At 41.3% G+C, this 121,233-nt stretch overlaps 3 protein-coding genes across 5 annotated transcripts; 1 reads left to right on the top strand and 2 right to left on the bottom strand.

Annotated features, from left to right (window-relative positions):
- The first annotated feature begins 22,584 nt into the window (after positions 1-22,584).
- On the top strand, positions 22,585-26,893 carry klf4 (Kruppel like factor 4). The gene is made up of 5 exons (XM_020081804.2): positions 22,585-22,899; positions 23,019-23,130; positions 23,712-24,612; positions 25,188-25,358; positions 25,770-26,893. The coding sequence occupies exons 1-5, from the start codon at positions 22,895-22,897 to the stop codon at positions 25,943-25,945; spliced, it is 1,365 nt and encodes a 454-aa protein (XP_019937363.1). The 5' UTR covers positions 22,585-22,894; the 3' UTR covers positions 25,946-26,893.
- Positions 26,894-28,574: 1,681 nt separating this feature from the next.
- On the bottom strand, positions 28,575-35,859 carry rad23b (RAD23 homolog B, nucleotide excision repair protein). The gene is made up of 10 exons (XM_020082613.2): positions 35,653-35,859; positions 34,791-34,872; positions 33,405-33,484; positions 32,549-32,736; positions 32,385-32,440; positions 30,976-31,103; positions 30,718-30,850; positions 30,463-30,590; positions 29,462-29,653; positions 28,575-29,280 (listed from the first exon to the last, which is right to left on the bottom strand). Exons 1-10 carry the CDS (start codon positions 35,716-35,718, stop codon positions 29,170-29,172), a joined length of 1,164 nt encoding a protein of 387 aa, XP_019938172.2. The 5' UTR covers positions 35,719-35,859; the 3' UTR covers positions 28,575-29,169.
- Positions 35,860-38,640: 2,781 nt separating this feature from the next.
- znf462 (zinc finger protein 462) lies at positions 38,641-83,236 on the bottom strand. 3 transcript variants are annotated; one of them, XM_069513227.1, is made up of 13 exons: positions 82,695-83,236; positions 63,425-63,675; positions 57,974-63,219; positions 57,250-57,384; positions 54,127-54,509; positions 52,801-52,919; positions 51,183-51,380; positions 48,358-48,613; positions 48,078-48,217; positions 47,477-47,700; positions 44,007-44,319; positions 43,431-43,572; positions 38,641-42,828 (listed from the first exon to the last, which is right to left on the bottom strand). In XM_069513227.1, the coding sequence occupies exons 2-13, from the start codon at positions 63,633-63,635 to the stop codon at positions 42,612-42,614; spliced, it is 7,584 nt and encodes a 2,527-aa protein (XP_069369328.1). In that variant the 5' UTR covers positions 63,636-63,675; positions 82,695-83,236; the 3' UTR covers positions 38,641-42,611. The 3 variants fall into 3 exon arrangements, with proteins under 3 accessions (XP_069369328.1, XP_019937597.2, XP_069369327.1); XM_020082038.2 differs by having other exon boundaries at positions 54,127-54,512; XM_069513226.1 differs by lacking the exon at positions 82,695-83,236 and adding an exon at positions 78,599-78,736 and having other exon boundaries at positions 54,127-54,512.
- Positions 83,237-121,233: the final 37,997 nt, after the last annotated feature.

Consider the following 121,233-nt stretch of genomic DNA (forward strand, 5'->3'; position numbering starts at 1 on the left):
CTTCCTTCAACTTGGTCCTAAAGTCCAAACTAACTATCCACTGTTAACAAACCAAACCATAGTTCAGTATGACCCAGATTGTGACCACCTCTTGTCGTTGGACTTCATTTTGGTCCCTTCCTCCTTTTTTTCTGAACAAACCGAGTCAGAATGGATAAAACAAAGTAAGTGTGAAAGTCTTTTTGTATGGCCACCCTGTTTTTGAAATTCTAATAAAGCGCTGTTCTTGATTGTGAAAATCATCCCAGATAATCTGAGGTGAAGATCCCCAAACCTCTTTTCTATTTGCTCTTCTATTCACAAATCACATTTTATTTTTCATCGAACCAAAAGTCCGAACCCTTTTTTGCACCTGTCACCATATTTTTCCTTCTTACCTCGCCCTTACTGTACCATTCCTTTTCCTGTCCCATCCAACCCAGTCACGCCTCGCCTTTCCCTGTCATCACACCCCATCCTGTTCACTCCCATCCATGCCATCATATTCCTTTCCTAATGTCTGGAGTTCTCCCTCCACTCTGCCCCCTGATCCCTGTCTCTCCCCTCCCTCACATTCCTCTCTCCACTTCCTCTTTAATAAGCAAAGTCACTGTAATATTTACCTTGCAGTTGAAATATTGACAAACACAATGTGAAACTGCCCAGAGAGGACTTTATAAACAGCACTGAGTGGCCAAAGAAAGCCCAGCTCCGTCTGGCTCAGATTGTTTGAATTAGAGCAATTACATCTTTGACTCTCCCCTCTGTACAAACACACACACACCACCCACACACACAAAACCTTGTACACCTATTATGAACTCCTTAGAATCTCATTGTAACCTGTTGGACGCCACAAGTGTGGTGAGCTCCTACATTTCAGACCCCATGAATATAATACAACAAGGCCGTATAAACACACACACACACACACACACACACATATCGCTAGCTACAATCCAGCTGCCTCCCCTCCCTGGCCCGTCCACCACTGCCAAAAGAATGATGATGCTGATGATGAAGTTGCACTGGACATCGTGCCAGCATTGGTCCCATGATGACATCACAGGCTGATGTCATGCAGACGGGTGTGGTGATTGGACAGGCAGCTGAGAAGGGTTACGTGTATCTGTACGCGTGTGTGTGCGTACGTACACGTGTGTCAGGGCAGGGTGAAAGTATGCAGTGTCCTCTGGGGTTTTCTGCAGTCATTCAGAGTTTTGGACGGACACTGACCATTACGTTTGCACTGGAGGAGGAAAAGATTGAGGAAGAGATGTAGGAGAAGGTGGGGGGGAAGACAAGAGGAAAGAAAAAATCTGTGATGTAGATGTAGAAATTGAAGAAAAGAAAAAGAAATAAGATGTTAGCAGCCGTGTGAAGCTGCACAGTGTTGAAAAAAGGTAAAAGAAATAAAAGAACAAAAAGAGCAATCAGGGAGGTTGAGCGTAACTATACTTTAAGTCAAACGTGTTCATGCTGTTGTGTGTTCTGCAGGTAACTTGAAACCTTTGAACAGGCTGCAGTCAGTGATTAAACTGAGAGGGAATCCAGGGCACCACATAAAGTGCCTGTGATAGCATGTTTCATCTAATCTCCTGTTGTGTCTCCTCATGAACACCAGAGGAATGGTTTTCTCTTGAAGCTTGTCCCCCCACCTCTCGTCCTATCACTGAGGTAAACCCTGTGTCATTCCTTGGACTTTGCACGGTTTCCTTTGTGGCACCTCAAACCTCCCACACAGTCCACGAGCGATAAGAGTGTATCAGCAGCTCATAATTTCATGTTGTCACAACAGTGGAAGAGAAACACAAACGCAGTCATACGTTGCTGACAGCATTCAAAGATATTATTATAGGAGTGGGTCGGACGTTTGGAATATAGAAACAGTAGACTAACTCGTTTCCTCAAAATCGGAAGACAATGAGTCTTTATCGGATTACAGGTCGTCGATGAGTCATGTGTGGGTGAAAGTAGGCCAGTCAAAGAATGAAACACGCCGGTGTTCAGCGGTGGGGACGTAACTCCAGTTATTTGTAGTTTGCAGAATACATTTGAATACCTGTGTTCATTGGATCAGATTTGATGCATGTGGTCGCTTCTAACTGATTTCCAGAATAAGCACAAATCAGATCTCAAAGCAGAAAATGTGAGATAAGAGCAGGCTTCTTTTCTGAAAGCTGATTATTTATCTGTGGACTACTGGATGCCTGATGTACAGATAACACCAGATTGTGGCAGTTTCCACTGGCAAATAGTACAGACATAAATAGAGGAAAACTGTGTTCACTCATTGACCTTTATTATAGATCATATGCCATTTAGCTCTGCCATCATGGAAATGACCCTTAAAGATTGGAAATCTATGTTAAAGTATCAGTTTAGTATGGAGGGGTTTGATAAAAATAAAATAAATTAAATAATCACAAACCAGTGAGTGAGGTTTCTTGAACGGCATAAATATATGTTATACCTACAGCTGCTGTGCTGAGAGCACCGTGTGTTACATAATGTAGGGTTTGTTTTCGCTGCTATGACGCAACTTCAAATATGGCCCCACAATCCCAGTAGGTTGCTTTATAGACATGTAATTTACTTTTATAAGCCCAGCTTTAGTCGTTTCAGAGTTAAAGATGAAGAAAAGAGAAAAAAACTCTGCCAATGTTTTGCATGGTCAAGTGGAGCAACCTTCCACAGCATAAGCCCGACACAGCTCCTCACTGTGTGTCTCTTTTCAGTTCCTAATTAGATGCAGAGTCGTGCCTGAAGCTGAAACTGACATGAAGACAGATATTGATACAAAGTATTTGGACAGTAATATGACTTTCGTTGTTTTGGATCCACTTCATCCACTTACATCGGAAATGAGATAACGGCTGTGAGGTTAAAGTGCTGACTGTCGGTGTTTTGGACGTTCCCTCATGTTTGCACTCTAAACATGTAGCTACTAGCTAGCTTAGCACGATGACCAAAGAGGTAACAACATTCAGCTGCCAGCAAAACTAACTCATGTTAATAATCTTTTCAATTAATTGAACAATATATATGTATAAAGAATATATAATGATATTATAAACTTCAAGTAAGTTTAATTTGTAAAGATGGCCTCAATATACAACTTAAAGTGGCAAAACACAAAACTTTAAGCTTGGGCCAGAGTGCACACCAGTTAATGTCAGGCTGAGTTTAACACAGGGTTAAACAGCTTGAAATTTGGCGCCCCGAAGGTGAGAGTTTCAGTTTGTAATTAGGTATGGTAATAATTGTATGTGGCGATTCAGTCCAACAAATGTAATAAATCATTTTCTAATCAATTCTTTCATACACAAACATGGTGGGACGACTGTGGCTCAGGAGGTAGAACGGGTCGTTGTTGGGACAATCCCTGAGTGTGAATGATGGCTGATTGAAAAGGCCCTGTATGAATGTGTTTGGGTGAAAGTGTGATTAAACAAACAAGTAATAATGTGCAGTTTTCTCCTGTTTCCTGTCTCCCTGCTGCTGAGGCTCACATATTTAATGTACGGACATAAAAGGGGAATTAATCTTCTCATCGAACCCTTGGGAAGAAATGAGCCTATTCCCTAAAATGTCAAACTTTCCCTACAACATGCCTTCCAGACACATGCTGCACGGCAGGAGGAGAACTGTTCAACTGTTACACTGACAGGTAGTGAGGTCTGCAGTGGTTGATCCACAGCCAGGAGGGTGTGGGTTCACTTCCTCTGCTATAGCGCCCTGTCAAACTTTGGTGCATGCCTCTGCGTCCTCCTTTGGGTGGAGAGGTTCAGTGTCATCGGTTGATGAAGTGTCCCATCATGGCAGAAGAATTAAGGAGGGCAGGGAAAAGAAAGGGATCCAGCGTGTATGACGGCACTTGTGGCTGCGTTTGTGTGAGCAAGCTGGCAACATGGGCATGTGTGCATTCCTGGATCATGGCTGTGAGTATAGTAGTAATAGCAGTAATTGTATTTTTATAAAAAAAAATACAATACAATTACCTCTTCAAAATCACCTTGTCAGTAATGGCTGCTCAGTAGATGGCAGTTATGAAAAGTGAAAGAGAAGTGCCTGAAGGTGAATTTAGGAATGTTAAAATGCCTGGAGGCCAGACAGTAAAACACTCTGATCTGCCTCGGACGGACGTAGTCGCTTAACGTGTTGCATAGCTTTTACTTAATTTGTTTCCATGAACTACACGTATTTGAATTGAGGACCCAGTAAAATGAGCCTGTATTGTTAATGAACAGAATGGTAACAAGATTAGACCTGGCTGGGCTTTGTGTGCGTAACAACTCCACCTCTGTGGCATTCATAACACACAGGCCTGGGTCACAGTTTAGAGGGGAGAGAGGACAAAATAAAGCAAAGGCAGCACTCTTATCCGACTCTCCCCTCCCTTCTCCTTTCCTTCCTCTGAAATCAGATCTGAGCTCTTGGCCTGTCTCTCCACCCGGCCCCCAGAGAGCTGAGAAGGGGGAGATCTGTCTGTTCTCAGCGCTTCCTCCCCGGCCTTGCCAGCACGGGTGGCGCTGGGGCTGTTACGTAAATACAGGTTGAAGGCACGATGATGAGGTCATCGTTCTGCTCTGACCGACATTACGCCTGCCTGCCTGCCTGCCTGCCTGCCCCTCTCCAGCCGGGCTCCAGCTCCAGCCTGTTCCTCCCTTCCTGAGTGCATCCTGTGATGTAGTGAAAGTCGGTCTGTGTCTGAGGTTCAGTCATGCTACAGTAGAGGCACATACAAAGGAGTGGGAAAAAAATTAAGACTGTTATTATGTCATAAAAATATCATATCATAATGGATATCATAAAATTGATTTAACACCACAAACCTTATTAACAAGGATGAAACATTTTAGGTGTCACATAGTTGGAATTTAAGGGAGAGCTGTTGTATTGGGTTGCACCGTAGATCCCATGACATGTAAATAAAGTAACCTGTAATTCAAGGCATTTGCGGTGTTGCAGATATATCATCTTCTCGTTTGATGACTTTGTTAGCTTAACTACCAAACAATTCAAATAAAGCATCTGTTGGATAATCTAATGGTGTTCGAAATTCCTTCCCTCACAACTTGGCAGCTTCAGTCGATCTATTTTTGTGTCTGGCTGAAACTGAACCAACAACCTCGTAAACACGACCTCTTCACGCACCAACTGTCTAAATGACTGAAGGTAAGAAAGATGGCAGGAATTTAACAGTTCACTCTTTCACTCTTTCATACCCTTTTGACCATTGTAGTGGCTATGAATAGCAGTGTCAGTCAGCCTCTTTACTATATTTACATTTTTGGGTATTTTTGCATGAAATGTGACGAGAGAACAGGAACACATGCAAGAGGACTCAAGCCTCCACTTGTTGTGTGCTCAGACAACCTTCTGGCTATTGCAGGAGGACTCAAACCGGGCACCCATTGCTGTGATATATTGTGCAGGGAGTTATGTTCCCCAGAGGAGGAATAATAATGACTTATGATCCTTTGATTCTATTAGGCCGTTTTTTTCCCCTTTACTCTTTAAGTGAAATATATCTCATTGTGGAATGGATTGTCCTGAAATTTGGTAAAGATCAGGGTTCGACATACTGAGGGCAGCTGTAAAAATGTTTCACTTTTGTGTCACATATCATATTTTATTTTACATACATTAATGTTTCTGAAATAAATAAACAAATCATAGTAAATGTGTCAATGTTTTGAGTTAGTTCACTCATTAGGTGAAACCTCAACCTCACTAGGTTTACGTAGTCACCTGAACCTTATGATTTGGATTTACTAGCATACAAAGACGAAAACGAGTGACTGCTGCGAAGAGAGATGCTTTGGCGGGCCCAGACACCACCGCCTCCACCTGCAGCAGCAAACCTGGGTCTGACCCTGGGGACCCGATGGATTTGTTCTTTACTTTGGCTTATGACTAAATACCTCCAAAACGTATGACATGCTCATCTGCCTAAGCTGTTCTTCATGTTTACTGCTAATTGGAAAATGTTCGTACGTGGGTATTAACACGTTTGACTTTACACCTGGTCGGACGACACGTTGCTTGACCTAGTTAAGCACACTCAGCCCAACTGTCTCTCATAGAAAGCTTGTGCTATTTTAAACTGGTCTGACTTGCTTACGGCAACCATAACATTATAACACAAGTCACCTTTTATCATAAGATTTCTTGCTTTCGAATCGACGCCTGCAATCTGTGACGATAGCTCATAAAACTATGTCTTTGCACTTATCTATTGAAAGCATCAGTGAACTCAAACAGGAAATGTTGTGTTAATGACTGCACTGGCCTTGTACCATGACGCTGTGCTTGCTAATTAGCTGCCAATAATTACAAGCCTGTGTGTGTTTTAGAAATGAACCTAAGCTCAGAGCACAGTTATTAGTTTTGCTTAGACACTGAGGAGGAGAAAGTCACAAAACGTCTCTTTGAGAATGTCCTCAGGTGCATTTTGTCACTGCGGTTTTATCTGATTGCACTGTGAGATGAAGCTAGTGTTCTGGGGTCCACTTTACATTTCCCACAAAGAAACCTGCAACATTTTGTGCCAAGGTTGGTCATGACATACAGCAGAGACCCAGTGGCACACAGAAATACTGATAAACATCAAATTGCCATCATCAGCAACAAAAAGTGTCTCTGTATCTTAAATCTTGCGGCTCAGGCCGTGGCCCTAAAAATAGGGCACCTTTTGACGTGGAGCTGAATAAGACACATTATGGAGCAGACAGCAGAGAAAGAGCTATCACAGCATGTACCAACAACCAGTGGCCAAACCATTTAATCTTAATGTCTTTAATGCGCAAGTGGAGGGGTTCAGCTTTTGCTTGGCTCCTTTCCTCAAGCCATATTTTCAGACTCATTAAAAAGACCAAAAGAGAGTTTTTGCAAGGATCCTAAAAATGAACAACCTCAGAAAATGAGTTTAGTAATTGAAGAAAACAACGGAAATCTTTTCGACACCTCAACTGAAAAGAGAGGATAGAAACAAAACAGGGTTTTCAATATGGTTGGTTAACGTGGGACCTGAGTCTGAGCTCAAATGTATGCTCTAACATAAGCAAAATAAGTCATTTATTGTATCTTCTATTAGCTTTAATACCTATTATATATTTTCCATGCTCACTGCAGATGCTCGATCAGCATTTTCCCATTGCTCTGTTCTGCTATTTTCCTGTCCTGTCACCATTCCTGAGCTTCTGTGTGTGTGTGTGTGTGTCTGTGTCTGTGTGTGTGTGTGTGTGTGTGTGTGTGTGTGTGTGTGTGTGTGTGTGTGTGTGTGTGTGTGTGTGTGTGTGTGTGTGTGTGATAAAAGGCTGCTCCTATCTGTGGGCAGAGGGTGTGTACACCAGATCAGCACGCACATTATCGTCGAGTGAATATTTACCCTCTGGCCTAGTGCCCTAGCTTCTATCTCACCGTGGCATCTGGACGTGGTCTGTGTGCCTCCATGTTAACTGGGCCTGTTCTGCCTTTTCTGACGCTGCCGGAGATCATGCCTGGAGTCACATTTTCACATTCCTGCTTTTTCCTCAATTTCAGATCAGAACCAAAGCAACAATGTACTGTATATATTCATATAGACAAGCTGATGCATTGACAACTTTAATACTTTATAATGCCAAGTGTTATAGTTCTGCTGGCAATGTCCACTGTGACATTATAATTTAGGCAACACCCTTATTATGGCTTAATGGGGCTGTAAGAGTGACATAATACTACAGAGACCCTCGACTCTAATGGAAAACCCCCTAGACAATGATCTGCCTTTGACCCAGAGTTGCGCTACTACGTTCTCAACACCTGCTTATTGCCATTCTGGCGCTTTTTTCTCACTCGTCCTTTCCCTTTTTTCCTCCCCCCTCTTTCCTCTCTTTTCTTCCAGTCCTTGTTCTTTTCAGCTGCCCGTTCAACTCTATATTAGTTTGTTTTACCCTCCAGGCTCTTCACTCCATTCTTATGATAAAAAAAAATGCTGCACTCTAAGAATGAGGAAGAAACGACACAGCTGAAAATTTCCACAGAGATGCATATCTACATTATGATCTAAGCCTGTCTGCTACAGCGAGTTGTTCTCTGTTTTTCACAACAGACATCGTGTTCACCAGCCTGCCAGCCTACAGGACAACAGCGATGATGTAGGTGATGATGATGATGAAGAAGACAATAATAGTGGTAAGAGCAATGGAATACTACCCTTAGTTCTGGAGCAGCTGCTTACGCACGTATCAGAGTGAGTCACAGGGAGGGGAGGGTCCTCCCTCCCTCTGCAACTCTGTGGTGAAGTATTAAAATAGTGAGGAGAAAAAAAACTGGTTTGACAGACAGTTACACAATCTGGATTCTTTGTCATGGTACGCAGTGAATATAGTGATGGAAGTGTGGATGAAGGGATTGCGTGCATGTTACTGTACTGTTCACATGAGGAACATTTTTAAAAGACAAGATTAAGAGAGAGGGGGGAAGAGGGAAACATGAAAGTTATATGGTATTTGGAAGTATTGATATTTTCATTTGATCAAACCTGCATAAAATCTGCTTTCTACATTCCTTACATTAAATATAATCACAACCTGGGTCTTATTTTCAAATAGTTTTGAACATCATTTATGTCAGTTATATCATAAGTCATATCAAAAGTGTGACATTGCTGCAGTGGCTTCAGAGACAGTTGGTGATCAGGCAGGTTAACAGTCCAACAAGATTATCCAGTTTTAATTTTTCCATTCACCTTTATTTTCTCTTCCAAAAGAGCTTAATTAAGTTGGGCAATGGTAGCAACCATAATGCAAAACCACTGTGTTGCCATCTCAACAACTACAGGCACATCTACCCGCTAAACATATTGGGCAGTTAGCATCCTGATCTTATATCAAAATATGTTAGGTCCTATTAGATCGCAGCAAATGATGACAAATTAAATCTTGGTATTACTTTTAAGACTTAACTTGGCAAGACACATGCGGAAGTATGTTTCAATAAGCTGTGGTTTCCCTTTAATTCTTTGAATAACCAAAACATTTTGAAATACATCTTACTACTGTAATTGTGATTGATTCTTTTGTATCATGCATATTTAAAATCCTCTGGGATGGCCTTGAAGGCAGGAAACTGAGGTGGGTTGATCCAGAAATAGTTTTATCTCCTCCCTATGGTGGTTCACAGATCTGTGACAGAAGGCTGAAACTGACACAGTAAACTAGTTTTCTAATATACACAATTCACTGCCTGCCTATTTACATGTCTTTTCCAGACACTAACATACATGCATGTGTAGGATAAGATAATGAAGCTCCTCTGTAGCTCCTGGTTATGTGTCGGCACACAAACTGTCCCAACAACACCTCAGCCTCAACAGGTACGCACACTGTTGATTGTTCTTCCCTTCACGTCATCCCGCAAACTGCAAAGCCAGCTCATGCTCTTGTTTGCTCTATGTGCAGGAAGGAACCCCTGACTTATTTGACAAGAATATACAAACACAAGAGCAGCTGAATGGGCCCTTTATTGTTAGCATGGGTAGTGCTTTAAATAGCAAAATGACTTTTTCTTGCTCTGTGCGAATGTGGGGACACTGGCTGCTGAAGCCACCAAGACAAACAAAAGGTTGTGTTTTTTCCTCAGTGAGCAGACTGGAGTTGAGTATGAGCATGCACGTGCATATGTTTAGATGGTGTTTGCATGCCCATGTCTTACTGGCTTTTTGTGTAATTCCATAATATGTCGACATTTCGCCATGGCACAGTATCCTGCATCACATTTTCCCTGTTACAGATGCAGCTAGCTCACGTCTGCCATGTATGTGAGCAGGCATACATACTGTAGCTTGGCATTGTGTGGTAATGGAATAAAATCCACACACACTCTCTTACATGGTCAACGAGCTGGACAGGATCCACTTTTTCTGTAAAGTCTATAAACCAACACAGGGCAACAAGGTCACGTAGTTAGAAACACAACCGCTGAGTGAGTCACACAGTTAACTGTGTTCTCTTAAAACATCTGGTGGCTTGAGGTATTGTTGGAAAAGCCCACAAGATATTAATATTATAATGAAGTCAGGAAATTTTATGTATACTTCAAGATAATTATCCAAATTATTTTAATCTTTAGCTCATGAAAGCTTTCATGAAAAAACGACTGTAGAAACAGAGGAGCTATGCAACAAAACTGGCCTGAAGTTTCAATTTGATGTGTTCACACAGGCAGAAGGAGCACATGGCAGACAAATCTAATCTACACTCAACAGCTTGTGGAGGCTACATTTTACATACCATCTCATTTACCATCTCACTGTGCACCCAAACAGGAATATGCCATTAACACCTGATAAACCATCGTTTCTTTGGGTACAAATGTCAGATTGAGTTTTTTTTTCTTTTTCGGGGATTGGGATTTTCTAATCTTCTACTCTATTCTACCTCGCCAAAGTAAGTAATGGTGATATAATGGCTACAGCTCACAAAAAGTACAATGGCACTTAGAGAGCATACCTCAGTCAAGGCCCAATAGTCCTCTTAAGTTTAATCAAGCCAATTTTACATCCAGATCCATGAAGTGTCCCTGGGAAATATGGGAAAACATAAATAAATGCAATGTAAAAAAAAATTCAAAAAAAATCCTGGATGTGCCTCCTTCCACCAAACAGGCAAACTCAGATGAAAACCTGTCCTCCTCGGTGGAGTTAATAAATGAATAGACCCAAAGAATGAATATTGTCTCCTGTGTGCAAATTCAGAAGCAGGCAGTGAGATAAAACTTAATTCACAGCAAATACAAAAGTGGTGAACTTGATAGGTGTTGATGCAATTAAATATTGTTGTTCTGCTGCTGTGAACTATTACTGTTGGCCAAAGCTCTATGGTCTCTATGGGCATCATGTACATATAAGTGTTCCCGTGCCAGTAGCTACAAAAAACTGATTTAACAGGGATCAAGTGTTAATGATATAAAATCAGCTCCAGTGGACTGATTTATGCTTTTTTACAATTTGTAATGATAAAATAAATTTGACTCAGTTTCTCTTCTTTACAAATACTTATGACACTTTCCCACCAAAATCAATGAAATCTGTGGGCAACAAACACCATTCAGAGAGCAACAACAGACGTGCATGTTTTTCCACTGATGACCAAACTTTAATGATTACCATGCTTTTGTAATGTTTATGGGCATTTATGTATTAAGTTCTGCCAAGGAAATCCTTATTTAATTCAAAAGAACAGTTCAGTGTTTTTTATCTTTTTTTTTCTATAAACCTGTTTGATACAGTACCATTGCTTACAAGTTGCATCATGAACGTCATTAACTGTTGTTTAAAACTGCTTTAATGCCAAGCACAGCATTGCAAAAGTGCAGTTGGTATGAAATCAGACAGTCTCTGATGTCTTTTCAAAAATGTCTGCAAATGAGGGGTGTTTTGCTGATGTGGCAAATTTCCCGTTTTGGTTCTAAAGAAGAAAAAAAAAAAAAAAGAAGTCCATGTGAACCTACTAATTTAGTTCCCTTCTAACAGCCAGCTTTCTTTTTTCAGACTCATTATATCCATGTGTCTAATGAACAGCCTGTGTAGATCTCCCTCTCTTTCTCTGCATGAGTGCGTGCACATGTGTGTGTCATGTTAAAGTGCAGCACTGGGACTTTGTTTGACATTGTGGGAGCTGCGCTTATTTGCTATCTTGGTGAGAAGATTGATACCGTTCTTATATCTGCACAATATCTCAGCAGCTGGAGTCAGCTTAGCATGGCGGAGCATAGCATAAAGGACAAGACAGTATCTAACCCATACACTGTAGATAAAGATAGACAATGTGTCTCCACTTACTTCCACTATCCAGAAATGAAACCAAAACATCTCGGACACAGAAACTGCCATCTTGCACCGATGATGTCCTTTGGAGCCAGCGTGCAGTCATGATCAGAGCCGTGGTATTGATGTCCTGCTGGTCTACACACTCGCTAGTCTCAGATGTCAATCACAATGTTTCAACCTGTATTTGTAACATCAAATAACTCATTAAACTTACAGGAAAATGATCACTTGAACAAACATAAGTGTGATTAGAAGTACCTAAAATGACAGAAACTATTTTTGAGAAAAATACATATAATGTGTACTATGACTTATTAGTTGGTTCCACGTCCCATCCACTAACACGGAGGAGGCGGGATCTATAGACATATGCATATTTCATTTTTTCTCTCATTGAATGTTCCTGGCCATGAAAAGCCAAGCTAGCGCATAAACCCACTGTAAGAAAGGTAAATATAATTGTTTTCGTGTTTTTTTGTGGATTACACCAAAACAGAAATAATGTGCTAAGTGGAGGTGCTGCAGGTGTGTTTTGTACCAAAGTCATGATAGCTTTTTCCAGTCTTAGCTTAACTTAGCTAATAGCTGCTGGCTCCAGCTACATCCTATGGCCTACTCTACATGCAAACATGCATATTTAATAAGCATATTTCTGTCAAAATTCTCCATCAAGCGTCTATCTCAGCTGTCCCCGAATGAGCATTTATAGATACAACCCATCCAGTTGGTAAGATAATACTGTTACCACTTGTGTTCCCATGTGAGCTTTAAGTGTCTATGATAAATGGCATGGCATCAAATTCATACAATAAATATAAATTTGATGAAAAAAAGGGCCCATTTTATTTCATAGTTAAGTATTTCATTGAGCCAAAACAGCAGAGTGTAAGAGAAAGTGAGACAGCGTGGGGAGAGCAGGAGTTTTGGTTCATGAGCCGGTGGCCCATCTGGTTCGAGTTACTGAAACCCCCTCCTCAATTAGACCCAGCATGATGTCAATAAAACGTCAGACTGGAGAAGCTATCACTTAGCTAAATTGGGCCTGTCAAGTATTGTTCTTTCCTCAGCATTCCAGTGGGGAGAATCAGTCTGAAATGATTTGTAGTTTGATTAAGGTTACCACAATGTGCCATTTCTGATTTGATTTGGGCACTTGCCTTAGAAACTTTGCTGTAAAACTATATATATATATATATATATATATATAGTTATTTATAGGTATAGATATACCTATCAAGTAAACAGTTTGGGTATAAAAGAAGAAAAGAAAAGGTGGAAAAGAAAACTAATATTTTGGAAAACAGGCCAGGGATTACAAAATGACAGTTAATTTACAGCTCTCCTGCAGTAGTGGAAGTAAATGAAGATTTGAAGGTTAATTCTCACAGGTGTCCCAATGATGGTCTGTACAAAGAGAATTAAACAAACAATGTTACACCCTATGATGCATTTAAAGGGCAAAACTGTACTGCAGGAAGTAGTACTGTATGTTACTATCTGAATGCTGAGGGGAAAAGGGCAGCATGGCAGTGGTTAGCACTGTCCCCTCACAGCAAGAAGGTTCTTATTGGGTCAAATCCCAGTTAAGCCAAAAGACTTTGCATGTTCTCTCCATGTCTATGTGGGTTTTCGCCGGGTACTCTGGCTTCCTTCCACAATCCAGAGACATGCAGATTGGAGTTAGGATGGTTGGAGTCCATACTTTGACTATATGTGTGAATGTGATTAGTTGTTTGTCTCTGTATGTCTGCTTTGAGACATGCTTTGATCTGATAATCTCCTGACATTCTCCATTCTCCTGTATGTGAGAACACAAATGTCAGAGTGAGAGGCTTTGGGCCCTCTCCAGAGTTTCTCTGGCCCGCCCATCAGTAAAACCTCTGGATAATTTCCAAATGAGCCGATGTGAGAACATACCAGGAGATCCTCCGGAGGATTAACTGTGAGTGAGTTGGGGTGTTGATGACAGTTCTAACACGCGACAGACACAAAAAACTAAAAAAAAAAAGAAAAAGAAAAGAACAAGAATGTGGCTTTGAATGACTAGCACAGTCTCCAGACTAGACCTCTTGAAACTGGTCTGAGATAAACTGGACAGAAGCTGAAACTAGAAAACCTGTAACACTTGTAGGAACTTGCAACAATTGTTGGGATGAACTTTCTGATTTTCATTTTATAGAAAAAACAGCACTAGTAAATGAATCAATCCTGGTCAAAAGAAGTTTCAACTTAAATTCTAGCTATTTTTCTTTCTCTAACAACATCCCTTTTATATTCAACACTTTTACCATCTAACTGAGATATATGCTTGAATGTTAAACTTCATAGCAAAGGGAGGCTGATATTTATGTTTCTCCTCTCTTACTGCACAGCCAATTTATTAGGATTTCCTTGATTTTAGTGACGGGAGTTTCCCAGTAAGACTATCTCCTCTCTGCTACAAGCCATGGATCGTGCAGGACCTACGCGCTGGTATTCAGGATTATTATTGTAATTTTACTTCCCTGAATAGTTTTTGCACCAATTGCAGGCATGTTTTTAAAGTCAGTCCAGGGCCTGAAAAACGGTGATCCGTGGAAAAGGTGACACACATTCCCAACCGCTCCCACGGGGAAAACAGGAGAGTCCACACCTTCTCAGGAACGCAGAGGCCTATACTACCCTGAAATCTGACATCAATTACCAGATGAATTTCAGCGTATTATAATGCCAAACACCTTATCTGCAGACCTGCACTCGTTGGTGTTGAGCCAGTTTGGAGATCATCAGCGGAGAATGTGTCAATAGATTTAACTGTATCCATTTAAAGGCTTTGTTTAAATCGGTTGGAGGGCTCGAAATTCAGGTTACAGATGCTTAAAATTCAGAGGGCAACCGTACAAGGCTCAAAGCCCTGTAAATCACCAACTCTTAGGCTATACACGTGTATGTCGCTGAACCACTGAGCCCTGATCGCATCGCATCTCGAATTCCAATGTGCCTCGTGAACATAAAGATTTAATCAAGTGTTTGTGAAAATCTGACAGCCATGGTTTAACAGCAGTGGATAGACAACTCTGAATTCATGCCAGAGCACTCTTAGGTTTAAGAACGCTGGTGATTGCTGTAATTGCTGTGCAGCAGGGGTCTGTTTCAGACTCAAACGCAGAAATAAAAAAGTTTAATACTTGTATGTTTCTATAGGAACCTCTCTAACACTTTAAAGATGTGGTCTTGGTTTCAGTGACAGCCTGTGCACTTAGCTTTTATGGCACAAATGTGACTGAAGGGCTTCGTTTTAAATTAGATTGTTCTATATAGCTCGTGTTCATCTGGAAAATGCTTTATGAGCCGCAGATACAGGGGTGGGCAAAATAAAATGGAAACAATTTAAGAAAGATAACTACTTCTTCATGGCAAAAGCTGTGGGTCATATCAAGTTGCTGATTAGCAGAACTATATGGAAAAATGTACTGTAAATGTCCAATATGCTAAATCCTCATAAGTCAGCCCCTGCTTGAATGGGATTCTTGTTTTTCACTCACCACATGTTATCATGATTTTTGAGATTATTACCTCCACCAAAGAGATTGTGTTTTCATCTGCCTTTGTTTGTAAAGTAACAGGATTACACAATAATGACTGGATGGAGTTCCATGAAATTTGGTGGGAATGGTGTGGTATACGTCAGGGAGGAAACTATTCAATTTTGGTGTGGATCCAAAAAGGAGTATTTAACTTTCTTCAACATTATGATTAGGCATTTTATATTTACATTTTCTTTGATTTCCATTCCATCCAGTTCAGCAACAGATGACTCAGCCTCTTTAAAGTTGAGTTAACTGTCTCCTATTGACAACTCTTATCAAAGCGCTGATTGCCAGATGCATATTCTAATGGTACTCAACTTTAGATGACCCATTTTTGAAGCAGCATAATTTATGTGTTTGCATTATGTCGACATCCTTCAGATAAATATTATGTGCAGCATCTACACACTTCCATGTTCGTGCAGATGGCTTGGTTTGGACAGTGAGGCACACTTAAACAAACAATAAGTATACAGCATTAAAAATCCGGCTGAGGGGTCCAGTAATGCTCAGCTCATACACTATGACAGGATTTTGGATTATTGTCCATGCTTTAACCTTTACACAAAACAAAGGTTGGCCTGATTTCAAGATAATTCAATTGTTTGCAAGAGTATTGCACTTTGTTTTACAATACAGCTAAAACATTCCATATCATCCCAGAATGTGAATCCCTCATTTTCAGAATAATGCAGCACAATGAGCGCTTAAATCCCCACATTAAAAATCATCTAGTCAGAATTGGGTAACAGCACTGGGTTACTTTGACCAGTCACCTTGGATAGAAAGCCATTGGGTCACCAAGGAACCCAAGACAATAGGTGCATATGACACACAAAACTGAAAAAGAGCCATTGTTGGCAAAAAGGGCAAATGTAAATTTATGCCAAGATAAAATTTGTTTGCTATCATACCACATTTAACCACCAGTGTTTTTCTGTTAACCAAACTAAATTAACTAGAATGACACATGAGCAAAAACATCCGCCAAGGCCCAACAGTCCCCTTAAATTCAGTAAAGCTGCACCAAATAACACACACTGTTCAGTCCCCTAAATATGTCTGATCCAGAAAGATGAATTATTCCCTGGGAGTGAGTGAAAATGTCAAAAATACAACTTATCACAAAGTGATATAGTGATAAAAAATTTCTGGATCTGCCTCCTGACCCATTTATCCTTTCACCAAGTTTCAAGCTAATCCGTCTGATAGTTTTTGCTTAACTAACTAACAAACAAGTGGACAAGAGTGAAAACTCCTTGGCGGAGGCAATTACAGCTGAAATATTCTGCATACTGATCCATTTAACTGACCTGTCCACTGTGGATGTGAAACAACATAAACCAGTCACACATTACAGTTTATGACGTGAGACTGGTACTCATTTTGCTGGTGTCGTGAGGTTAGTGTAGACTGAGACATAAACCAGTCCAAGTTCTCTGTATGTCAACAAGTTGAGCTCATGGGAAGTCCCTGATTCTCCCGTGTCAGACAGACAGAGAAACACATTCTCTCCAGCTCTGGCGAACCAGTCCCAGGCTTTTTCTTTTTAGAGGCTTCTAATCCTGGCGGGTCCCGGGCCTGACGTCACAGGGCACCTCCCCCCACCCCTCCAGTCTGCTGATGTGCCGCGCACACTCTCATTTCCTCCGCAGCTCACGAACACCAACCTCTGCTCAGGTCCCGACTCAGGTCCGAGTATCAGATTGAAGCATACTGCCTCATCTGAGGCCTCATGTGTTTGAGAGGGTTAAACTTTGGAGGAGGGAGGTGCTGAGTGAATATGTGGGCCGGTGTGGGCACCCTCTCCTCCCTGCATTTTCTCTTCCCCACTTCCCCTCCTGTACATCTCTAAATCGTCTGCCTCACTTGCATCATGTGACCAGGAAGTGTGGCTCCCATCCATTTCCCCTCCTGACAGAAAGGAAATATTGTAACAGAGGGGGCCGGCGCTGGGCTCTGTTACGTCGCTGGTTAAAAATAACTGGCATATTTAAGGCTGCTGAGGAATCCCAGGGCAGGCAAAGGCTGGACAGCCTGCCGCCCGGCAGGAGCTCGCTCTCTCTCCTCTCGGTCTCTTTCTCACCGACTTCTCCTTCTCTCCGCTTTCACCTCTAAATCCCTTTCGCTTAACACAAGAACCGTAACATGACCACGACCACCACCCTGCCCCTCAATCACATTTTCCTACATCAGTGGAAACCCACCACCACATTATATGACGCGGTTAGAGCCCCGTATTGGTTGGTTGGTTTCATCCCAGCCTGGCCTGTCCAGCGATAAAGGCTTGGCTGGCATTGTCCAAACAAACTGCACTGACTCAGACCTCATCCATATGCATAACATCACACAGCTGTCCCTGTCATGCAGCCCTATGGAAAACAATACACAATAATTTTGAACATAAAACAACCAATTTCTATCACTGCGCAACCATGTTTACCTACAACTGAACTGCAACAGCAAATTTGTTTTGTAGGAAATGTGACCACCATCTGGATGATGTTCAGAGGCAATGTGTTTTTGAATAAATTAAGCAATATAATTATTAACGGCAGTGAATTCGCAAGTAGGGTGGTGTTTAAATCAACACAACACCAGACCATGAGGTTCGCATGCAAGTGTCCTGTCTGTGGTTTGGTTAAGGCAACAAAGGCACTTTGGTTAAAGTAAGGGAGAAGTTGTGGTTTTGGTAAAATGTACATAAACATGCTCACTGTATTAAACCAGGGCACAATCATTCCTTAAAACGCACAGCACTAAAGCTTTAATACAGTAAAAGTACTACATGTAATTTCTAGAACTGTGTGGAGGAGTTCAGGTTAAGCACTGAACAGTACATTAAGTATTAGTTAGACAGGTTAAATTGTGTTAAAGGTGTTACTGTAATGGTGAATGGAGCTTACTAGGCTCCACTTGCTCCTGAATGTCTGGACCCCTGTAACCGGTGTGGTGAACTGTGTGTTGAGATGAACATCAGTATAAGATCCATCAGATGGTTGAATATCACATTGCTTATTAGATTATTATTAACTAATAGGTTGAGTGAGTTTAGTGGATCATTCCAGAGCAAGACACCTGATCTGAGGTTTTGTTTTTACCCTATATCTGTTTTTCACTGAACCGATTTCCACAAAACCCATCATTTACATTTTGGTGTAAATCTAGGATTTTCATTTTATCTGTCTGTCAGTCTGTGGCTTGTTTCTCTTGAGAACTCATCTCATCAGCTGCACACTTAGCATGTATATTATTTAGAGCCCAAAATGCAGTGTTGAATTTTGTGCAATTTGGTCACGCCATTCGTTCAGTATCAATAAACTTTGAATAAACAGGTGACCACGCTCTTCTGGGACTCTTCATTGGAAGTGATGCTGTCGGTCACAACAACAGCCATGTTCACAACAACTGACTCTCCAGTTCAGTGTTCTGTGTAGTGAGTCGAGCTTCGATGAACTTTGACAGGTGAACAGCTCTTTGTGCAGCAGCGGTGGCTTTCCTGTGGACTCAGTACCGCAGCTGATCTTTACTTGACGTAATTCAATTACTGCAGGTCACTTTTGCAGTTTCAGAAAGAGAACTACAAACAGCATCACCACAGGCCAAACAAACAGCCCATTCCAAACAGACATGTTTAGAACAGGCCCTGGACTCGTTTTTTTCTAATCCCTGATCAATAGTATGGCATTCATCATTGTTTTTGATGAATCCGTCATGCCTGAATGGTAGCTTATGAGTTAAGTCATGCACATCATCATCATGCAATGACACAATGAAACATGATGTGCTCTTTTTGTTCAGTACCAGTGAAGTCTTCTAATTCAATTTGAGACAGGGAATGACAAAAAACATTGAAGTCTTAGAACGTGCGGTGCCACAGGGACTGGTCATGACTTTCAGGCCCTGTAGTTGGCGCTGTGCTGCCTGAGCTGCTCAAAGGATCTTAGGCTTTGCAAAAACTGATGTAAAGTTCCTATGTATACAATCTAATTGTATTAGAGCTAATGTGAAGTGGAGGAAAGAGAAGTGCAGCGCTGGGAAAAAAAAAAAAACATGACTCCGCTTTCGAGAATTAAGGAAAGAATGAAAGCTATTTTTTAATTACTGAACAGCATCTGGAAGAGAGCACTGAAAACCTCAATATCTGGAGTTATGATTTGCTGGTGCTCATATTCACTTGGGTGCGTTCCAGGGGGGGGGGGGGGGGGGGGGGGGGGGGGGGGGGGACTTGACTTGAGGCACACCGGTGGAAACCATGTCAGTCACATGCCTCACCGAGGGTGGGAATCCAAAACACTCAGGAGTTGTGCAGCCGAGTTATTGGGCAATTCACACTCTATTTACATAATATCAATGTTCACGACTATGTGACTCGATTATCAAAGTGTTTGATGTTGATTTGAATATGAGCAAAACCACAGATTATATCAGCTGTTGCCGTGGCTGTTTGGAAAACACTGAAGGTCTGATCAGTCGAAACTTGCGGCGTAGCCAAGAACAACACCTGAGGTCATTTTTTAAAACAGTAATTGTTTTTGAAGGCGCTTCTTCAAGTTGGTGTCGTGACTTCCACACTTGATCTGCACTCATGAGAGCCCGGAGAAACAACAGCGGGACACTTGTTGACATTAATGAGAGGAAAGTATGACACTTCTGAAGTGTCACGTTAGCACTCAGCAGTTATCGTTAATACAACAACATTACCTCAGTCTCTCCACATCCGGTTCTCGGTGATACGTCGCCAATGCCTTTAATGTAATTACGATATCTGGAATTGCATTACAGATTAAATGATTCATTGTGAGCGGGGTACCGCAGCTTGCTCGTTCATAATCCAGGTCCTGCGTTCAGGTAAACGCTGCATTAACATATCCCGCACATTAACATATGTGTGGTGTGACTTACTAAATCACCATGACTTAATTGTGTCAGGAAAAGCTCACGGTGGTGTCATGTTCTCTTCCTTTATCTCTTCCCTCTATCTCTGCTTGCTCTGTCATTATTGTCATGCAGAGCACCTCAGCTGTCAGAGTCAAACCTTTTGTTTATCGGATCATTTTCAAAACCATTGTCTTCCACCATAAAGAATATGGCTATAATGACAGAGTTCCCATTGTGTTCATACCTGCTGTAGGAAGCAGGTCTGCCAGAGCAAGACATGTAGCGCAAACACTGCAGGTTTCAGGCCATCACTCCACACCATACAATAGCAGAGCTGAGTTGAAGACATCTCACATAGAACTGTTTGGATACAGAGCCCTATATCTCACTGTTAACAACAAATCATGGGTTGCCTAACAGGATGCGATTTCTATTTGCAAAGTTCCCATGCCACTGAGGCCTATATTCTCCCACCAGGTATTGTTTGATCAACCAAAAGCAACATGCATCCATTCAACTTCCACCTGTGAATGAAGATACAAGCAGACACCGCCACTCGATATGTCCTGTTGGAGTGACGGTGTGTTTGTTGACTTGCCTAACGGACAAGATCCTGATGCAGCAGGATCAGCAGCAAGAGCTTTGTTTGCTCTTGCACTGAACTCTTGAGTCAATGTGTCTAATTATCTTGGATAGAGAGGTTTGTGTTAGCTCGCTACCTCTGAGCAAACACTGCCTGAACCCAACTCAAACTCAAGGGCGAGCAGTTCTCAGAAAGGTACTGTTCCCAGGTAAGTTATTTGCCATACAGTATTTTCATGGCTGCATGTGGTGTGTTGTTTTTTTTGGTATGTGTTGGACTTGTTTGGCAGCAGCCAAGATTTGCATGAAAAGCCAATAAATATTGTTTGACAAAGAAAGACTTAATTGCAGCTGCTTGCAAAAGAAATGTGTCATCTTAAACAGCTATTTTAAAGAAACTCTTAAACTTAGACACACAAGCTCAGAGTATGAACATTTCCTCTGGGATTTCCTATAAATCCCATTAGTCTGACATTTCTCTCAAGAATTTCAATTGTTCAAGCCTATAATCATCTTTGAGAATTTGCAAGTTTAAATTATATTTGTAAGGACAGTACATACAGTGTTATACAGTATATCAGGCTACTTGTGTTACACTCACCATCACTAGATGTAAAAGTAAAATAAAAAACAAAGAAAGGAAAACTAGAGCGAAATGAAACATTGCCTTGCAGGTGCATGCATGTGTTGAGGGTTGGCCGCTCTTATTGCAATACAGAGATGTAATTTTAAACCTGACATGGGAGTGCCCATAATGCTTTGCATAATTAGGCATACACAACTTATGTGGTAAAAAAAATCTTGCATTTCATCTACATTTGACACTAAATCCACTTAGAGTATGTATTGTAAAACAGGTTGAGCAATAAAAAGTGTTGTTATTCCATAAATAATTAATCACCCACTCTGTGTAGCATTTCAGCGATAGCGAATCTATGCCTGAAAGCTATGAAGCACATTTCCTCAGGTTCTGTACATAAGTACAAATTTGAGTTGAATATTTCTGATTAATATAACTTTAATCATCTAATGCAGCAAATTTATATGCAGGGAAATAATAAATGTGTTACTCTACTACATTTATTTGACATTTAGAGTTACCACTTATTTTTTAGATTAAATGTTGTACAAAAATATGTTATAGTAAATTGATGAATTGCCTATTGGGTTGACAAACTGATTATATCTGTTTCTGATAACTGGTTGCTCTGGGGAGTGTCTGGGGGGAAAAGCAAAACTGCCATGTTGAGCAGGGGGCATATAGGTGCCCAACGACAAACGACTGGTCCTGGGCCCCTTAAAAGGGTTCATCCGGCCATGCTTTTACTCTTGTAGACACTTGTACTGAAGTATTTTATGCTGTTTGCTTCTTCCACTGCTGCAGCTAACACATGGACTAATGAAGGATTTTTATTCCCACCCAGGTGAAGTGTCTGCCTGCAGGTGACCCCTCCAGACATAATGAAATAAAAGTCAAGAGCTATTCCCAGGTCAGGCCCTGAGAAGAGATGCGCTCCTTCACCCACATTTTCTCAGGAATAACAGTGAGGAAAGGTGCCGTTGCTATGAATACAAACAAACCTCTCTCTCTCACACACTCTCCCTCTCTTTTTTCTCTCCCTCTTTTTTCTCTCGCTCTCTCCCTCCACAGCCTCTCCCCCCCACGTGATGTTTTTTCTCGCTGGTTGCCGGGGCGACGTGGGCGTGTCCAGTGCGCAGACTGGTCTAGTTCCAGTGATTTAAGGATACCTCTCTCACGCGGTTGTCTCAGTTCAGGCTGCCGGTTCCCTGCATGGCAACAGGCGCGAGGGATTCCCCCTCTCCCGGTCCGTCGCCTCTCTGTCTTCCCATTTACATATTATAATTAAAGAGAAATTCTCTAGTGTTAAAAAGTCCGTGTGTCTGGCGGCGGCTGCCCGACGCGCCCATCAGCTGCAACATGTCCTGGATCCTGGTTTGAGACGCGGAGACGCACTGAGCAGAAACTTTTACGCCCGGGGGATATTTACCCACGCAGCCCGCACGGTGACACCGAGGACGGGACTCCACATCCAGATTCTCACTGATGAGGTGTGGGGACCTGGAGAAACTTTTATCCGCACAACATTTTTCACTCACGGACCGCGCGCACTGCTGCGCCAGGATCGCTCCACTCCACGAGGATTTACCATATTTTCTCTCGATTTCAGGCAACCTCCCAATGACGTCGAGATGGCTTTAGGTGGAACCCTTCTTCCCTCCATATCCACGTTTGCCAGCGGCCCCACCGTCAAGAGCAAATCCATAGGAAGTGCCAATTTAGTGAGTATAGCCCCTTATTTTCGTGCGTAAAAGCCGTGGCACATCATCTTCATCAGCCGGTGTGTGTAGCCTGTAGTGGAGATGTTTTCCTGTGTTATGTGCACGATCAGGGCTTGACACATGCACGCTCTGCTGGGGCGTGCACCGGTTTACACAACCTACTCCTTTAGGGTTAACATCTGCAGAGAAGACATCCTGATGCACAGGCACAATAAGTGGTTGACTGTTTCTATATGGTTCACCTTAAGGAAAAGTGTTATTTACCTGGTAGTTTGCCCTGCTATTGCTTTACAATGCAGGTTTGTTTTGATTACACAAATCTGTATTCTAAGGAGTGCCAAAGACACCTACCTCTGTAGCTGAGCTGTCATAATAATGCCCCTATAGACTACAGATCCAGTGTCCTTCCCCCTTGAGACAGTAATCTCTTCTTTTTCTATCTGATATCTTTAACTATTAAGAGCAAACAGTATTTTGTAAGTAGGCAGGGCAAACTCAAATGTGATTTCCTTGACTACTGTCTGTGGTTAATAAACAATAACTGTACTCTAGTCATTAACGCCTCTGTAACTTTCCTCTAGAGATGGAAGGAGGAGTTGTCCCATCTTAAGAGACCCAGCGTGCCAACCGGAAGCAACTGCACCGACCCAGACCATCCCACTGCCACCAGCACAACAAGACCCAGCATGTCCAAGAAAGACATAGAGCTAGACCTCGACTTGGACTATGATTTTATTCTGTCCAACTCAATTCTTCAGCAGCAGCAGCAGCAGCAGCTACAGCAGCAACAACAGCAGCAGCAGCAACAGCAGCAGGAGGAGACTATGGCATGCACCTCTGGCCAGGCCTCCTCTCCCTCCCCAGGCTCCTTCTCCTCTTCTTACCCTCTCCCCTCCCCTCAGGGCACTGCCAGTGAGCTGCTCTACACCATCCCAGACATAAGTGACGTTTCACCCTCTGGGGGCTTCGTGGCGGAGCTGATGAGGCCGGAGTTGGACCCGGCTTACCTGCACCCCACTAGCCTCCATGGCAAGTTCGTGGTCAAGACAACATTAGACATGGGAGAATACAGCCAGGGCCTGACTGTGAGCAAGGCCTGTGTCAGCGCCGTGTCAGACCCAACTCCTTCTCGTGCCTCACCATCATTTATATGCCACAGGATAAAGCAGGAAAACCCTGGCAACTGCACCATCTCACAGCCAATTGACCTCCACCTGGCTGGGGTAAACTCTCATGGCAGAGGGGGCCAGCAGCAGCGCCCCAGCCACTTGGACCTACATGGGTTCCCCGGCGGAGGGCGGCCCATGACGGGCGGTAGGTTATCCTCATCCTCATCCCTCTCCCCAGACCATCCTCTGAGCCGGGAGCACCAGGTGTTGGGGCATCCTCACTCTCAGATCCCTCTACCTCCCCAGGGATACCACCATAACTCCCCACAGGGCTACACCTCGTACCCTCAGTCATCCTCCATGCAGTTCCAAGGTGAGAGCACGTTTCCTTTTTGACTCTAGACTTTCATTTAATGTAATGTGGCTACAGAAATCAGTCATTTAAATGTGAAATGTCTGTTAGAAGATAAGTGAAAGAAAATGAATAGATACATATAAAGCAGAGTAACAGGGACCATATTAGAAAACAGTCCATAAAGTCTATTTAAATACATGTTTAATTAAACCCAATACAACAAGAGCATAACATGTTAAAAAACCTGCATTCAATGGCGTTGGACAAATAATCCCCTTGTCACCATAAAGACAAGGCCACATAAAAATAATTTGTATTTCATTTTCATTAGATTAGTGTTGCCTTCATTGCTTAAAGACAAAAAAACGTCACTTATGTGTTGCTCTTCCTGGTTATGCCACTTTTATGCCTTTTCACACAATAGTGTTATGAAGTTACAAGCTAATTAGGTTGTTTAAGAAGAAAGCTGCTGTTTTCTAAAGAATCTGAATCCGTGACCTTATTCCACCATGTTATAACTGATATTATTTGTCTGTATGATGAGGTAGAATATTGACCTTGTTCGTGATCTTCTGACCCCCCCCCCCCCACAGAGCCCCTCATGATCTCCAGTGGGGACTGTTTGCCGGAGGAACCAAAGCCTAAACGCGGCAGGCGCTCCTGGCCCAGGAAGAGAGTCGCCACGCACACGTGTGACTACGTTGGCTGTGGGAAAACATATACCAAGAGCTCCCACCTCAAAGCACATCACCGCACACACACAGGTATGTAACTGCATGTTCACATTCTATCATCTATTCTTTTTAAATTGTCACATGAAGATAGCTTATATTCTCACGGCTGATATGGTTTTAATGTAGTAGAGCTTTAGCACAGCTTTAATTCATTTGTGCTGTTTTAATTTTTCAGAGCTAAATAGTTAAACCACATCTGTCGCACAGGGGTTTAGATGGGTGTGGGATGAGTGAGGGGGGAGTTGTTGAGCAGGTGGAGTAAAACAGGTTGATACTGATCCCTGCTTGAATGCAAACCCCGGGCCGAGTGGTTTGAACTTTATACACGAGCTGCAGGACAGGATGGGCCTCTTTTTCCTCCTGGAGGTGGGGAGGGTTGGGCCAGTTTAACCTCAGGGCCAGTGGTAACCACGCCATGTGTGTATTGTGTTTCCATTAAAGGGGAGAAGCCTTACCATTGCGACTGGGAGGGCTGCGGCTGGAAGTTTGCACGGTCGGACGAGCTCACGCGCCATTACAGGAAGCACACGGGCCACCGGCCGTTTCAGTGTCAGAAGTGCGACCGGGCCTTCTCGAGGTCAGACCACCTGGCTCTGCATATGAAGAGACACTTATGAGACCAGGTTGGCGGACCAGGCCGGATGGCGATGGTTGAAGGCTCCTGAAAAACAAAAACAAAACATTGGCACAACACTCAACAGACATGTGACCTACTCATTTTTAAAACCTTAGATTTCCCCCAAGCTATTGTCAAGCAACAAGACAAGCTGTGGTGTTCACGGCAAAGAGCATTACTCCTCTAAGAGCCTAGAATTTCTCTCAAGACTGACCCCGTCTTCTCACGTTGTGCCGGTGACTCAACGAGACCTCTCAGCCAGGGTTGTTAACGTCTACAAAAGGGACCAAACTGGAATTCTTCATATTTAACTGACAAAACTTGGATGGACCAGGTGCCAACAACTTTTAACTGGAAATGTATTCTTTAGTCAGGGAAGCCAGAAGCAGCTGACACACATCTTCAGAGGCCTTCTACCAGCAACATGCCATTTATAGGATCAGCTACACACTGTTCAAAATACTGTATTAATAAATACATCTATATTTATATACACATTTCACCTGCGATGCCATTAATTTCAGGTACAATGTTAATTTATACAGAATGGTGCTCAGTGACTCTGGAGAAGGTTTTCTTTAAAGAAAAAAAGGTACCAAAGATAAAAGGAAAAAAATACAAATAGGTGAAAACTATGAAAAAGTGCCATATTGTTGTTTGTGCGTTTCTCGGAAACCTCTTCCACAATCTGACGTAAATCAGGTGAACACTTCACTTTTGAAACGGTGATGGCAATCTTCAATGCACTGCAATTGCAAAGTGCAATAATTTATATGAGACATTCATATTTTTGTATGGAATGAGTAACTCTGAACAAAGATTTTTTTGTTTATAGCCTAAATATGTAATATAATCTTGAATTTTGTACATTTGTAAATAAAATTGCTTTGTTATTGTTTTGTATTTTACAGTATAATAAAATAAAATGTATTTGAAATAAGAAAACAAAGCCTTTATACCCTTTTATGAGTCTACGCTATTATTATTCACTTCGTTGCAAGGAAAGCAAAGAAACAAACATGTCAACGCCATGAAATAATCAACATTAGCTGCATAACAATGACATGCATGGTAAGAGAATTGCCCTTGAACATCAGTCTTAGTAATCATATATTTCCCTGCTTGTGTAATGAAGAATCAAGTTTAAATGGCACCAAAAGCTCACAACCAGCTCACACAGAATATCCCCCTGATAATCACGAGATTGCCGCGGGCAAACTAACACAATGTTGCCGTTAAAAAAAGATTTTCAGAAAATACACTCCTTCAATGTCCTGTTTCCATGGGTTTCTCTTTCCACCTGTCACTGGGAAGAATGGGGAGGACAACTGAGTTCCCTGCTGACATTCAACGGTGACACCAGATCTGACTCGGACTAAGCTCAGGGAGCACAATATGAATGAAACCTGTGAAGATGCTGCAGTGAGATAGTGGCTTGATATGTTTCTGCTGAATGATTATTGTCATAATGCATCATTCTTTGCAGGGTATGTGCGTACTGTATTTATCTACATGTATCTAGTTACAGCAAAGTTGTGTGGTTATATTATAATATAGAAATTACGTAAATGAAGTCCTGCTGTATGTTTATCATGCACTTAACAACTGAAAGATCAACTTGTAACCAAGAGAAAGTCAAAGTAATATTATAGTTATATTCTTATAATATTAAACATTTGCTTCTCTTTAAAAGTTATATATACTGCAAATATCATAAAGTTGTACTAAAATGTTGAATACATTTTTTTTTTTAAGTTACCATCCTTCTTGCATTTACCTTATACTCTTCCAATTTAATTGTAAAAAATGTGAGTGTATGAGGATAAGATAAAGGACAAGTTCTGAATTAATTTATATATATTTCCACTATAAAGTGTGGTAACATCTATTACTTTAATTTAATCTATTCAAATTAAAGGAGTTGCATGTTTTGCGAGGTGATAAACCTTGAAAAACAAGCAACTAAATTAATCAAGAATAAAAACCATCAGAAATAGAATAATTTACATCCTATTTATAGTACAAGGGTCAAATGACACAAGTGTTTGCGGTGATATTGTGTATCCATTTAAGTCCCAAGAAATAAACTGTAACAATTCAGTTTTCTTTAGAGGTTAAACTCTTTCACCAAGGTTCATATGTTGTTAAAGTTTGAGAACTTGACCCAGTTTGTGTTATTCAAGTAAACACATCTTCAGGATGGCAAAATGAGCTGAGTATTATTGACTTAAGGAAAATACCATGGTCTATGTTGCCCCCTATAGGTCAAATCAGTTTTAAACACACTTTGTCGTTTACTAAAAACTATGGTGAAAGAACACCAAAATATTAGCTGTGGGTTGAATGACACCAAATAAATTTCCTAAATGCACTTTTTGTAAGAAAACAAAAACAGATTGGCTGACCAAAATTTGTTTTTCACTGCTACAGACTTGGTTCATTAAATATGGAGCATGGTGGACCGAGCTACATCCGAGTTTTTAAAGTTTATTATCTGAAATTACTAGAATGGGACCAGGAAGTGATTGTAAAAGCCATTTACCAACACTAAAAGATGTTTAGAGTAAAGTTTCCTTTTAAGACAGTCAGCTTTCTGCAGTCTGACTCAAACACAGCAAAACAGGCACAGCTTTCATTTATCTTGAAAACTTTATTTTTTTTTTTTCTGTAAAAATGACAGTCGCTGCAACTCAACCCATTCACATGTATATAAACTATAGACATGTTTAAATGCCTTCATATATGTGCTGCAGTTCAGAGTTCAAGACACAGCTCCTGTTGATTTACATGCAGATTCAGGATGCTGAACAGAAAAAAAGAACCAGTGCCGTAAATGTTGGATATCCACAGCTTTAATTTTTGTATATCTTCATTACTCCTCAATTAAAAAAACAAAAACAAGAACAATAGTGCATGGATACCTTTCAGATCTACCCTGACCCCACCCCACTTATGAAACATACTGCCAGTGGAAACCATATTGACTTCACTAGTGTTAAAAAAAAATTGCATGCATGTGATTTGATGCACCCTAACTGTTCCTTCATCGTTTGTCCACTTCAAACTGATCACAAACAACAGCCCGTCAATGTGATAATCATCCAGTGTTATTAATAGAAAGTATGGAAGTGGTGAATAAACTGTTTTTGGAAATGTAAAAGGCTTTGTTGTACACAAAAAGTAGAGGAAGAAATAAGGAAAATCAATCAAAAATAAGGATGGCGCTCAATCATCAAAGGTCTGTTGTAAAAGGAAGTTGGCGGCCAAGTCCTCGTTCTTCTCACAAGCAAAGTACGCTTGTATAACAAGTCCTTCTGGAAATCCTAAGGCTTTTAGCTGGAAGTAAAGAGAAAAATTGCAAATTAGGCCAAAAATACTTTGATAAGCAAATAACAGTTCTTACTAAGTGGCAATAGAGCTAAAAAAAAAAAGTGATGGCAACAGCATCACTTTTGTATCTATTTCCAGCACTTCTTGGACATATGGAGGTCAACGACAGTGTTATGTTCCTCCTCACCCTCTCGATGGCCTCCTTCTCCTGCGGAGTGACCTGAATGTAGCTCGTGTGACTTCCGCCAGGTGCATCCACCCCCAATCTTCCGGCTCCCCCGGATCCACCTCCCGATCCACCTTCGCCACTGACTGGCACAGCCTCTGGATTGGGCTCATTCAGCATCTGGATGAATTGCTCTTGGTGGCTGCTGATCTCCTACAGCGCAAATGAGCAGTTTAATCATGACTGGAGGCATGGAAACTATTTACTGTTGCTTGGATCTTATAAGGTGGCAGTTGTTTCCTTGTTGGTCATGTTTCCGCAAATAAAGTCACAATTTCCTCTTCTGTCCATGAGTTATGACACTGAATAACGGCAAGAAGTGTTTTCACAAATATACTTGTTTTAAGTTTGTTATAATCAGGGTACAGGAGCCTGACGGGTAATATTTGAATAGAATTTGAAGGAATTCACATAAAGCATTCTTGATATTTGCATTCACAAGAAGAAGACACAAGGAAGGTCACAGGGACTTTTGACCTTTGAAATCAGACATAAAATCAATTCATCTTTGAGTCAAAGTGAAAGTTTCCATCTTTGGTGTTGCTGTTGATATGTTTCAGAAGAACATGAGGTCACCATGAAAAAAATGATATTGATGAAATTCCCTCAAGACATTCTGGATATATAACGTTCACAAGAATAAGACAGACAGAAATCCCAAAAATCAAAATGCCTTCGGCCACAGTTGTCGCTAGTGTGGAGGCATGATATACATGTATTTGGTTGGGACAGCTGGGACACAAAATGCTGACTTTTAATCTCTAGCAAGGTTCAAGGTCCCAAAACCCTGGACTCTATGCAGACTGTGCAGATTTCCTTGTGAGGAGTAAACTAAACATCGTGTGTACATTAAGTGGAGTGTCTCATGAAATCAGGACTGTGTCAAACACTTTCCACAACAATCTCTGATTAATGATCTAATAATAATTTAAAAAGAAATGAGTCATCTATCAGGACTTCACCTGCAACAGCTCGGGGTTTTCTCTGCCGATCTCCTGCAGCAGAGCCGGGAGCAGGGCAGCGTTCTGTTGGATCAGCTGTCGCATCACATGAAACTGGGGCTGATTTCTCAGGAAACTCAGGGGATTGACTGAGAAGATAAAGTATGAGTCAGGACACATAAGCAGCAAGATGCAAGAAGACAGACAGAAAAGTTATAACAGAACCCAAGCACTTGCTCACTGAAGCTGATGTGGGGAACAGTTTGGGTCATTTACCTCCAGCACCTGGTGAAGAGCCAGTGTTGGCTGGGACGATAATACCACCTGTCGATGCAGCTGTAACTCCGCTCACTGGAGACACCGCTGCATCAGGGCCGGTCACATTGCCCTGATCTCTGCCTGGGATACCCTGTCAGAGAACCATTTAAAAATGTCACATACACTGAAGAGGGTAGGATCACACAATTCAGATCTGCATGTAGTCCATTGCTGGGTTGGTGCAGAGACACATTTGTTATAGGCACAGGCTCTAACCGTAAGCAGGTACTCCACAGCTCTGTCTGGGTTGTTGAAGCTCGCTCTCAAAGCTGCCACCACCTGCTCCCTCTCGTAGCCCATGAGCATCATCTCGTTCACCATGGCATCATATGACGGGCCTGTCACTAAAGCAACACACACACCAACACAGCAAACGCATGTCAGTAGTGGCACCAGAGAGCTACCACAATTTGTGTTTGCTCAGGTTTTTTTTTTTTTTTTGTAACTTAAGTGCAGTCCCTTCCTTATTATTGACAAACTTTTGGAAAATAATATTAACTTCGGTCTCAGTACAGGCCATAAAATGTGGATTCATAATTTACTTTAAAACACAAGAAAGTGTCATACCACAAAAAAGAAAGTTGAATTTGAAAAATATAAATACTCTTCAAACAAAAATGCCAGTAGGGACTGAACAAAATGTAAAATATCAACAAACATTTTTTAAGGTAACAGAACTCAAATAACACGACTAACATTTGATCCTATGACAGAATATTAGACATTAACTGTCCATAAACAAAATGAAACTGAAAATCTTTAGGACCTTTTCAAAAAACCACTTCAAATGAAAGTTAAAACCAAACTTGTGATAGAAAATACACCAAAAGTAAATATACGAGCATTAATGTCTGTTATATCCCACGACATTGATCCATACAATCCCAAGTTTAAAAAGACACAGTGCGGTTTGCTTCATAAGCTCTTCCAGAAACTGGCTTTAACCACCACGAGTACTCGGCATTCTCAAGCCACTTATTGTTAAACTTGCATTTCCCCGTGCTCAAAAACTAGTTAGCAGGCTTGTTAGAAAGGCATTAGCTTTCATGAAAGGCCTGAACTTAACCAGAATAATGCAATTTTCGTGGTATCCTGAGGCGGTGATGTGCCTCAAAAAATGTAAACCCATCCAGTCTGTATTTGAGACAATTAGTACTTAGGCCTATTATTTGTAAAATTGAATTTAAGAGATTTTAAGATTTCTTAAGAATGTGCGGCCACCCTGGTTGAGCACAAATATAATACATAACATTGGAAGATAATTACAGGAGTAAACATAAAGATTTATGCCTCTTCTGTGTCCCACAAAAATAAACAACCCACATCAAACACTGAATATTCACATGAACCATAATAATGAACATCTAGAGGATTTGCTCAGAGCAAAACAATATTTGCAAAGTTCAGAGCATGTGATCATAAGAGTTGTAGGATTACGTTTGGCTGAGCAGCAGTATCAGACCTTTTATTGATTAAGACACGTCAATATCAGTGTGCTATGGGTATCAACAAGGAATAATTTGAGGCAACAAAATATAAGACTCATAATTACATATCTGTCAGAGCGCGCACCGATCTAAAGCCTTGTGATGACACACAACTAAGGTTTACAAAAGCAGCCTTACCTAGATTTGAAACTGCCTCATCAAGTAGGTTTGTGTTTGTTGATGCCTCAGAGCTTCTGCAGGAGAAAAAAAGACCTTAATTGAAGCCTGTTAAGTTTTTTTGCATCTTCTTGACACACTAAAAACAGCTGTTTGGTTTCCGACACACATCTACCGATCTTTACCCGACTGGGGAGGAAGCTGGTTCAGCAGCGGAGGACTGTCTCTCCTCCGGTTTGTCGTCTGTAGAGGGGCGCGCGATTGTGTTTTCCGAGACAGACGAAGAAGCGGGAGGCGCCGCGGGAGTTGTGCTGCTGGGAGCTGAAGTAGAAGGCGAGGGTGAAGGCTGTGGAGTGGCCGAGGCTGTTTTAGGCTGTAAGACAACATTTTAAATATGAAAACATGTAATCATTGGGTTACGGGTCATTTAAATGTTGATTTTGCGTTTGCCACTTGTGTATTTCGAAACACTGACTTATATTTTCTTATCTAGAATGGCCGTGCATCGTAATTCCAGCAGAGTTCTGGAGAACTTTAAGCCATCTATCATACATAAGTATTATACACAGAATGAAGATTTGGACAAGAAAGTTTTTCTTTACCTTCAGAAATTAGAAAATACACAAAACAGTCAAGCTAAAATACAGACATGCATGTCATTTACAGGAGAAAGGATTGTTCCTTCCTTCTGAGTGCAGCTAGAAACAAGACAATGTCTCAAAGATGTTCAGATTTTTGTGGAGATATCTACAGTGTGATACAAAGGAGAAAACCAGAGCAAGGCATGAGTGCACTCTGACACACTCAATGTCAGAGCTTTTTGAGTCTTTTTGTTCATGTGCCCAAAAAAAGCTTGTTCAACAGACAAACTTCTGATCGTGAGAAGGTTACAACCCCTATTTATAGTTCTATAGTAGCCCTAACCTTTACATTCAAGGACAATATGTTCTACAAAAAATATATAAATAAATACATAGATGTTAACACCCCCTACAATAAAACGATCTGCCATTTAGGAAAGCGTATTTTAAATTTCTGAACCTTTGTCACCATGATGACCACAAAGTTCTTCTCATCGATTTTATACTCCTTGAGGGCCGTGTCATCGTTGAGGATTTTACCTGCGAAGAGACAGAAAAGAGTCACAACTCTGTGGTGTTGACCCGCCATGAACTCTGGAACAACACGTGGGGACATAACAAAAGACGGTATCATATTGTATCATTGAATAGACGATTTCTGAGCAGATAAAATCTTGCTTTTGTCACCACGTATGATTCTTTTTGTTCTATTGCAGGTGCGGGGAACATTTGGCCCCTGTGTCGTTTATATGCAGCTCGCAAGACAGTTTGATCTGTCCTGCACTGCAATTCAGAAATACAAAGGAAACAACTCAAATACAAAAAACTATTCCCATGACAGAAATCTATTTTTTTGTGATAAAACATAAAAAGGTAGATTAGAACCCTTCCGGGCGGTTCCCTCTGACTGTATGCCTCTCAGGTCACAGTCAGGGTGATACAACACGCATGTAACAGTTGTGCATTATCAACATCAAAATATTGGCCATTGCACCAAGATGCTAATTTGTCAACAGGCGATAGCTGATGAGCTCCCTGATTCAGAAGCTGAAAACTCTTCCAGGAGGAGTATTTGTGAGGGATCCATGTTGCCACTTTGAGCACCAGACCAAGTGTAAGTGTCAAAAAAACAAAAAAACAACATGTCACCCTGTCTCAAAGAATTAACGCAGAGTGGATATCTGATATTGACTGAAATCACTGCTTTGCTAATGATGGGTTTCGGTAGTATCCATTTTGTTAGTGTTAAACATGTTGGATTCAAGCCAGGGGATTTATTGTGTCAGGACCCTATTTCAGTGCATCCTGGAATATTGTCATGTTGGAATATTCCACTACTGCAAAGCATCTTAAACGTGCAGTCATCTTTTTAATCAATATTTGGTTACGCATACTTGCATTCATGGTTTTATCTACAAATGTCTGCTCCCCTACAGCTCTTGCACTCGCATCAGCGCACTCCCGCCTCCAGCTTTCACGGTCAGCACCAGGCAGTCACTCATGGCTGATCCAAACAAATTTATCTTCATGTGACCAAAGAATGTGCTGCCAATATTTATCAGACTTCTTTGGCAAACTTTCATTCAGCATTTTTGTGAAAATGTTTTTCTTCTTGGAGGCCATCCATAGCTGCCGACTTTGTGCAATCTCCTTTACGCTGTCTGATCAGTCATCGAAACACAAGATAATCCCAGAAGCAGTTTCCTGACTGTTTCTCAAGGGCAGATTTTTGAAAATAGTAAATTGTGCATGGCATCGTTTCCCTAGAATAATAATCAGAATAATTAATAATGAATATAACCACTGGTTGCAACCGTAATTAAAACAACAGACAGCAGTAACATACCGGCATAGATCAGCTTCTGTCCAGCAACGGAAAAAATTTCCTTTCCCTTCTCCTGTTCGATCCTCTCTTTTAAAGTCTTCACCTGTGAGAAAATAAAATATGTCAGGACATTTGTGCAGCACTGGTTAAATGACTTTATGACCAGTAAAAAAATAAAATAGTACAAAGTGTGCAGAGGGTTAACTTCAGGCAGCACCATAAAGCTGCAGTTACGCAGACATGACACTGAAAACAGATTGAAGCTTTACACCTGATCCAAGTGGATAATATGCATTTGTTCATGTTTCATGTAGATATGAAGGCTCAATGAAAATGAACAAAAAGCTGCTTTTCAAAAGACAAACTTGAAAATGAGAAGTTTTATTAAAAACTGCAGCGATCATCAGACTTCAGTCATTACACGTCTGATCTGATTTCAACATGAAGTTAAGTGATGGTTCACGCTTGGTCAAAAGATAATACCTGACTAATTGCAGTAAATGATGTTAATCAAATGCTGCTAACTCGCTAATTTTAACGTTTTTGACAGAAAATGATCGGGAAGGCTACAGCTAATGCTAACTTAACCTGTCATCATTTTTAACCTCATATGGACCCTGAAGTGGGCTACGGCTAAATGCTGACGATACAAACTACTTTCCTGCTCGAGACAGGCTAAATAACGCGGTTCTCTCTCAGGCTCCGCGTCAAACAGCGGCCACGTGAACTCGAACTGTTGGAAAATCAAACAGATTATTTTTTTTACGCAGACTTGTCTGTGGGTCGATGAATGGTCATAAACCTGAGAGACTCGCTTCCAGGACATACCCCGCTCCCACTCTACCCCCTTCCCCACAGGCAGATGCATGGTTTCAACTCTTACCGTCTCCTCCTCGTCGATGTCGATTTTAAACGTCAGCTGCTGAAGGGTTTTCAAAGTTATCAACATCTTGACCACCGATGTTTTATCCCCGCGCCTGGTTTCAACGTTGTGGGTCCAACTTGCAGGAGTCTTGAGTGTTTTTGTTGGCTCATTACAAACTGTCAGCCGCCATGACTTCACGTTTCTCTTCTTCTGCGTGTAGGCCGCTCAGGCTACAGCGCCCTCGCCGGTCCACTTCAGCATCGCATCACATGCCACACAGGAGAGGAGAGTTTATTTATTCAGTTTTTATAAATTCAATCACTGTTGCGTTAACATTGTGAATACTTTTTCAGTGTGCTTTGCATACGGTTGACTGTTTATTATTCTTTAGCAATGCGTCATATTTCATGTGCTGATCCTATATTTTGTGCTCATCTGCAAATTAAATACCAGATTTTAGAGGATGCAAGAAGTAGCAGATACGAAAAAACCCAAATAATGTGTAGTGCAGTATTTGTGTAAATAATAAGAATAAGAGCCATAAGAATAGTATAATTTCTAAATCCACATTACATAAATCAAATGCTTTACAATGGCAGCAAAATAAAATTACCAATTTACTTTCCACCATTGTTTTGATTTCACAGTGATTAATAAAATGTACTTTTAATGTAAGATTTACTCATTTTAATGTGATTTTAATGTGTAACTTATATATATGAATTATTGGCTTTTATCAGCTCTTTCAGTTTTTTTAAACTGTGTATCTCTTTCTATAGCATTGTTAAAATTGCTATGAAAATCAAATGCATAATAATAATAAGTATATATAATAATATTATTATTGATAATAATAATCACTGTAACCAACCGACTCAGGAACACACTCTGCCCTGAAGCAGACTCCAATTCAGCTGAAGACATCACAGAGCAACAACCATGCAAGTCAGTGCACTGCGGTACCTTCAGTGTGGGTGTTAGGAATTATTTGACAAATCTGACATCTGGATGCTGCTGAGACTGTTACAGTTTATGAGTCTATTCATCTTTTTCTCCCTTTGCCTTACCCTGTCCTTCCGCCTGTGTGTGTGTGTGTGTGTGTGTCATCCAGTTATTACGTTGTGAGCAGTGCCCTTGCCTGCCTCAGCCTGAGCACACACTCACCAGGCGTTCCTTATGTGGCTTCACTGAGCAGCAGTAGCAGCAGCAGTGTCCTTCTTTCCCCTTTCCCCACCGGTGGCTGTGCCTCTTGCTCCCGTCTCCAGGGGTCGTCAGTCTGCCATCGGCCCCCACTGAAGTGGTGAGCCACAGAGATTATAGTCTGCTCTCAGGTGACCTGGAGATATTTTTAAGTGATGATGTTATGTAAAATAAAGACTTAGACCCTTCTAAAATAGGCTGGAGGAAGAGGATAAGAAGAAGTGCAGAGAACGTGTGTATGAGACGTTCAACAGGAAGACACCAGAGAGAGAGACCACCCCAAGGGCTGCTTTTATCTTTTTTTAGTGATGCAGTTAGCAAAACAAAGGAGCAGTGACACATGGAAGCATAGCTGACCTAAATGACTTGTGGTATGTAGGGTACAAGAACCTCAGCACTTCATGCATGTACACAAAACACACACTCACCACTGCCATTTGCAGGCTTTGTGGTTTTGGTCAGCAGAACTCTTGCAGGGTGTGTAGTGGAGTAGAGAGAAATACATAAGGGTGTAACAGAGTGAAGGCCACTGAGATGCCTTCTCAGCCCCGGAGCTATTTCCTGTGGATGAGCTGCCGGCGCTATTATTGGTTGCTTCAAGGTCTCTGTGGAAATGTTGCAAAGAAAATCGTTTATGTCACAGGGAATTGGAAACATGTTGCACGAAAGCTAGAATGGATAACCATGCATGATTAAACCAGTCACTCAATATCACCAGCACATATCACAAAGAACGGTTTCTATGTAGCAAGATTCTAGAGCCATACATGGTTATACTGTTCTGTTCTGGTGAGGCCTTCAGCTGAATACTAACATGTGAATACTGCAGATAAAATACTTCATTGATCTGAACTACTCATACTTGTGATCATTTATGACAGAAGCTATGAAGGTTGAACAATAAGTGTAGTTGCATTTTCCTCAATAGTTCATTTGGTATCACTTAACCCTGAAAACATATATATGACTTATTTTCATTTTACTATTCAGAAAGCTTGATTATCAGGGATTTTTATAATTCACAGATTTCAAGGGTAGTTTATTGGGAAGTGACATGAGTCATAAAGGATACCAACTCTGTAAAATCTATGTACATTTACGTATGTAGTTCCAGTTCCCTGCCCTTTTCAGTAGCCAACTTCTCATTTGGTTGCCCTGGTTCCCCAACAACAGATGCAGACATGGTTGACCTGGGCGACGTCAGACAGGAGGACTCTCCTATTTGCTGTTACACTCAAAGTTTAAGGGCCTTGCAATGCAGGAATCTAATTCCGGCCTCATGCACCTCATGCACCAGAGAATGTAATGATATCCCAACCCAGTCTCATCTCAAAACGTGTTGTAGCTACATTGGTACACTAGACAAATATTGTAATCTCCCAATCTGGCCTCTCGTTGGGTTGGTTATCCACTGAGAAAACTTTATGGCTAACCAGTGGTGGTCAACATGGCAGAAGAGGTCAGTGGTGTTGAGATGTAGCGATCCCAAGCAACAGCACATCAAGCAACATAAGAAGCTTGAAAGATACCTCGGGCCTAAAGAGGGGCTAGATGTGCCAAGTGAAGGCAATAGTGGTGCGTTTGGTAATGGGAGCACTCGAGCTCGAACCCCCGAACTGGGAGAGAGGCTCCAGCAGACTCCAGGAACAAGAGCTGAGATCTGTGTTCAGAAGAACAATGATACTGAGCAGAACCCTCAGGCTCCCAAGCTTCTGGTAGAAGAAACACAAGACCGGCCACATGGGAAGAGTGGAGGATTGAATATTTAAATTGTGACATAAAGTAGCACACAATCACAATCCAATCAACCATTATCTGATAACTTTATTATCAAGTTAAAAAAAGACAATGAATTACAATATTTACAGAATATCCAGAGATAAATGGAATAAAATTGTAAACAATCATTCTAGGCAACATCACAACCCACCATCAGGTAATCAGATTTATATGGGAAGAAAGGCAAGAAGGAGAGATTCTAGTGTCAAACTATGGAGACAACAGTCTGAAAAGAGAAATGCATCAGAAAGAAACTAAACATATATACAAGTATCCAGTGTGTTGTCAGCAGGGGTTTAACTTAAACTGGGGGGTATTACAGTCTATGGACTGCACACAGTGAGGGATTCATAGCCATGTTCTATTAAAATGATCACAGAACGACAAATAATTTTGGGATGACAGCTTCATTACCCAGATTGCACCAGTTTATCGTCTGGATAACGCCGGGTTTTCAAGCTGCCGTACAAAGCTTATTACTACCACAACAGTTTCAAACAGTTTTACTTTCAAAGAGCTACAAGCTGGTCCTGTAAAGAAAGGGTCTTTGAGATTCAGCACCAACTGAACTGGTTTTCAGGTAACAAACAGGACTGAGGAGCAGAATGTGGCGGCTACACTCCCTCTTTTTGTTGACTGGGTAGACTTAAGGGTAGGCCTCCTTTGAACGAGCTGATGCCCTCACAGGCCGCGGATAAAAGAGACTGGAGTGCAAGATTTGAGATTAGACATGAGTACTCTAGATTTCAGAGGGATCTATAGGTCCGCTGTCGACTCAGATGTTGGCCGAGCACAGAAAAAGTCCAAGCAGTTGAAGAAAATGCTCCCAGAGGAACTCATTTTTTCCTTGTCTCTTACATCGCCATGCATTTCTTTTTCAAAATAAAAGCCCTGGCCATTAATCTTCAGAGAACTGCATCATTTTCCTTCATGTGTTTAAATATCGTACAACCACACTGCTCTTCCCATCTACTCATTCCCATTACAGTACAAAAAAGGAGATATTTTTCATTGTAACCAGACATTGTACAACAGTGTAATAATGTTGGATTGGGGACTCAAAAAGCCCCGGAGGGTTATCTATCATCTTTAAGATTTCTTTTTTTTTCTCTTTTTTAAAAGCAAGAACACCTAAAGGAAAAAAGGGTTTAAGTATCCTTTCTGAAACACCACAGTTCAAACACTTAACGAGTAGTTTTTGTTTTTCTATACATGGCTGCAAACATGTAGTTTACCTGGGTTCCAAGCATAGAACTCTAATTCTAAAACTCTATGGCCCAAACCCAGATTTCCCATTTCCATCTAATGCTCAGGAAAGACAATCACAGCAGCAAACACAGCAGGCTTGGAAAATATTTTGGTAACAAGAACACGACTAGATCAACCGTGTTCCTCTACAAATTTTAGGCTACCTGTCATTTAAACGTTGCTTATTGGTCATATTGGAATTGGGTATGAATTTGACTTAATTGCTCTTCACTTCTTATAAGGCTTATGGGCGTTCAAGCAGCAAATTCCAGCAAATACAATCTCTGCCTTTTGACAATATTCACACTAACATGATGACTTTTGTCTAAAAAGAAGCGCACAAGAACGCAGGCTGTGACACTTGTGTCAATACAGGGTGAGAATCTAAAAGGGGCTTACGTTTGGGAGATTTGACACCTTTAGAAAAGTCAATCTTCAACAGAGTGTCCAAGTGGCATATAAACTGAATATATATGGAAACAAATGGTTTTATTGGCCTTTTGACAGGGTCAGACTTGTCTTTTCAGTGTAACCTCTCACTCATGAATGAAAAACGCGACCATGTCTGCAGCGTCAGCCATTACTTTGTGGAGGGCTGACTGTGGAAGCAAACATGGCTATAAACATCAACTCATTGTAACATGGATTTTCATTTGTGGTGCTTGCATCATCAAACAAACAAGCATACAAAGACACTTTAAAAAGTGCACCTTTCCTTAATTCATCAGGACCTAATTTGATCAAAGAGAGTTCCAATAAAAGCCAATACATTTTAAAATTATTTGAGTATAACAAATTAAATTCTTTTCACTTCCACTGGCATTTAATTTTCCACCATCTGTTATCTTCGCTATTTATTCTTTTGAGGGCGGAGGGGAACTCGAGCCAATCTCAGCTGACATTGGGTGAGAGGTGGGGTTCACCCTGGACAGGTCACCAGCTAGTACAGGGTCAATGTACAGAGACAAATAACCGTTCACACCCACAGTCAATTTAAAGTCTCCAATTCACTTAAGCTGCATGTTTTTGGAAAGTGGGAGAAAGCAGGTGTACCTGGGCAAAATCTTGACACAGAGAGGCTACAGCCAGGCTGGGATTCAAAACCTCCATGTTGTGAGGTGCCAGTGCAAACCACAGTACCACCATGCTGGTTATTTACCACTAGATGTACATAGATTATAAAATATGTTTCTGCTCTGATTTGAGTAAATTTAACACCACATTTTGTTGATACAATTAAGTCTGAGCTAATTGATCTGAAGTGATCTTTATTTAATAATTACTCCACATAGGTTGAGTGAAACCAGCTGTTGAGGCCATAAATTCTTGTTGGTATAAATCTTGAAATATAAGTTGGGTATTTTCCTAATTACCTGACAACAGTCAGTTTTTTTTAAAGGTTCAGTGTGTAATATTTAGGAGAAAGGGATCTATTGGCACAAATTGAATATAAATCCTCATGATGTTTTCACTAGTGTGTTTCATCTAAATTGTATAAATTGTTGTTTTTTTTACCCTGGAAGGGCCCTTTATATTTAAATACTTTATATTTACATCGAGGGGGTCATCTCTATGGAGGCCGCCATGTTTTTAACAGTAGTCCAGACAGGACAAACTAAACACCTTTTGAGTTTTTACGAAAACTGACACAGGTTCTCTTTCATGTTTAGAAGTGGAGGGTGAGGTGAGGGGCATTCAGCTGCAACATGCAAATTCACAACTAGATGTCACTAAATTCTACACACTGAACCTTTAAAAGTGTGCGGATAAACTGGATGAACCAGATTCTGGCACATCCCATCACATCCAGCAATTTGCACTGAAAAGACAAGGCTAATCTCTGTCTCTTGGTCAAGATGCCACTACTGTTAAAACCTGTGTTTATGTTCCAGGATACCTCATAACAGATAGCTCATATGGTTGCAGTCATGAGACAAGATCTGCAAATTGTCATATCTGGTAACCTGGAACACAAACAACATGGTATTGAACAAGGAAAATTAAATTTTTAAGTATTACCAGTATTTCCAAGATTTCTTTTTAAGTGAAATTACTAGACAAAAAAATAGGTGCCACAGGCTGAAGGCTTATACGCAGTATAATATTAAGGGACCTAAAATATAGCAATTTGCTACAAACATCAGGGGAAAGTGTCGGTATTTTTACGAATGAATAAAGCATTTTGCTAAAATAGATAAGGTGCGACTCTTCCTCAAGGAATACTTCTAAACATTTAACACAAGGCTAAGATGAAAAGTTTAAAATTTTCAACCACAAACAAAGACAGTGGGGCCACGGCTGTAAATGCTTTCATTGTCTTGTTTGCTTCTAGGTTAATTTACAGTAACCCTGTTTTGGATGGGCAGGGGGAGTGTAAAAGGTGCGTTCAATAATAAAATGCTTAAATTTAGTTCAATCATTTTTGACAAAGTTATTTATAAATAGCTTGATTTTTATCTAGGTGGGATCGTTCACTGTAGATTTGACCAGAATGTCAGCAATAAAGAGTTCTGTTCACTATTGGTTACCAATATATTAAGATCTGTCCTAGGGGACCGCTCATTTAAAGAGCTCAGTCATTTTAATGCAGCACAACCTAATACTTATATATGTAACGTCTAAAATCTAATAATGTTCCAACTCATAAGAAGTCACTTTTTTTGCATTTCAATCTTTTTTTGTTTCCTCAGTGTTGATCCTACCCAACGTTATCATTTTCTAGAACAATATCCCAAGAGGCCAAAGTCTGTTCAAGCAAACTGCTGATCCTTTTTGGTGTCAAGCATTTCATTGTCCTCCATAAACAGGCTTTGACTTCTCAGTGATAGATCACCAGGGTTTCCTTCCTCTGTTCTGTTGTCGGAAAGGTCCAGTCCTGTGTCCATTAGGACAGAGGAGCCAGTGGAAGATGAAGCGGAGGCCTCTATTGCTGAGGTGGCGCTGGTGTCCATCTGACTGTTAACCGTCCTAAAAATACATGGAGCAAAAATAAGTTTGTTTAGCTCACTTAAACATCAATGAAAGAGGAAGGAGGACATTAGTGCTGCCAAAAGTGAAGCCAAATCATCTGGATCGCCCCCTAATGGCTAGCTGCAATAAATATAGATATATACAGGCAGTACGAATTTGCCTACTTCATGTTAGCAGATGGAACATGGACAAAACTAAAAAGATACATGCCAAAAAAAGTTTGGAGCAGATGGTTTCTATTGCGCAGACTTCATATGATGTCACCAGTGCAAGATGGCAGCACCCACATCCAAGGATTTTGCACAGTGGGAGGCAGTAGACATGATCAGCAGCTATGATCGTGACTAGTACCAAGCTCGAGACACAGTGGTGCTTTAAACTAAATGTTAAAGCGACCATGCCAACATAGTCACAATGTATAGCACTAAAAACAAAGCACAGCTTAAAACTGATAGAAAGAGGCTGGTTTAGCAGATATTTGGACAAATTAAAAACTTGACCCAAAGTTATCAAATTTCAAACACCTGTTCAATCCAACACACAGCTCTCACCCAACAGAGTAGAGAGAAAGAGAAAAAGAAAAGAGGAAAAATACTAACATGCCATGTCGAAGGACGTGTCGTTCCCACTCGAGGCTGTTGGTGAAGCAGCGGCCACAGAACTCGCAGGGAAGACGCTTCTCTACACCGCTCGGCCCACTGCTGCTGGTGCTGCAGCTGCTGGAGGGAGATGCAAGGACCTCTGGGAAACAGAATTCGAATGATTGGTTAGTCTCATGTTTATTTCCTATCTGTACAGTACGAGATGAGAATAATTTACTTTAATCTAGCGTGAAAACAGGCCAGAGCAATGAAATAAAAAAAGGAAACTATGAGAGGATGGAGGAAGCATGGCATATGACCTATACTGTAGCCAGCCACCAGGGTGTCGTCTAGACGCTTTGGGTTCACTCTTGGTGAGCCATCATGTCGTCCATCTTTCATCAGTGACGTTGGTCCACGTTTTACTTTGTTGTTTCAGATTCTTTTTTCTCAAATAAAATATTATCACTGTGTTTACAGAAGTTTCCTGGAAATGATCCGAGTGAATGAGTGAATAATAAGTGAAATAATATCTATAGAAGATTTGTGTTCAGCCAACACAACAGTACTTCATTGATTGTCTCATGTATTTACCTTGTAGGCCAGTCCTTTCTTCCTCCACCCCCTTAATGTCCTCTTCTTCTTCCTCCTCCTCCTCTTCCTCTTTGATGTTGTCCTCCATCTCGTCATCATCCATCACTCTCTGCTCAGCCATTAAGTTTTCCATGATTTCCAATCTTTCGTCATCGTCCAGCTCGTCCTCCTCCTCCTCTGCAGCTAAGTCTCCGTCCATGACCATCTGCATCATATCTCTCTCCTCTTCCTCCTCCGCGCTGCTCCCTTGTTCCTTTATCATCTCCAGCTGGTCCAGGTTGACGCGGCCCATCAGCTCGAAGTTGCGGATAACCTGGTCAGAAACAGGAAGTCATTTATCAGTTTGGTGCAGTGTGATTTGAGCCACGTTCGTCTTTGAGAACTCGCGTTCAATTATTTTGGCAAATTTTTCTTTTCTAATGAAGCTTGTTGAAGAATTTAAAATAATTAAAATTTAAATGGTCTGTATTTATACAGTGCTTTTCCGGTCTTGTCGATAACAAATCGCTTCACAGAACAAGTCAGATTAACCCATTCACTCACACACATTCATAGAGTGCTTCTATAAGCAGGAATTCTTCTATCATATACAGTACCATTCTAACACTGTCAACACACCCTAGGGCTCAGAAGACTCTGGGATCAATCCACCGACCCTCCATGTGACCCTGTGTAACAATTACCAGAGAAACTGAAAAATCATATCCTGATTTGTTTAAAACTATGATAAATGCATAAACTAATTTATGCAGATTTTTTAAAACTGGGTAGAGACACTTTTGTTTGTTTCTCTCTGGTTGTCTGGTTCTTTATACATGAACTGTGTTTCTCCAATCAGCTTTATACCTTATTTAAATTAGATTTAATGTTAAAGCCATAGTAAATAATAAGTGAATGTTTTGGTTAGAAGCAGATTTTTCAACAGTAACTTTATATTCTGAGGCAAAGAAATGGCATTAAAAGTTTTTGGATTCTTATTTTCGTCCAAACTACCAAAAGAACCAAGTCAGCAGTCTGTTGGATGAGAGGGTCAGTCTCTTGTCACCAGTCAAAACTTTCCCGGTGAAAAAAAGTTTTGGCTTTTTGCCTTCAATAAAATATATTTTGTACCTAATTTGCAAGAATTTAAAAAGTTAAAGTCTCTCAAACAAGATGTGTAATCGTATATTTAGGTGATGAACTGAAATTATTAACACCAACATGGATGGATGTTTAAATACATATCTTGTCAATAAATCACAACAACTCTCCCCCCATGAATAATCTCTTTCTCTCTGTCTCCATCAGTTCTTTTTAAAAGCATATACTCAGACTCCCAGGGTCCACATCAGCCATTTAAGTGTCCACGATGAAACCATACATTCATCATTTTCCAATGGCAAGAAAATAAAAGGATTTTACAGCTTGGTATGCAATTCAAACTTAAAATTTGCTGAATGGCTGTAGAAGTTGTTAAATGATTGCTGTGTGTATGGATGATGAATGATTCAAGGCTTATAAATTATGGCCTGGCTACTTGAAGTTAACGGTCATGCTCAAGGCCGCTTAGAAATATCTACGGGCTGCTGCTGTTTGACCTTCATCTACCAAACATCTTTACAAAATGATGATATCAATGAGGACGGTGCTGAAAACCATATTTGAAAGTGTCAAGCTAAATATAATAAGAAGGATTTCGGGAATGCATTAGTACAAGATCCTTTTTTCCCCTTTGTCCGTCCCTTCTCCTCTTTTTATTACAATCTCTATCTATTTTGCAAAGCTCTCGCCCTCTGAAGTCTTTTCTCTCCTGGATGGGATGAGGATATACTGATGCTTGAACAATCTGATATGTATCCACCCACTCATCTTATTCTGTTGTATCACTTTACTGATATTTTGTTATCTCTCGAGGTGCAGCACAGAGGTCAATTTTGGACTTATTGGTTTGTGTGTCTTGAAGATGGACAGAAGTTTAATGTAAAAGTAAGATGGGGGAAGAGCAGAGGTGTTATGTGGGTCAAATTAAATATGGTGTAAAGTTTATATCCTTTCATTCTTGTGACTGACTTTATGGTCCATTGTAATTGGATACTTCTAATGATTTCCCTTCTAATAAAGTTTTATGACACATGCTAAAAAAACAAATACCACACACACACACACAAAATGTTAGCAGCAATAAAACCATTAACAGTGTTTTCTCTGATTAAATTGAAAGCTCTCTGATTAGGATGTTAATGTGGAGGTGGTGTTACTGGGTGTATCTTATTTACATTTCACTGATATCAAACTACTTCAAAGAAAATGATATAATGGAGGATGAGGTTTCATTTTTTTAAAGTGATCAGTTCCACACATGATTAGACAAAGACTGTTTTCAGACATGAACTCCGGTAAATTGACAATACCGTTTCTGGAGTTTCACTTATGAAGAACTCAGCAGGAGACTGTTTGGGTCTGACACGCTCACAACAACAGGAAGTAGTTATGCAAATAAACCCTACAAACATATTATATAATATATAACACGTATTTGTCTGCATTCTATGGCATCAGCTCAAAAAGTGATTATAAACACTTTTGGATCTTCTATCCATGTAGGTTTGTTGGCCACAGACGAAACTCTTTTGACTCACCTGACTATATTATTAAATGATGTCTGCGTCTTTGATTCAAGCAAAGGCTGTATATGAAGATGGACGACATGACAAAGTGTCTTGATCGCCACCTGGTGGCTGGCTGCAGTATAGATCATAAACTTCACCTCCACCATGTAAGTGGGTGGGACATTGACCACAGTAAAAAGTCAAAGTGCATGTCAAACAAATGATAGTGTTTGGTTTTAATTACTTATTTAAAACACCATGATTGGCAGCTGAGACTTCTGACTCCTGATCGGTCGAGCGCCTGCATCAACGGGACCTCGTTATAGTGACTCCACCCCCATTCCTGCACGGACATTGGCTCAAAATGTACAAGATGACGGCGTTCGTATCCAGGATATTTTGGCTTCGACATGTCGTCCATCTGTATTTACAGTCTATGTACTTAAAGTACATCTTTAAATCTACAGTTCAGCAGCTGATTACTGAGGATTTGTTTGATTTAGGGGTTTCACGTTGGATTAGCTGTATTATGTGATCGTCAACACAGGGGAAATACGGACAGATGACTGGTGCAGGCTTCATTATTACCTCACATTAAAAAAGCAAAGGTCATATAGGATTAATTGAACAGTTTGAAGCTACAGAGTGCATAAGCTGTAAACAACTGGTGTTACAGCCATTAAACACACTGATGATTAAAACCCATTCTTATCAGTAAACCGCTGACTCTGACAGTGATAAGCCCCAAAGTCTTTCATCTGTAAAATGAGGACACCGTTCGTAATGGCCACATTCCTCCTACTTCCTACTTTTACATTGGGTATAGGAATTCAAACTTAGTTCCAGAAAACTTCATGTGCATCATATCGGACTCCAGCTGACCTTATGTTCGAGGCGGAGATGCTCCTCTAGCTGACTCCGTCGACTGCTGTCATAGTAGCAGAGCTGGCACTGGTAAGGCTTGATCTCAGCGTGCTTCTGTAGGTGCAGCTGCAAGGCCTGGTCACTGGAGCATGTGAAGGTGCATTTGTGGCAGCGGAACACAAGGCCCTGGAGATGGCGCGACAGCTTGGAGCGGCTGACCTCCAGTGGAGCCACGCGCTCCTCTGGTGGAGGAAGAGGAGAAGATGCGTTGTGGATTATTAGTTCAGAGGAAATGGAAAGAGGGGAATAATGGCGGAGCGAAGAACAGTAATGACATAATAGAAAAAAAGAGATGTTGGGACACAGGAGAGAAGTCAAATATCATTTGTCACATACGCAGAAAAAGTGATCCCAGTGGCTGTGGCTTTTGTCATTTTATCAATTTCAACCGCAAAACTTCTAAGGTAAGAAGACAGTGTCACAAAAAACGACCCAAGCTAACAATAATGTTTTCTTCAACTTATCAGAGCTCAGTTTCTGAGAATCGTCTCATCTGACTCCTTTAATAGAAATTCTAAAATGTCCAACCATTTCCTTCATTGATACGTGTGACTCGTACCTCTGTGCAGGACGATGTGGTCGATCATATTGCTCGTGTGTTTGGTGTGGTAGAGGCAGAGAGGGCAGCGCAGGTCTTTGGGGATGTCTTCAGGTGCGTTGTTGTTGTGTCCAGCCTCTACGTGCATGGTGAAGTTATTCCTGAGATAGAAAGACGGAGGGGTCTGGTGTTTTGACATGTGCGAATATTCTTGGAAAAGATTGTGCATAGTTTGTAAGCTTTATTTATCAGCGTCTGTATTTTCATAAATACTGTTTTCCTTGTTTCCCTCCTTCCTTACTTGTTGCAGGTGAAGAACGAACAGTCTTTGCACTTGAAGAGCTTCTTGCCGCCGTGACGGTCCCTGTAGTGCCGGCGAAGGCTCTGCATGTATCCGGAGCTGAACTCGCAGAACTCACAAGTGAGGATGCCGTCTGGTCGATTGTCTGCCACTGTTGATCCACCAGGTGTTGAGCCAGAGGACATGTGACTGCGGGAGGCCAGCTGGTAATGACTCAGCTGCTGACGAACATCAGCCGGCTCCAGGTAGGATGGATCTGAGAGAGGGACGGAGAGATAAAGTGTTGTTTATTATACTGTAACATACATGTGGACTCTGTTGTGACCTAAAAAGAGGCCTGAGGTATGCGGCATTCTCATTTTATGTATCGATTCAGTTTATGAGAGATTATTTCCTGAAAAAATAAAATGCACATTCTTAATACTTAAAATATATATAAATAAAACGCTATCAGCAGACAGCAGCGGATCTTTTTATTTCCAGAGGAGACTTGATTTTCCAGACGAGTTGCATTCACACCCAGTGTCTCCTCCCCACCTCCCAGACACTGAAGTGTAAATGTGACTGTCATCATTCGCCCCCACCTTTTCCCTTCTCCTCCTCCTCCTCCTCCTCTCATGTGTCTATAATATCAGCGCACCAGCTCATCTTCTCGTCCTACTTTGAGCCTCCAACACATCAATAAATAAAGCACAGTGACACTAATAGAAGTGTGTCATGTGAAAAATGCCTCATTCAGCACTCACAGGATGAGGAAACATTGAGGGGGGAAAAATATATTTTTTAACTTTTACTTGCTTGAGATTTTAATTTGTCACTTTTGCAGTGGAAGCAGAGGAAGTCATAGGAATCCAACAATGGAACAGTTGACTCATGGTTTTAATATCCCCTTCATTGAGGAACTGAAATGGCAGCCAGAAAGCAAATTTTGTAGTTTTATAATGATGTGTCTGCTTGAATTAAGTAATGTTTATTTTCCAAATTTCATGAGGAATTGAAGACAGAGGAGGAGGAGAATCAAATCGAAGCAGTATTAAAATTAGGAAGTGATTTTAAAGAACTAGGGGTTGTCATCTGTCATCTGTCAGTGGCCAGACGCAATATATTTTCTGTTTGTCCCCTAATCAGTGTCCTTCTTGTAAACACAAAATCGCAAGAACTCCTTTGAGGGAATTTCTTCAAATTTGGTATAAACATTCAGTCGAACTAAAGGATGAATTGATTAAAACATCAAGGGCAATGTGTTCCTCACAAAACACATTTCTTTGCCTTGTGAACACAATATCTCTCGAACACCACCAGGGATTCCTTTCTAATTTGGTAGCTGGACTCAAAGATGAACGGTTAGAATTTAGTGGTCGAAGGTCAAGGTCACGGTGACCTCACATAAACCTTTATTGCCTCGTGGTCATGTTATTTCAAGAATGCTTTGAAAAATCTTTCTTAATTTGGCATCAACAGTTACTTAGACTCACGGAGTCGTCAAAGGTGTAAGGAGAAGAGGCCAAACATGTTTTTGGCCTCTTGAAAAATGAAATCTCAAGTCTACCTTGAGAAAATGTCTTCAAACTTTGTCCACTTGTCACTTTGACTCAAAGATTAAGTGATTACATTTCAGAGGCCAAAGGTCAACGGTCACATTGGCCTCATATAAGACTGGAAAACTTTGGTTGGTACAGGCTAACAACCACGTGGCGGTAATTCTAGTTATTATTTTAATAGTTTGGGGGAGAATCGGTAAATGATAAAACCAACTGCAGTGACTATATTCAAACCAGCTTCAAGAAGTTAAAGTTAAATCCCTAGTGATGAGAAGCAATTTAAATGCTAATCCTCACTAAACACATTCCACTGCAAACATCTGAATTTCAGACATTCAACTGAAGGTAGCGACTGTGGCGTGGTGGAGAGACATTCACTATGTCAGCTCTGCTCTCTCTCAATGCTTCATTTGTCTTTGGTGAGGCACAGCTGACAGTGGTGGTTGGTGCATTGAGGAATGTTGCCCTGCTCCAGCTCCAGGGAAGATTCCACAGCTCCAGCAGCAAGGTAACAGCTGCTGCCAAGAACAGTCTGGGAGCTAAAGCAGCGGCTGCACACACACTGAAACATGGCATCACATCACATCGCTGTAGCTGCTACACCAACCTACAGTGAAGCTGCCTCCTTAACTCAACATAGTCTGTGAAGAAACACCTCATAATCAACATTAAAGGCTTAGGCAGCAGAATCTGAGACTGCTAAATTCTCACACTCAGTAATTTATTCAATCTGTGAACTGTCTTTCAGAGGCTGTGAATAAGACATTATAATATAACTATATGTGTGTTATATTAATAGCATAAAATGTGTATATATATGTATATAAAATATATATATATATATATGTGCACAAATGCACAACTTTCATTATTTGCTGGGGTTCCACATTCTGATATTTATCTGAAATGACAAAAATCATAGAAAAGTAAATATTGGTGGATGCTGTTGCTCCCATTTTATCTTTCTCGTTGTCTTACTTTGATTTGGGGGAGAGTCATGCCCTGCTACTGCGGTTTCCATAAATGTAAACTAATTTATGGATTTAATTTGTGATGGACCTCAGATCATTGCACTGAATCGCAGACTGTGTGCATCATGTCTGTGTGATGTGGCTTTGAGAACAAGTAGGTCAAGTAGGTTTTAAAGTAACTTCATTTCACCTCACAGTTTACTTTTCCTACACTGGATTCTGCTGCAATACTCGAATTAGATTTCAAAGAATTTGGCCTGATGAGTCTATCATATGACATTACATCTAAAATATATTACACATGATCTCATACCATCTGAGGCCAGTGGAGTCTGCTCTGTGGAACTGGCCAGCCGGGAGGCCCTCAGGGTGGGATGAGCAGCCTGGGTAGCAGCCCTCAGTTTGGGGAGGGTCAGGGCCTCGCCGTGGTCTGTCAGAGAGTGCTCCTTCAGATGACTGATGGTCATGGAGGAGAAGGGGCACGACAGGCATTTGTATGTGTGCTGCTCGCCTGGAAGATCAACAAGAGTCGCAAGTCAACGAAAAGATTAAAGGATTAAAGAAATCTATAAAGCGTTGATACTGAGGACTATACATGATAATAATAAACACAAAAGTTTCCTGTCATTTTAGCTGAGGACCGAGTTCACATAAAGTCTGAATGTGTGTGATTTTAAATATTTTCTGAGTGATTCCTATGTTTTCTTTATGAAAACCGTACAACAAAGAAATGTAATTGAAGCTTGACATTTTGCAGTTTAACCATAAACTTCATGATAAATAATTATAAATAATATCTGCAAATATAAACACTAATGTTTGTGAAAGGCTCATATCAGATAATATTATCAGCCAACCTATATTAGTTGATTTTGTATTTTCCAACAAAACTCAACAGCACAGAATGTTTTTTTTAGTTTAAGTTTGTAAGGCTCTGAATCTAGGTTGCTGTTGTTGAGAGATCTGACACAAAGACTTAAATTAAGTTTCGTGCAGGTTGGTGAGGACACAGGACATTATCATTATTATTATTATTATGCTGCTTCACTGTATGACTGTGCTCCAACTGTTTTGCCTCATATGTTTGTGTATGTCTTTGCTAGACATTTGAATTTTACAGCATCCTGCCTGATGTTTCTGCGGAATGTTCGCTCACCACATCTGATTGTAACATGTTATTGTCCAGAAGTGGTTTTAATAAGCTTCTCATTTGTTGTCTAGTGAAAACAAACTGTTTGGCAGCTGCTGGACGTGGACAATTCTGAGGAAAATTGTTCTTTAGTTTAGCTGGAACTACGAGCAACTCCAATTTTCCAATGTTATTGCAGCTAAAAATTGGTATGTGTCAATTTTCCATAGCAGCTGTAAAACTCTACCGCTGCTTCTTGTTCTTTCACGTGCAGACAGTTGAGAGCACTCAAACGGCGATAGAAATTGGTCTTTCTAGTTTGCCTTGTTCCTTTTGCTTGTGTATTGATCACTCAGGTGCAGCTTTATCTTTTTTGCATTTCTTGAATGTCTTTGGATCAATGTTGCCGTCTGGCTTGCTCTAAAAGAAGAACCACCTGTGACTGAAGACACCTGCATGGCGCATGCTGACGTTTTCTCCTCATATTCCCAGACAAACAACATTAGCAATAGACTCATCTGTGGCCTGTTTGTGCAAAATGTTTTGAATCTGAATTTGATTCCTTTGGGTGCACTTAATTAGGTGTCTAATGTACTCAGTGAATGCAGTGAAGCTGCTCCTCAAGCTAATCCACTGGTTGTATTGTGCTGGAGAAGCTAAATCAAGCACAGCGTTGTTATGTGGAAGTTGATGAACTGGAGGCTGCTATTCTTGCCCTGGAATACTTTGTTAGTCGTGGACACAGCTGTAAGGTGTGATTTAACATATGTATATGTGTGTGTGTGTGTGTGTGTGTGTTTACCTGTGTGTGTCTTATGCAGGTGGCTTTTCAATCGACTCACGTAGGCAGATTTAAAGGGGCAGAGTTTGCACTTGAAGGGCTTGTGGTGCCCGTGGTGAGACTGCACATGTCTGTCCAGACTGAAAAAAGAGGAGGATACGAGATAAGAGGATGAAACCAAAAGAAAATAAATGAAATGAGGACAAAGGGATAACAGACAGAGACAAAGTGATAAGAATAGGGTACAGGAGGGAAGGAGGGAGCTCTACTCCACAGCATCCACTTTGATGATTTTCAACAGCATTTGTTTTCTACAGATACTGAAGCTCTTCATTCTGTTTGGCTCACAAACAACAGCTGCACATTTCCAATGACGACTGAACAAGGGAGCCATGGGGTGAACTCATCTACCCAGCAATCCCCTGGTGGGAATGAGTGTGCAAGTGCCTGTGGGGACGGTGGCTGTGTTTTTTTAATGCTGGGCCTCCTAGGTGGCATGGGAATGCAGCTCCTTTCTGGGTCAGGGCAGTACAGTACAGAGGGATTACACCTGGGAGCGCAAAGGTGATGAGGACTCTTCTTTTTTATTGCTCTGAGTCTGTGAGATGGATAAAACAAATCATGCTTCCAAAATGTCTTCTAATGTTTGTCTTGCTCTCCTCGGAGGCAGGAAATCTTCAAGGAGATTAGAGAAGCGAATGCAACGGGGTAAACAGAACAAGGTGTAAAACTGCAGAATGATTCCAACATCCAGTCGAGCTGAAGAAAAGATTGCATAAGGTACACAATGGTATTAGTATATAGTACTTATACCTATGCACATATTGTAAGAGCGTTGGTATATAGATCCATCACTATAGAAAAATGTAGTTTATGTATGGCTTTGTGGTACCAATACATTACATTAGAAATCTGGATATAAATCAGACACATCATCAGCTTCAAATGTACAATAATAAAAGAGTTTGTTTACACTGTTACGCAGCGTGGGATCATGGGAGTTGTTGTTTTTTACCACCATTGCTTCGGTGCAAATCATGTTCAGGGATGAGGTGATTCCAACACTGTTTGTTAAATGATTTTCATCAGTGGGTCATTTTTAATTATCTGAGGGAGCAGCCACAGTCCGCTGAGCAGCAGCAGCAGCAGCGGAGAGCTTCTTGTCCAATGAGCAAAAATAATTTTTTTGTAAAAGCAAGAAAAAAGTGTTTGGTTGTCACCAAATCAACCAGGAAAAGAAATCAGAAAGTCAGAACAGATGAATATTCAGTAGAGCATCAAACATATTATTGTGAAATTATTTACTAAATTATAAACAATGGAGATTTACTACTCCTCTCTACTTACTTGTGCCTGAAGGGGGAGACGAACTGGCAGTACTGGCAGCTGTATTTGTCCTCTCTGCTGAACAGTGCCATGGCTGAGTGGCTCCTCTCATGGGACCTCAGTCCCTGCATGGACATGAAGACTCGGTCGCACTGAGCACACGGGTGACCCCCCGCTGTCAACCGCTGTTTCAGTTGGTCCTCAGTCACCACGGCAGCGAGGGCCGCAGCGCTTCCTTCAACAGCATCTGTTTCCGGATCAACTGTCTCCGTGGAAATCAAAGGTGGGCTCATCGTTGCAGCCTCGGGTCTCTCGAGGTCATCGGCTTCAGCTGCTTCATCTGCCTCCAGGTCTCCGTTAGTTAGGCTCTCTGTGGGCAGGGTCAGAGGGACCTCAGCGACCTCCTGCTGCAAAACAAAAAGCACAAGTCTCAGTAAGTTTTTCTTTTTCCACAATAACACAAAGAGAAAGATTGTAAGGAGTAAATATGTTATCTGGATAGTAGTACAAAGATGACAAAAATTTCTGTACACTTAATATTACTTTAAGTCTGACACTTTTCATTAGCTCATATGCATCATATTAACAGTGCACAAGCAACATTTAACCTGCAGTATGGTTTTATCTGTACTGTATTGGAAAAGTACTTTTGAGTTAAATATTAGTTAAGCCTCTCTTTTAACAGGACCATTAAATGAAAGACATTTGTCTGAGATACTTGGATGAAGTGTTTCTCGTCCATGAGCAAATAATGAGCGATTCCAGTCCAGAATAGATTAAATAATATAGTTAGCCAACATGACAGTAATTGGCCAGTATTTGCAGATGCACCTCACTTTGATGATAATGATTTGATTGTATTATACAAATGGATGTGGACGAGAAGATTGAAGCTCAACTCTGAATCTGACCAGGAACATTGTACATTATATCTAAATCTACTCTCAGTCACCCAGGTCACGGTATCGAAAAGCCTATTAAAAACAGTCGGTCAGGTTTACCTTCGTTTACCCATGTATATCCGCATATTTTGGTGTGAAAGAGGAATTAACTGAAAGGTGGGTTTATGACTTAAAGGTTTCACACCATGGCTCACCAAAATGACCTGCATGCTTAACATAGCTGTCAAAATAGGGAAGGTCCCACAGAGGTTAAATACCTGAAACCAGTCAGTTGGAACTGAAGAAGCCTCTTGGATGAGAAGTGAAACACAAGCAGAAGCAAAAACTATTCTAGTTGCCCACACATAAATCCCTCAAGCCATCTAACTCTTAATAATATTAATAATAATAATACACCTGTATACCGAACCACAAGCATTTATTCTGAGTGACTAATACAAATTATTTAGCTGCTACACAACAAAAAAAGCTACAGAGCAGAACACAATACCTTAATATCTTAAGATTTGCCAACAGCGAGACAAGCCGACTGCTAAACAAAACTCCACCATCACTTCCTGTGTCCATCATGTGCTGGAGTTCAGAGGAGCTCCTGCAGTCGTCCCGAGCAGACAGACGGATCACCCGTGACTTTTTTATTGCCCCGAGGAAGATCATTCTTTCTGCAGAGGGACCTGACCCTGCACTTTGCGTAAGCCATAAATAAGATGTGGCATCCACAGACCAAACCTTGCCATCCAGTCTGCCCTGCACCGTGAGCCTGTTCTTTAAAGAGCTCCATCAGAAGGCTTTGCAGAATTCAAACTGTGCTTGTGACGCTATAAAAAGCAACGTTTATTTTAATTCCTCAAATGTGTAGAACATATGATATATATTTATCTGGTGGACATGTTGTATGTGGTCATTATGTCATAAGCCATAACTGCTCACAGGTAACACACACCCTCACAGGGTTACCACCTTTAGCTGCACACCGTAACATTTTATTCAGAAAACCTTAAGTTGACTTTTATTGGCAGATCTCAGTTGCCACAATGAGTTAAGTAAGTCTTCACTCTCAGGGGCCCCAAACATCTCATCTTAAATACATAAAAAAACAGAGTGTCTGACGGAAGGAGCAGGCCTCCTCTGGGGTGAGGCGTTGGATCCTTTGGCTTGTTCCCCTCACTGGCAGCCTCAGCGGAATACTAATGTTCGAATGGTTACCCGCCGCTGCCCTAAAAGTTATGGCTCACCACCCCCTCTGATACTCCGCTGCAATGGGACAGCGTTGCTTGTTTTCTCTGGGGGGAAGCTGACAGACTGTCTACCCAGAAGCCTCTGTCAGTAATAAACAAAATGGGAAACAGAGCCCGAGCTCAGTAAAACACGTCGCTGCAAAGTCTTTCAGAGTGTAAGTGTTAAAACAGGAGTGAATAATAGATACTACACATTTGTTTGATCCTCAAAGAAGCTGCTACATGATTAGGAAAATAATTGCTTCTACATTTTTAGGAAACATGCTTGTTTGCTTTGTTTGTCTGTACGCTAAATGCAGAGGCGCATCTAGGATTTCTCTAAATAAGGGGCCAATCATATGTCCGACATCCGTGCACACTTCTTGATGCAGTAGGTTGCACATTGAGTCATTCCTTGTTTATTGTTTACTGAGTTTTTTTACATGCTGTCTCTGACCGCCTCGTATCTTTCTTATCTATGCACCTTGTGATTAGCTTGAAATACATTCTCAGGGAGACATGGCAACCTTCAATGGGGTAGCCCCCAACATCTAGAACTCCCCCTCAGCAGATATATGTAATGCCCTCATTTCTGGACACTTGACCACTTGTTTCTTTATCCTCAACTAGTATTTCCGTTTTTATTTTCAATCCTGGTTATTATTATTGTTCGGGTTATTTTAATATTATTTTTACTTCTATCCTTGTTTCCTAACCCTGTGAAGCGGTCTTGGGTCCCATGAAAGGTGCGACTTAAATGAAAGTCGTTATTATTATTAACTCTTACATGCAAGTATACATACTTTTATTCATTAAAAATCTTACACATTAAAAATATTTTTAAAAATTGTCTTTAATGGTCCATGAATAAAGAATGTTAAGTTGTATCTATTTTAATAGCTGTTTCCATTAATTCATTTAGTTTAGTTTTATATAAATGACAATTTAACAGTTTTCACAATCACATGAGGCTACTTTACAGTCACAACTTACAAAATGCTAAGACTACATCCAACTCCATTTACCTTGACATGTCCTTCTTTGACCTCTCCATACTGGACGTGCTTCCTAAGGTGGTTGCAGATGGCTCGGAGGGTGGAGTGCACTTCAACGCAGAAGTTACACCTGAATCCTACGGGGGCTTTATTTACTGGAATCTCCTGTTCAAAAAAATACAAAACATAATCAGTTAAAATCACAGATACTATTTTATTTTTGTTTGACATCTTTTTAAATTGTATTCAAAGGTGATTTGTGTTTAACCTTTTAATGAAACTGTGAGACAACACGACTATCTCTCCTTGACTCCATGATATTATAAACTTCCACTATTCCAAAATATTAAATATCTTCAATAGCATTTTTAATAAACTAATTATGAAAGTAATTATCACACCTCATTATTATGCACTTTTACAAACTCCTTGACTGAAGAGGCAAATTAATGATTTTTCACTTTGGTAGAAGTGAAACGTTTTAGGTACGCATGCAATTATGTGTGTTTACAATTTCAAGTTGAGATAATTCAACACCATTCTATAAGAGATGTATTATATCTCTATGAGCTGATTCAGATTTTTAAACATGGGCATGATTGACTTCAAGGGGAAAAGGAACACATGCAATATAACAGATTTTAGGAGTTTGTGACAACTTCATCAGATAATACAGTATGCTTTCAGATACATTCATATTTTGTAAGATTTTTGAGATTTACTAGATTTCAGAAAGAGTTGTATCTTCACTCACCTTCTCAGGTTTGGTGTCAGGTAGATCTGTGCCCTTCTGTTTGCAGAGAAGCTGCTTCCTCCTCTCCATCCTCATGGCCCTCTTATGAAACTCGTCATTGTGATTCAGCAGATGTCTGGCCAGAGCCGGGAGAGCCAGGAACTTCAGCTCGCAGTGAGAACACTGGTACAACTCAGAGTCCTCGTCCCCAGGGCCCGGTGACATCATAAAGTCCCTCTTCAGGTCAGTGCTGTGGTGGTCGTTGTAGTGCATAGAGAGCAGCTGGCCCGTGCTGAAGGACAACCGGAAACATTTGAGACACTTGAATGGTAGCCATTCAGCATCTTCGTCTTGCTCAGGCTCCAGCGGAACTTCCAGCAGCTCCTTGTAGTCCTCATCTGCTGCACTGTCAGGAATCTTCTCAGGTTCTTTGGCATAGATAACGGTGAAGTAGCGACCGAGCTTGCTAGCATGCTGCTTCTTGGGGAAGACACCTGGATGGCGCTTAATGTAATGTGAGACAATGCTCTTCCTGCTGAAGGCCTGGAAGGAACAAAGAGAACACCTCCGTCTCTCCACAGCCAAACGCAGGTCTTCACTCATTTCTGAATTCTTTGGCTCTGATACTGGGGGTGCGATCACTTTGCTAGGCTTTTCACTTAAGGTCTTGGACGCAGCCAGACAATGGGTGTAATAAGCATCAATGTCATGGCGCTTCTGATAGTGTGCTGCCAGGCCTTTGCGTATAGGATTTGTGTATGAACACAGAGCACATTTAAAGACATTGTTTTTACCCTCAGGCTGAGCACGGACGTTGTTGTGTTTGATGCGGTAGTGTCGAGCAATGCCTTTCCTGGTGGAGCAGAAGTATTTACAGAGCTGACACTTGAATATAGCATGTTTTTCTGTTTTATTGATGGGTAACTGAGAGAGGGCAAGGTCCAATTCTCCGACCTCCTGGACTTTTGCAGAACTTGATATATTACTAGCGCTGCATTCCGCTACTGGCTCTGAGTCCTTTCCGGAAGAGAAATGTGTAAGTGAGGGAGTGAACATATTAGAGGCCGACTGATTGTGATACTTCTCGTAATGAATTTTGAGTTTCTCCAGCGTACCGTGCGTGTACGGACACATTTTGCATCTGTATGCACCATAGCCCTGCCTTTGGGTTTTGCACTTGTCCTCTCCTTCATTTGTGTCAGTTATTTGCTCTATATCATCTGCAAAATCTTCTGCAGTGACTTTCACTAAAGGGTGTCTTTTCTGATAGTGAGTTAGGACACCATGGATGCGAGAGTTCACATATGGACAGTGGCGACATTTATACACAGAACTCGGGTTGATGTCAGCCTCCTGTGCAAAATCTGCAGCTTTTACTTTCATGCCTGGGTGTTTCTTTCCATAGTGAGTGAGGAGGCCATGTAGACTGTTGTACTCTGACAGACAGACAGTGCACTGATAAGTATTGTTAGAGATGGAAAGACGCGGATGGGGAGGATGGGGATTGCTCTCTTGATGTTGTGTGGCAATGGCCAGTGCTCCATCATCCTCTACAGACTGACAATTGAAAGATGCGTGTTCTTTGGCAACCTGCTGGTGGATCTTTTCAGCTGAGCCATCCCCTTTGATGATATCCAAGAGCACAGATTCATCCTCTTTGATGGCCCAGGGGTGGACCGCCTGGTAGTGACTGGTGATGTCCCATATTGTACAGGCCTCAAAGGCACAGTCTCTGCATTTGTAATGTTTAGTTTCCATATTGCCCCCTTGTTGCTGGGAGGTTTCTGGCCCGGCCCATAGCTTGCTGGCCATGTACGTGTAATCAACATTGTGCTCGGGATGACGTCTTTGGTAATGGAGCAGCAGGCCCTGGGGTTCAGCATGTGAGTAAATGCACCATTCACAGTGATAGCCAGCCTCCAGAATGCCATCTTGGTAAGCCCAGTGTAAAATTGTCATGGCCGTGGCTTTCACAGTGGGGTGCTCTTTCTTCAGATGCTTCTTCAGGGCATATACGTAGGGGGATGTGTAGGTACAGTGTCTGCACTTAAGGGATCGCAGGGGCGTAGTATTTTCAGGGTCAGGAGGTGCTGGGATGGCAGCAGAAGAGACACTACCTGACTGAACCATCTGTGCGCGCTCACGCTGACTCCGGACAACCGCAGTGTGGCGACGTACAAGGTCAGCATTGGCCTTGGTTTCTCTGTGCTTCTTCTGGTAATGAATAAGTACTCCTTTTACAGTGCGGTTGCCATAATCACAGTGCTGACAAAAGAACAGCTCATCCTCACCTTTGTCACCACCTCCTGGTTTAGGGCTTGAATTGTTGGATCCATCGTGACCGTTATTTTGAAACTGCTTCAAAAATTGTTTGGGAGTTGCAATTTGTAATTCATCCATTAATTTCATCAAACCAGGGGTGGGGGGGCCATGTTTGATATATTTTGCTGTCACTTTTACTTCCGGGTGTCTTTTTTGATAATGGACTAACACACCAACAACAGATTTGTTGCTGTACACACAATGTTTACAGTAGAACATTTCTTCATCTGATCCATATAGTACTGCGCTCGACTGTTTTTGAGGTGGAGACATGCTGAGGTTAAACGAGGAGTTGGTTGCAGATTGTGACTGATCCACTGACACGACCTTCATGGTTTTCTGTATACGGAAATACGATGCCTTCTGCTCCGGGTGTTTCTTCTGATAGTGGACCAAAACAGAGTGCATGTTGGGGCTAGCAAAGGAACACACGTCACAATCGTACACGACAACATTACCACCCATAGCTTCTTTAAGAGTGTCAGCCTCTGTGCTAGTTTCAGGGGTCTTGGAAACAGTTTTCGGCACTGGGCTGGAGGAGGACCTGGGCGTTGACGTGGCTGAGTTAAACGTCTTGGGGCCAGAGTTCAATATTTCCCTCAGAGTTTGCGATTCACCCGTTTTGTGTGGCTGCTCGACTATGTAGCTAGAGAAGATCATGGCATTGTTTATTTTCACTGTGGGGTGCATTCTTTGGTAGTGGGGCATTAGGCTCCTGACATTTGGGCTTGTATACGAACAAAAGCGGCACAAGTATAACAGATGTGGTTGGTTAAAGTTGAGCACGTTGCTAGCCTCAGGGTGATGTTCCATGTAGTGTTGGTGCAAATCGTTGTAATTTGTGTATTCGATGTAGCACTCTAAGCAGCGGAAGACCGCACTCTGGTCTTCTGGGTCCAAGATGTACTTAAAGCTGAACTTGATGTAAGGGTGCATCCTCTGGTAATGGGTGCTGACGCTACGAGCGGACTTGTTGTGGTAATCACAGTGTTTACAGTAAAAACGTGTCGTTCCGGTTTCCTCTGAATATTCAGCATTCTCTTGCACTGTGCTGTCGCTGGGATCAGCAGAGATGTTCTCACTATCATCTGAGAGAGTCAGTGATATTGGAATATTTCTAGGTTTTGCCTTGGGGTTGCTTTTTCTTTTCCCTATCCTGCCTCCTTCGTTAGAGATCATTGATTCTCTTGCATGAAGCTGTTGTGTGTTAAAGGCAAAAACAGGGTTTTTGACCCCATGATTTCTGCCCTCTTTATCAACACTGGTGTTATTTTCTCCCATTTCTTCATCATCCATGTCATCCAGATTAATGATCATGTCCTGTTGGCTTTGGCTTATCTTGCTTTGAAGGTTACTGGCAATTTCATCAATTCTGGTTCTCTTCTTGACTGAGGATAAGTCCAAAGGCAAGTCATTAATGGACTTCCTGGCTCTTTTTCCTGTTACTAGGGGCTTTTTGGTTGCAAGTCCTAAAATGGAGGTCTGGGTTTTTTGCAGAAAGATTGGAGAAGCTTCCACTTCAGAGTCTGGCTGGTCAGTCAGCTGGCTTTCAAAGGCAGCAGGATCTAGGTCATCACAGTAGGAATGCTTATGCTGCTGGTGAACCCTCAGGCCTTTCAGAGTGGTAGTGGAAAAGCTGCAGAGCGTGCAGCGGTGAGGGTTCTGCTGGTCGTTGGGTGTGCTGGTTATCTTTTTTCCATTGACTTTGGAGCTAACATTGCCTCCATTTACTGACCCTTCATTGCCATTCTGAGGTTCTGGGCTATCATTCGTCAGGTCCAAGGTTTCTAAATCTGAGGAATTGTGGCTCTGCTTGTGCGTGCCGAGTTTTAGAGGGCTGGTGCAAATAAATGGGCATTCATCACATTTATACACTGTGGTTTTGCCAGAGAGGTGAATGTTTTCAATGTGGCGGGAGATGCTGCGCCGGTGCATGGTCAGAAAGGAGCAGAAGGGGCACTGAAAGCGGTTCATGTACTTTCTAAAAGGTATTCCTTTCGTCTCCAGTAATTTGTTATCCTCGTCAGATAAAAGCTGCTTTGCGTCTGCTGACAGGGTTCCAGTGTAGCTGGGATCATCTATATCACCCAACTCTTCGTCGTCATCATCCTCTAAGCTGCTCCTGGAGTCTTCTTCATTGAGTAAGTTGGCATCCATCTCTACGACGCTGTTGGAAACATCGGATGAAGCAAACCTCTTGGATAAAATAGATGTACCTGTGCTGTTTGGTGTTACAGCACCAATCTGTGCATACTGGAAGGAGGAGATCTCTGGGACTGACTTCTCCAGTGCATGTTCTGGCGTTTTTCCTCCTGTCTCCTCCTCCTCTACCTTTCCATGAACATCAGCAACACTGACCTTTGTTCTAGCCGGGCTATGGGAGGAAGAAGAGGGAGAATCTGGTTTGGGTGAGCTTTCACTGGCCTCCCCTTCCGGCTCTGCAGCGCAGGAAACTATCTTGACCTTGTCGCTGTGCTCCTTCACCACATGACTAGTCCAGCTGTCCTTCTGGTCTGTTTGATATTCACACCACTCACAGGCAAACGTTCCCTTCACGAGTGTACTGGCTGCGTTAGATTCCTCTGCAGCCTCTGCGAATTCTGAGGGATCTCCAGCGCTCTCTAAGGGAACTTTGCTGTGATACATGAGTTGGTGTTTCATTATCCTTGCTCTGCGCGGAGACTTGTACGTGCAATACTGACAGGAATAGACTTTTGAATGGTCACTGTGCATTATAACGGTGTAGCTGGGCTGCTTTACTGACTGTGAGGAGACGCTCACATCTGAATCGCCCTCTACAAAATTATGCACTTTTTTGGTGTGATTTCTTAAGAACGATTTTGATCTGAAGTAACGGACACAGAACTTGCACTGATAAAACGGCAGATGGGTTTCAGCTGTCTGCTTTTGTGATGTTTGATTCAAACTGTCAGCAGAGTTGGGGCCTACAAAAAAAGAAAATAGGATATATAATGTTATTAAAGAATAACATTTTGATGCCATTATTTAGTCTATTACAGCTGTTTCTGGTAATACATGTAGCCACATATATAATACATATATGATCATTATACTGTGGTTGTGAAAAAGAAATGTTGCCTAATCCTCTGCAAATTAACCGTAACATGTAAATGAATGTGGTAGACATACTCATTCCAGCTTTAGAAGGTGTATAATCCCTCTCATCCTTATCCTGCAATTCCTCCTCTTCATCCTCGTCTTCATCTTCATCTTTCAGGGAGTCAGACTCATCTGCATCTGCAGGCTGCAGGAAAGCAGTGTGCACTTCCTGAATGTGGGTTTTTAAGTCGTCATATGACTCTGCACGGAAGTCACAGCCATCACACTGCAATACCTCCATCACTAAAGAGAGGGAGCACTCCCTGGAAAATCAGGGGAACCTGCAGAGAGAGAGAGAAAGAGAGAAATCATGAGGACATGCATTATTTTCCAAACAATCCACTGTGGAATAAAAGTCTCATTCAAGTGCTTGTGAATTAAAAGAAAAAAACAGTTTATAATAGTCTTGTTCAAGTGTTTACATATGCCACAGGCTAAAGTCCATTAAAATTAAGGTGTATTTACTACAGCCAGGAGACTCGTATATAGAAAGCTATCGCAAAGCTTTAAGGCTGTTTAAGTAATTCAGGACTAAGATTTTTCTATTATGCTTCAATATTCAGTGTCGTGGTCATGCTCTTCCATACAAATTAGCCTGGTGATAATGTTACAGAATTACCAACAGCAATTCCTGCTGTGAACCAAAAAATAATAACATCCACACCTTTTCCACATAACAAGACAATTGCCAGTGAAAAAGTAATGCATACAAATGTTTATAGTAATGATTATGTATTTAAAAGATACATTTTGTAGAAGTGTAGAGGTACAAAACTGTGCATACAAAAATGCAAATAAATACTTCAACAAAACGTGAAAAATATACAAATAAGAAAAATAAGACAATGTGTCCCTGTGTTTACAATGGGAAATCAGTTATTAGAAAATACTGTTATAGTACTTTGAGGATAGGGTAGAAATGCATAATTTGCATTTATTTTTCATGAATATATACATGCTGATAAATGCTTGATTGGGAAGGAAACTGGAAAAATTTAAAGTCGACATCCAATATCACTGAAACACCTCCGAAAAAAGCCACGCAAGTGTGTGCATATGAGTTTTCTGTCACTTCAAAAATATTCATATGCAAATATACATATTTATGCAGAACTGCCACAAATGTCTGTTGTCTCATTACGATGCATCACATGTGTCATAAATTGATATCAAAATTAGTTTACAGCTCTAATATGACTGGAGCTGTCCACAAACTCTGATAGAAAGCCCCACAAAACATGACAAAGGGGAGAATTCAAATGATGCTGATGTTGCTCAGAATACTAAGAAGGTCCCAGTTTTTTAGTATAGCATCATTCAAAGAACAATGGCGGGACTGAGGAGGGATTATGGGCTGATTTGTCCCATTTTTATTACCTTGGGATAAGCAACAGCTGGAGAGCAGCTCCACAGCTCAGTATTTAGAGCAGACTATTCCATCAGATTGTATCAACTGCTCTGAAATAAGATTGAATGAATCAACGCAGAGATGAAGGCTTTGCGTCTTTGGGCTCCTCCACAGTTCGGATTTGGCCAGAATAAAATGTAAGCTGATGATGTGGCCCTTGATTTCATAGCTTTTTCATCACAGCTTTCTAATGAATAGTTGTTTTTGTCCTGAAAATATCGCAAATACAACTTGTAGCTCACACTTCAAAACCACAACATCACCAACACTTACATCAGGCCATTTTACAGGTGCACCCTGCAAGCACAGATCTCTCATGATGTTTCCATAAATACAGGGTGATTACACCCACAAACCAACAGGTGCACCTGTGTAAACCGTCAGATAGGTCAGACAGTTCATTTTTCCCTTTTACTATTAAAAATATGTACAACTATGTGTTTTAAGTAGATTCAGCATTTTCCAGCAGATCTGGAACAGTATCTGTGATGCACACCAGATTTTCCAACCAAAAAATTCAACACTTTTTACATACATGCCCACTCTTAGGACATTTAGGAATGTCATAAACAATTCCTGATACTGATCCTTTCACCAGATTTTCAAAATGTTCTTCCCAAGTTCTGTGCAGAAGAACAAAAAAACAAACAAACCAACTACAGTAGACCACATACCTCCACCAAAAAAATCTGTCGGACATTTTACATTCCAATGTCATTTACTTTTTAAAAAGGTGCTGTCTTTTATATTAAACATTTTCCAAATCAAAACACTTTATGCTTAAAAGCCACTTTTGTTTATCACCAGGTCACATTTGTGTATTTTATTAGGAAAACAACAAAGTATTTTCTAAGTATTTAAAGAGTGTTAATGGTTCACACTGGAAGCATGACCTTTGTCAATCCATCTCAAAAAGAACCTGCACCACAACACACCATGACTCATGTTGGCTCATCTTAACTGTATGACTCACCTATAACAAATAGGTCACCTCATATTCTTGCTGAACTTTCAGATGATGATCATCAATAAAAGTAAAAATACAAATACACATATTGATAAAACAATAGAGGATACTGTCAGAAAATCAGCTGAGTTGTTTTTTTTAATCAGAATGTAGTAGTTTAATACCACTTTGTAATTCAGCCCACTGCTCTGGATACTGACACCAAGACATTTCAAGCGTGATCCGGCCTCAGACGGTTGGGAATCCCACCCTGCTTCCCACACCCAACCGTCCTGCCAGTGGAAAGCTCCATGTGAGCCGGCCAAGCCGCCAGTATGTCCCTGAGCAACCAGGGGATCCATTGTTGTCCAGGGTCGGGTTACAGCCTCACCACAAGGCCCCACCCTGTGCTCTTGGCTGTTCTCGGCAGTTTTGAACAAAGTTGTCTCCTAATGCCAGGTTCCTTGACATGGATATCAAGAGAATCCTTTTGGAGAAGGAGGGGAGAGGAATGCCCGGGGAGGAGGAGAGGAAAAAAAAAGCCTCCTACACCACCATAATCTGCCTTAGGGTTGGCTGTGTCTTTTCTGTGTCGGCCTCTACGCCACACCAAGTTAATGGGTGAGATTGTGTCACTGCTTTCATCTAGTCAGCTGGGGCTCTAACAGGCAGCGGCTGAGCTGCTCAGATCCTCCTCTGAGCTGAGCTTCAAGGGCAGCCATTTTAGGAGCTGACTGTGTGTGTGCTTAGGTGTTCAGCCAGCACACAACATGGACCCACAGATCTGATCCTGTTCCTCAAAGGCAGGCAGCCTGTCACTGGAGAGCTGCTGACAGAAATGTATCTGCCAGATGCACAGTGCTGTACCCAGGCCGTCTTCCCACACAACTCAGCAGAAAACATCTCCAACTCTCACCAGCCTGATTTTGCCTACTCCTCTTCTTTCTCAGAGGCATTATCCCTGACATCAAGAGATTTTCAGAGGATGGCAGGGAACCCTGTTCCGAAGAGAGGCGGAATAGGTCTGAGCGAGCTGCAACACTTTGTGGAGAGAAGCACAGCACTTGCGTTTTGAAGGACCTGCCAACCGCTTTCCACAAGGGGGTCGAAAAATGTGAGGCATGTCTGAACTTCTTTATCTCAGAGCTCTGCAGCCCTGAGCCACGAGGAGAAGACGAGGGGGGGGGGGGGGGGGGGGGGTCAGGAGAGACGCAGAGGGAGAGAGAGCAGGCCTCGAGGGGAAGGGTGGGAGGAGAAGGGAGGCGGCAAGGGAGCATGACAGAGCCACCTGGAAGATCTTCAGTGGTAGGCAACGGAGGACAAAGCCATCAGACTGGGCTCCCCAGATTCCAAAGTCTACTGACATTTGTTAATCACCAACCGGTCTCTCTGCATCGGTGAGCTCTGCCAGCAGTCACACCCTCTACTCAAACTGGCTGACAGCAGCTGCTCTGTCTGAAAGAGGACCTTTGAATAAGCCAGCATTAAGCTGATTAGGAGTACAGAGGTTTTGTCCTTAACTGTTGGTTAGCGCTACTGTCTCATGGCGTTTGGGAGACCAAAAATTCCCGGATGTGTTAGAATATCGTGCGGCCCGGCATCCTGGTTCATTTATTTGGCAAACAGGACAGGACATGCATCTTTTCAACCTGCGCAGCCACAGTAATTAATGACCCATCGACTGAAAATGACAGGCGGCTTTTTAAAGGAGAAATACAGTGGCAATAACAGCAGGGAAGCCAGAGCCATGGACATTGATTTTTGCAGATATGAGATGACAGCATCATGAGGAAAAATCAATATTTTTTTTGTTTCAAGAAAGTTATGAGAGAAAGAGAGAGAAAAGTGAAAAGATATCAGCATCATACTCCAAATTCTGATGAGCTCTTTAGCCCGCTGTGTTCACCTGGTTAGTGAGAGCAAACAGCAAGAGCACAGAGGAGGATCTCATTGTGTCTGCAGAGGAACAGAAAACGCTGCGTCACATGGACCAGTGAGAATTTGGCCTCTTGCACAAACATGAGATGGAAAGCAAGAGAGCGAGAGAGAGAGAGAGAGAGAGAGAGAGAGAGAGAGAGAGAGAGAGAGAGAGAGAGAGAGAGAGAGCTGGAGATCAAGATGGCTACTCCCATTCCCTGATGTTTTCAGCCCTGGAGAACTCAACACACCGGATCTGATGGTGTGCTTGACAGTTGCACAAATATCACACAGTGCACATCATCATGCAATCCAAAGAAGTCCCAATACAATTTTTCCCTTCCGGACACAGAACCCTGGACTTGTGAATGTGTTTTGGCCAGTACAACTTATATATATTATTTTAACAGCTGTATTCTATGAACCCTGTATGATGATTGCTATCATTGTTGTACGACGCTCGCATGATCATAATCATTAAGAACGCTAAACTAACTCCTGAATATTTGATCATGCTGACTTAAATCATTGTTAAATCTCTCTGGTACAAGGCCAGTGAGGTTTACTCACATGGATTCAAGTTGATTATTTTATCCTGAATCAATCACATGAGACATGAGTGCCTGGTGCACACCACTGTAAAGAGTAACAGTTGAATAACTTACAGTAACAAGGTTAACATGCTGGCACACTGACTCTCTGTATCAATAATACTCACAATAAGTGATAAGGACAGTTTTTTTAAAGGGTCATTATACACTAACCTTAAAATTTTCTCACACTAATAATAAGCTTTTTTTGGACACTTTCAGTTCCTTACATTTGAGAAGGAAGGACCACTGATTATTTGGCAACTTGGAAAACAACTAAAGATATTAATTCTGAAATTATTTTCCGATACATTTTCTGTCCATTTGCAACATTGATTAAACAACTGATCAATTCTCTCTATACTTCTGTTATTATACAGAAGCAAGAGAGACAAAAAAAATGTTTTTAAAAAGGAGCACAAATCAGAAGAAAGCTGTAAAAACAGAGGAGCAACAGAGCACAAGAAAACTCTGTGCAGCATCATACCTGATAACGGTGGATTACTTTTTCTTGCATAGTATCCTTGATCTAATGGCATCTGATGTCTATTACTATACTGCAAATACTTGTACATAACTATACTTCACCTTTGGATTCGTTTTACTTACTAAATCAAGCAGCTCCGGTTGCTTTCTTGTTTTATTTCTCTTTTTTCTTAGTCTATCACTGTACATTTTAGAGCCTCTGTGACATTTGACTGAGCTACACATTGAATGTTCATTAAACATTAATGCACTGTTTCTTTTTTATGAACTTACAACTGCACCTTACTGAGGATCTAAAAATGACAAATTTAAAGAACAGACCACTTCATCTCTTTTGTTTCATATGTTTAATTGTTTTATTTGTAATGACAAACTGAAAAACATGTTTCTGGAAATTCTCAGCCACTGAATATCAGCAAAAGCTTTCAGACCATGAGCCTGTGTAAACTGAACTGATTGGCCAAAATTGATTCCGGTGAACTCCAGGCACGGCGAACCACCTGACTAATACAGAATCCTGCTATGGCGGTGCTCCTCAGTAGAACAGAGGTGTGGAGGAACACAGCCAAATACAGGGAGAACCTGCTCCAGGGTGCAAACAAGTTCACCGTTCAGCAAGACAATAGAGTAATGTGTTAAATCAAGTCTCTGACTGTGGAGAGGCCTGAAGATGACAGTTTAGACGCTCCCCATTAAATCTGATGGAGCTTGAGAGGATCTGCCAGGAAGAAAGGGATAAACTGACCAAATACAGGTGTGCAGAGCTTGTAGGGTCATGCCCAAGAAGAGTTTAAGCTGTAATTACTGCCTTTACAAAGTACTAAAAAATTTACTCAATGCTTCTGGAAATAATATTTTAGATTCTTAATGAATTGGTTGAAATTTCTGGAAAATAAGGATTGAAGGCTATTTAATAATATCAAAGCACTTCCAATCTGAAATAGCCCCTCTCTGAACTGTCCTGAGGATATGGCTGTTAAGGGGAGCCATGAAAGTCAAGACAACATCTATGGAAGCAAGAAATCTATCAGATTTAACTGTGCATCTGCTGGACAGAAATGCAAAACCCTCACATGATTGCAAAAGAACAACAATGTGCTGATACACAAACAGCACCAGTAAACCGTCACATAAGTCAATGTCTTCAGTGTCTGGGGAACCAAAGTGGTTATGGAAAGTGCAGCGGACAGATTGGCTCTAAATTGGCAAAATCACGGTACGTGTGACAAACAAGGTGTGTTTGCAACATTTGATGAATAGAGCATCTTGCCAGATTTTAAACGTGGGGGTGGAAATATTCTGCAATGGGGTTGTGTGGCAGACAGTGGTATAAAAACACTGGCACAGATAGAGGTTAGAAACCAAACCAAAAAGAAATTAAAAAAGATGCTGGATCCTACAACAGAAGGTTGCACTGATTGACGTTTGTGCCCAAACTTTTGCATATGCCACAATTATTGCATTTTTTAAGTTAAAGAAAAAAACAGTTTTTGATAATTTATGCAAAAGATGACAGAGAGAACAACATGCTGATGGCTAAATGTGTTACATATGTGAGGTAAGATATTGCGAGCATTCATAAAACGTTGATTGATTTTCTTTAACTATGTTTTCACAATTATTACAATATTTCATAAACTTTCAACTAAATATTGCATAAAAATGTTTTGTAACAGTGAGTAAAGTTGGTTTGCACTACATCTGTGTTAAGTTCATTCTATCTAGAACTGTAATAAACAATTGTTGTCATTATTGATGAACCTTATGGTGGTTTGCTTGGTGGCCATTATTGCTCCCCTGGACTTTATGGAAGCTTACAGCTAATTTTATGACAATGCTTACGAGTCAGAATCAGCATGTTTGCTGCTTTGGTCCACACCCACTTCAATAAATGGTAGGTCAGTTATATATATATATTGTATTATAAATACAATAATAATCAAAACTCGAATAGGATTATACTGACACATTTCTAAGGTAATTTTACTGTTGTATTATTTATGGTGAACAGACACAGGGCTGCTAAAGGCCCAGAAACCACAGCTAAAGGGTAACCAGGGAGTATATGTAATTAACATTTGTACTATTAACTAACAACCAGCCATTTGTGCATGTACCTAAATTCGCTGCCATACAAAGACAACATTCAGTTGAGGCAGATTACACACACACACACACACACACACACACACACACACACACAGAGAGAGACAGACAGACAGTCATCAAGCATCATCACAGTCATCAAGCATCATCACCATCTCAAACACACACACATTGCACAAGTACAGCGTCAACTTTTTCATTGGCTTAGCGTCGTCTGAAAGGTCTCAGAACACACACTAAAGCCTTCGGGTGTGAATATGTCACAGAGCATTAGCCCCTAAAAAGGATCTCCCGAGAATTTCTTAATGCATGTTTTTGGAAGTTATTTGGGTTCAGATTAGGAAAGAACCAAAATACAAGCCGGTCAAATGAACATTGTCTAGTCTGCAGCGTTTCTCTGGCCTGCGTTCAGCTCCCACTCTGGTTGGCTCCCACTTTTATCTGTCGGCACTGTGGCAGATAACAACAGTGGTTCAAAAGGGAAAAGCTGGTCTGACCTGACTGACCTTCATGGTCAAATGCTGTGCTGCTGCCTCATCCTTTCACTGAAGAATAATATATGGGGCTCTCATACTACGTGAGTTAACACGGAGAGTGGAGGTATGTAGGTGCTGTGTATCACTAATGCTGATGTTTTTTCATAAAAAGCAGATTGATTTATACATCAAGCAAACACTATGTCCCCTTGTCCTGAAAAGAGTTGGTCTCCTGCCACAAGAAGACACAAGTTTACAGAAAACAGAGTCATCGTGCAACAAGATGAGTTCAGATAATGATGAACAGTGAGCAGTAAAGTGAAAAGGAAAAAATGTCAATGAGTTGCAAAATGAGCTCTAGTGAGTTTGCAATAAAAGTTTAATCTTTTAAATTCTCATTCATAATTTATTCATTTTCTTTATAGTCTCTAAAAAGTAAAATTAGAAAATAATGAATCCTATATATGACCAGAACTCTATGCTGATCCCATAGGCCTAGTACTTTCATTTTGGCCTACAATACCATAATAATTTGGGTACTGTAGGTACATGTACAAGACTTAAGGCTTATCTCTTGTACATGCATATAAATGTGTTGTAATAGAGGTGATGATAGCGCAATCTAACCACCGGAAACAGAAAGACTGATACCCTGTAGTTTTGATGAGCATATCTGTTTCGTTGCAACTGTGATGCAGCTCTCGTGTGATAACAGCAGTGAGCTGGACACGAACCTCCCCCCTCCCCGTCTGTGATCAGAGCATAAAGCTTCCTTGAATGATCACATGGTGCTGCTCATTTGAGGAAGAGTGAATACACTGAGATGAGGCATCGATCCCACCTGGCCGATCAATGGACCAGGCCTTTTCAGAGAAGATGTGAGGAATCAATAATGTTCAGTGTGAACGTTTTGTCATAACATTCATCAGACATCTGCTGGAATTGCATGAAATAGATGTGAATGGCAAAACAGGTATAGTACAGCAGAAGAGACTAAAGTAGAGATGGGTTAGGGCTGCAGCTCTCCTAGTGCACATTTCTGTGTAGATTGTTGGCGTACATTTGAATATTAGTTTTTGAGCTAAGGATAAACCCAGACTTAACTCTGTTAATAATTTCTAACGATTCTGTGAATTTTTTCTTCTCCAAGGTCAATTTGTTCAATAAAAAGTAACATGAGTAACATTATTGATTCATATTTTGATATGATGATATAATATATTATTTTAAGCTAAATCACCAGCTATGTGGCTACACATGGATCCTCGTCATGGTAACACTGAGGCTGTGTCATGTTAATAATGAATCAACCAACTACAGAAGCCAAAAGTCCAAAATGTCTCTCAGAGTGCACAAAAACACTGTCATAAGATATTATCAGCCACCTGACTAAAAAACACTGCTGTTAATCTGACAACAAATCTGTTTCAGGAGGCATATGGCATTCGAAAAAACTAGGTCAACCATTAACCAGCTAAAGCCTTGACTAGAAACCTTCTTCGAGCCTTCCTTCATCACAAGCCCCAAGTCCATCTGAAACATCTGGTGTAAAGTAAAACACTGAATTTATGTGAGCTTATGTACATTTTCAAATAAGAGTTGAAACAATCTTACATGTTACTGGTTAAATTCAGAATCAAACACATCTTTGTCCAGTTCTAGTCAGTCTGGGTGTTGAGGCCTCACTTTGTCTAACATGACCAGAAGCTTATGGTAACCAATGAAAACATTAGACAGATACCGATCTGTATTTGACTTTACAGAACCAGTTCTCCAACTTGGAGAGCTGGCCTCATTTTGTTTATCTACAGTGGCAACTGAAAGTATTTTGACACTTTTTACACACTTTGTCTTCTATATTTTAAATGTTGCAGAAGCCTTTTTGGTGGAAATTACAGCTTTGAGTCTTCTTCATTAAGTCCTTACAAGCTTTGCACACCTGGATTTGGGCAGACGTTCTATTAAGATTGAGTCTGGACTTTGGTCGGTCTACTCAAGGACGGTCAGAGATGTGTTGTGTTGGCTGTGTGCTTTCATTGGTCATTCTTGTGTTGGACGGTGAACCATCACCCCAGGCACATCCGAATGGTTTCCTCATGCTCTCAGTCCTTTAAAGTCATTTGTTGAACTTTACTCTGTCATATGCCTTTTTACTCAACAAGGCTTCCGTGTAGTGACTCTTATAAAAGCCGGAATGATCGAGTGGTGCTGAGGTGGTCATCCTCCTAGTAGGTTCTCCCATTTCTAGAGCAGGACTTTTAAAGCTCTGGATCCTTGTCACCTCTCTGACCACGACCCCTCCTCTTAACTAAATTAGGGCTGCTTGAATGAAGAATAAAAGTCTGCACATGTAGGACTGTTTCACTTAATTGCACTGGTTCACTTTTGTTGGCAGGAAGCAACTTTGCTTCCAAGTATTTAAGGTATTAACCCATTAAACATCAGCTTATTGAATTACATTTTCAGTTTTTGTTCTTTGATAGATCTAGAAAGATTTAATGTCATAATGTTTTTTCCTTTTCAGATTTACCACAATACAATGTGTCCCCCTCTATTTAAAATGTATTTATTTATCTATTTCAAAACATTGTTTTTAAGGTGAAGATGTATCCTCCATCTGCCATTGCTCTGTATTTAGGAATTGAGATCAAATCATCTACCTTGGTTTCATCACATCACAAGTTACATTTCCTGTCATGGGAATCAACCACATTCTTGCAAAATGAACATGTGCTCTTTGGTAAGAACTTGTCTTTGTGTTGCTGCTTCTCACTTAGCATAGAAGTATGTAGAACATGCAGCTCTTGTTAAATGTATGTTGTGGACTGACTTTGTTATACAGTCCTTCAGTTATTTTTAGCTTCCTGTTAGCCTCTTGGTGGTTTTTCCTTCAGAGCTCACATGAGCATCCATCATAAAAAGATGACCTGATCTAGATAAGGTCCTGGTGGTGCCTTGAAGTTTGTCCTCTCTATGTCCAAGAAACAAGCCTGGGTCAAATCTCGGTGTATACCTGGACAGGCCAATGTGTAAAATGGAGGCTGTTAAAGGCATTGAGAAACTACAACCCACTAATTAACACATTCATGATGTCTATGCTTTGAATTTGCATTATGTATTATAAGTGTCAGCCAGTTTCATCCCTTAATCTGTTTGCACATCAGCTCAATCAGACATCACATGGACTTTGAACTAGGGAGCGGGCAGGGTAAAGAGCGTATAATGTCCCGTTCAAATGATATAGACATTTGCATTCAGACAACTACTCCGCACGCTGGCTAGAAAAGTTCAGGGGTGCGGTGCATGTCTGAGAGCAAATTTTGTCTGTTACAAACTGCACAGCCTTCATCTGGGTAACAAACTGCTGCTCTGCGTCACTCACTGACGGGAGTAGATGCGGACAGAAGTGTGGCTGTCACTCACGGAGCAGTACTGGCGACTCTTTAATGGGGAGGGGTTTTGTCCAAACAGTCTCCTAATTTGTCACAAGATGCTGAGGGACAGCTATGCATCAGTGGGTATGGAACAGGTTGTCCACTAAAATGAGGGTTGGAGTCCGTGCCCCAGCAGCATACCGAACCCCAAATTAGCCCTGATGGTTGTGCTATTAGTGTTTGTATAGGTGAATTTACTGTTAGTCATTTTCAAGAATGTTCACATTAAAAGAGCAGATGGAAGATCTTCCAAAAATGAACCAGCCAACCAATGTTGTAACTTAATCCCAACTAGCAAATAGTGGATCAGGAATCCAGCCGAAAAGTTAAATGGTATTAAGCCCGATTTTATGTCTTTTAACAAATCCGAGACTTTCAGAATCAACATCTAAAAAATATTGAAATTGCAACATTAGCAATTGAGATTAACTAATTTAATTTTATAATTAGAACCCCCCCATTAATTAGGAATCTGCATTTCACAACTGAAATTTGTACCCACTCTTAGCACAGATGTAATATAAAAAGTATAAATAGTAAAATTTTGTGTTTAACTTTCTTTTACTTAAGAAAAAGAAACCCATGTCTTTTCTTTTGGTGAAACCAGCTCAGTAATCCCACATTGTCTCAGAGGACTGGTAAATACAGGTACAGAGCCTTTCAGACACTGCAATCCAGCCAGCTTTGCTGATGTGTCTGCAGCCTGACCTTCAATAGCGTCACATTCAATGGCCAGAAAAAAGAAACGCCCCAGACCCGCAGGCCAAGACGACTCTTAGGGGTTCCACTAAAAGCGGAGTTCATGCAGGCTTACTCTCCTCTTACTAAATTAACCAAATGCAGCAACAAGTCCTGCTCCTAGAACTGGTTTACTTCACAATATCATGCTTGAGAGATCATCTGATTCAACATCAAAGTTAATGCATTACAAGATCTGAGCATGTGCCACCTCAGTTATAAAGGACAACAAGCAGAGCCCAGAGGATTGATGGATTTTGATCTTTGGACCTCAAAGTATTCTGCTGACTGAGGCCTTCAAGGAAGTCCTCACATCAAAAAGAGAGACAGAGCAAGAGGAAGAGGGAGAGAGGAATGCCAACAGCAGGACTTTCAGTTGCAAAACTAATCCCTCGAAGAGATGATAATTTTCGACTTTACGTCTGGGTCGTCCATACTGCAAGGTCAGACGGTGCCGGTGTCAGCCTGCCTCTCTCTGACAGATGGTTACCTGACATCACCCACCCAGACAGCCTTTAATACTTAATATCTCTGCACCTGCTCTCCTCTTTATATTTTTTCCTAAAAAACTAAAATATTTCCATTTCCAAGACACCAAACTCTCTAATTCCATGTTTCTCTCTCTTAAGCTGCAAAGAAAGAGAAAGACAAACTGGCCATCATGGTACAAGTAACCTTGCTCCAAGGGTAGCCTTTGTGTTTCCTCCTGAAAAGTGGGACGGATGCAGCAGAGAGCACTCAGTAGCAACATTTGGCCTCTTTTGCACAATCAGATTAAAAGAGACAAGCATTAATAGCCATCTTCCGTAAGGCTACTGTCTCCAGGTTGTCATGGTGAAAAGTCAACATGAAAAAGAATTATACTCCATAGTCCTTTCAAAGTGTAGTACGTACGCTCTTTTACATCTCCTGCACTTACTTTTTAATCACAAGCCTTCAGAGATAGTTATGTGACCTTGAAGCCAGAAATGTTCACAAACCAACAAAACAGGGGGCTGGTAAATCCCTCAGCTAAAGCCTGCTGGGTGTGAAGATTAGATAATGAATACTCATACAAAGTCACTCTCTTCATTCCTGTTAACAATACCAAAATGAACCTTTTCATCTTCGCTGATCTTTTTTTTTTTCTTCTTCTTCTCGCCACTGCGTGTGTCCTCAATGCAAAAAAATGTAAAAATTGCAGTTAATACAGCAAGTCAGAATCCAGGAAACCAAGCAGTTGTGTGAGAGAAGAAGAGTTGGAAGGAAGCAGACATGCATGACATGAGTCCTCTGGAAGCTCAACCTTCTTTTAGTGTAGTCACCTCACTTGGCTGCTCCCTCGTCTCCCCCTCTCTCCTTCTCTCCCTCTCTCTTTCTCTCTCGGGCGCTGACAGAATTATCTTCTGCATCAGAGCTGAGGCTGGGCCAACGCTCTACACAGAGGACTCCATTTCGCACAGCCAGCCCCACTGTGGCCAAGGAGACGCAGCCAATCACACTGGAGTATCAGTGGCATTGGCCATCCACCATTTTGTGCTCCTCAAGGTCTTTGACTGTCCTGCTCAGCTGAGTGGAGCTGTTGCCTCACTGCACTCACTCTGCTATCTTGTTACACAGATGGAAGTGTTTAAGTTTAGGAGCACAGACCTGAGCGAGCAGCTTTCCCTCCTGTCGGTTCCTCTGCAGAACGTCATGACAGTCAGCAAAAGCAGAAGTGAGATGTGTGAGGGGTTTTTTTTTTTTTTTGCTCGCTGTAGAGATGGCCACCTACAGTGTGGTTCTGATGGTCTTCACAAGCTGAGGCGATCTGAGGACTGTGTCTCTAAATATGGAGCTGTCAACCACCCTGTCATAGCGAACTGTAAGAGCAGACATCAGCATGTTTCTGTAGAAAACACCACAGCTGACCTGACATCTTCTATGGGAGATAGATATTTATTCTTGACTGAAAAAAAGCATAAGAGATCAAACTAGGGGCAACCCTCAGTGACATTATTAAATATTCCATCCAAAAATGATTAAGTGCATAATTTAATTAATAGCCTCGGGCGTGATTATTTTTACAATTTGAAATGGGAAGCAATAGGTAGATATATTTGGTTTTCTCCAGAGGTTTGTTCCCTCGGGATTGAACAGAAAAATACAGAGAGGAAGAGGTACTGTAGACAAGTAGGGTACACCAAAAAATACACAACACACACACAATTCAAAATACGATTTCCTCCAGCTGAAACACACAGGCTCACGGGCTGAATAAACACTGCCAGAGAGTCAGGCAAGTGAAGGATGCCCAAGGACAGATCTTGGAGAAAAACCAGGAAGTGTTTTTTTTCCACAAGGACAATTACTCCAGGAAACGTTACATTCCATGCAGCCTTGTAGTCCGTCTATCCCGGGAAGGCACTTCCTGACATAAATCAATCTGCTGCTGTCTCACATAAATCCAGTATTATCTCATGCAACATATACAACGGACTGTGAACAAACCACGCAGATTAAGGTCACCTCTTAATGTCCAAAACTTTGCAAAAAAATAAAATAAAATAAAAGGTCACTGGAGATCCAGTGTCCTCACTCCTTCTCAAACCAACTTCCACTGATTTTAACCAAACATCTAAAACCTCAATTTCATTCCTGATTTAATTTTCATCATTAAAATGCCTTCAGCAGTATGTAACTCCATCAGCTCACCTAAAAAACACCAGTGGAAGAAAAGGCCGCAAAATCTACTCAAGGGCTTCTTGTAAGCAGTGCTCAGTGGACAACTGCCAGAAAGTTGCGATGCTGACTTCCTTGTAAGCCTGACATGTCAGTTACTACAGTTACAAGAAGTGGGTGAGGTTACAAGATACTCTGGATGGAGTATTTCAGATTGACTAAAAGAGGACACAGGAAGCAGTAGAAAAAATAAAATAAAAAAAGAGTTGAAAAGCCAAAGTCAGTCTGTTTTGCTCACAGAAATGTTGGAGGAAAGACTGCGACCAGGATCTTTTTAAAGCTGCTGCTGAGTTTATCTAAGAGGAGAAGAGAAGTTCTCCTTTAGGTTCACCAAACTGACCTCTCGAGGCAACTCAACAAGCTTGAGAAGGGAAAGAGGAGAGACCCATCAATATTAACTTACCACTGAGACCTCCTTTCCAAGCTCCTAAATATTTAATCGTCCTTGGACAGCTCTGTTTCTTCGTAGGCTGAGCCAGTGTGGATCCCTTCTATAAGACCACTCCTGTTCCTGCTCAATGAAGGCCTTGTCCAGTGGCACCACACTGCCCAAGGAACGGGCGTCTCCAAAGAATTCAGGATTTTTTCCACCACAGGCAGCTCTAGGCTGACAGAGCTGGTTCACTGTGTCTCTTTAGAGAAGCACATAAATCCTGACTTCAGGCTGGAAACCTGAGGACGCCGTATAGATGGTTGCATTTATCTCATCAGCATGGCCGCTTTGTACCTGAAGTCTTAATTTGCAAAAAAGCTCGCCCCCTGTTTGCTTCACATGTCTGCCAAAAGATAGACACAACCATCTGAGCTACATGGTTTTTTTTCAGAAGGGGAAAGGCAGTGTTGAACTGTTGATGTTCTTATGGAAAGCAGAGAGGAGGAACCAGTTTGTCAGCAGTGTAACGTGGCAACTGACAACAGAAACTGGAATGGCACCTCTAGCAAGCCACTTCCTTGTCCCTTTTTAACCCTGAGATGTTATGTGTTGGTTTCAAACAGGCCTGTACCTAGTTACCTAAAATCACTTGTTTGATCAAGGTGGCTTTAAGCACAACACAATCAAGTCTTGCAACTAAATCCAGAATGGCACGTGATTATTGAATGTGGAAGGTCAGTGTAGTGAGGGTTTTGCTGGTTGGTAACGACTGTAGTGCTGTGGATGTGGGGCCTGTGTGTCTCAACACACTTTACAAGTGTAGCAGCAGGGCCAGGCTGCATCTCATGAGCCATGCATCATGTCAAGAAAGCACTCACTGGAGCATTTCAATTTGCTTTTGTGTGCCTCCCTAGCCTTCTTCACTGCCCCAGGTAGAGAAGAAAGGAGGAGTGCATCACCCAATGTGAGTGAGTGAATGAGAGAGGGAAGGAGGGAGGGAGGGAGAGTGTGTGCATGTGAGTACAAGAGACACAGAAAGAGAAGCAAGAGTGAATGATGAGCTTCACAACCGTTTCCTTTCAGTGTTCAAACCATCACAGAAATCTCTCTTGTTTAATCCTCCATCCTCTCTGTTGAGATTTTTAGCGTAATCCCGAAATACCTTGTGAAAATCCAGTTATGTAATTTTTTTCTAACTGTATCACCACCATAGTTCCCTCTGCCCTGTCACCTTAAAGCTGAACTGCAGCAACAGTGTGTTAAATATTTAATGCAGAGGTAAAATTCAACTACTGATGGCCTTTGTTGCACTTCAGATGTGATGTATAGTCTCAGAAACCTGTACTTCTATATTACCAAAACACAAGGGTGTTCTGTGTGAGCTACTTTGACATAAATTGAATACACAAATGACTTTAACACTATGCACAAGTGATGATTATTAACATTATTGATTAATCTGGGGATTATTTTCTTCATCAGTCAATTAATCTTTTCCCATCCAATTTCCCATCAAAGTTTGTGACATGTTTACAAATGTCTTGTATGGTTTAAAATCCAAAGAACTGCAATTTACAGATATACTAAGACAGAGGTGAGCAGTTTTTATTGATACACTGGTATAAATTAAATAATAGCAGCATATGATTATGCTGGAGAAACAGGAGAATGTTAATTGGCCAATTGTTTTAGCTTTGCAGGACCCTGTTCTTTTTAGTTTTATATTTAAAATACTACCTGACAAACCTGTAATAATTAACATGACAATAAAGTAACTGTTGGAGAGAGAACCTGAGGACTTGTGGAGGCCTCTCTTCTGTTGTCCACTGTGCCCTGTTAGTAATCCAACCTCAGTTTACTACAACACAAACTACTGGAAATGCATTCTCGGCCACAGCAGAAGAAAACAGTCCTGACCCACGCGACCTTAAGCAGAAAACCTGAGCAGGAGCATATTAACTACTACAGCAGCACTTCACAGTTTCTAAAGAGCCAAGAATGTGTGAAAGACTTGTGAAAGTTACAACAGGAACTCTAAGTAGCAAAGAGACGGCGCACACTGGGTCGGAGACAATCTGTGGAGATCACGTCCACGGTTTTATATCAGTGGGCTAATTTCGAAGAACATCCACCTTCCGCCTAGACTATTTCCATTGCACCCGTCTGCGACGCAAATGTGTCGACCGCAGCAGATTCCTGCCCAGCCGTCCTCTGCCAGCTCCTCCTTGAGAACCTGTTTGCCCTGCCACACCGGAGGAGAAGGAGCATCGCCACCATTTTGATTGCTCTCCTCAGCCCCGGCATTGTCGCAGCACAGTGTGTCAGCTCACAGTCTCCTTGTCAGCAAGATTTCACACAGTGGCCAGGGGGGAACTGCAGAGCCACACACACACACACACATATATAGAAAAACACACTACGGCTTCCAAACACACCTCCACCCTCCTGACAGGCAGGTCAACACACACCTCAAGGATGTAATGTGTGACGAGTCATCTAAGGCTGTGTCTTGTATGACAACAGAGCTTGGGAAGAAATGATCAAGAGCGTAATCCATCAGTCCAAATAACTTTAAAAGTGATCAAACACACTTGAAACACAGATTAGATCAGTTTAACCTTGACGTCACAGCCATGTGTGTCGCTGGATGAAAAAAAGAAGACTTCAATATGCTCCTGTTTAACTCATCAGTCAACAAATTATAAACTCAAGAGTGAAGACGGGATCCAGGTTCAACCAAAACCAAAGAGTTGTCTTGAGAACTTTCTTACACAAGAGTGTGTGTGTACATGTTTAGTGTGTTGAGACCACTTTGTTGAACATTAACCACCAGCATGTCCAAATCACTGCATTATTCAGCACAACAATTCAGACCTCATTCATGAGTCCGAGAGCCATCGCGGTCGCAAAGTCCAGAAAAGTGTCAGCTGCAAACAAACAAACAAACAAACCAAATAATCCCACACACTATTTGCACGCCCTGGGTTGTAAAATGAATGGCTTGCACAGGCAACCTTGAACTATCCAGCCTCACTTTGTCTAAGTTCTTCTTCTGCTTCCTCTGTTTGAATACAACTTTAGAGCGTTTGAAAAAGCAGAAGAAGAAGAACTGGAAGAAGAAGACAACCTCTGTCATGGCGTGAGGGGATCCTGCCTGTCTTGTCTGTCTCTGACTCCAGGGCTCTCTCTCTCCCTCTCTCCTTGGAGACTCATCTGCTTTCCTCCATTTTATGGTGAAGCCCTTCCACAGCCTGACATACCTGACTTGAGACCAGTGACAGCAAACACACACAGTGCAGGAGGAGGGGACACACACACGCACACAAGCGGCTAACAATGTAGCACTGAGCACCACAGAACAAGAACAACACACTGGGATTAAAATAAGACACAAATACATGAAGGCGCACAGGAGACATGTAGCTCCAACCCTGTGGAGCCAGAAAGCTCCTGTTTTGAAATAAAGGAGGAAAGGAGGAGGGGGCACGTACGTGGTGAGTGTGTGTGCATGTGTGTGTGTGTGTCTGTGTGGACCCGCGGCTAATGCCAGCTCCTCTGTTGTCGCTAATGGAGGCTGGAGAGCAATCCGTGCAATGGCTTCTCCATGAAGCTAACGCGCAGCAACAACGCGCGGCCGGAGAGAGCGCAGGAGGTGGTGGAGGGGTGAGGAGGACGCACGGCACGGCCAGCAGCGGGGCTATAATATCCCCCTGACCAGACATGTCAGAATAACAAAACACCATCTCTCTCTCCACCACCGTCCATTTCCTTGTGTCGCCGCTGACAACAAACCGAAAGGCGACATAGCAGCGAGGCAGCGGCGTTAGGAAACGAGAGGAAGCGAGAAGACCCACTTGACTTTGGGTGCCACAGCCGGAGCGCCTACCCGGCTTTAAAGCACCCTCTCCCCCGGCTTTCCTCCTTCCCAAAGTCCCTGCCTTGGACTGGAAGGAGAAGCGAGGTGGTGGAGGGGGCGATCAGCTCTTTCCAGGTCATTCACGAGGCGCTCTCCAAATCATATCCCATGATCTACCATCTAGCAGACCTTGAAAGCCCAGCGGAAACCTTGGAAATACGGTGCAAGAAGAAGAAGAGGAGGTGGTGGGAGAAGAAGGAGAAAACTCACTGGTACAGTCTTCTCCTCGAGCGATCCTCCCAAAAGTTGTCCTCGTATTTCATGCGTGCGCCCAGTCGCTCTAATGGATGATCGCCATCTTTCCTGCTTCTCCTCCGCGCTGCAGCTGCAGATGACCTGAGATCCGTCTGTCTCTGAATAATGAGCAACCACACGGACGAGGAAGACAATCTGCGGAGCGGGCTCACACAAAGAAGTTTGGGAGACGAGCAGGCACCAGAGGGTGCACAAGAGTTTGCGATGAGACGAGGGCGCATCAGCGGGATGGACAACGTCTGCGTCTGAGAAGCTCATCCTTCATCCAGACTGAGGGTCGGGGAGGGAGAAGCCTGCAGAGCCCTCAGCCAGACAGACCCACCACCACCGCCAGATTACATGCCGGCAAATTTATATAGGCTTTCCATATAGTGTGTCTGCCACGTCATGGGGTTATCTGCAGTTCACTTTGGTGGTGGTGATGCTTCTCACTTGATCCACACAAATACACAACTCAGATTAGATTAAAGATTACATAGATAGATAGATAGATAGATGCACTCATATTATAAAATATTAGCCTATGATAATTTGGTTACCTGTAGCTCACTTTGATGCTTCCTTTACACCTCAACCACAAACACACAAGAAAGGTATTATCTCATATTTTGAAAATAATATAAATAATCATATAATTAAGTTCTTTATAAAAAAACAAATTTATTGGAAAAATCTAGTGCTGTCTTTTTTACAATATATTTTTTATGTCACAATTTTACATACATGTAAAAAAAGGGGGGGGGGGGGGGCATGGGAGAATCTCTTCATGATCAATAAAAGACAAAAGATTGTGAAATTGATTCAAATCATCAAAAACAATGAAATAAAAACATGATAAAAAAACAGACTATTTTGAAAATCTCCAGTTTTTCCTACATACTCTTCTTTATTTCTAATAAAAGCAAAGCAATCCATTCACACGATTCCTTCTGCTCTTTATTCATAACAAATAAATATATGGATGTTTTGCCGCGTAACTGTAAAGTAGACATGATGCTGCTGCAGGCTGCTGCTGCTCCGTCCACCAGCAGCTCTAACAAAGAAGGAGCCCAAGACAAAAGGTGCAGGGTCCTGCTCAGATGTATGTCAGTGCAGAGGATGCGTGAGTGGGTGGGTGACTGGCGGACAGGCAAGCAGGCGGGTGGGAGGGGGTTTAGCTGCAAGAAAGGGGGCACACACAGGGGAGCGTGGTTATCGAGGAGAAGAGTGAGGGACTATAATGTGATCTGAAGACGTCGCTGTCTCACGATGGCTTTTGTTCAGAAGAATTCAACGTGTTTGTGATGCTCAATGCTCTAAATGTTGAATTAAAATATATTTCTATCACCGGGCCCTTGAAGGGCTCTTGTCATATTTTTGCAATTTAAAATGTATTTGTTATGACAACTTCATAAAAAGACACACGCTCCAGAGTTCTTATGTCAAGAGCATTTGTGCACTCAAACTATCTTTAGATCTTAAAATTCCAGTGTGTAAGATTAAGGTGAAAGGATCTATTGGCAGTAATTGGATATAAAATAATCCCTAGAATGAGCCCTTTATATTTATATTTAAAATATTTACATTGAGAGCGGGTCCTCTCTGGAGACCGCCATGCTTTTTACAGTAGTCCAAACTAGATAAAGTCAACACCTTTTGAGTTTTTATGACAACTGAAGGCTACCACAGCTTCTCTTTCATGTTTGGAAGGGGAAAGTAAGGTAAGGGGTGTTCAGCTGCAACATGACACTTCACCACTAGATGTCACTAAGTTCTACCCACGGAACCTTTAAGATTTTTAAGCATCATGTATAATTTCAGCATATTTTTTAAATAAATATAAAAAATGTGGTAAAAGTATGATGTGTTGCTTGCTTTTATTTATCTGTGAACTTCAGTGCAGCTAAGGAACATCGCTTACATCATTACGGTGGCCTTGAAGTGTAAATCACAAATAACAAAATGTTCAGCAACTCACATAACATATGGAATAGTGTCCATCAAATCAGTGACAAGCCTTGTTAATAGCAGGTACCTTTTCAGGAACGCCATAGTTTTTGGTGAGATCAGTGTTTGCTTTTAAAACAGCCCTTGTCCACAGTGGGGTTTTTTTGAAGGTACATGGCAGGTATGTGGTCCCCAGCATCATGGAGAACCTGCCACAGTTCCTCTGTGGAGTCAGGCGTCCTTTGTGTCTCCTGTTTCCACATGTAATCCCAGACTGACTCCATGATGTGGAGATCAGTGCTCTGTGCAGGGGGGCACACCATCTGTTGCAGGACTCCCATGTGCTTTGCTGCTGAAGATAGTTCTTTATGACCCTGGCTGCATGTTTGGGCTCATGCTAAAGAAGAAATTTGGGACCAGATGCTGCTATGATGGTACTGTATGACGGGTACCACTCTAAACATCTGCACTACATTAAATGTCTGCAGTACTACATATGAATTGGGTGATTCACCAAAAATCTCAATAAAGCTTAATATCATTAAAGCCCATCCTCTTTAGGGTATAGGACTTATTGTCTTGCAGAATTATTTAAAAACACATATAGGGCGGCTGTGGCTCAGGGGGCTGAGTGGGTTGTCCACTACCCAAAAAAGTCAGCAGTTTGATCCCCAATCTGTACGCCAAAAGAGTACTGCACATTGATGCACTGTATTGATGTGTGTGAATGGATGAATGGCAACAACTACTGTAAAGCACTTTAAATGGTCATCAAAACTAAAAAGGGCAATATAAATACAGACCATTCACCACATATTATTGCATTACATTTGTCTGAATGCCAATAGTGTTTTTAATTTGAATACTTGTTCATACTAATAACTAATAAAATTCCTCTGCATGATGTATGCAGTTGGTTTTTTTCTTGCCTCTTGCAGACAGTAGATGGCAACAAGAACATTTGCCCTGATTAATCAAATAAAAGCATGTGACCTGTTTATTCTCTGAGGCTTTACAAGTTTTTACCCATTCATAAAAAAGTTGTTTGAACTCCAGACACAGCTTTTTCTCTGTCAGTATTCAAATACCTGGAAAACCATCAACAACAAATCATGCGCGTGTGCTCTCTGGTGATTGTTGCCTGATTTACAGGCAGAGACACAGAGAGGAATTAAATTTGTGTAAGATGCAGACGTAGTTAATCATGTTTGACAAGTGTTGCTGTTTCCTCTTGCGAGGCTCAGTAATGAATTATGGATCGTGGAATGCATATATTTTTGATGGGATTTAATAGAAACCTTCAGATAGGAAATGATATTCAGTCACTCTTTGTACCAGCGGCCTGCTGTTTGTGCCACCACGGCTAATAACAACAGGGCTCCATTCTATACAATGTTGTTACTCAGTGTGATAGAAACAGTGTCTGAAACATGTGACGCCTTTGGAGCTGAATCAGGGGAGAATATGAAATATTATAATGTACTACTAAGCATAAGGTGACAGATGGAAGCAGGAATGAGCCTATTTTTTTTGAAGCGCCTCCATAGTGCCAGTTCCTTTGCTGCAGTGACGTACGTAGCCCCATGTATTTCCCATACACTGTGGAAAATAATCAAATGATTGGCCCAAAAGTGACTTCCTCCTCCATCAGCGTTCTGCCTCTGACTCGCTGTTGTTCTTTTCCCTCAGACAAACAAAAAAAAAAAATACTGGTGTTATTTACTCCAACATCATTTTGATATCTCAACAGATCTTTGAAGGAATGTCTCTCGTGGAACAGAGTGTGAAATATACACACACATGCATACATACACACAGACTGTGTTGATGGTGCATCCTGTGGGTGCCAGGTAGCAGCCGGGGTTTATCACGCTGCTCGGGCATATGGCTGCTGCGGCAAATCTGATTAATATGGGATGGCCGGGGAGTCCAGCGTAAAGTGTAGGACAGACTGCACCAGGACATCCCCACTGGTGTGGCCTCCCCCGCACACACACACAGTGCCAGGCCTCGCTCCAGCGCGGCTAAAAACAGACTTGTCGTCAGGGACTCAGATGGTCTAAGCAGTGGGGGAGAGGAGGGCAGAGGGGGGGCGCTGTACAGATTTAGAAGACGACCAATGACTTTTTGGATACGTTAATATTCATGTGGCACAATTTAATTTTATTGCAAATTTAAAAGAACTTTTTAGACTTGCTTATTCTGTTTTTTTTACTAGTGTTGACTTTTTACTTTAATTTATTTATTTATAATTCAACTCTTTATATAGCACTTTTTGACCCCTCAAAGAACTTTACTATATAGTTTTGCCATTCACCCACTCACAAACACAGTAGTACATCTATGTACAGCACTGCCATCAGGGGCAATGTGGGGTTCAGTATATTGCCCATGGAAACCTCGGCACATGGAATAGAAGAAACTGGGACTGAACCACCAGCCCTCTGGCTCTACCTCCTGAGCCACAGCACCTTCCATTGTGTATTGTTTTATTGATGTCCTGATAATTTCCCTTTTTGATGTCTGTAAGTTGTCTTTGGGTGTCATGAAAAATTATTATTATAATAATTATTACTATTAACGTTAGTATTATTACCTTTAGTTTATTCTTTTCTTTGGGTTTTTGCAAATAAACATGATTTATTTCATGATTGTCATCGCAGAGGTGCCCTTTTTGAAAAGTTCCCTGCACTGGAAGTTAGACGCAGCAGAGTCCTGCATGGGTCAGCAAACATTACGAGAGGTCAGGTCTATGTGCTGGAGAGGACAGAGGAGACACAAGGAGAGAAAGTGATTGCTGCTCTGATGTATGAGTACAAGTATTCCTTCATTCAAAAATACCTTCAAAGTCTTTTCCTCAAAATAAAAAAACGCACACAACCCCACACACATTGAACACGTACACACAACTCTGGAGTAAGTTTTTTTTCTTATCAAGTACGACGGGCATGGAGAATGAAAGGTCTCCTCTGATAGACGGATTCTGTCACGTCTTCTTAATTGAAATCTGGTTTTTTTTCTATGAGATTATGATGAAACATAAGGGCAACGCTTATTGTTTCCTTTGTCAGTATCTTCGGCATCACACCAGAATATCTTTTTACTCCAGAAATTACACCGCAGCTATGATTTCAATTTTCAATTCAATTTATTCGTATAGCGCCACATCATAACATAAATTATCTCAAGGCATTTCACAGAGAAAGGTCATGACCTCAGATAAGATAAATCCAACAGCTCCCAAAAAGAAGAAGCACTTGGCGACAATGGAGTGATTTAAAAAACAACTCTCTTTTAAATCCCCTTTATCATCATTATCATTATTATTATTCTCATCATCATTATCATGCTGCCTACAAGGGACATTTAGACAGGGACGCCACATCCAGCAAATTGTCATGTGTCTGAGTGGAGGAATGATCATGAATTATTAATGCTTCAATTACTATTTCATTTAGATAAGCCCTTTAAGTTGTCAGCAGAAATGTTTCCTAAATGTCTCCATGTTTTCAGAATTACCACACGTTGAAGGCGCCTGTGCTGTGAAACAGACAGTTGTGCGCTCCAACAGTTTTAAGATGCAAATCAGGTGAATGTGAGGTCCAGGGGCAGTCAAAGGTGTGTATGTGCCTGTGTGTGTTTATCCATGCAGACTAGTGGCCTGAACCAACATATCAAAATAGTTTGGGCCACACCGAAATAGTAAATGGTCTGTATTTGACCATTTAAAGCTCTTTCCAGTACAGTTTACTGCCATCTACCCATTCACACACAGTCATGTAGAGCATTTATGGGCAGCACTTTCTCTATTAGGGGCAATTCGGGGTTCAGTATCTTGCCCAATGGCATGAAGATGGGGAATACTGAGATCAAACCGCTGACCTTCAAGAGGACGACCGATTTTTTTTACCTTGTTTTGTTACAAGTCAATTTTTCCCTCAAATCAAAAGAGAACAGACAGTCCAATGATTATGCAGCACTACAAATATCACCATTAACAATAGATACACCTTCTGTGCAATCTGAATGAGAGGTTCTGCAGTCTAAACTTGAAGGTGAATGACGGCTCTTTATATAGTTTGTGCAACACAACAATTTGTGATGGCAGATAAAACAAGAGTAGCTATTTTCTTTACTGCCACAATTTGAAAATGCTGCATTTCCCTTAAAATATGCAGAATGTCTCAAGTCATATTTATGGAACAGCTTTAGTCATTAAGAGCAAATTGGAAAGAAACATTGGCACGTCAATCAAAACATTTAAAGCCATTACAATTCTTTTCAAACTGGCCTTCAGCATAAAACTATCAATGATTAAATAAAACGAAGCATGCATTTTCCTTTACTTCAGTCAGGAACCCGACAAATGTTAAAATGTTCATTCAAGTTAACATCTGGTTTAGAGACACATTTGAACCTTTGATTCAGTTTGTAAGAAAGTAGGCCAGACGTGAAAGAAGCGTGGCTTTAGATTGGCAGCTGCCCGGTGATTTGCATAACCCTTCCACAGCTCATTTAGCTATGATAATCTGGAGATGTTGTCGCTGGATGTATCACCTTTCTAAAGGGCTGACGGATTCCTCTGCAGTCCCTGCTCATCCCTCGTCTCCCTCATGGCTGACGAGCTGCGACTGTTTCTCCTGTGCCGATGTTACTGATGCTGTAACGGCCAGTCTGTATATGCACTGAATGGATCCAAGTAAATAGGTCTGTCTTCTATTTGTTACAGGTGGAGACGCTACACTAAAATTGACTTAATCATCAACAACTAATCTCTGACTATTAATACTAATAATAGTAATGATAGGAAATACTGGATCCATCACACTACTTTAAATATTAGAAGTAAAGTTAACCAGGCTCACCATGGTAGTTTTGCCAATCAACACTAAAATCAAACAGCCCAGGCTTGTGTCATTAGCTTTTGCAAATGTTTGATATGGCAAGGAAAAAACTGCAGAAGCAATTTCTCCCAAACTTGGTGTGGATGCCCGTGCAGATTGAGCGGCTTGTTTTTTCACCTTCTTCCACATTGCACAATTAATTTTTCAACATTTCATTACTTTTTCTTTAAATAATGCACAGTCAAGTACTTTGAGTAGTCATCAAGGCTAGAAAAACAAAATGAATACAAATCATTTAGCATTTACAAATCTTTTTTATATCTCTACTGTGAGAGCTAGGGTATGAGCTCTACTGAGTGCCATTCGAGTTCAAAACTACAAAAGGAGAAGATATTAAGATACATCATCTTGGAACTGAAACTATTGTTGCAATTCCCAAATTTAGAGGTGGGCCCAGGTTCACTTTGGTTCTCTGCTGGGGGCCCCTCAGGGCTTTTGTGCCTGAGGCCCCCAAAGTGACTTGAAATGCTCCTTTGTATAAATAAAGCATTCACTGAATCATGTTTGAATTACAGTACAGAATTTGATTCCACGGCATCCAATAAACTGTCATATTACAGAGATGACTGGGGTGGGTCTTCCAACGTACAGATGGACATTGTCATGCACATAGAGCCATTCCTGCTAATAGACTATAGCTAGTTCTGGTCTGCAGTAATCACTTCTCCTTCTACAGTTCCTTTTCCAAGTGTTTGAACAATAGAAATACCTTTGTGTGTGCGCATGCATGTATGTGTCTGTTCCTGCATGCATACTGGCAGACAATGCCTCATCATGGGAAACTTTATTGCTTTCAAGTCCTCATTCTCTGACCTCAGTGAAGTGATTGCCTCTGATAATGCCATTAACCACTGCTCTGCAGTTCTCTGGGGTGCACTGAAGAGACTGAGAATAGAAAATACTTTTATTTCTGAGGGAGGTGTGGATGTTTCTCACTGCTGAAATCAAAGGTCAAAAAATGACCACATTTTATTTGCTCCTAACTTAACTGAATCATGCATTGATCGGCCCTCACCTATGCAAAGCCTTTCATTTGTATGCTGAGACGGAGAAAGATTGTGAAATGAATTGGCAGTATCAAATGGCTAAAGCTAATGCATTCTCTTCTGTGGTAGTAGCTGTAAACAGCAATAGAACAGGGCGTGCTAATGACCTGAGCATTTTATTGAATGGCAGAAACACAATTACATGTCATTTAGTCTGCATTTAGCCATTAAAACGTGACATTATAAAGTGCCAGCCCACCACTTTGCTCCACACTCAAGTATCTTAACAACTGCTAGATGGATTGCCATGACACTTGGCAGCTGCATTCATTTTCTCCCCTCAGGATGAATAGTAATACTTTCAAACATTGTTACAGACTACACTGTGTTAAATGCTTGTTGTATTTGAAGCTTTATGTCCACTGAGAGTTGCAGTAAAGTGTTTGTTATTAACTGAGTGCCGTTTTGCACACCTGGGCATGTGAGAGATATGTAAAAAAAAGTAGGTGCAGCTGATGGGACTTCCTCATCTCATTTATTATCTTCTTATTGAGCATACAGTTACAGGTGAACTCGGGAATTACCCCGCCAACAAGGTTATTTTTGGTTTGTTTGTTTGTAAGCAAGATTACATTAATACTGCCTGGTGGATTACCATGAAACTTGGTAGGAGGATGCAGTATGTGACAGGAAAGAACCCATAACATTTTCATGCAGCTCTGAATCAGAGAGTGGATCCAGGAAGTTTTTTTACACTTTCATTAACATTGCGAGAGGCATTTTTAAATGGTTTACTTGCTTTTTCAAAAAAAAAACTAAATTCAGAATTGTTCAGGGGACTGATATTTATGAGTGTGTGCAATTTGGTGCTAAAAATCTGGATCTAGTGGCCTTGGCAAATACACACTCTACAGATTGTCTTCAGTACTTTGGTTTATGAGCAAATACCTGCCAAACTAATGGCATTCCCATCAACTAACCTTTCAGCCATGATTACACTCTAAACTTAGTATAATACCGGTGCAGAAGTGCATCCTTTCAGAAAACCTTGGGAGGCTTTAGTCTTATTAAAGGCAATTTTATATTAAGCACTTTTGTATCTGATACAGATGTATTCTATTGTTGTCATTGTTACACCATTATTAAAAAGGCCGGTTCCTTTGTATGCTTGATCATTTTCAACCATCTGCATCTGCTCCCATCCTCTCACTCTGTCCCCCCCTCCATCCTCTCTGTCTGCGGGTGGTGTCCAAGGTGCCCAGCCTTTATCTCCATCTATGTAACAATAAATCTGCTCTGCCAAAGGAACTAAAAAGTCCCCAGGTGAGAGCTGTGCAAGGAGGCCCCACTATCCGGGAACAGCCAAGCATACAGCGGACAGCGGCATCTCTGGGATTAAAAACTGCTGCTTCCACTTTTCCCCTGGCCCACTGACGGATGGATAAAGCCTTGGACTTCACCTTATTGAAAGAAGGAGAGAGTGCCCGGGGAGCCATGAAATCCATAGACCCTTCTTTAAATGGGTTTGTAAGAGGCTTCCGCCTAGCAAACCACAGCTGAAAGAGCCCATTAAATAAAGCCCGGCTCCTCGGCGAGGAGCTGGGGCAGACTCATCAGAGAGAAGAAGGCAAAGATAATGATAGCTCATGGCCAGATATGAGACACTGGCTCCACTCGCACGTCATGTGGGACCGCATCAATAACAACAGTCAAACAAACAGTCCTTTCTCACTTTCTTCTGCTGTCTCTCTTAAGGGATTGTATCTTGCAGAAACAGCTAAATGCAAAGAGTTCAGGACAGGAAACCTGAGTTGATTGGACCATTTTCTTGTTAACCACCAGCTTATTGCAACACAGGTCCGTGAGCTGGATGTGGGCTCTGTCATTTTAGCTGTGGATTAGAAATCAGGGTGAGGACATGAGCCCACCTTCTTCCTCCTCCCCTGGTGGTTTGGCCAGACCTTCACAGCAAGACAAGGTGGAATGCAGCCTGGGCAGATTTAAATGTCAATGTGGTCAGATATGATGGGAAGGTGTAGGAAGGAAGGAGTAAGAAAGGAAGGAGGGATGAGGAGGGCCTCTGGCAGGGCAGTGTGAGATGCAGGGAGAGATTTGTCATTTGCTCTCTGTTCCACCTGCTCCCTTGTCATGCATCCTGCCAGGGGGGGGGGTACACAATGATGTTCGAGGGAGACTGAGGGAAAAGGATAAGTGAGGTGAAGGGTGCGAGGGCAAATGGAGGAGGGGGAGAAGATGGACAGGATTGCGAAGGCGACAAAGGCAGGACGCGAGATAGACAAATAAACACATAGAGTTGCAGGAAAAAGGGAAGAAAATATATGCATGCCGTTGCGTATTTGAGGTGCCAAGCTCTGAAACGCAGGAGCTAACTACAGGGGCTGGCAGGTATGCAAATAGGAGGATGTACCAGTGCGCCACCAGATTACTTTTCCTGCATTTGCTATTCATATATTTGCAAGGTGACTCACTTCAGACAAAGCAGGTGATCAAGAGCTCTTTCCTTCTCCCTCTAGCCTTTCTCCCTCCTTCTCTCTCTCCCTCTCCCTCCACATCTGAATAGCAAGGAGAGGAGGAGAGCAGGCAGCGCTTGATGGATCCACAGCCTCAGCAGAAGTCATAAGTCTGGCGAATGCTGCAGCTTCACAATTGCATGCCCAGAGATTTGATATGTATTCCGTCAGCAAACCCTATTTAATCCATTTTGCCGTCAGCCCCCTCCCCTCAAAGAATCTCGGCTGATGCGGGGGAGAGTTTAGAGAGCAAGGGAGAGACAAACAAGACACAGACATGCATGGCTAAAAATCATTCTTCAATCACTGGGAAACATTTGAAAAGGTTCATCTTGCTTCTTCTCAACCAGTTGTCTGCAAACTGCTCTCGCTTGCTGAACTGACTTTCCCAAAAGCATCCAGGCATCAACATCTCCAGATTAATGGCAGAGTCACATTTTGACTGAAGTTAAATTCTGCTTAGTATCTGTTTCTACATTTTATTGACCAAGACTTGAAAATTGCACCTCAAAATCCCTTATATAGATAGATAATGGATGGATGGCTGTCAGGATATTTAGCGAAAAACCATAGTGTCAACCTCAAGGGAGGCACTAAACTCAGTGGGACACATCATCTGACAGATGATGTGCATATTCATTGTTTGTCTTTGAAGCATGAATGTCTGGAATGGAGCGATCAACTGGAGCTGCACTGCTCTGCTCATGTGACATGATTCACAATCCACAATCCTCCATCATACACACCCTCCCAAACTGGTGGTCAATTTAAACTGCAAAGATTTCCCATCTCTCCTTTTGCTTCTTGATGCCTCTGCTGCCCTTCCACTGTCCCAGCATCCACCTGTACGCTCCGACAAAGATATTTCCTCATCACTCATCACAAACACTAACTGCTGCTGTAACAAACATCTCAAATATGATGACTGAAATCAATTCAATGGCAATTTATCCAAAAGTTATTAAAATATTAAATACTGTAAAATAGCAAGCGCAGTGGTCAAAAATCATCACATGACAACATTTAAAACTGAGAAACCTGTAATGACACAAGCAGTCATCTCATCACAGGCAGGAGGACCGAACACGTACGTCTGCAGGTTTAGATATATGTGTGTATTCTGCATTACGAGCAGGACGACAGACTGATTTACTCTCCTTGATACAGGCTCCCGACAAACCTCCAGGGATTACTGGTGAGAGCTGAGATGAGTTCTGTGTGATTTCAGCCCTGTGATCTCCCAGTAAACACAAGGGAAAAAACTGTGGGGATAACATTTCCTTTTGAAAATCACAAATTTGTAGCATCGCACCATCATCTGATGGGATGCAGAGCATAAAGAGAATATCTCTATTGCACCCACAGCGCTACAAGGTGCCACAGTCTCTCCAAGGTCACACTTCATCTCTCCACCAGGGCTGTCATGCAATCATGAGAAATAAATGAAAAGCATGCAGCGTCCTGAGGGGGGTGAAAGCACTACAAACAAAGTGGGCTTCTTCTGAAACCCTGCAAATGAGGATTTTTAAAAACTGTCCATTAGGTTTCATAGATGATTCTGTATTACATTTATTTTAAGGTTAGAGCACAACAACTACAGATTGACAGACATGCATGCTCAAGATGACAGGTCCAGTATTTGTGAATTTCATTCTGGGGTGACTTTTCCTTTCAGGTTAAATCTCAGGAACCAAAACCAAGTCTCCAGGCAACGCAGTGACCCACATTCATTTTGTGTGGGACCAGTTCCCTCACATTACTTGGTTGTTTTCTTTTTCTTTGTAATGCTCTTCTGATCTTAGATGCTGTCTTTGATCATAAAAGATGTACAAAAATTACATTACAAGAATTATTCATTCAGCTTAATATTATTGTATTTAAAGGAGCTGGTCTTGTGGATTTGGTTTTTAGAGTATGTTTATAATAAAGCATTTAAACATGCAAAATATCTAATTGTGGCAACTAGGAGTATCTCATTCAAAACAATAACAAATGATGACATCGTGAAGCAGCAGGGCATCATGAGAGTTATTGTCTTCACCATCATTACCGTTGAAAATCTACTTGATGTGACTCAGGCCCAAGTCATGTTCAGGGAAGTTTTATTCATGTTGGGCGATGAATAATCATGATCTATTAAGATTGACCGATACAATCTGTGGACAGAAGAATTAAACTGGCTAACTGGCCAGCAGTGCAATTTTTTATATATGTGATTTGCCTTGAAAGTTATAGCAGAGATGGACAAAGTCATATGAAGCCATTAAAATGGAAATGTCTCATTACCTTGAATAAAATTGGGTTTGGACATTGTTGGAAACATATTGGATAGTAAACAAAATATATAACATTGATCTTGTCTGTTTTTTAAAATTTGACATTTTGAATTTGTCTAACTCTCGATTATGACCAAAATGTGCAAAACCCCATTAGGTCAATTCATGCTCCATAAATCAAGGATAAGTTCTTCACAATGATAAACTAAGGTGTAACTAATGTTAAAAATCAAAGTCCATGAAATAGGCCTTGTTATGTTGTTTCCCCTCGATTCCTTTCTGGTAATGTCAGTCATGGATGAAAATATATGGAAGCAGATATGAAATATTAAAGCCGGAGTGTAACTCCAGGAGGCACAGAAGAAGTTGTCGGCATTTAATTTCACTTCTTTGTTGAGATTTCTTCCTGAGACAGTTGGCAGCGTCAGCAGATTCTCACCACTGGAACGAAATTCATGGGACAAGTGTCCATGTCAGCAGTTTCTCCCCACCCCTCAGCCCGCGTGTGAAAGGACATCACACTTGTCAGCTGGGGTAAACCCAAATTATAAGGACAAATAAAACGGTGTGTCTGTGAGTGGTGGGGGCTTTTCAGAGAGTGTGTCCTTTTGGCTGAACGATATGAGAACTTGTAAAGAAGCTCTCACATTGGCTGACAGATCCTGCAGCTGTGTGTATGTGTGTGTGCGTGAACTTTGAATGTACAGCACGAGAATACTCATGATTTATTCTTTTTGTGTAAGGACATGAAGATAAATTGCAGCCATTGTTTACATTTTTCAGATATGTGGATATTTTGGAATATGAACTGAAAGTGTGTTGAATCAGCTAATAGCAGTTGCTGTTTGCTGTGTATCCAAGGATGCACAGACAGCTATCAATCGATTATTTCAATACTCAATAGATTAAAATATTCTTTAAAATGTGGGTTTTACATATTTTTTTGCATTAAGAGCAGTATCCTCAGAAAATGTCATGTGTTGCATAATCAAAAAAGTTATTGTCTGGTCTTTTTTTGCCTGTCTGTAAGTTGCTGTTTTAATAACTGCATTTTTGTTATGTAGTGATTCTGATATATTTAGGGAGCCCCTTGAAAACAACATTTCAAAGGCTTTATCAATAAAAAAATATTTGATTCAAATGTGGATCATGTTTTTGTTCAGATTTTTCACACAGCGATCTGGCTGCTAATGATTTTAACTCGCCTGATTAGCCTGCATGAGTTTTCCGTCACTGCTGTCCATCGTTTTTAGAAAACCTGCAGCTTTACCTCCTCTTGTGTCTCTACCTCCACACCTCGACTGTGTCAGAGCTGGATAATGCACTGGATACAGGGAAACATGAGTGAATACATGAAACTCTCAGAAAGTGGAAGAATCATGGGGAGTACCACCAGCTGGTCCAAGAGCTTTGTCTGGATGATGATAAATCCATAAAGTTTATTCTCGGATGAGCAAAGCAAGTTTGATATGTTCTGAAACCTATCAAGGGAACATTGATGCTGGTTGATGCTCAACACAACCAACGAACAGTGCACAATAAAAAATGTTCAAGTTAAATATCTCCTTTTTGATAATTTCCATTTTAACCAAGCAGGTATCAATGGAATACTATTATAGTTTATTATAGTGATTCATTTTTAAATAGACATTTTAATATAATAATTTGCTTTATTTAGCAAAGTTCAACACACAGTTACAAGTGAAAAATGTTGAATTGAGGGCAACAACAGGGAATAGTTAAAAAATCGAATTGAAGCTCACACAGCAATAGAAATAAAAAATGATACAAATGAGAAAAGATTAAAACAAGATAAAATAAATCATTATGAAATATGGCAATGAGAAATATGTGTTTCATGCACAAGCTGCCATCAACACAGCCACCAGAGCTGCATAGTCTGCAAGTGAGCATGAGGTGAGTCAGGTTAGGAGTTAGTAGCTGGTAGGTGTGTATTAAGGTTTGTGCTCATTAGACATGGGGAGCAGAGCTATAATCCAAAACCTCCCTCACAGCATATACTGTGTACATGGCACACACACACACACACACACACACACACACACACACACACACACACACACACACACACACACACACACACACACACACAGAGAGAGAGAGAGAAACAAACAGCCAGTTCACTTCATTAAAAAAGGTTTACATTCATTAATTTTGCATGACCAGGAGCCTCCCTTTCAGGTTTTTACAGACACAGAGCTGCTGATGTAACTGGGTGGAAATGACACCCAGTAATACCTGCTGGGGAATGCAGCAGGTACACAGGTACATGAAGAGTGTGGCTGTAACGTTGCAGTGAAGGAATCTGGATCACATGGCTGCATTCTGCTTCTGAATCGGTGAGATGGAGCAGAAGCACAAGTCTGCACGATTCTAATCCCCCTCCCCAATTCTATCAAAATCCTCACAGGGCATCATTATGAAGTTATCGATCTGATGACTGCCTGCACTGAATGTCACAGCAAAGACGGAGACAGTTTTCTTTATATCTGAAGGTATTGAAATTGCGTGTAAAGAGGACTCAGTCAGGAGGTGCGGTGTGAGGCGTAATCAGGGTTAATTGTGTGAGGTGACAATCGGAGGTGACACATAATGAGGGAGGAAGTGACAGTCAGGGTGTTCAATCCATGAACAGCAATCAGCGTCATTGAGTTCTTGCTACTGCTGCTGATGGCGAGACGACACGGTGGTACGGTGGTTATCATTGTCGCCTCATGGTAAGAAGGTTCCTGATTCAAATCCCAGTTTGGTCAAGGAATGTCTGTGTGGAGTCTGCATGTCCTCCCTGTGGTACTCCACCTTCCTCCCACAGTCCAAATACATGCAAATCAGAGACTCTGAACTGTCTCTGGATACACTGGTGACCTGTCCAGCGTGTACCCCACCTACACCCAACATCAACTGTGATTGGCTCCCTACTGTCAACCCTCTGGTGTCTACAATCACATCAGCACGATCAAATCATTTTGTGGGTCCAATATTTTGATATACTATGTCAAAATGAAAAAAGAGTTTTCTGCATACAGGCATGTTTCACATTTTTAAGGGGGAATATAAATGCAAAATCCAAAGCATTCAAAAAGGCCAAAATATTCCAGGACTCCTAAGAGTTGAAGGACGTGTAGTATAAATAGTAAATGGATGATGATGGTGAGCTGATAGATCTCTTAAATCTCTCTTACCTTACTGAACTCATCTATTTATCCTTTAATAAATAATAATAGTAATAACTAGCTGTCAGTAATCATGGGCGGAGTGGAACCCACCCCAAATATTCACACTCACATTCATATCTCTGGTCGGAAGAGCATCTGATTAACCAAACCCCAATCTGCACGTCTGTGGACTGTGGGAGGAAAACCACTGTAGGTGTCAGTCTAGCACATGTGACTCTATGGAAAAAAAGGTGCTCATTTTGCACTCATGACGACTATTACTCAAAGAGACCATGATGCATTGCTACAGCAACAATGCGTTTTCACCATTTGCAAAGTGTTGTGAAGATGAGGTGTGATTATGGGTTGCAGCACAGATAAGCTATTGATTTTAAAGGCTTGCGTTTACATACCCACCACCACTGTATCATTTATCATAGCTACATAGAAAATAGGAAATATATACAAGTTTGAAATGTTATTAATATGTGTGCTGTTGACTAGGATGAAATTTAGATGAGAATGATGTCAGTGTGGCAGGAAGAAAACAGGATGTTAATGATTCAGTCAGGTTGTGAGGCGGTTGGTATACATCAACAATGACAGCTCTGCAGAAGTGCATGGCTTCTGAGGTGCAAGGTAATCATATCTGCTTTAAATAAGAAAACCTCTTGGTGTAGGAGGATACGCCTCCATGAGAAGTACAGTATATGCAGCTGCATTCATCACGCTGGTGATAGACACAATTCTCCTCCAAGAAAAAGAACAGAAAACAAACTCATTTGTCTTCAAAATAGTCTTTTTTCTGATTCCTGCTTTTGTTTTGCCGTCCCTGCTCCTCTCATGTCGGAGGGCACGAGCACACAAAGGCAGCATTCTGTTCAAAAATAAAAAATAAATAAACCTGAACTTCGTCTGTAGGAGCTCCACCTTATCTCAGGAACTCTGGAGGCAGCCTGTCGGGCTTGTGATGTTTTATATTCAGGGGTAATATCTGGATTCAGATGAACAGAGGAACCCAGGTGTATCTGGCCACTGTTGCTGCAGAATTCAATCAAAGCCAAACCATATCTGCTCCAGCTCCCTCCTCCTCTGCCCCCCGGCTATTTCTTTTAATTTGACTTCAATCCACTCGGCTGTTGGTGTGAATGACGGAGGAGCAGCATCTAACAATAAACATTTGTCTTTTTTTTACCATTTGTATCTGTGTCACATATTCATGTATTCAACAGCCACAGCCATCTCCCCCTGTCAGGTAACATCACTTCTCACAAAGGTCAGCGTTATTTAGTTCATGAATTTCAATATAGCGTAATCAAAACTATCCTCTCTTTTTATTATGAGTTTATTTTCTACTGTCTTGCAGTTAAACTTTTGTTTTATTAGTTGTGTGTACTTTCTCCTATGAAATGGTCACTACACTGTTTCTGTTCAGACAGTTTTAAATGCTGTGTAATAAAATTCATCAATCTGAGCCTAAAGATCCATTTTACTGTTGTCTCCAAAACATTTAATTTATCAAGATGGAAAGTTACTTATGTTAATTGTACCAGATGCTAGTACTTTCATTGTATTTTATATGCCACTAAATTTCAGGGGGAATATGTGACTCTTTACATATACATTTGATAGCAGCAGTTGTTTTTTATTATTTAGATTTTAGATTTAGAGGACCAAGAATACTTTCAGATAAAACTGTGTGTTTGGGCAGACGGAAAAATATCTGCAGATGAGTGGAGGTGCACTACACCATGTGCAGCACAAACAGGGTCAACACAGAAGAGTCATGGGGAGTCTCATCACAAAAATCAACATCATCTAGATCAGCCAGAGATTCATTTTTAGAAACGTGTGCTGGAATTAAAACTGAGCGTTTCGGGCTCTATCACCACAGGTGTGTGGAAAAAAAAAAACAGGAAAAGCATTTCATTAAAAGATCAAACCAAACTTCAGGGTGTAAATATTCTGCTGTGTGGCTGTGTGGCCGCCAGAGGCACAGCAAAGAATGAATTCTACCAAATATTAGCAAATAAAACAATTTTGTATTTTTACCTTAAATTGAATTCTGCTCTGGTAAAGTGAGAAAACACATATTCTGTCATTTGGGTGCATCATCACAAGTCGTGGGCCTGACAGAGGGGAGGCTCTTCATCCAGCCACGCTCTGTGGTGCATATTTGCTTCTGTTGGGAGGGGATTGGATTTTCTCTCTCCATTTGGGCCACCAGTGATTAGATGAGTATATGTCTGAGAGTTTAATCCTGGTTGGAAGGAGCACCAAGTTGCATGTGGCACACACGCACACACAAACACACACACACACACACACACACACACACACACACACACACACACACACACACACACACACACACACACACACTCACACGATTTGAGATCCAGATGTATCGTTTGTTTTTTTAAGTGGAGCTGCATCTGCAGGGAGGCATGTGGCCCTCATGGCACAGGCCCAAGCTGCTTATTGATGGGCAGATTTAGTCCTCATTTCACTCAGACATTCCTTTGTCAGACCCCTCACCCTCTCTTTCTTTCCCTCACAACACACACACCATGTATCAGATGATACCAGCAGGAGCTGGAGACTTTGTGTAACAGGCCAGACCATTAAAAAAAAAGAAGATAAAAGCTTTTAAAACACTGTCACTAACACAATCCAGTATTTAGTTTGCTTTTGTCTCCTTTTTCTGCAAAGTATTTAAAAAAAATAAAAATGAATGGACTACATTGACAGCGAGGCGCTACATCAGTGCATTGTTTGCATATCTTCCTTAAGACTGCTGAGGGACAGAGTGGTTTTAGCATAATAATGCAGCTTGTGTACTGTACATTAATATTCATATTTACATACTCGGCTGCTGCTCTGACAACTTGGCTCTTCTCACACCTGCCAAACGTGTGTGTGTGTGTGTGTGTGTTGCTGCACATATGCATGTAGGTTCATTAATAATTTAGCTTTGCTTTATATGTATGTTTTATTTTTACAAGTACTACAAATGTACTTTAAGATTATTACTTTTATTCCCCGTATATTAAGCTACAGTTGAAATAAGATGAGTAAATATCCTGACTTACTTAAATGCACTGCAAATGTTTCCTGTCTGTGAAATATTGTGCAGATACAGACAAGGAGCTATGGTTAAGTGTCACCATGTTGGCCATCTGCCATAGCGGTAGAACAGTGCGCTAACTGATGATGCCCCTGCACCAGACGAGTGTACAGGACCATCTCTTGCTCTCCTGCTTGGTCAGAAATATTCAGATTTGATATGACAGCTGCACATTGTAGGTTTGTACATGGTCAGTTATAATACTGATATAGACTATGGCATTCAAAATGTAGTAAGCATGGTTTCATCAGGCCCATCCAATCATTGTGTGCCAAGAGATATTCTCCACACCATGACACCACCACGAGCAGACTGGACTGTTAGAAGTCAGGTTGGATCCATGGATTCAAACTGTTGATGCAGAATTCTGAGCTGACTATCTTCTTCAGCCTCAGCAGAAATCCAGTCTTCAGTTGACCAGCGTTGTTGAGCTACTATAGTCTCAGATTTCTGTTTTTGGCCGACAGCAGTGGAGCCAGATGTGGTCATCTGCTATTGCAGCCCATCTGCCTCACAGCTCCACCTATCCATTCTGAAAAGCTTTTCTTCTCACCACAGGGGTAAAATCTGTGTTACCATAGTTTATCTGCCAGCTTCAACCAGCGTGTCCATTCCCGGCTTAACTACAGCTCATTTTTTGTTGTCTTTTGTTTGTTTGCACAAGATCTGCTGTTTCTCTAGAATGGCCCTCAGAAGAGCACATACCTCTGCCAAGAGCCAACAGTCCTTTTAAATTAAATCAAGCCACACCAAATTCCCCACACTCACAGATATCTCTCCCCTAAAAAGGTCTGTTTTTGTTCATCAAGATCCATAAATGATTCCCTGGGAAATACACCAGAGAGAGAAATTCCTGAATCCTTCCCAATGTTCGTAACTGCCCCAAAATTTAATGGGTTCTTTCTTAGCTTATGTCACATGTCTGTTAAATAGTTTTTGTTTGCAAATCAAACAACAAACAAATGGACAGAGGTGAAATCTCCATGGAGTTAATAAGCCCTGATGAATATTGCAATGTTCTATTTTTGTTGTTTTAGAGATGTGGGCTCTATGAATATATCAGAGGCTACAGTTATAGTGCTGTTGAACTGTATCATTCACTTTATGCACTCCACGTATTTAAAATGTTAAGGATTTGTTGAATGACACTGACTTGTCACATGACCATCTTGTTTTTCTACAGTTTCACTTGCTGAGTTTTGTGTGCATGTGTCTGTCTTCGTGCCGCAGCAGCTGCCATTTCCTCCGTCCTCCAGAGCGACTCATGCATCCTCTGGCTCCAACAATCACGTTACTCAGACCATCCTCAAACGACAAACCCACCCACCATCTTACTCATTTCATCCCAAACACAAGGCCCGCCCAGTCCATCACACACACACACACACACACACACACACACACACACACACACACACACACACACACACACACACACACACACACACACACACACACACACACACACACACACAATCTATAAAATGGGCAACAAAACAGGGTTACCCAAGCTCTTCATTGCTTTTTTTTTTTTTTTTTTACATTTCCTTTTTCTGTGAGCAGCCTATTCTCCTTGAGAAATGTCTCCATGCATATAATGAAAAAGCTGGTATCTATAATAGAGAGGATGACAAAAAAATCTGCGTTGTGCATTCAATTAATTTGTTCTTTGTCTCAGGTATTTAAAATTTCCGTCCCTCTACCAAATGCCTTATTCAAGTGTTGTGCTGGAGAGACATCTAGTACCTGAGTGCGTCTCTCTCCTCAGAACAGTTTTTACATTTTACACTCCAGCATTTCATTATTTGCAGTCATCTTTTCTTAGCGGTAAGAAAATGTCATATCTTACACCACAACAATGGGAGCGTGAAGGTTGAGAGATGCATCAGAGGATTCGTCTTATATCCTTCAGGGAGAAAACAAGAGGGCTGATTTTGTCGTGTAATTGAGGAACAAAAGCAAAGGTGATTGGTGTGGAATTAGAATTGGGAGAGGGGAGAAACAACAGTTGAGATGTGGCACATCACCAGAGGCTGCAAGGAGCCAAAGGTGTTTTTTCTGCATTTGCAGATGAAGCAGAACTGTGCTTATATTGCCATGTATACTTTTTGTCCCCAAACAATCACATTTCATCCGTGTTTTGATCCACACCAGTTCTCCACGGATGATGCCGGATCTTGGATATTTGGCAACCTGTCTTGGATGACACTTTTTAATGCGGCAGACTCAGTGAAAAATAGTTGAGTTCCTTGCATAGATTTCCTTCCCCATTCTCAGAGGTGAGCGTGGCCCAATTAGTATGCAACAAAGGCACCTCGATGTGGCCACAATCTGAAAAGAGAAAATGAAAGTTGGAGAAAATATGATGTGTTTTCAGAGCCCTGGGAGAAAAGAGCTAATATGCATGTCAGTCAAGCCTTGTGGCAGCAGATAAAGCCGAGCGACCATTTTATGCTGGAGAGTGACTAAGATATTGGTGTGAACTAACTGACCGGATGCTGTTTTCAGAGTCAGTGACCTCCAAACAGAGATTTATGCAGAGCGGGGGAGTGAGGGAGAAGGGAACAGTGATTCTCATTTGTCCGAGACGTCATTCAAATCGGGAGTGGAGTGACACTTCAATTAACTCCCCGTCCTCAACAAAGTTTACCTTGGTCTTCAGAAAGGCGCCGTATTTCGTCTCATCCTGCAGGATTAGCTAATCATATTTCCAATCTCAGACCTGTCACCATGGTGTCGCTGTGCGGCAGCTGGTAGTCATAATGACAATCTATTCTTCAGGAGGTGAAGAGCTGTTTTTCCCACAATTTTTTCCAACCAAAGAAGAAAGAACATGGTCGTTTTCTCCCTTGTAGCTTCCTTATGCACATAGTGTTGGTCCATCTTTCCTCTGTTAATCCAATTGTTTATCAGTCTACCTTGACTTGTTGCATACTTGTCAATCAATCCCCCCCTGTTAATTTTTAAAGTCCGATTTTTCCATAAATACATGATACAGTTTCCCCAAACCCTAAATACAGAAAATAACTGGTATATTTTTTAGGGTCATTTAATTTTCCCCTGCATTCCACCTCTGAGCTAGGTCATCCCAGAGTTATGATTCTACATCACAGACAATGCGCACCCTGGCCAGCCAGCAGCAGAAATACCCCTGGCATGCGACCAAAGCTTTGTGTCCGCCGGCCTCCTCCACAGCCTGGAGATGTTTTTTATGCTTTTACAGGGTTTTCAGTCCAACAACTTCCCCTTCTCACAGAGAAGAAAGCTCCACCATGGCGTTAAAGAATTGCGATTAGGGCAGATGAAATACACTGGGAGAATCTCAGGATTTCAGAGAAGTAGCAGATATGGACCTGTGGAAACTGACATTGTTCCAGATGTTGTAGGTCTGGCCAACATCACCTCCCTCTCCTTCTGGAGTAAAGCACCAGGAGACAGTTGAGGAATGCAAGCAGATGTTTAGCATTACTGTGTGTAGGCCCGGTTTGGCTTGGCTTGGCTGTCCCATGATAGATGTTATGATGGCTGACAAAGAGTGACAGTGCCTCTGCTGCAGCCAAGGACATCTACAGTGAGGCAGCTCTGCTGCTTGGAAAACATAGTATTTTAGAAACACAGAAGTACCGTCAAATCAGTGCTGCAGAACAGATTAGGGTAAACAGGACATTGCGTAGCCCACAACAGATCATTTTGGGATAGGGGCGCATGTCAACGTTGATTTACTAGTTATGGAAAATGTTTATTTTATTTGTATAGATGTCAAAGACAATCCGTCATGCTCTTGCTGTTGTGCTAAAGACTGTCAGGATTAGAAAAAGAAATATAAGGTAAGGCCATGCTTGTGCTCTCAGAAGTACACTCCTTAGATCTAAATGCTAAACATTTACTCTCTAATTGCTTTTAAAACAACCTCATCCTCAACTATTTAACCAATTTCTTGAGGGATAAATTTGACGCAGAGATCAGATACGTGAGTCAATGATTTCTTTTTACTCTGAGTCTTCCACCATTAGCTAGCTGTCCCTCGTTTCTGCAGAAGTAGAACAACTGCTGTGTTATTGTCTCATTTGTACCCTCTCTGTCGGTGGCATCTATCTATTCATTGCTCCAAAACATGTTTTTTTACGAGCTGAAGCTGGTGATTGAACAATAAACCTTTTAGTGCAAGGACTTCATGTTGTGTTGTAATGAATTGTTTTTGAATATTGAAAGACAAAATGTGAGATCACAAAGCAGCTAATGTAAAGTTTTAGATGTTTTGTCCATATCACCAGTGTTTGTGTAAAAAATGTATATTCCAGATGTGATGTCAATGTAAGCAAGTAGAAGTGAGAATCACTAGTCTTCCCTGATCATGTCACACCGGAGGACCTCCGTTAAAAAAAAAAGAAGAAGAAGTCTGTCCACAATTCGTTTTATAAAATTATCTCTATAGACAAGAACAACTACAAATACTCAGACAAGCATGCAAGGCAGCGGCAGTGGTGATAAACTTGTCATTAGACCTAGTAGTGCTAACCAAACATACAAACAAACAAGTGTATGGTTGCCATTGTTGTTGTTTGTATCATATTTGGCTGCAATGTAATCCTACATGTCAACAAGTGGCCATAGATGAATTCATACGTTATATATTACATATCTAAAATACATAAATGCACTGATTACTTAAAAGATCCTTAAATGCTTCAACATGTTTTTCTATCCCTCAGCATCCGATATCCATCACCAAACAATAAGCAGCCCTCCTGTGTGAGCCTTGCATCACATAAGTCTGGATGATCAAAACCCACAATGAGACACACACAGATGCAATATATTCATTTTCTATCCATCCGAGTCAAGGTGTCATCCTGTGTGTGCGACACTGACTCATTCCAGCCGGTGCAAACACAACAGATATTAATTCCTCCATCATTACACAGCTTCGAATGTGCATCCATGGTCATGAATATAAATTTGACGCTCCATAAAGAAATGGGTCTCAACAACAGCATCTAATAAAAATATTCATACTGTATATCAACCGAGACATGCATGAATAAGTGTAATTGAGTGACATGGTGCAAAGAAAATGACAGAGGGAGAGGAAGACTGAAGAGATGGAGAGATGCGGGCATCAAGAGTTGTGAGCTGAATACTGAGATTAATGACAAAGGAAGAAAATAAAATCATGCAACAGTTGCATCCTGTTGCAATACATGACCTTGATTTCAATGTATTGTTATCTTTCCTATCTTTAATTGCTCTGTCTTGTAATGCTAGTGTGACATATTGCATCAAAACATCCTTTTGTCATTAATATATAAAGGGACGACGTGCATTCTGAGGCAAAGTCTGCACAGTAGCGATCATGGGACGGAGATGTGGTAGCGAGGTCATGTGGTAGTAAGGTCCTGTGGATACACATGCTCCACCAATAAATAATCTAAACCAAACAAAGCAAAATAAATGAGCCCTTTACATCAGTGTGACAAGATCTTTGAGAAACAATCATTTTATGTTTACGCTGACTTTTTTTGTTTGACCCATGTCCCATCAAATAATATGGAGGAGGCGGGGTTTGTGACCTATAGTGCAGCCAGCCACTAGGGGGCAATCAAGATAATGACTTTTAATAGTTATTGCCATAAAAAGCATTGTTGCATGAAAAATGTAAATTACGAATTGATTAAGTAATCATTACATGACTCATTACTCAGTAACCCATTATTTTGTTTCCTCAGATCAGCCTCAAGCTCTAATACCCATGTGCCACATTTTGTATTTATACGAATATGAAAAAATAGAAAACAAGTCATTTTGGAGTCAATACAACTTAAAACTTAATTTCCGTGGTGTCACAGACGTCTGGTGTCTGTCTGGAATAATAAAACATTTGCACATTTAAAATTCCACATTTACGCTGAATGTGCTGCTCCACTCTGCTCTTCCTCGCTGAAGCACATACACAGGGTTTCCAGGTCTGTGCGACAATAGCCAATTAAAACCAGCCCACGACCACAACTGTAAATATTCCTCTGCCATCTCATACACAGTGCACTGCTGTTAAAGTCCAACAGCATTGCTGTAATTGCCAAATGTATTGTAAGAGCTACAATACAACACCATAAAAGTTTAGTGAGCCAGCATTTAAATCAGTTTCACTTTTCATCTAAAATGGCCTTGTGTAATTAAACAGTATGCTGTCATGAGTGTAATTTTGCTCTGTAGTGAACACACAGATTATCAGTGAAGACTTTTATAAAGATAATACTTATTCTTATACATTTCTACCCCATTTAAATGAATAAGTTCATCCTTAAATTGCGTAAAAATCATTTTACTCAGTTTCCGAATGAAACCCCATTTATCATTTGTCATTGAAAAAAAAACACACATTACTGATACTGACTGTTACCAACATTCTTAAAATATTTAACTGAAGTGGGTGAAAAAAAGCCTCAGGTACAAGGAGGTAATTACCTTCGGCCGATGAATGAAATTCAGATGAAACCTCTTACCACTGAGGGTAATAACTTGCTCTATGTCATGTTTGGCATTAGGACTTTGCACAAATCCACACATTGTACCTTGATTGATTGAAATTTTCACACATTAACCACTTACCCCAATCAGCAGCATTGTGTGTGTCAATGCTTTACACTGACTCAGGATAAACAAGGCAGCCACTATGCACACACACATACAAGTGTATCTCTGGCATATTACTTCAAATGGGGTTTACCTGAGACAATGAACTGTTTCCACTCAAGACAACTCATTTGTTTTCTGTCCCATGCCTCTGCATCATAGATTGTGCATAAAGATAGATGAGGTGTCTTCTCTTCCTCCCACTATCCAGAAATCAAGCCAAAGCATCGCGGATGACCATAGCATCTAGTGATTTTGGAGACAGCCTTGGTGGCAAAGTCCCGGCATTACACACCTCGTTTTTATATCATCAAATAACGAATTAAAACCAGATGAATGGAAAAATTAGCACTCGAACAAATACAATTACCATCGTTGAGAAAATTTCATTTGATATCTACTTTTTATTTTGGTCGATGTCCCATCTACATTCATGGTGGGGCTTATGACCTATACTGCCAGTAGGCGTGGATCAAAGTACTTTGGCTTCACTTATGGGGAGCTGTCATTTCATCTATCTTTACATACAGTCCTTGGCTAACGCTGCAGTGTAACTTGTCAACACACTCTTAAAACTGTCCTTATATCTGCTTACACAACAACATCACAGTTCACAGTTCAATGTGTTTAAAAAGTGTGTCGGTACTGTTCATAAATTTTAGGCATGTAACAATTTCACACTGGTGCACGGACGAGTCACCTCTTTTTGTTGGATATCCGTTTTCATCAGGTTTAAGTGCATTAGCTTAACACCACTGACCTTCCCCTAGCTAATGACCCTTGTCATAACGCGGCTGCCACACCAGCACTTTCCACCAGGGAGACAGTATAAACTACAGCCTCGGTTCACTAGTCCTCAATCACGGCTCCATAATGGCAGTTACCTTGGCACAGTTGATATCCATCATCATCATCATCGAGCATTAATTTATCTTAAGGGATGCGACATTAGAAAGTGCAGAGGAACCAGACATGGCAGAGCAGTGACAGGGGCTCCCTCTGCTGTGATGAAAAAAAGTACTGGGAGCCTCATGTTCTGATGAGCCAAATGGCTTGTATGACACAAATGTGACAGATTATGTATGGGAGAGCTGAGTGGTGCTTCAAATAAGACTGACGGAGAATGATAGACCCTGACAAAGTAGTCATATGTTGTCTTAAAATGTGTTTGCACTTAGAAAACTAAGCTTGATGTATTATTATTTATATCTACTCTCCATGTCTGTGTGTTTTATAGTACACACTGGTCACTTGTGTTGTCAGCAGGATCCTAAATAAACTCCAACAAAATGAATCGAGTAATATTAGTCTAGGGAAATTTAAAATGATAAAGTATATATCTATTTAAATTGACTAATTGGCTTTTTTAGAGACACTTTCTGGAGGGTTACACTTCAGGGTTTTGGGGACCTGACTCGTTGACCTTAACTGCCGTCTACAATGGGTAAAGTTAGGAAGAGTCTAAGGGCCTGTGACTGAAAGGGGCCCTAAAATCTCTTATTACATTGTTAACCTTAATACATTCATGGAATATTTTATCTACTAAAGTGAACTGAAAGTAAACAAAGAAATAAAAAAACATTTAAACTGTATACTAGGAGCACATACCTCAGCCAAGGTTGAAATAGATTCACTGTATAAAAAATGCGCACATGTCTGCACAGTGTTATCTTATCAGGGGTGGCCTGGCTTGTGCTAATGGGGCCCTTTATGGGACCCCAAATTCACTTGGTGGCACCCCTGCATTCCCTTCAACAAAAATATTAGAGCTGTAGAGGTTGGATTTTGAGTAAAACTGAATATAGCGAAAAAGAGCATTGTGAAATATCAACACATGGCAGAGTCTTTTCTCAGTCACGGTGTGAACAGTTTACTGTAAGAAACATGTTAACAGTAACTGTGCTAGGTTTGCAGACAGTTCCATGGGGGACTGTGAAGGGTACAATGGTCTCCCACAGGAAGGGTTTCAGAGCAGATGGTTGCCTGTGTAGGCTGTTTGAAGGCTGGGTGGTTATCCTCCCTGCCCCTTTTTTTTTATTTTGTCACCCTGGCATAATGCAGCTCCTTCATGGGGGGCAGCTGACAAACCATTCACCCACTCAGCAGCACAGACACCATGGTGGAGCTCGTCCTTGGTGCAGGAGGAGGCAGATTAGAACCAGACTGCAGCGGAGGATTAAAGAATGTTTTCAATCTTGGACGTTTTATGAGCAAACTGCATATCTGATCTTTTTTCTTTGCTCTTTGTTACCATGCCATTATTAGAAAGAGATGTCTAAGTGTTGTAAAAACAAAGACAGGACAACAACTTCACAACTCGGGGGAATTGGCCCTTCCAAGTAACACAAGAGTGTTTCATATGGGTTCATGAAGGAAAAGAAACTCAACTTCCAGCATGAAAGTCAGATGAATTACACCTCCATCCACTATCCCATCCTCCACACACTCTCTGTCCTCTACATCTAGGTCCCACTACTTCCCTTTTGGCATTTAAAGTTGACATTTGATGTAAAGAGATGCCTATTTCAAAATTGATGCGTCATCAACCTCTGTCTTGTCAAGTTTTGAAAAGTGTGCAGAAAATCACAGGATATTGGGACCATAACTAACTCAGTGGCAGTCTTAATTCTTTTTTGTAGCATATACCTACATTTTTTCATTTTGCGATATTTGCGGTTTGAAATATCCACTTTCTTGTTTTCACAGAATTTTGAAAGAGCTCTGAGTTTGTTACGTAAACAGGTGAGGACCCCACTGCACATGCCACATAAGAGAAATCCCAGGAAACAGTGTGTTAATGAAATGTAAATGGACTTACAGGTTTGGGTGCATAGGTAGGAAGTCAGGTATTATCCAAAAAAGTTCCAGGTTGAAGGTTCGGTCAGAAATACTTAGTCAATAACTGAAACATTATAAACACAAGGAAACCACTGGAACACTGACAAACTGACGAGACACTGACAAACCGACCCTGAGACAAACACAGGGATTATATACACAAACTAAGATGACACAGGTGACACCAATAAGGGCGGGGCAAGCAATCAGAAAAGGTGGGAAAGCAGACAAAGACAGGAACTGAAGTGAGAGAGACAAACAAGGACAAGAAGCTTCAAAGTAAAACAGGAAATAAAGAACTCAAAGTAGAACCAAAGATATAAATCCAAAAAAACAAACACATGGAAAACAACAAAGTCAAAGTCCAAAAACACAATGAGTCCAACAAAAGATAAATCAAATGCCAACAACCAAAAAGTTCAAATCACTGGTGGTTAAATATGATTTATGTGGAATTTAAACGGATCAGCCACTGATGATCTGAGGTGAGCTGGTTGATTCAGGAGACAATGATCTAAACAATCCTAAACAGGTAAACTATTGTTATCAGTGGTATCGAGGTAACTTTATGTTTAACTCTGGTTTTTCACTTCTACAAAGCTCGTTCAATTATTACCAGGGAAAATAACCTCATCAAACACATAGTCTGACATCACTTTAATTTTCTTTTCAGCATCACATGGTTTGTTCATAGTCAGACAAAAACAAACATACTCAATAATAACCTTAATGAAATAAAATACAGATTATCTTTATGGGAGATTGGGATTTAAACAACAATCCTCTGGTTCATGGATGACCGGCTCTACCTCCTGAGCCACAGCCGCCCCAGTTGATAACCAGCTTCTTAGTACAGGTTATCAGGTTGGACTATGTTATAAATCAAGTGAAGCCAGATAACAAAAATAAATCCTGGGTGTGCTTAACTTGTTTCAAAATGTTTGAAGCACAGGATCCAGGCTGCTGTCAGTTCTTAGAAGCACCATTTGTCAGAGTTTGATCTTTACGTTGTACCACCACCTGTTTCCCCCTCTTCTCCACACATTTCCTTTGTGTGACATACTTCCTCTTCCTCTCCTCATCATCCATCCAAATCCAGATTTGTCTTCCTCTGTCTGCAAACCTTTGAAGACACCACATGTGTGACATTTCAAAATACTTCACAGTTTTCAGTGAACTTGACCTGTGCAACAGTTACACCAATGGCCGTGCTAAAAGCATTATTAGTTCAACCAGCACTGATGCTTACTGTTACTCCAACATGAAAAGCTTAAACTCCATCTACCTCCGCCTCTTTCTCTCCTGTCCCTCTCTCTGACTGGTTTCTAATGTATTCTACCCCTCTGGTGGCCTCTAGCCAGCCTCGCTCTTCTGTTCTTTAACAATGGAGAGGGAGGAGGTCACTCGATGCCTCTCCTAAGCTTGACTCTGCTCTCTCTCTCTTTTCTCTCATATTCTCTTATATGTTGTTTTCCCATCTTTCCTTTCTTTCTATCTGCTCTCCTCTCGTCTTTTCTGTCTACTCCCTTCCCCTCCTCTCTCGTCTTCTCCCCAGCCCTCTGGGTAAGGTTGTCCTACCAGCATGTAACCAAGCTCTCTCTCTCTCTCTCTCTCTCTCTTTCTGGAGAAAAGAAAGAGCTGAGGCCAGTCACAGAAAGCAGGTTCTTCAGAGGTGATGTGCCTTCATGCAAATGTACACATCTGGAATGTGCTGTACATTGGAAGCAGATGGTACATGTACCTATATACTGATTGTATATGGTGCTGTGCAAATACACTACTTCCCAGTGTAAACACTATACACCCATATGTGATGATTACTGAACATCTCATTCTTCAACCATGACCATTGACATGCAGCTGTGCTGTAACATCCTTCACTCTTCTGTGGAGACTCTCCACCAGTTTGTTTGGAACCTGCCTCCAGGGATTTGCCCCCATTAAGCCACAAAAGCATGAGTGAGGTCAGACACTAATGTTGGGTAATGAGGTCTCTGCTAGGGCTCATCTTCAAAGTGCTTGATGCAGGGTAAAGTTCACCAGTCAAGTTCAGCCCAATATTCCTGAGAATTATCTCCATGCTGTAAGATATATATTTATTTCGCAGTGCTTATGCTCAGTGACAATGCAGGAAGTATGGTATGTCCTTTGTGAGGTGGAAAGCTGTGAGAAAACAAATGATTTGTACAACATGGTGTCCGAACACTGGCATTGCAGCCTCAATAGCACAACACATCACTCACGCATTCAACTGCCATTTTTATGTTATTTCAATCAGGACAAAGGCTCAAGTCAATAAGATGCACCAGGGCCTGCCTCAGCAAAAGTCTAGCATGTGCAGTACGTCCAGAAATTGTAATAATCATAGTTTTAACTTAAAACACGAGAGGCCAAACACAAACAAAAAAAAGTTTTGCAAAACAAAATCAGGACAGTACTAATTAACTCTTCTGAACAAAAAGGCATAGGAGAAAAGCTGGTCACAGCGTTAACTAGCATGGTGTGTGTAGTGAGCTTAGCTACCAGTTTGTCTGAATTAAAATGTAGAGATCAATAAAATATGAAGCTATAAAACTGTCAGTTAAACTGATATATTGGCTGAACTAAGTTCATTCAAATTGTTAATTAAAAACAATAGCCTGAGTTTGCAACTCTCGCTGCTCCAAAACCAGTTCAGCAACAAAAATTTAAAAAACTATCATATCAAGTGTGAGTGTTTATCTGTGTGTGTGTGTGTGTGTGTGTGTGTGTGTGTGTGTGTGTATCCATCATCTTTCATCAATTAAATTCAAGCTTGCGCGTCTGTTTTCCCCTCATCAGCAAAATGATTAGTACCTGATGTCACTGTCATACTGAAATTCTTCTGTGGTGACACATTTAGGTCTGCACATCTTGGCCTCTCTTAATGATCCTTTTTATTTTTAAATTATCTTATTATTTCTGAAGATCCACTGTGGTTTGCAAGTAAAAACAAGTCATGATATAATTTCAGTACGAGGAAACCGCTAAAACCTGCTAAAAAGGTTTTTAATTGCAAACCTGGAGAAAATTATTTTGTGCACAAGAGCACTGTCAGCTTTAAATAGGAAAGAGTGTTCCCCAAACTAGTGGCACAAAGTAGGACAGCAACAGTTTGACGCACTTTATTGTCTACATGTTTTAGCATGTCTGTGGAGATTCTCAGTCATCCAGGTCATGCTATATCCAAGTGCTAAAAACAGGTCAACTGGACTTGGTCGATTTAGCATTAAAAGACAAACCAAAGAGCAGAATTCAAACCACGACAAAGAGGCATTGCAATCGATGAATCGTCAATTTTTCATTCAACCTGTGACTAAACCCCTGAGTTCATCTGAGCTGTTAATTCATGCTGTTTTGTTTCATCCTCTCACATCTCTTTATCCTCGTAGCATCCAGAACAGCATCGGGAGCCAGCAGCTAGTGCGACTCCAGCTTCATGCACTGTGTGTGGAGTCAGCAGAGGAACGTGCACTGTGTGCCATCAGGTCCTGATCGACCTCCCCTCAACTCCCCTCCGCCCCTCCATCCCGGTCCTGGACCCTGCTGGCGGCCATGATGAATGATTCATCCTCCCAGTGAAAAAAGAGCTGACTCATCACTGCATTTCCGCTCCATATTTTTCTAAAGTGGGCAGCAGCTAAATGGCCTTACCAATAGCCTTGTCTCCTCACCAGCTGCAGCTACCTTCTTGTTCTGCTGCAGAAAATGCAGAAGAAGGGAAGACGACTGCAAAGCAGCCGAATCCAGATATCGGAATCGGGAGGGAAAAAGTTTCACAACATGAAACCTCACTGAAAGAGCTAGGCTATAAAACAATACCAATAATTATCACTGTATAATTTTAGTAATAGCAATATAACAAAAGACTGATGCATTGTGCAGGCATAGTGAGTAGGTACTACACATAATTGATTCACATCAAATTTGTAAAATGAGTGTTTGTGATTCTTTGAAATAAAGAAGAGCTTAAATCCACAACGAGCAAAACTCAGTCTTATAAATAATAAATAATTATGTGACACATCATGATAATTATCTATATCGACCGATACCGGCATTTTTAAATTGATACAAGTATTGGCAATATGACCCAGCTTGACTCACATACGTTTCAACCCCAACACCCAGAATATGTGTCTCTGACCTGATCCCTTATTTAAACATGATCTAAAAAAGCGAAGGTCACCGAATAGCGATGGACCTGACTGGGGTCGGTGTCTGTCTCTTTGATGATACTGGTGCTGAGGACTTGGTGCACACAAATATTCAGATGCTCACACTCACAGTGTGACATTCTGAGATGAAGGACATTTTAGTTCTGCTCTGCTGCAGTGGGCTAATGGTCAATAACAGATTTATTTTCATCACCGTACAGTACGTGTGTGCGTATCTATGTGAATGTGTGTGGCTTATTTTCGTATCCTTATGGGGACTTCAACCTGTATACACACTAACCCATTAGGACTATTGATGGTTGAGCTTTTTCATGGTTAAGATTTGCTTTCAGGGTTTAGGTTAAGGTAAGGTATTTACTTGTGCTGGTAAAGGTTAGGTTAGGTGAGTAAAGGGCTAGGACTCGCTTGTGTCAATAAGTGTCCCCCACTGGGATGGTGAAACAAGTTTGTGTGTGTGCTGCGTGTGAGGGTGTGTGTTTGTGTGTGTCCTTCACTTCCCTCTCCGGCAGTTATTATGGACATTTGAAATTCTGTGCCAGCTTCTAGATTGAGCGGGGGGATTACTCATCTGCCTCAGATATTGTGCTCCTTGGTGGTGCCTGGCTTTGCGGCTGACTTAATGAGAGTGGAAGGCTTTGTTGTTGTGAATTTCTTTATTCATCCAAAAGAGGAGGAAAGGTGCTCCACCGAAGAGGAAGAAAAAAAAGAGGGGTAGTTACTTTTAGCTGCTTTTCCCAGTGAAAAGGAATGACAACTAATACCTGAGGGCACTTCCTTATCGGCAGCCTGTCAACACAGACAGGCCATATCATTCACCGAGGGCTTTACTCAATGGGAAAAAGCTGTCCACCAATGGGAATAAGCCCCTTCTTGAAAACAGTGGTGCTGTATCTCTCGGTGTGACTCTGTAACCTTTATCATACAGTGTTTATGGAAGAATGGTTCCTCACGCTGCCAAATGCTGAGACTTTCTTTCATTTCCTGATTTCAAAGCAGAGGCTGAGATGTTCTCGGCTTAGAGGAAACAGGATGAGGTGAGGATGCAGGAAGTGCATTGTGGGACAAAGATGAGATTATGGGTTGGGGATTCAAAAGATGTGCTGACCGCAGATGGTGTTATTAATGCGTTCGTCTGCGAGAGTGCTGCTCTCGCCGACATTTTTCTTGATCCCACGTTCAAGGATCATATTTTGAATGATGGTGCAGTTTTAAAACTCTGCTCGCCTTTCTTGGAGTATTTTGGGGCACGAAATGGAGATTTATCACCAAAAAAGATGACAGATGAGAAAGAAATGAAAGACAGGATGCCACAAAGCTCAAAAGGTTAACTAGCATCATGTCATCTTGAGAAAATGCCACTGATTCTTGTTGATAAGATGAATCAATGAGGGAAGACATTTTCTGGGAACAAAATGTCAGTTTTAATTTTCCTGCCGAAACCTGCATAAAGCTGAGTGGGGTGAGAAAATATTAAAAAAAACAGACCTTAGCATTTAATTTGACCCGCAAGCAAAAAGAGCATAACCACATCCTGTGTATACCCACTGAGACCACAGCCATCTCAGCGAGCTGTTCCTCACTTGTATTGTAGGAATTCTCATCTCACTGAAAATAGCAAAGTTGATCCTTAAAAAAAGGGAAACAATACTCTGTGCTGCTGAGCTGCAGTGATTTTCTAATGAAAGAGAAAAGTCCAAAACACCCCCAACCCCACCCTCCAAAGTGTCTCCCAAGGAGAAATCAATGACCTTCTGTGGGAGGTGGAGAGACACCAGAATTGACTACACAGCCCACTAAATAAGCAGCCACTGGCAGATGATGCTAAATGAGTTGGGGAGTAGATAAAACATTTGGTTACAGCATTACGCCGTCACTCTGGTCCCACGAGACTGCAGCAACTCATAAACACGAGGGAAGGAGCCCAACACGATCGTCCTTCCGCTAGAGGAAAGAAAAATAGAGGGTTGAGTTGGTCTTTTATGTACCGTGACCTTTTCTAAGATGAAAAGTGAAAATAACCTAAAACATTCAGCTTAAAGACATTTAGTTGGACATTTAATGGGAAATATAACCTTCATACTAAGAGTAGAGGTAATTTTATTTTACCTTACCTCAATATGCCAGTAATTCTCACACTCTAAGTGTCTGATATTTAAAGGTGTTCTGGCTCTATCTTTCTATATAGCTGGATTTACCATAAATCATAAACCAGAGACACATATCCAAATCCTGAAAATACCTCTGTGGCCCATTTTTGTTTTTGCCAAGAATAACCAACCAGAGTCTAGACCCACACTAGCACCTCAACAAGGCTGTACTCCGGCACAGCACTGCTTGGAGATAAATGCTAATAAGGCTAGCATGTTTATTGACAGTACAATTTTAATAAACCTCCTTCAGTTTCTACTGAGAACTGAGTTTGGGTTTCAGAGAAGCATTCCACTCAAATTCACAAGTGTCAACCACAAGAGGAAATATCAAGGGATTCACATTATCATCTGGAAGCCATAAATGTCCAACTTTTACACCAGCCCATCCACTAATGAAGGAGTGTAAACTGTGATTGTGGAAAACTGTGGATAGTGACACAACCCAAAAGTCAGGGATTATCTACCACAGCCATGATTTGTCGAACTACTTAAGTCTGAACCAAAGTGTGGTACAGACCAACTGAATGAGAGACAACACTTTTTACCATTAAAAAGAAATTGGTGCAAGAATCTTTGTATTTTAAAGTGAGATTTTGCAATTTCGTCTGAGGTTTTGTATTGCGTAAATAAAACAATATTCCTGTGGTGGTTTTACATCACTATGACAAAAACAATGGAATATATTTAAAGTGGAGTGAGTTATTGGAAAAAATAAAATTCTACATGAACAGGCAAAATATAGAGATAATAATTGTACTCTAGACACAGATATTTCTTCCCTTTCCCCTCTGATACTTTCACTCTCAGTTGCAGTTCTGTGGTCTATATGTCTGATAATGACAGTGATGATGAAGTATTGAGGACCTGAAGTCTCCAGAGTTCTGTGTGTCTCACATCCACTTCCATCTCTCTCTGATGTGATTGGTCGCTGAGTTAATTGTGGAGGTCACGGGTGGATAGGGAATTGAACTTCTCCCTCAGAGACCACAAAAACTAGATCACTCAGAAGGAGACGGCATTATTAAAAGTAAACTATTGGTATAATAATAAAGATGGATCGTAACCATGTCTTTTTGTAGAGCATCATTTAGATATAGATAAGTCAATTAGAGCTGAGTAAGTAGAGTAATGAGCCAATAATAAGTCATATCTACCAATTTAAGTAAAAGATTGTTGAAAAATAGTTTGAATTAAAGGTTGTTGAAATCCTCTTTATATTCTGATGATGTATAAATAAAGTCGTCTTATAGAAAAAAAAAGCGTCTTCTAGCAGAGATCTTTATGTTCATGTGATTTGGGGGCGTAGCTTTGACAAGAGAGCCAATGAGAGGGGGTGCATCAGTTGCATATTTCATAATTGTAGCCTGCTCATGCTTGCTTTTCCAGGATTACCAACCCTAGCTTTATTTAATTACGTTGCTCCAAATCTAAATTGTTATTCCAAAACTCTTTCTTTAACGTGTACAAATTGACAAATATATCCAGTAACTGAATCAGAGGGATCTCCTCAAGATGTATTGGATGTTTGTGTCTTTAACAGTCATGCATGTACCTTTTATTCAGTGCCTAAGGTGGAAAGGCATGCAGAAAACAATGTGTGTGCGTAACATGCACCTGATAAGATAAGGAAACAGTTTCTTTCTTGTTTTTGTTCTTGTTGCCCCTTTCACATTGAAAAAAACTAAACATTAATATCCTCTAAGACCTGGCTTTTGTCTTCAGCGTGAGAAGTTCTAATCGTCGTTCTGGGTCAAGTGACTCATCAATGTTGTCACACCTATTTCTCTGCTCCAGCTCTGATTGGCAGCGATGGAAACATGACTACCTGGTAAGACGAGGTCATTTTCACCCCTTCTATGACACAAGGCTACAACCCACGTCATGGAGGCAGTGAGGGCCTTAAATAAGATAAAGTCACTTACAAAATCGGAAGCTACTTTAAATTCATTCCATTTGATCAGATACTTCATATTTTGTTATGCCCCCCAGTTATTTGATCATCTTCAGACAGAGGGGATTTAATCCAGGTTTGCTTGCATGTCCACCTCTAAAGTGATGCGAGGGAGAGTTCCTCCAGACATTTGAGCATTAAACTTTTCCCGAGGTAGACGAGATTAATGATTGAAAACAAGTGGGTGAAACAGAGAAATAACAACTATAAATACTAATGCTTTAGAGAGCTGGGATCAGGCCAGAGCTGTGCACATCAATAAGAGTTGCTCATTCTACCCTTTGCCACGCTTTGTTTATGCAGAGAAAAAGGAAAGTGAGCATTTTAGCACTGTTTCAATGTCATTCTTAAAACAGGAGCCTAGGCCAACGTTCCTGGGTCCTCCTCACATATTTGTTAACCAAGTATTTAAAAGCGCCTCCCTCGCTGACTCATCTCACCACCGTCGATTCCAGGTGGTCATCACCTGGCGGCTTCCTTCTCTAGTATCCAAGATATATGGCAACACATTAAATGAAACAACCACAAAGTTGATCATTAATCTTACAGTAATTTGACGCACTGACCTCTTTTCCTTTATGGACTTGTAAATGGGTAGCTGTAGATCCATTTAGCACTTCATAAGTGAAATCTTGAAACCCATTTGTTTTAAAGACCTTTACTTCATATGTTTCATTCTCTCTCTATCACCTGGTGTCCAGCTTCTTTTGAGGCCTCACTCATGGTCGGACTTGTGCACATTCCTCACCAGAGGCAGGTTAGCCTCAGTGCCAGGGTTACAGCTGGAGCAGTAACAGATGGTTGCTGGAGCAAGTCTGGCTTTTCCCCTTCTCTCTTTCACTTCCTCACTCACTCTCTTTCTCTCTCTCTCCTCACAATAACCCCACCGCTGTTCTCATGGTAACACTATCTGCCAAGTCTGATTTTTACAGGACACATGAGCTCAGCACTGTACCAGAGGTGGAGACTCTCTTTTTCTCTCCTTCTCTCTTGCACCTTCATCTTTCTTTCCATCTCTACTGAATGTTTCATTTCTTCGTCCTCGCCGACCCAGGATCCCTTTGTCTCCTCTATCCGGCTCCTCCTCTCCTCGGCTCATCTGTCATCGCTGCTTGTTGAGTCAACAGTTCCTTCTCTTCCTCCTCCTGGTTTTGTTTCATCATCCAGAAGTCCCAACCATGACTGGGCTTTATCAGTTAGCACATATAAATCTCACTCAGATCTAATCTCCTGTATCTGCTGTGCTATTGTTGTCCTCTTTGTTTCTCAAACTGCTTGCCTCGGTTGTATTATGTTCTCCGAGCTGTTCTGATAGTCTTACCACATGACTGATGGTTTCAGCTCTGGGTATAATCTCTCACCTTAAAGGAATGACACCCATGTTGGTGTAAGGTTCTTGCAGCGAGGGTTGGTTGACTGTTGGTGCTTTCTTATTTTCTCTGGAAGTTAATCAGGGACACAAACCCATACAAACACACTTATGAGGGATATTAGATTGAAACAGGCACAGCATGGTTTCGGAAAGACAGCCAGCTGTTCTTTGGACCAACTTATATTTCTAAAACAGTGGCCATCTGTGACACGCCGATTGAGGGGGTGACCCGTTGTGAATTCAAAACATCTTCGAATCAAATGCAAGACCACACACACACACACACACACACACTGCAGATTTACCCAACCCCTGCTCCATCAAAGGAGAAATTCAAATCACGAGAGTTAAGAAGCTGGCTCTCTGTGTGTCTTGCCACCTTTGCATCCACAAGGTGAGCTCGACGAGCCCGCTCTACCTCCTCCTTC

Source organism: Paralichthys olivaceus, chromosome 18, assembly GCF_024713975.1.
Source record: "Paralichthys olivaceus isolate ysfri-2021 chromosome 18, ASM2471397v2, whole genome shotgun sequence".
Classification (NCBI taxonomy): Eukaryota; Metazoa; Chordata; class Actinopteri; order Pleuronectiformes; family Paralichthyidae; genus Paralichthys; species Paralichthys olivaceus.

Excerpts from the sequence above, each read along its gene's own strand:
- klf4 (XM_020081804.2), top strand. Across the intron at positions 23,131-23,711 it reads CCATAGGAAGTGCCAATTTA|AGATGGAAGGAGGAGTTGTC; the intron begins GTGAGTATAGCC and ends ACTTTCCTCTAG. Across the intron at positions 25,359-25,769 it reads ACATCACCGCACACACACAG|GGGAGAAGCCTTACCATTGC; the intron begins GTATGTAACTGC and ends TTTCCATTAAAG.
- rad23b (XM_020082613.2), bottom strand. The coding sequence starts at position 35,718 with ATGTTGATAACTTTGAAAACCCTTCAGCAGCTGACGTTTAAAATCGAC. Across the intron at positions 32,737-33,404 it reads TGGTCATCATGGTGACAAAG|CCTAAAACAGCCTCGGCCAC; the intron begins GTTCAGAAATTT and ends GTTGTCTTACAG. Across the intron at positions 29,281-29,461 it reads AGAAGGAGGCCATCGAGAGG|CTAAAAGCCTTAGGATTTCC; the intron begins GTGAGGAGGAAC and ends CTTTACTTCCAG.
- znf462 (XM_020082038.2), bottom strand. The coding sequence starts at position 63,635 with ATGGAGGTATTGCAGTGTGATGGCTGTGACTTCCGTGCAGAGTCATAT. Across the intron at positions 44,320-47,476 it reads ATCTCCGCCTCGAACATAAG|GTTATCCGCAACTTCGAGCT; the intron begins GTCAGCTGGAGT and ends GTTTCTGACCAG. Across the intron at positions 42,829-43,430 it reads CACGTCCTTCGACATGGCAT|GACGGTTAACAGTCAGATGG; the intron begins GTTAGTATTTTT and ends ATGTATTTTTAG.